This window comes from Mastacembelus armatus, chromosome 14 (assembly GCF_900324485.2).
Source record: "Mastacembelus armatus chromosome 14, fMasArm1.2, whole genome shotgun sequence".
Lineage (NCBI taxonomy): Eukaryota > Metazoa > Chordata > Actinopteri > Synbranchiformes > Mastacembelidae > Mastacembelus > Mastacembelus armatus.
Genome location: NC_046646.1, coordinates 11,251,456 through 11,370,332, shown reverse-complemented (window position 1 = coordinate 11,370,332; position 118,877 = coordinate 11,251,456). Strand labels below are relative to the sequence as shown.

Here is a 118,877-nt window from a genome sequence, read left to right as displayed (position 1 = left end):
GTTCAATTGTTGTCACTGTGTAACAAGATTTGAAGACAATACCATGTTTGTGTAAGATGTTTTAGCAGGTGTCTGTTTTGCCAGATAAACCACATAACCTTTTGACCTGTGTAAATGATAAGCTGAAACTTCTAACTGCACCCACGCATCATGTGCCTTGTTTGTTCCTCACTATAAAAATAAAAGACTGCTCAGTGAAAGGAGGAAAAGGAGAGTCAAGGTCGCATGGGGGAGAGAAGAAAGTCTCTTCTCTCCGTCTGCAACTGAGGCCTTTTTCACTTGCAGGCATATACTCGGTACAAAGTTGTCGTGTGTTTCATTGCCTTCAGGGAAAAGAACTGAGTCAGTGTAGCGTAAACCTGACAGTACCAGGCTGTGTAAGAAAGGGACAAGACAGTCAGCTTCAAATGAAAGTCTCTCAGAAAAGAAACAAGTGCATCACATTTGCTGGAACAGCTGCAACAGTGCTATCGACCCCAGCAGTGATTTCTGTTCTGGAAACAACATCTCAATTGTGTAATGCTGCTGAGTGAGTCAAAAATTTTGATTAAATCAATTTAAATGAAATGTCCCAGAGTTATTATTGTTTGTTTTATCTCCAAATTTGTTATGCACTGGTGACCTGTCCAGGGTGTACCCCTGCCTTTCACCCAAAGAGAGCTGGGATTAGCTCCAGCAGATCCCTGTGACCCTGGTTAGGAATAAGCAGGTATAGATGATGGATGGATGAATGGATTATGCTTTAAGAGACTACATGCATCACAAGCTGTCCATCACTGTCTGCTGAGACATTTTGACTGTTGGAGAGATATGGGCTTTTATCACTGGAATCTGTTGCTGTCTTATATCATGGGTAAAAAATTTATGCCAAATAATGAGCCTCAAGTTTAAAAGTCTTATGTAATAGTCTAAAATCTAAAAATCTGAATTAAATTTCTTTTAAAATCAAAGTTTGGAAACTGTCTTTTTCCTCATTTTGTATACAGTTTAATGAATCTCTTTGAATTTTGTTCTCTGCTTGTTTGCTGTTTTAAAGTGACGTCCAGTGTTGCCAGAGCTTGGAGTGGGAACTTTGACTTTCTTATTGGCGATGTCATTGCCAACTGTTTAGGCAAACAGGCTGCGATGGATTTACCTGGATTAGCTCCCTATCCAGACTTCGTTATCTAGACCTCTGTGATTTTTGATTTTTAAATGAAACATATATTGTGGAGCAATTTTGCATATATTTCTGATGTATACTGCAGTTTCCTATTCTTGATTTAACAAAGATCCATTGTACCCATAGACATGGTGAACTAATACATATATTTTCTATGTGTTTTCTTTCTAGGGATTCTTGCATTTGGCGTGAAAGAGTCAGCCACTTTAAATAATATTTTAACAACAGTTAACATACTGGTGTTGCTGTTTGTTATTCTCTCTGGCTTTATAAAGGGAGACATTAACAACTGGTGCATCAGTGAAGATTCTCTCCAATATAGGTAATAGGTAGGAGCATGTCAAAAAATATGTTAGTCCTACATAATTTGTCAGTCAGTCACTTTGTCAGTTATTATTAAATGGCCAAGCAACAACATTTTTCATTGCAGAAACAACACGTTACTGAATGAAACCATCAGATATGGCAGTGGAGGATTTTTCCCTTTTGGGTTTGAAGGAACATTAGCAGGAGCAGCCACTTGCTTTAATGCATTTGTTGGATTTGACCACATTGCCACAACAGGTAAATTAAAGAAGGTCAAAGCCAGTAATAATGATTGTTTATAGAAGAAGTTTATAAAACAAAGATAAATATTATGAAATAAATCACAACAAATCTAATATAACCTCCAATGGGAATTCACCAAAATGCTTTAATGTTAATAAAGATGTGACCAAAGTTAAAATACATTTCCACTGCAACCTCTATGTTCTTCTTTTACTTCCCATACAATATATCAGGGTATGTCAAGAATGAGAGTTAGACGCCCTGGGCTTCACAGTGCACTGTTCTGAATGGGGAAAAATAACACTGGCCAATGTGAATTTTGTGCAGAAGAAGAGACATTAGACTATGTCTTGTTTCACTGTCAGAAATATGAAAGACCAAGAAGATATCTAATTAAAAATGACTTAACATTCAACAGATCTCTTGAGGAAAAACCCAGAAAATGTTTGTTACCAGATTTTATTTCATTAATTAGAATAGTTACTCTAACTGAGAGCATATGATTCGCATTAATTCATTTTCCTTACTATCCTCTTGAGACACACTCGCCCCCTACCCATTGGTGGCGATAATGCACCAAGACGCCGCAGAGGAAGATAAGAAAGAGGACGAAGAAGTAGAGCGCACCGTATAACCCGAGACCAGCCAATCAGAGGGCGGACAGTACAGCGTGTTAGCCAATCAGCGGCTCTCTCTGCCTGCGCAGCGCATTGTTCAAAAAACCAAACTCAAACCAACGGAGGTTCAGATCTGCGTGTTTCAAGTGCTACGGTTTGAGTTTTAGCTATTTACTAAGCAAGTTAACATTTGGTTACTGTGATCCTCTCGGTCGTCGTGCTTTCGTCCTTTCAGGTAAGTTTACCTTTGCAACAAGAACATATTTGGATTAGCTTTAGTGACAGAGACTGCAGTTTGGAAAGGTTTGTGAAGTGATAGCGTTACATGTTTTATTCGGCTAAATTAAGTTAACGTTAGTGTTAGTTTTGTTGTGAATGACCAGGAGATTTACAAAAACAATGACACATTTATGCAGATACCTTGTGTTGAAAACTGTTTCTAGTTAAAATGTTGTTTGGCGATAGCTAGCTAATATTAACGAAAATGACCCGTGAAGTTGACCCAAGCTGTGAATCACCCTACACTAACGTTAGCTAGTTAGCTAAGTGCTAACCTTAACGTTAAGATACTTGAGTAGCGTTAACTATTTCCTGCATAAATAACACGATATCCTGGGGACGAACAGCCAAACTTACCGGTAACGCTAACCTACGTGGTACATGGTCTTATAACATTAGCTAGTTACTTGTATTACACCATTTTTTACCCTCAAAGCGCTGTTGCACTAATTTGCTTATTTAACTACACACACAACCACTCGCACATACACCGATGGAAGAGCCACCAGGGGCAACTAGTTCAGTGTCTTGCCCAAGGACACTTCAACATTTGAGCTAGTGAAGCTAGGGATCCAACCACCAACCCTTTGGTTCATGACCTAACTGTTAATTCCTCATTTTTAGGCCCAAGTCGTGTTTAATAACATATAACAATAGTGGATAATGTTTAACACTGGAAAAGCCTGGTCAGAAATAAGTGTTTTTCTCCTGTACCAGTGGAAAACCTGTCAGGACAGGTGGTGGCAGCCTGGGAAACATTTTCCTGTTTGACTACTCAGAGCAGCTACAGCTTAGGCTTCATTTATTCATTCAATCATGCTGTTTTCTCAGCTTGGCACACCCTTATGAGGTCATTCTCCCACAGGGCTGAGGTGTACTGTCTGACAGTGTTCTTCTCATCATTAACATCAATATTCATGCATCAGAGCTGAGATATGTTTTATTAAACAATGCATTTATAGTATCATTATATTACATCTTGAGCCTTTATATAAATAATATAACACACCATTTACAAGCTTCTCCTGGGTTACAATCAGCTCTCAAATTGTTATATGTAATAATCTCATACTCGTTTCTTGTTTTTGTAACAGGCAAACATGGCGCTGTCCTTGTCTTCTCCCTGTGGGTGTCCCTCTGATGAGGAGGAGGAAATGGCTGTGTTTGAATCTACAGCAGCAGAGCTTGGAGGCCTGGCCAGACCACGTCTACCTGAGATCTCTGTCATTTCCCCTGGTCTGGACACCAAGCCATCCATAACAGAATCGGTGAGACTCCACAGGCGTCTTCTCTCTGTGGATGTTTCTGCAATTTACCAAGTGAAGTTTTTCACTGTAAACAAATTAGGTGTTACATTCATAATTTCTCACCAAAACACATCATGTGTGTTCTGATGATGAAACAAAACATGCTGAATGCATTTACAGACCTCAGATATTTGTAATGTATCAAATGTTTTGACATTGCTTTAGATTGACTGTCTCGTTTCTCTAAATCCTTGGGTTGTTAAATAGCTATGTGAGAATGTGTTCCTTTTCAAAGTCATGCTTTAAACTCCTTCCTGTTAGCAGCAAGTCATTAAAGATATTTTACGTTTTTGTTTGTAGAAACTTGCAGTGAAACCTGGATTGGTGAGACAAGGAAGCGGTGGTGAAGGACATACTGAGAAGGTGATGGTTTACCTGCGCATTCGGCCACTGTCTGAGCTGGAGAGAGAGAGAGGAGAAGAGCAGGTAAGGTTTTCAGTTGCAGGATGTCTTGTCACAATTTGGGTGTCCATGGTACAGTTTTTCTATATAAATCGTTGCTTTTAAAGCACCTGTGCGCTGTGCTCACTCTTCTTTAGGGCTGTGTTGATGTCCAAGATGAAGAGACTCTGCTGCTCAAAGCTCCAAAGGAGTCTCAGAACATGAAGACTGCAGAAAGAGGAATCACCCAGAGCATGCACAAATTCAGTTTCTCTAAGGTCTGTTTGTGCACAGGGTTGAATATGTATTTATATGATGTACAGTTACAGTCACACACTATTTTTTTCATTTATTATTATTCATAGATCTTTGGACCAGAGGCCACACAGCAGCAGTTGTATGAGTGTGCGATGAAGAAGATGGTGAAAGATGTGCTTAAGGGAGAAAACCGACTCCTCTACACTTATGGCGTTACCAATTCTGGAAAGACTTACACCATTCAGGGTAAGATTTTATTTGTCTTCTGATAACATCCTTATAGAGCCAGGGTTTTATTGTGATGTTGAAATATATAGCTCTGTGGAATGGGTTTGTAGATGTTGTTACCTTACGCGGCCCGTTACATGCCTCCTTGTAAATCTTAAATTTCATACTTTGACCTGAAGGCAGTGGTCGAGAGGCAGGCCTCCTGCCCCGGGCTTTATCATCGCTGTTCAGGAAACTGCAGGGTCGTCTCTATGGTGCCATGGACCTGAAGCCTGTCATGTATCAGGATGTAAGGCAGCTTCAACCCAATGAGGTCAGGGTGGAGGAAATCCGCAGAAACTCACTGCTCAAAGAGGTAATCAGAAAAGGAACTTTAGAAATAAAAACATGCAATATCTTGCTGTGTGTCCCAGACAGTGCCTACTGCTTTGTGTCAAATATGTTACTGAATGGTGAAAAGAAATGTTGAAATAACATGCATTTTTTTTTAAGATTCCTAAATCTCTAATACAGTAAAAGTACTTGTTGCAGATATAAAATTATATCTATGTATGTCCTAATTAAGGGGAAAAAGGAAGCAATGAAAGAACTGTATTTTATTCAGGTGTAGAAAGATTTTGAGTTTCTTAGTCTCATGTCACTCTAGAAAATGAATGTCTTTCAGGAGATGGACTTGAGCCCCAATGGCTAATCATTTGAAAAAGACTGTGTCCAGTTTGTCTGTAATAAAAAAAAAAAAACATTTACAATCTTTTCATGGGACCTTTCAATCATAAGTCTTCAGTGTTGGTTGTTTTGGTTGCTCTTGGTAACCGCACTATTTAAAGTATTTGAGTGTGTTATGCACAGATAAAGGCAGATGATGTTATCCTCATGCGTTTCAGGATGAGAACCTGCCTTCTCGTCGAGGTGGTACCACTACAGTGTGGGACAGTGGTGTGGGAGGACTATCCTCTACAATTAGTGTTTCCACCCAATTGGAAGGTGAGGACAGTTTGACTGTTGTCTTCAACATACACAAAATATACCTATTCAGCTATTGAATATTGATTTTATTTATTTTCTCTTCTGCTCTTACTGTTTTATCTTGTGCCTTACTTGCAACTGTGACAATGTAAATCTCCCCACTGTGGTAAGGTCATTGTGTGAGACTGTATAACAATGTCAAATGTAACTGTATAAATAACAAAATATAATTTTAAAAAATTGTGAAAATATTGTTTTTCATTACAGAGCATGTTAAGAGTTGGATCCCAAAGCCTTGTTTAATCAGGTCTTTGAAGTTTTTTTTTTTTGTTTGTTTTTTGGATAGGTTTTTCTACTGAAAGCATTTCTTTTAAAATATGCCATATCTCCTTTTGATTGTTTCTCTACAGATGCTGACAGTGTTTGCCTGGAACCAGACAGCCTTTCTGACAGTGGAGAGAACGACCTGGCGGAAGGGACGCAGTTCTCTATCTGGGTGTCTTTTTATGAGATCTACAACGAGTTCCTGTATGATCTGCTGGATGCTTCATCCTCCCTGCAGCCTAGAAAAAGGGTCACACTGCGACTCAGTGACGACAAGCAGGGCAACCCCTATGTGAAAGGTATCATGGACTCATTTACAGCCATAATGTTTATGGTACATTAAACTGTTTAATTACTATAGTGTGTTATCCATTTATGCAGCTTCTGTCATCTCATGTATGTTACACTTCATTAAGTAGGAAATGATGTTAAAAATATTTGCCTGCCTCTTTTATTACCCCCAACTCTTTCTGCATTTCTGCTGTCTTTTCACACTACATTTGTGTAGTGCAGTACCACATTATAAGACACACTGCAATAGATGATGAAAATACTTGAAAACCGTGTATTTGCTTTAACATTGTTCATTTATTTTAATCTTTTTAAATAGCATGTTTTGTTTTGCTGCCAACCTTTTCATAATCGAATATCTTTTTTTTTTTTTTTGCTACTTCCACTCCCTACTTCAGACCTCACCTGGATCCAGATCCGCAGCGCAGAGGAAGCGTGGAAGATTCTGAGGGTCGGACATCGTAACCAGAGCTTCGCCAGCACTCACCTCAACCAAAACTCCAGCCGCAGGTAGGAGCGCATAAAATGTTTGCTGTTCAAACTTTTGGCATAACAAGTTTGTCTGATTTGCACTTACTAAATTTCTGATCACAATTTTATTACCTACTCAGCCACAGCATCTTCTCCATCCGTGTCCTGCACATCCGCCCAGAGAAAGATTCAGGCCAGGCCATGCACATCAGCGAGTAAGTTAACCAACTGTTATCTACTGTGAATTCCACCTTTTATGTTTATTTAGATTTTGGTATACTTTGAGTTTAGAAAATGATAAAATGGGACCGTCTTGTCTCCTCTTTCTTTTTGTTTTTTAAGACTGACTGTGTGCGACCTGGCTGGGTCTGAACGCTGTAAAGAGCAGCGTAATGGTGAGAGAATGAAAGAGGCCAATAACATCAACACCTCTCTCTTAACACTGGGACGCTGTATTGCTGCTCTGAGGCATAACCAAAACAACAGGTATGTGGTATATGTATAACTTTTGATCAATAAATACTTGTATGTGTGTTTTGAGCAACAGCTGTATTTAAAAAAAAAAAAAAAAAAAAAAATCTACCATTACATCCACAGAACACGACCCCTTCAAGTGGTACCATTCAGGGACAGCAAACTAACCCGGGTGCTGCAGGGTTTCTTCTGCGGCCGAGGAACCTCCAGCATGGTGGTCAACATCAATCCATGTGCCTCCATTTATGACGAGACCCTCCAGGCCCTCAAATTTTCTGCTATTGCTACCCAAGTAAGAAATGCTTATGTATATCTGACATCTGTGATTTGTGGGGTGATTGACGCAGGTGTAACACCAAAAAGAGAAATGAATGAATTCCATGTATCATTTCAGCTGGTCCATGGCCCATCCACAAAGACCCGGGTGGCCTACATCCTGTCTCTGCTGCGTAAGCCAACAGAAAAGGGTAATGAAAGCACAGTGAATGAAGATGAGGAGGAGGATGAGGATGAGAGCGATGTCGAAGATGGAGATATCACCATGTTAAACACTGAGGTAACATTGCCTGCTTCCTATGTGAGAGCTAAACAATTGCTGTTCTTCACCACCACTATACTTTACAGGAAGTATTAATCTGTATAGCACTTGTAATCATTTTTTTTTGTGTGTATTAACACCTAGATGATGACTTTAATTTGAAAAAACAAGAAACTAGCAAATCAGGCAGTGTGTGCTTTCAGTATTTTCCAAATGTCTCCAAGGCATATTCCTGTTCAGTGTTGTTAACAGCTGACTGTATTTCATTTAGGCTTTGCTGCAGGCTATTGATGTCCTGAAAAGAGAGGTGCGGCGCCAGCAGGTAGAGAAAGAGGTTCTGGAGGCAAATGTGAGAGAGCAGGTGGTGTCTGAAATGATGGAGGTCATCTCGGGAATGCAAGATGACTTCAGGTGTGTGAGACGGTTTGGTTTAAATCACAGTGCCAGTTTTTGAGTATTTAAGATGCCTTTTTTCCAACTTATTAATAGAAAGGTAAAATTCTTAACATTAAAATGATTTGACAGTGTTGAAATGGGTACACGCACTGAGTTGTGATGTCATTTTGTCTTAACAGTGAGAGGTTGGATACAGAGAGGGCTCTGATTGAAGAGAGGTATGAGGACAAGATAGCTAACCTGCAGAAACATTTGAAGAAATTCTATAGCGAGGAGCTGAAGGTGAAGGAGATTATCCACAATGCTGTTCTGTTTGGAATACTGTTGCTTTGTCTACGCTAAGATTTTTGAATTTAAACCACTCTTCATTTCATCCTTCCTGTCAGGATCGTGATCAGGAGATCGAAGCTTTGTCTGCAGCCCTGGAAAAAAAAGCTGCATCAGTTGACACATCAGAACCGCAGGCAGACTCTGTGGGGCCCCGGCGTTCTCAGCGCCTCAGTGCTCAGTCAGACGTTGGACGACTGCGTACTGAACTCAACCAGTGCCGCGTCGAGCTGGTCAGCAAAACACAAGGTAAACCCCGACTGAAACACTGTTCTGCTTATGTGCTGATATTAGGATACTGTTATAGAAATAGTTTGGAAGCTTTCACGTTGGTCTTCATGCTTTACAGCCATGGACTGGGAACGCTTTGTTTACAAAAAGCAGCAAGAGGAGGGACACTATGGCCTAAACTCCAGAACAACAATATTGTAGCCCCTCTTTGCATGAAATGAGGACTATACAAAGTGGCCTTTGTTTCTTAGTGTAGTCATGTTCTGAGTGAAAACATTTACCAAGCAACCAAGATGCCATGTAGAGATATTTACTTCAAGATTGCACTAAGAGCAGCTTGAAAACTATTTCTTATTCTGCTTGTCTCCACAGAATTGATAAAGCTGAAGATGCAGCTGGAAGTCCCAGGTTCAGCGGGGAGCCTGACCAGTGCTGCTGACCGCAAGTTGGAGGAAGGCCAACGGGTCAGTTAATGCTGTGTCATAACAAAAGTACTACTCTTTTCCCTGCTTAAGCCTCCAATCTCAGAAAGACTCAAATTGTGTCTTTCTTCCCAGAACCTGCGTCAGCTGCGCCTGGATTTGCAAAGGCTTGGTATGGACCTGCAGTCTGGTGAACGAGCCTGCTGTCGCAACACTGGAGGGGAGAGGTTGCGGCAGGCATTAACAACTGCAGATGAAACACTGGCAAAACAGGTACAAGCACAGATACGTGTAGTTCAATATGGTGTAATTGATACGTTCTAAGAGTTTTGAGAGCTTTTAAAATTCCTTTCACTACACAGATTATTTTATAATATAAGAAACGATGTAATTTGTATTTTAGCACTGGATTTAAGTGCAATTCTGAACTTAAGATTTATTTTTTTTCTCTCTACTCTCTTCACTAACAATATTGATGCACAGACAGCTTTTAGACAAAATCTAGGCTTCTAACATCTGCACCAGGTGATCATCGCAACAGCATGTTCAGCTGTGTTTTGCTTCACCTCCTCTCTCCACCTTATCCTTCACTTCTCACTTTTGGCCTTGTCTAACCCTGTTGACTGACTTCTTCTTAGGACCAGATCCTAGTGGAGCTCCAGAATGGCCTGATGCTGGTCAAAGCTGATTTAAGACGGAAAGCAGAGACTCTGGCCCAGAGAGAGGCCCTTCAGTCCCAGCTGCCCCCTTCGGGCTTTGGTGCCACCGCCACCACCACACCAGGGTCCTGTAAGAAACGTGGCTGTGGCATTCCTGTAACGAATGACACTGAAAACCGGCCTCCACATAAACGGCCCTTTTTCCAGTCTCTATTCCCAGCGCGCACACCAACACGTAAATACAATACTCGTGCTGCGGAAGAAGCAAACGTCACCCCTTACTCACAGATCTTACGTTCTCGACAGCAGTCTCCACCTCGCAGCCCTGTGCCCAACCCTCGTAGTCTCAGAGGGAAGTACTGAGATCTTCAAGAGTGTGTCCTTCTGATCTTAATGCAAAAAATTTGAATTGCTGATAGCTTTATATTATGTTTTATACATCTATATTCACTTTTTCAGTGCAGTTACCTCACCGTTATGCCAAATCAATTATATTCGCAAAACAGTTAATGCTTTGAATGAGGCTGAATTATGCTGTTAAGGGAATTGAGATGCCAGTTACTGTGGAATAATAGTGCATGTCTGTGTTTTTAACCTTCTGTCCTCTCCTCCACTTTCCTTTGCTGTAAATACTACTGTACTAATATCTACATTTACTTTGCTGTGTTTTCATGTACTGTACATGAAAGAACACTTGATATGCATTACTCAGACTATTAACATATATATACATCACTGTTAGACAAAGCAGTCATGTTTGTATGTTTATATATAAATAGTTCAAGGTGTCTTTTCTTGTACTGTTAATTTTTGTCCTTTTCAAATACTGTTGATCTATCATTAAAGATAATAAAAGCTTAATTTGTACGTCTTCAGCATAGAACTTGACTGGACAAAAATGGTCTACACTAAGCTTTATAAAGAAATGCATATTTTAATGTCATAAACAACTCTATTCCTCCACCAGAAGAAAATCCTTTCAGCACAGTCCTCAGGCAAAGTGTGTCTCACCCATCGAGTTTCTCATCACAGGATATAAACACTGTCCATATTAATGCGGGCATCAGGGTGTGAAGGAGATGAGGTTCAGAGGAGACACCCGTCTGACTGGAGTGTTGTTGTTTGAGAGTGGAGCGAACAGATCTGCGGACGGTGTCTCAGCCTGATCCCTGACCTGTGAGATCTGTCTCAACAGAGCCTTTCCTTCCTCACGAGCCTACAATAATCACCAATACCAGTTAGTGTGTTGTTGCTTAAGACTTTAAAAAAAAAAAAAAACAAGAGGGTGCTAAGCATGCACACTTACATCATTGTAGTCACAGCAGCGCTGAGCACAGAGGGATGCCTCATCAAAGAGCCTGTTCTTGAAATAGTACTGACCCAGGTACCGCAATGCTGTGCTCACCTCAGCATGCTCCAGTTGTTCCTGAGATACCAACATTATATTAGAAACACATTTTTAAGTATAAAATAATGCATGTCCTCAAGTATATGGATCTACACATATACAGTCCCTTATGGGTACTGATTATCTTACTCAGAAATATAGGCCTCTATAGATTTCTGGGAAGACTTTAACCAGGCTAGAGGTATTTGCTCCTATGAGCATTATATGGGCATTAATAAAGCTGGGTGACAAAGCCTGGTACACAACAGTCTCTCCAGTTCATCCCAGAAGTGCTGGATGGGGCTGAGGTCAATCTGAATTATGCTTGTGTTTTTTTTTATTTTTTATATCTTATTAAAATTTAGCAGACTTGCACATAAATTAGCATAACATCTACCTAAAAGCACAGCACTCAGCTGAAAAACTGATTTGTACTGTGAAAATTTAGGTTGGCTCAGTTCCCATTTGCTAACAGGGAGGGGGTGAGGTTATGACCTATACTGCAATCAGCCACAAGGGGGTGATCAACTTACACAGGCTTTCACTTATGGGAGTTGTCCCTCCTGTACAGCCTATGTTCCACACTAAACAAAACCATTTCTTTATAAACAGACTTCTGCATGAAATTAATCAACATGTGCCACAAAGCTGGAAACCTAATATTGTCTAAAATATTACTGTATGCTGCTGTATTAACATTACAGGCCACAGTTCAATCCATGAATACAACCCCAGGCCAAAATTAAACACACGTCCATAGGCAAGGTTTTTCAACAATTTCTTTAAAATGCTTACCCCACAGGAGAAAATGTCTTTGATGTAAAGCATGTAACACTCTGCAGCATCATCAGACTCATTCAACTGTTCGTGAAGCCTAATGAAAGAAAAGGCAGAATTTGGCTTTAGCTTACACTTCTGGAAAATACAAACACTGAGATATGATGAGAAAAAAAAAAGCTGCAGATTGGATCTTCATTTTGTACTTAAAGCTTACAGAAAATGTGACATGAATGTTTCCAGACATCTGTTGAACTGACTTATCAATTGCTCAGCTGGTGATGACTGACACTTACTTTGCCAATTTAAGTAAAGCCATTTTCTCTACATCTCCGACAGAGTATGCCCTCCAGTAACACTAGACAAAAACAGAAGATGTAATGGTCTAAATCAAACACGAGCCAGAAACCCTAATGAACTTATCACACTCACAGGATTCACTGACATCTGTGACAACCATACCTTCTTTGCCTCCACTTGCTGTGACAGTTTTTCGTAGCTTTCCCCCAGTGCGACCAACATGCGTGAGTCATTGGGCCTATAAGAGTACATCACAGTATGTTTAAAATATGGCCCACAACCTTGTAGCACCACAAAGAAAGGCCTATTATTTATAACAATGTAAGCATGCCTGCTTACCTGAGCTGGTGAGCCTTTCGATAATAATACAGACAGTAAAAGGGCATCTTGAGGATTTCATATGTTTGACCTAAGCCATACCAGGCACGGTAGTCCCGCTTGTTTACTTCAATGGCATGCCTGATAGAACATGAGGGGGGAGAAAAAAAAACAAGACTCACAATATCAATACAGTTGGTCTCAACTCTGTGCACTGCAGTGATAATTAAAACATACATAAAGATTCCAACAAGACATTGAGATAGCTCCCAAATTATGTGTTCAGCGCTCCAAGTCTGACCTGTATGCTTGGATGGCAGCCGGAGTGTTCTTCATTTCCATGTATTCATGGCCCATGAGGGTCCAGGCACCGAGGCAGCGAGGGTTCAGTTTGAGCGCCCGCTGGAAGTACAGAGCTGCCTTCTCATGCTGAGACCGTAAGCTGTAATAATTACCTGTGGATGAGACACATGATGTATTACACAATGTACCATAATTCCAAATTGTGTATCCTATAACATTTCGTCAGTCGGACAACAATTTTAATCCATAGTGGAAAAAAATCAAGGTGATACATGTGAAGCTGTGACTAAATACAGACAGGTGACAACAGATGGTGGTTGAGCATGCTTTCTAACATACTGGTCCAAAAAGACTCCCATAGGTATTGAGCTGGGATGAAATCTGGTGACTGAAGGTCACAACATATAAGTCACATTTTTTTTCATCATCAAACTATTCAATGACCTCTCATAGATAAAGTCACTGTCTTCCTGGAAAAACTTCTACCATCAGGACAGAAATGTTTCATAACAGGATGAAGGTGATCACTCAGAACAACTTTGTACTGATTGGCAGTGACCCTTTGCTCAAGAACAAGTGGACCCAAATCATACTAGCAAAATGCCCCCACACAGCAGAACGGCACCACTTTACACCTGTCTGTATTTTAAACTTTGATAAAATTAGAATTCATGACAGGATACGATGCATTAGATGTGTTCTTCAAGTGCATGTTACGTCACAGAACAATTTTACTTCATGTTTTTGTAGATAGCTAACGTAGTAGCATTAGCGTGGACCAGACTGGCTCACCAAACACTTACCAATAACACAGCACGTCTCCACTCTGTACTTGTCGATCTCCACAAGGTTGTGAGCCAAATAGCTCAGCTCTGGCTTCATATTCTGTGAAAACACTCAATAATAACAATAACAGAGCCAAACACTTTTTCCACTTTGACTGAACACCAAACTCCAGGCATAATTCAGTACTCAATCTACCATAGTGGACCCCCGTGACAGTAAACATCTGTCCCAATGTTTTGGTGCAAGGCACTTCAGTGTTACTGGTTTATAATGTTTAGACGTCTAACTTACCCATGAAACACTATTCTAATCAATTAAGTACAAATAGGAGGTGAACTCACCTTAACATAGAGCAGGTTAGAGAATGTGTCCATGTTGTCAATGCGATACGGATCCTGGTCCCTCAACTCATTGAACAGAGCCAGAGCTTGGTCAATATCTGGAATGAAATGAGAAACTGGGCACTGTAAGACTAATACTGCTCCGATAGCATTCTTCTGCCAGGAAAAAACTCTTATTGAGAAGGTCAAAAATAAACCTCTAATGTTGTGATAGGCCACAGCAATCTGTGAGATGATGTAAGTGCTTTTAGAAAAGCCCGCCTCAATGAGGTTCTGGTATTTCTGCAATGCTTCTTTGATCATCTGTAACTCTGTGTACATGTGGGCCATGAAGAAATCTTTAATCCAGCAGTCAGGCAGAGACAACGACTTCAGCTGAGAAGAAAGAGCAAGAGACCAGGTCACATGGTATAACATTACTGTTTTTACATTTTTCTGAATTGATTAAACGTGGAAAAACATTTTTTTTTTGGTTTTATTGCATATTTTGTGTATGTTTGTTTGTGATGTGTATAGTTTTAATACCTACAACACTGGGTTTTGGGTGTAAATATTAATGAGGACCTGGGCACATACAGTGTGGTGACACAACACAAATGTAACTACCATTTCAACGTTGGTGACAAGGTTACTGAGCTCCAGCCAGGCACCCCAGTGAAGTGGAATTGCATGTATTGCCTCAACAAAAACATCCACAGCCTCCTTCAGCAGATCCAGTTTTCGTAGCACCACTCCATACCTGCGTTCCCATACAGACACACACTAAATATACAGTTTATAAGCACTGCAGCATGTATACCCCTGCATAATCTGGTGAAAATGTGTACAGTTTCAGAGTACAGTTCTTACAGATATAGGGTGAAGCCATCCAACTCGCCTGCAGTGTGTTTCTTACTGAGCTCAACTCTTAGCTCCCGTAAGGCTTCGTTGCGCACTTGACCTTTCTCCAGAGGACCTAGAACCACACGGAAAAGAACACACAAAAGTTATGCGTCAAAGGTTAACAGAAGTGCTTCCAGTCATCCATTATCAGCCCAAAAAGACAAGCGCTCACCCAGACTGTCCACTGTCTCGTCATCCTTCTTCTTCTCACCTGACTGAAGAAAAAAAAAAAAAAACAATTTACTACCACCAAATAACAATAATAATCACTGATGAACAGATGTACGAGGGATGCATTTCAACAGACTCCTACCAGGTAACGAGAATACATATATAGGAAATAAGCCTTCTGACTGCAGCAGCCTTTCAGAAAATATGCTGCACGGTCATACTCTTTCAGGTCAAAGTAGGATTTGGCCAGTGTAAGCGCATCCAGGTCTTGTGCATCCTCCTGTATTTTGGACAGACAATGAAAACAGAAAGTCATCTTTAAGAATGACAAAAAAAAAAGGTTAATCTCATTGAAAAACACAAAAGCATAGTATCTATGCAGGCAACGTATGAACACAATTACCAATATAAATTTCTACCAAAAAAAAAAAAAAAAAAAAAAAACTGTCAAGAGGGGGCAGTGACAATCATTGGCTGTGCATGTAAGAATAATGTGCTACAACTATGAGCAGCTGAATATATTTTACTTTATGTCCATGCAAGACACATAACTGTCATTTTAATGCTCAAAAACATCTTATATTATCATCATCATATCAAGACTAACAATAACAAACATGCAGTATTCGTATATTATTCCTCTATGCCATAGACATGTATGTTTTTTTTGTGCGTGTATATTTTATTCATGTGCCATTTTTTTCCCCCAAATGCTGCGCCTGTATTGTCAAAAGTTGTTTTCTTAATTTGCCTACGGTGTGCCTATTTGTATGTATTTTCCTAAACTGCAGTGTGTTGAGCTCTTGGGGCCACAGTGTATGTCTATTTAAAGCACAAACTGTAGGAAACTGAATGAAAAAGAGTTCAAATATGATATCTTGAAAACAGAAAAACAGAAAAGCCTTGGGACGTGACAGTGAACAAACCTCAGTGAAAGGAGCTGATGGGGGTAATTCATCCTTGGGAAGAGGGTCCAAAGCAAAGGCCAACTCAGAAGCCCTGAAATGTAAACACACACAGCATGTGACACAACTGTGACAGTTATTACAATGACAGCGAGTCAACTTTCTCCCTGCATGAAGCCAAAAACACACAGTCAGTGGTTGTGTTCACTAATATATTTGTGTGAGACATATCTTTGCTATTTGACGACAGAAATAACAAATGCGCACTGAGCCATTAATCCCATTAAACTCACAAATCGTCTACCTGATAGCACAGGTGTCCTTACTTTAACGTCACATCTAAAATGTTTGAGAATAAATTAATTGACGAGTTAACGATGAATTGGTGCTAACGTTAGCTAACAACTTGTCAACATTTAGCGTTATCTGTCGAGAAAACAACAGGAAGACAGCAGATAAATGACACATTACTCGCGGACTCACCACTTGGTGCTGTGTAAAAGTCCCCTTTCTTTACACAGCGTTATCACCGATATCAGCTGTTTCTTCACTTGTACCAAATCCCCGAAGTCGCTACAGAGAGCCGCCATTTTCAAATTTTACAGAGCAAGCGTGACATTATACAGAGGAAGTCCCGCCCCCAGAATGACGTCACTTCTCTCTCCTTTCCAAAATAAAAGATTCAGAAACGCACCAACGAATGAAAACGACAATTCACTCTTTTCAGAATGTAAAAAATCAAATCTTGCTATCAAATGTGAGCCTGTGATAATTAAATGCACTATAAGTCAGACAGTAAATCTGTATTTATATATTTTTTACTCTCTGCTAATCCCAACCCTGTTTTGTCAGTCGCCTATTAGCTATCTGCATTAACTTGCACAGAATCTGCTACCTAATATCTAACTCAGTAGTGTTTTGTGAAAGAGCAGGAACATTGTGGTTCTCTGTTGTACCATTAATGTGTCCTGTTTGATTGCCTGCCCACTGCTGTCTGTCCTGTCTCCTGCTTGGCCCTGCTTCACTGGTGCAGAGCTGACATGGCTCATTGTGTCCTTGTCAGTATCAGCAGTAGCCTATCACTGGCATAGGCAGGGATTTCCACCTCACTGCACAGAGATACAAACACCACTACTTTATGTATGATATTCAACTTCTTCCTTTTTTCCTTATCCCTTATTTCATAGTTTTGTTAAAGTATATTGACCATAATTAAAAGTTTAGTGTCAAGTTCAATGACATGAAGACAAAGCTATGAAGAGATCACACAAACATCTAAGGCTGATGCAGAAGTTCTAAAGTTGTTAGTGTTGTTGTTAGTCAAAGCTGAAATATAGGTCGAGGTTGAGCTCAATCAATAAATCCAGAAGAGGCTTGCGCCCTTGAAACAGTATACCAACAGGTGTTCACACAGAGCTGGCACTAAAACCCACTTGACAACTGCCAGATGCACTGGATAAGGCTCATTCTTCAAGTATTGTTTGGTCATAATGTTTCTATTGTAAGGCTTGGACCATGCAGAAACAAAGTACCGCAGACAGCTCAGACAAAGCATCATAATCCTCATACAGGTTGATATCCACAGAAGCCTTGTGCACTAAAAGAGAAGAACAAAATGCAAAATGACCAATGCAGGATGAATAAACCTTCAGTGGTCCTCTTCAGCAGCTATTAAGTCTGAATAGGCAAATGTTAGATTTTGGTTTGTAATTATGGGTGAATGGAAAAACAACTAGGGTAATGATGGACAATGAAACCTTTCACGAACATGTCAGTGGTGCACCACCTCTTTGTGTAAAGCTGGGACTATCCTGGATGACATACAAATATGTCACAATATTTTATCTGCTTATGATTACAAATTTATACATTTTACTGAGCAGAAAGCATATGCAGTGAGCAAATATTTCCCAGATGGGGATGGATTGCATAAAGAACTAGTACTTCATTCTGCCAAGGGATGGCACTGTTTAACTAAATTCACTAGGTTAGATGCAAGAAAATGGCCAGAAAAATGTATTTCTGTAAAACTAATTGAAAACATTAATTTCAAAAATTGTGTAGATCATATGGTCAGAGTTAAATGATCTGCACGTGTCATCACAGTTCCTCTACAAACTTGAAAATGAAGTTGACCAAGTCTCCTATGAATGGAGCGGTGTGTTTGGAATGTCGTTCTAAATTACTTGATTTTTATCCAGAGAACTGAACAGGCTATGAACTGAATTTGGTATGAGAAAATTAATTATCTCCATTGTCCCCCAGGTCTCCTTAAGGAGATGTGAGGATGACACAAACTTGTTTTTATGTACACAGTGGAGGGAGGTTGGGTCCTCTCCAGAAGTGCTACATGAGACTGAGGTTCTGGTTGTCTGGTTTTATATGACACACAAAATTCACCACATCAAATCACTTAACATGGCTGATGATACTCCATTATTCTCTCACAAGACAGCATAAGATAATTTCCCTTCATTTGGATGCAGCTTCTCCACTCACCGCTCTGTACTTCCTACTCTCTACTGGACATCTTCTGTGAGATATGTCTCCCTATTTTCTCCACAGAACAAAAGCCACTTAAGAAGACTGACAAAGTAATCAAGTAACACTGCGGTTTACAAGGCCGAGCACATGGCTCACTGAGCAGGTTGAAAGAGCTTCAGAGATGGGACATATAGTCCACCTCTTTTCTTCTGCGCTTTCTCTCCTACTGTACACATAAACAGTCATGCACCTATACATCTGATATTTTTTTCTCTCCTCGCATCTATAGCACTTAATTTAACACACACAGAGACGCACATATACATATCCTGCAGGTATGGAGTCGTGAATGATGGAGCTGCTGAGACAACTGTGTAATTGAAAGGGAAAATATCCAACAATGTGTTTGTTTTTGTGTATATGCTTTTCACCTTGGGACTCAAAGCTGTGCATAAAAATCCATATAAGGTATAATTATTTAATCTAGAATATGATGTTTTGTATTATTTTTTGAATAACAAAAGACCAGAACACTCAAATAATGTGTACTCATGTGAAGCTGGCATGTGAGTACAGATATCCAGTGTGTAATAAAATAAGTAAATACTATTTAATTGAACTCTTCAAAGGTAGGCAGCCTTAATGCAGAGTTTTATCTGTTTCAAATTATAACATACATATTCTTAGAAAATAAGTCTTTATACTGTTGCTTTCTGTTTTTTGATTTCTTATTTCCTTTTGCATCTGTATATCAAAACTGCGTTACTGGGCGACACGGCAAGAGAAAATAGTACCAAAGAATTTCAAAATAATATCAGACTAAGTGTCTGAAGCAGTAAGAAACATATTTTTGACAAAAAAGCAATATTGTCCCCTTGTAGTAAAACATTTCTGTACATCTGTTACATTTGTGAAAATAAGCATGAAAACGTGGTTTTGCAGGCATGCCGAGTCCCTGTGGTTTTGATCTTCAGGGCCCCATGCGGGATCCTGTGATTGGCTGTTGATGATGTTGTTTAGCTGGACTGTGAACAGCCAACAGCCATGTCTCATCAGGGCAGCCACCACCTGAGCACTGGACACTGCACCATTCTGCCTTCATGAGTACACAGTCATGCACTGTTCTGCATTAGATCATGTTCACGCTTTTTTTTTTCTTTTGTATCTTCATGCCATAGTAAAATAAAGACATTCGCCAAAAAGAAAGGACAGCAGTTTGTAGTACATGGTGCTAAAGCAATTTCCAGATCTTAAGTGTCTTCCCGTCCATTACCTTGAACAACGTGTTTTGAGGTTATAAGAGGAGAGAGGGAAATGGCTGTGAGTGTGGAGGATTCTGAAAAAAAAGTCACATATAAGTTGTTCTCTGCGTCAGTCAGGCAGAGTGCTGCAGTACCCATATCTTCCACATCAAGGTGGCATGTGATGTATTCCAGAAACATGGCAGGTCACAGATAATGGCTGAAACAGATGTGTCATGTCTGTGCACAAAGGGGGGAGAGAGGGATATGTTTTGGATATGGGATTAATTTGCCTTTGGGGACTGGTGCTGAGAGGAGGGGGAGCAGACACAATAAATCTAATGTTACATGCAACCCCCCCCCACAGTCCAAATTCACAGAACACTGGGAACATGTAACCGACTAATTCGTATGGAAAATCTCTGTCAGCGATATGCTTTTACACCACTGTTATTATTTCCTGTAATGCTACACCCTTCTTGGTCTTCTTTGAGCGATATGGAATTTGGCTGGCAGCACTCATGTAGCCAGCCAAAACAGAAAAAAAACCCTCCCTAGGGTTTCACTGAGTGCATGGTTTTAATAATTTCATATCACAAAGTCCCTGGTCAACTGTAGGAGTTATGGTGCATGAATGAATTTAGACATGTAATAAGCCAGTCAAACATAATTATCAACAGCTGTAATTCAGGTCAGAAATGGTAGCACAGAGCATTGGTGAAGATGATGGGTTGACGCATGCAAGACTATGTAAATACATTATTTATTATTTTATGATTCATGACTTTATAAATCAATTCATACTAACTCTTGTTCCCCCAGAAACCCAGAAGATACATAACAAATTTAGGACAGGACAAACATTCTGTTCTCATCAACAAATGGTGAAATTAATATAAGTGATAAATAAGATGTATTGCTATTTTACCGTTTCCAGGTGGTCAGCTATTGCCAGATAGCTATTTTTACTCAAAATAGCCCAAACATTTTAATCAGTATTAGAAAACAGGTGTTTTCTGCCATTGCTGGAACATAGAGTGACAAAAATAATTGAGACAAATTATTAAGGATTGCCTAAATGTCTGTGTGTGCACACAATTTTAAGACTGTTTCTCTTTAGACACTCAAAACTCGAGAAATAAACACTGAGGTTAAAGATTTGACCTTTTTAGCTTTGGTAACTTTGCTTTGACCTCCTCACCGACCTGCTGGTGGCTAGTGATTACAATCTCTTGCAGTGGAGTCAACCATTTTCCAACCTCCCACATGCTTTATTTTAAATTTTGCTGGAGATCACAAACTTTTTCAAAATACCAACTCTAACTTTTTTTGATGTAATTGTGCATAAGTTGTGAAAATAACACTGACTTCTAAGTTAATATGGTGAGTGACTTGGAAAATATATGCATATTTATACATACAGCAGTAAGATGTGGTCCATGACGCATATCTGTAACGATGAGCAACTCTTACATGTCATCACATTGTTTTGATACTATAAACATACTGATTACAGCTGCTATAAAGATTAAGATGAATAGATGGAGGCAACTGTGTGTTTCTTCTAAAACTCTACTGCTATTCAGGTATAAAATGAACTCTTGTAAACTAATTAGACCAAAAACAGAAAACTGCAGAGCTGGAAATGATCTTTCCAGACCACACTATTTTTCATGCTGATAGGTGAACTGAAATACCCTTTAAGTTTGAACGCATTCAGTTCATTCTTCTTCCATGGAGAGTTCATTTCCATTGTTGTGACCGATGTTTGCATTTTGCTAGAAGCCTCCGCCATCCTTTGTGAACTGGCTCATATCATCTCCTCAGTGGAAGGTTCCCACGCTTCCCTGCACTGTTATCGTGTTTGCCAACATCAACCACAGCAGCCTGCACCATTTTGAGCTCCCAAACGACCAGCAACAGATGACACGCCCCTGTGGACAAAACACTCCAGCAGAGTTTCATGTCCTATGGCCTGCTCCTGAAGGCTCTGCTGGGACTGTCTGACCATGTTATGCTGCTTCTTTCAGGGAGGGTTTCAAGTGTACAAACTGGGTTATGTTCACTGCAGCTAGGGGCACTTTTGACGAACTTGCTGACATGAGAACATCACACAGTACATCGATGTTTGTGAAGATAAGTGCACCATCTCAAACACTTGACAGTGAACTGCCCTTTTTTTGAGATCAAGACCGAGAAGAAGCAGCATGTTGGAGACCTCATCAAGGCTTGAAGTGAGGCAAAACACCACTGAGCCCCCATTATGCCACTATTTTATCCCCTGATTCAGACTGCTTTTGGCGTGATTCATTCTCATACATGGAGAAACACTTTGAGCTTTTAAAAGCCGTGAAAGTTTTATTCATTTGGAAACCCCTCAAAAAAAAAACCCACATCCCTTTTCTCTCCAGTTCTCAATCTCTGTGTCTCACTCTTTGTGTTTTGGTCCCAAACACACACTGTGGCCTTGAAACAAAATTAATTAAAATCTGAGCAGAATAATTAAAAACTGGTATGACTAAGGACAAAGGAATCATTAAGATGACAAGACACCTGATTTCAAAAATGGTCTGTTGCTTTATGTTTTTTGATTTCCAGAAAGAGTTTTATCTACTATTGCATATCAACTTTTATTTTAATTGTGAGTGACATATTTGTATTTTGGGCTAAACGAATTACAGTCATTCTCATAATTAGTGTGCACATATTGCATATAATGGCTATTAGTCAATACTTTGCCTTCAGAGTGAGGACATTTCTCCTGTTTCTCTTTTCTGTGGTTAGGTCGTGTTATTGTTATGTGAATGAGCTTTTGTTTTAAAATCTGATTGAATTATTTTACATTAATGACTGACAGGTTGCGGTGGTGTGTAGAGAATTTATTAATTAGATTATTTATATAGAAGCTGCCATTCAAATGAATAATGTTCTTGTACAGCAGGTACATCAAAACCACCAGGGAGCTGTGCACTCAGTCCCAGATTCGTTCTGCAGCATGACTACGAGCCCAAAACAACGCAGCCAGAGCCAGAAAGAACTACCTCCACCAACAAGAACAAGGATCCAGTCAAAAGATGAAAACACTGACAGAGCCTTAAATCCACAAAGAACTGTGGCGAGAGGTTTGGAACAACTTACCTGTCAAGAACTTTGAAAAACTGCATGTACCCTGGGGAATTGCTGCTTTTTTAAAAGCAAGGGGTGGTCACACAAATATTGATTTGATTTTTTTTTCCTTTTTGCTGCACTTTGTATGACATTAATTGATGAAACGAAAGATTCATTCCGAAGAAATCCTCACTTTGCTTTTTAGTACCTAAAACGTCTGCACAGCACAGAGGGTATAAAATTTTTATCTACACTAGGAGGAACATGTCACTTTTCACGTCATAAAAACAATTCAGAAAATAATAAAACAAAGAAAGAAAGAAGAATCATTACAGTTACACATAACATGTAATGAGAAAAGAAAGAGAAAAGACATCCAGTAAAAAAAAAAAAAAAAAAAATCTGCATCTGTTGTGAAGAGTTCTGTGAGGGGGAGCCGTGTATCTGAATTTCTTTCAGTAATGAAATGTCCAGAACTGATTAAAAATGGACTCTCTAGAGGAACATGAAGAGCTCCTTCCCACACTTATGGAAGCTATACAGTGAACTAATATAAAACTTCTAAAATGTGTGAGAAAATGGCCCAAATCCATATATTTTTAGATTGGGGTGTATTCTAACAGAGCTTTTATTGTTGTGCTTTAGTCAATATGATGCATTCACACATACACAGACAGAAAGCGAGAGAGTGGGAAGGAGGGGAGGACAAAAAAAACAAACAAGGACAAGAAATTAATTTTTCATACATCAACACTGCGAAGTGAGCGTGCATTCCATAGCATTCTGACAATCCATGTTTGGGTTTTACCAACGATAAAAAAGAAAACCATGCAACACATTCTTTTCTGTCGCAGTAAAGTAGTAACAGGGTCAACGGTCTGTGTCGTATCATTCTCTGATGCAGCTGTGATGTGATTCTGATTCTGATTCTCCTTAAAACCATACTCACTATAACAGCCTGATCAAGCTTTTCATGCAATGTGATTATTATATATTCATGTTTTTAAGAAGTAGGCTGGTTTTAAGTGTGATCTTGCTACTAATTCAATCAGATTCTTGCTATAATCTCTTATGAGAGAAAAAAGGGGAAGAGAAAAGAAAAAAGGAATTCTGAGATATACTACATCTCTGGTGGCTTTCAGAGGAAGCGTTTGGTCTGTTCAAGTCATAGTGATGCTGAATCCATAGAAACCTGCTGAGAGAGGCACAGACCTCTGATATGGTCAATTAAATGTGGCACTTCTCTGAATGTCAGAAATGTAAAATCTAAAACGAAGTGTCCTATTTTTTATTTAAGTCTTGTCTGCAGCCAGAGGTGCTCCAAAGGACAACTCTTGAGTCAGCTCCTGATTAAATAGATCTACGGATCAATTTTTCATCCTCAAAACCCTTTTTTAAATCACTCGAGGCAATTACTGCAGAGTTTGCTAAAGGTCTCCGCTGCCTTCCCTCCCTCTGTCTCTCCCTCTTTTACTGTCCCTTTGTTTGCATCACTCACATCTGCCTTTGTAAAATGAATAAATAAAAGACAGCACTAATAAAAGAGCAGCCAGCCAGCTGACTGATTGAATTAATAAGCAACGTAATCATAGCTGATCTGTAAAGTTATCTACAAGCCAAGGCACCAGGAGCATTGGGCGTAGCACACTGGAGAGCGTCTGGTTGCCTGTCACACATGCATCTGCTCTCTGCTGCCGTCAATCTCATCTTCACCTAATTGCTTGAGATGGAGGGTTGCAAATTGTTTTAAAGAGCTCCCCCTCTAGTTAATTTTAATTTAATTTAAAACTCGAATAAAAGATTGGAGATGCTTGGATTGTTTATCGCTGCCTCCTCTGAATGTTTACTGTATTATGAATCAAAATGAAATGAGACTTAGAGCCTTGCTGCTTTCTGGATTTGATTGTGATGTCAGGACATACAGTATATTAGTATTTCACTACTGGCACATGTTACATGTTACGGAAACACTTCCTGAGCCAACATAAGAATTAATTCAGGATTCACAAATGCACCATGTGGCTGTTAAATAGTTCTCAACTTGATACAGTACAAGATCACACATTGTTCATGTGTTTGCTGTGTGGCGTCCAGAGTATTCAAGCCAAAAGAATGGTTTAATTCATCAGTGATTTCAATTAAAATTCATGGCTTTGAGGCTTTGGCTTAAAAAGCGCCTTGAAGGACGAAACTGCAACCAGCTCGTCTTCATCGTAATGCCACTAGAATGCATCACTCTAAATCGCTCTCATTGTGTCCAGCGTTGAGCCATGAATTGGGAGATTTGTGTGAACGTGTTGTGCAGTTTGACCAGTATAATGGCAATGTCGGTCCAGCTGTTGGTCCACCTGTATTTCAGGATCTAGCCGATGAAAGACTATAACACTTTCTATAGACATCCATTGTTCCCAAAGGATACATCATACTTTTTTTGTCGTTGTTGTTTAACTTCGGAGACCCCTAGCTTTCGATGTAGTGCCAGCATCAGGTGAAAATATCACTTTGTCAAATACCTTGGTTTATGACCAAATACATACAAAACTAATGACATTTACCACCATCACCTGCACGGTGTGTTTGGGGCCAATAAAAGAAAATACAATAACAAGCTAAACTGTGATGAATGTGGTAAACATCCTCGTATTAACATTTTCACTGGGAGCATCTTAGCAAGCTGATATTAGAATTAAACTCAAAGGATGGTGTACAAAAGCACAGCCTAGAAAATTTAGAAAAATATGTGTTTTATATTGGAGCTCATGCTTTACCAGCAACAGGACAAAAAATAAATAAAGAAATAAAATAAAATTGCTTTAAATGATTCCCCACTGATTTTCATTTTTGAATAAGCGTTTCCATTGCAAATTCATCTATCAAACGAAAATACATATAATAAAGGAACAAGATAACAACATGCTTTGTTTTCATGCTGTGACTTTAAACACTAGTTATCCATCCAGTGATGGAGTTTTCTGTCAAAAGAAGATTAAAGTTCTTTGACAAAACATAAAAAATCCACAACTGACATTGCCGACACAGAAATGCTGTCAAATGCCAAATGCACTGTCATGCTATTGCCATGTGTGGCAATAAGCAGCTGTACACACACATTAATGCTCACACCTTCGACTATACCTTAGACTTACTGTTTCCATTTCCCTGATTCCATGAAGTATCAGTGTTTATTTATCCACAGAATTCCTGTAAATAATTGGTGCTTGTGGTGGAAAGCAGCACTGTGAAAGACTCATTGATACCCAGTCTATTAACTGGTTGACACTTTGGGGTTGGTCTGACTCTGGGCTAATGGGGAGTGTGACCGAGCAGAACCATCTTCATTATCCCGGTGTAATGTTTCATCGCTTCAGGCTTGTGCTCTGATGGCCACCCGCCCACCCACTTCTCTGCCTCTGTCTCTCTTCTCCTATTTTTGTGTCTCTATCTTCTTTGCATTGTTATGAATGGCTGCTTGCCATCCAACATTTTCTCAAGCATTTTTTCCAGTGATTTCTACTTTATTTCACCCTCCATCCAGCCATCTTATTCTTCTTCTCCCATCTTTCTTTGTAGTGTCAGAACTTTATTGCATCATCTTTCTTTGGTGCACTTGCACTCATATTTCCTCCTCTCATTTTGCTTTGCCTTGAGATGTTGCCATCTGTCTGCACTCACTGGTCTGGTTGCTCTTGTATCATTTGCACATCTTCACAATTTTGTTGTGCCAAATTACAGTTGCTCCCTGTAATTTTCTCTTTCCCCTCACTTATTTCATCTCTAACGTGTCGAGGTTTTTCAGCTGTTTATAAGGTAACAAGCAGGGTATCACTTGATACCCAAAAGGATTTTTGAGAGCTGCTTGAAAATATTATATTTTCCATGTCAATAGAGTCAGCTCTACATTATTGCGATGTATAAAAAGTGCTGCTTTAAAGTTGAAAATTGCATGCTATGGTTTCTTCAGTAGTAATGAAATTTTCAGCGTTGGTTAACTGTGATAGGGAGTCAGGGGAACCGAGCTTTTGAAAAATGTCCCCATTTGACTTTATTTGCATTTTTGATCCTTATTGTAAATCATTATGCGTCTACATGAGCCGTGCCAATTAGAGTTCAGGGAGTAAACAGCTTCAGCATCATTATGCATTAGAGGAATAACAAGCGATATGAAGCTGTCCAGAGCTATCTCTCACTGCCTTTCCACTGCTTCCCCATACTGTCATCTTTTCACTTGGAGATCTTTAGTCACACTAGCATCGATGCATGAAAGGACAAAACAAATTACCTTTTATTTTGTAATATCAATAGACACAGATGTTTGTTAGGGGGAGGAAGATAAAGAAGAAAACTGGTAAGAAATCAACCAGGTGCAAACTGTTGGTGGAAAACATGACCTTTATAATGCATCCTCCCTAATCTCCTCCCAAATTTACTCAGTCTCTCCTCCCAGCACTGTCTAATAAGGCATAAATGCTGCGTCCTGATTTTTGATTGACTCCTTATTTTGCTGTTGGATTGGATGTAGCTCATGGTGGTTGAACATTTACATGGATGTGTTAAATGTCCTTTTTTTACATACAGAGGAGGTTATCTGAGTAAGTATGATTTATTGATAGTGCATGTCTGTGTCAAGGATCTCACCACTCACAATAATCAAAAGAAATGGGCGTTCAAGGCCTTTAAAATCATCCTTCACCATAGAGCGCCGCCACAGAGTATGAAAGTGGGTTTAAGGAACAGCTGAGGTGTCTGTGTCAACGCATCTTACTGCTGGTCGGCACATTCTCTGAGCTCCCAGCCAGTCAGTGTAACACAATGAAGATCATCGCCTTGTTCTCTGCCTTGATTGGTGGAGGCCACCCTCCAGTCTCCCTTGAGGTCAAACATGTTGAACCTGCTGAAGAAGAAGTTCAGCTGTTTGACAAAGGAGGTAAGGTCTGTGTGACCTCTGTCCACAACCTGGCTGAGATATTCTGTTTCCATTCATTTACTTACTTCAGACACATCCAGACACTTTTTACATTAATAATCTTCTAAGCCAATTTCTCTTTAAGTCAGAGTTAAAAGGGAACAAAGAAAAACAAGCTATTGCAACAAACAGCAAAGCTTGTTTGTGTATAAATGATGCTAAACTAGTGATTATTATTTCAATTGTAATGCAAAATAGGACCTTGCAAGGATGACAAAAGGGGTAGTCTTCCTTTACCACTGCAGTGTTTTTACATACTGAACATTAAAGATTATGTGTGCATAATTGTACAGTGATGCCATTAGTTGATCAATAATACACTCAGAGAGGTGATGCAGTGCAAACATACAGGTACACATATGTGTTAACTAACAAATCAAAGGTGTACAGGTCTGTATGGGTTGCTTATAGAAATGAATGATTTCAGATCTGAATTGCTGTTGGTGCATTTGTTTTGACTTTTTTTTTAAATTTCCCATATGGTCACAGTATAATTTTTGCAGCCCTCAATCAAAATGAAAAAATGAATCACAGCAACTTAATGTGTACCTCTTAGTGTGAAATAAACAGAAAACAACAGCCACTGGACCAGACCGGGGCTCCCATGGAGACTCCCTGATGTTTTCTAATCATTCTCTGACACATTTTATGTGTTAAGATTGTTTTTTTTTTTTTTTTAAGCAGCGACATTCTCCCCTGCACTGTCAAAGCTTGTTTATGGGTACAAATACACAATGATTCCATGTTACCCTGACAATAATCGGCCGCACTTTGTTCTGCACCACAATTCTGTTTGGCACCCTCAATTGATTTCACACATTTGTGATTGGCTAAAAAGCCACAAAGGTCTTTGTAGTATTTGACATGATCCAGCTGCTGATGTGTTTGCTACAGCTGTCACAGACTTATCAATGCATTAAAAATGTATTCATTGTCTCAGAAAGATATACCTGCAACTGAAATGTGTCAGTGGTGAGATTTCTTTGACCTTGAGATTGTCTGCACCTCAAAATGCATCTAGCCAGAGAAGATGTTGCTTGTATGCTTTAATTTCCTTAAACCTCTGCAAAATCTCAACCTGTTTTTTGGTTCAGGTCTACTGTGTGTCTGGTCTCTGTGCTGTGATTCCCTTTGCATGGGCCTCGTAGCTAATCAAAGCCTCTCTTTCTGCTTAGCTGTCATCCACACAAATTCCCAACAGCACATCCTTATTAGCCCTGAGTTTAAAGCACACCAAAGTCAACTGACGGGCCCTCCAGGCCCTCCAAGAGCAATTCTTAAGAAGTGTTTCATTCTGTCTGTCAGACACATGTGGATCTGAGCTGATGACTTTGCATCTTATGTCTGAGCGTTTCTCCTCCCACCTCACCGTTTGTGCTCAGGGTGTAGTGAGTTCAGTGGAGGTGGGTGTGAGCTGCGTGTATGGCAGTAATGTTGACCCAACCGAGACTGACTTTGAAGGATCAAGCAAAAAAAAAAAGTTCCCCGAGCTACGATTATAATACCACATTATCAGTAATTGTCCTACTTGTCACCAGAAACCAGAACCAGGATTTGGTGTTTTGGTGGTGATAAGACAGTAATGTGTAATCATTTTTTTCATACCTGGGAGTTTAGTGAACTGATGTTGCTGTGAGTGGATAAACTTGTAAAAAAACTGAAATAGCTCTGTTAAAAGCTGAAACCCCCAGATTCCTGCATGTTGTCACCTTTTCAAGCTGTGAGAGGGGACTGAAATTATGTTCTGCAGATTTAGGAGGGAAGTTTTGCAGAAGCTTTGAGAATAAGCCCCTTGTGATGTACCATCTCATTTTCAAGGGGTCCTCATCAGAAACTCCTGAAAGCTGTGTTGGAAGGGACTGATGTACCGAGAGAAAATATATAGATCTAAAATATAAAAGCTACTAATACATAAATATTATAGTTAGGAAAAAGCGAGTACAGATAATGAAAGAATGAATAGATATGTTCTAATGTTGATATCAGTGACTTCTCTTTGTTTTGAACTGACTTTATTCATATTGTCACCCATCACAGCCTTGAGCCAACAAGTGGATCAATGTTATTGCTCTGCAGAGTCTTGGATTTCACTTGATGGCTCTACACTTTTATTATTTCATGCTTGCATTGACTTGAAGAAAAAAACATTTAAATCTCAAGTTGTATCCAGGTAAATTCAATCCAATGTATCTCAGTGTTGTATATAAATACTAACTGCTTTGAAAGGCCAACGCTGAAACATGGTCCCTCATGGACCTGAGACCTGACTTGAGGTTTTGACTCAAACCGCCTGCAGACTCCCATGGATGCATTAATATATTCTCAAACTCACATGAACCATCTGTGTAATCAAAGAAACATGAAGCTCTCTGTAGGTCTTCCTCTCGCTGTGAGCTCCTGCAGATGTGCTTGCACTGGAGCTTATGGTGTTCTTCTGTGGCTGTGACAGAGCTGACGGATTATTCAATAGTGTAATGAATGAAGTGTCAGAAGCAGTCGGCTCCGCTGTTGGGCAGAATGATTTCTCTCTTTCTACCTCTGCCTAGCTTTACGTTTTTCTTATTGATTATGATGAGGCTTTCTCCTCTCCAGTTATTACAATATTGATCTCAGGCAGATGCAGAAGAACAGAGGATTGAAATTTTGGAAGTTGTGAAACAGACTGTAAATATATGGTATGTGCCAGCAGGTTATTATGATGGTTATGGCTCATAGTATATAGACCAACGAAGTCCATGTTAGGAGGAGGTTAGGGTGAATGGACGTGTCAGAAAACAGAAATTTCGCACAGAGAATGGTTTTCAATTCCTATTTGAAATGCTGTGTTTTTTAATCCATAACTGCTCCACAACCTTAACCTTATTATGAACATGAAGACAAAAGTTTTTTCTAAACCTAACAAAGTTGTTTTATTTGCCTAAATCTAATGAAATCATGGCAGTTCCATCATCATAATTCTGTGTTTATGATTGCACAGGTAGCATGCTGCGGCGCCCTATGTGTTGTATTCGAAGGGAGGGACAAACAACATATATTGTTGTTTAGTTTGGAGAACATGTTGTTGGGAAACTAGGAGCAGAGACAGCAAGAAGAATCATTTGACAATGAGAGAGAGATAGACACTATCAGTGTCCTGAGGTGCTATTTATTTGGTCTTTGAGGTCTTTGTTATGGGGGATGATGCACCATGAGGTGTAGGAAAATGTGTTTCTACTGTTGGAGCTTCTTCATTTCAGACATTCTCACAGGACTAGCTTTGGTCAATAATGTTTCCATTAGTGTCTTTCATGCGTTTTATTTTCCATTTAAGTTTAGTTGAAGACTATGTTAATGTCACACAATTTTATTTTTACTCCCTTTTTTTCTAAGAGGACATACTGATGTAATGACACTGCTGCTGTTGTGCACATTTTCCATTTTCAAAAGAGGATAAAAACAGTTTGGATGTATTTGTGGAGACAGAACCAGAACAAAAGTACTCTACAAGCACACATGAGCATTAGTTGTGCACCTGCAGTGATTTAAGATATCTGACCCTTTAGAGCATCCTACATTTGGGAGGACCCCTCTTGTTCGTAAGCTTGGATTTTATGTGGAAAGTGGCAAGTGGACATTACTTTTTGTTCATGCCATTTTAACACCTGTCAAGTCACTGGCAGCTCCCACAAAGTGTCACCACATATTTTCAAAATACTTGATCTCCATTAAGACTTCGCTCCGACCAAACCTCCCTTTATTTTGTGTTTAATGTGACTAGTCCCTAATGCCTGTAGGACCTTACTGAGGTTGTCCTTAGTCTGTCCCTGACTGTCCCTTTTCATTTTGTCTCTAAACACAAACTCTACAGTCAGGAAGTCTGGGGAGGATTGCATCCCCACAGTTCATTTCTGTGTCTGTTTGCTCCCTCCTTGGAGCTTAGTAAGGCAGAAAGCCAGTTTCTCTCTATACTCAGCCTCCCCCGGTGTGCGACCTCAATTACAGAAGCAGAGAGATTATGGGTCAGAATTAATACCACTCTTAATCTGTACACACTCCTCTCCAACTTCCTCTATCTGCTCTCACCCAGCGTCTTAAATGCCTTGATTCAACGCCAGTTTCATTTAATAAACAGAAGATAGGTTGACCGCTCATTCTTCCATCACTTCTCTTCCTTTCTGTGGCTCTTTCTATCACCCATGCACAGACATCCGCTTTCTTCACTTCACCTCTGCTCTTTGGGCTTTTTAGTTTCGCAACACATGATTGATGTTTGGTTGACATATGTTTTTCTTTATTTTTTTACATGTCACACTTATTATCTGACCTTTATCTTCAATTCATATATCAAATCAATATCTTGCATAAACTTCATATGGTTTTTAACTTTCTAACTTATTTGTTGGTGTATTTTGATGATTGAAGTTATTTTTCAGAAAGATAACTGAAGTATATTTGGCTTCCCTGCACTAAAACTGTAGTAAAAAATCAATACACACTGGTAGACTGGGCTTTTTATAGCATAGTAATTTTATAGTACACAAACCAAACTCTGCAGTCACAATGTCACTTAATTTACATGTACATCACTTAGTCTAATATTTTAACTATCAGTATTTGCACCATTAAATTTGATTACTGGTGTTGTTTATTTTGGCACTATTTTACTTTTATATATCATTATCACTCTTGCCAAGATTTTTTGGGCATCCTGACTGTCAAGACTGCTGTTCCTCTTAGTTTTGCCAACTCCAAGGATATAAGCTACTGGCTGCTCAGCATGCATCATGTGCTAATTTCCACATCACATTCAGGTACATACAAAGTAAGAATTTATGGGGGAACTCACTGAACCTGATGCCAGGTTGACAGATAAGGGCCAAATCCTCACAAAATACATTAAAGAAAGTTTTCTGTTATGTGTTATTTTTTTTTACCAATATCTTCTCTCTTATTATTTTTTTATATAAAATCTTAAAAATTCTGTGCAAGATTCTTTTAACTGAACTTGTCCTATTTTTCATATGAGATATCGCATGTAGCGCATATGTGTCATTACAAGTAAAATAAAAGAATGAAAAGTTTAAATATCTATTTATTAAATAGAAAATTTGAGCTCTACTTGTACAGTGTAAAAAATAAAATAAAAGATGTAAGTACATTGATGCAAGTTGGAGGAAATGAATGTTAGTTTTCTCTGACTGGACAGTAAAGTTTGAATTAGGATTGAGTGCAATTCATTATTGTATGGTGTTACTGTAGCAGATCGATAAAGTGGAAATTGAATGATGGAGAAGATGAAATGCATTAGTTCACAGGTAATCCAAATGATCATTTCCTGGCATTGAGGCTGAGTTGCCCATAAACTGTCCCCTTGTCATTATCACAAGAGCATATTTTCTTCTGTTCTTATACTTCAGGCTATTCCATATAAATGTCTGGATTTTATGAGTAGTACAGCAGAACGTCTGCTGGAGTATTCATGTTAGTGTAGGTGTTATGTGTGTATGATCACGGGCGGGGAGGGGGGGGGGGGGGGGGGGGGAATGAGAGGAGAGTAAAAGGGTTAAGGAAGAAAAAACACAAAACTCTTCACGAAATGAGGATTTACAGCTTGAAAGCCCATGGCTATATCTTTACCTCTGAGATATCCTAACTCCTTCCTGTCTTTCTCTTCCATTCTTATATCCCTTCATCCCCCATAATTCTCCTTATTCCCAGACATTTTGCTGTGCTTGCTCCATCCTATCTAACTCAGCAGAGAGGACCAAAGATGAATCCATTCAGTTGTATAATTTACCCTCAAAGCAAAAGTCTCCAAAAGGGCCTCTGCCATTGTGCATGTTTGAAAAGAGAGGAAGTGCTTTTGTGTAAACCTCACCCTACTAGATCTTAGGCTTTTAAGGCCTGACCATTGGCCCGCATGTGCACACAGGGCTAAAAAGCCAGTTTGGAATCAGCTGACATCTGCCTTGAGATGACGTTTATTGATATTAAAACAAAAAACCCAAATTACTACACAAACAAATTCAACCTTCTAGTAAGATGTTCTCACACATAGGTAAGTGTGTTGGTCGCCCTCACGTAGACTATAATTGTGGATGTGCATCACATCAGTCTTGCAGAAGTAGGCTAAGTGTTGTGACACCATCAGAGACGTGCTCTGGCTGGCATTTATATCGTCGTAACAGCTGCTCTTTGTGTGTATGCAAAGGCAATTGTGGCAGCATCCTTTATTTTCCATGCTGCGTACATGTCGGTGCGTGTGAGTATTTGTGTGCAAAATCCTGTATGAATATAAACCCTTCAAATCTCACGGTGGATTTTAAACCTCAAGGTGAAATACAAGAAAACAAGAGTCACCTGACACTAAGAGTTTACAGCCATGCTTGCAGTTCTCTGAGGCTATACTCAGACACAGCAATTCTTTAGACTAAGCGCTACCTCATGATGTTTACCAGTGTGACAGCATGCAAAATTTGGCAAATGTGCTCTAGACTCAAAGTACAACTGACAAATTTAAATTTATCCAACAAAAGGTCAAAGAGATCACCAATGCCATTTTTTGTGTGAATGAATTTATTACATGTTGAAATATTTTACTAGATAATTGAAAACTTTGATCTTGGGACCATCGAATTTTAATCTAGTCTGGGCCAAAGCATTGAACCAGCCAACCAACGGATTTACGGATCAAATTTGCTGTGCCCAGAGTCATGTTGCTAGCATGGCTGAAAACACAATTAAAGGATTTTAATTAGTTATATCAAATGTAATCCCCTCATTGGGATCATCATTGAGCAGCACTGTCATTACTATGGCTTTGCAAAGTTCAATTTTATTAATTAATCAGAAAATACTGTGATCACACATGAGCAATACTTGATGTACCAGGACAAAAGTACAATGTGTGCACATACACACTGATTAAAATTCTGACTTTGTTATGCGTGGTAATCTATTCAATGCAGATTTTTGAAGTATCTGATAAAAGTAGATGTGGGATCAAATGAGAACTTGTTTTTATAACTTGCAAATACAGCAACAGTGGTGCACCATAAAAACCACATGAGCGTGAAATGTTCTGTTAGTCTACAAAATTTCTAGATAAAACTCCTTACTCATTGTCAGCAGTTTAGCCGTTGATTTTAACTGCTTATTATGTCATGGCTTCAAGCAATATTCAGAGTGGCTAATGTTGATTGGGCTGTAGTAGTTAAAAGGAATATGAAAATGAAGTAGTTTTGAATGTCACTATAAACTATATGTTGTAGATCATTGAATCTATTACCACCCCAACACCTTTGTTAATTATGAGGACCTTAGAAAGCATTAGACTCATAAAATTGTTGAATTCATGATAGACAATGTTGATTCCACAGAATCACAGATTTTAGAAATCTTTTATGCATTTGTCAGGGTCTCATTACCCACAGTGCAAATCATGTGCCAAAATAATTGGGTATATAAGCTAATAGTAGCTAATCTGGCTGCTAGTCTTAAACAGAGATGAGGAGCAGGCTAATAATTTCACCTCTTTGCATTTCACACATCATCCATCCATCCATACATCCATCCATCCATCCATCCATCCATCCTTCCATCTCCCACTTACGCTGGAACATCCAGGGTTGCAGATGGGCTGGAGCCAATCCCAGCTGACTCTGGGCGAGAGATGGTGGTACATCCTGGACAGGCTTTATCACAGAGGTGACACACAGAGACAGACACTTACACTCACATTCACACCTACAGGCAATTTAGAGTCACCAGTCAACCTAACCCCAACCTGTATGTCTTTGAACTCTGGGAGGACACCAGAGCACCCATTAAAAACCCACACAGGCATGGGGAGAACAAACAAACTTAACACATAAAGCCCATCAGTTGAGTGGGATTCGAACCTGGAACCCTACAATAGTGCTCACTACAGCACTTTATAATTAATTTTTAATTTATTAGCTCCCTCTGAGGAGATTTTGTCACCTATGCACATAGCTCTTCACCAGCTCTTCACCAATTGTACTCTGATGAGTACGACTGTAAAGTAACTTGTGTAGCCAAAAATGGTGACCCATACTTGGAATTTGTGCTCTGCATTTAACCCATCCCAGTGCACACACACCCACAGCAGTGGGCAGCCATTGCCGCAGCACCCGGGGAGCAACAGGGGGTCCGGTGCCTTGCTCAGTCATGGTATTGAAGGTAGACAGAGAGCTGGCTTATTCACTCCACCCCACCGACAATTCCTGCCAGTCCTAAGAGTCGAACCCGCAACTTTTTGGGTTACAAGTCCGACTCCCCACGACTGCCCCTGGGTAGATGGGAGCTGAGGCCTCACAAGGTAACAGAGGGTTCCCATATTGTAATTATCACATGAAACCCACATATATCACTTTAAATCAGCTACATTTTTGTTTGATGCTGATTCATAAAGACCTGTTATATAGTGCTGTTGATAATATATTTCACTGACTGAAATTGTTGTGTTCTGGTCATATTCTATGTGCCACAAACAATTGACTGAAATTCAGGTTTAAGATTTAGGAGCAAATTATGTTTTGTTTTTTTTTAATTTGTGGGTAAACAGAATGCGTGCTGTCACTTTTATGCTAGCACTTAATTACAACTATGTTTTATATTCACAGACCTCTTCTTGTTCAACACTGCACATCCTGGAGCATGAAGGTTTAACAGTGCAAAGCACTCACTCATCAGCTTTTATGCTTACACTGACAAGCCTGCCCTGTCCACTGGCAGACTTATTCATTGGCAGTGTTTTATCATTAAGGCCACTCTTGTTCTCAAGGCAGACATCAAGCACTTCATCTTCATTTCCTCCTCCTCCCCCGCTCGTTTTATCTCCCTTCTCTTCAAGCAGACACATTATGCCTGTACATTGTTGTTGATTGTGCAATTTGGCCAATGACGAGGCATAATGACAATCACTCTCTTGATATTAAATACAAATGCATTTATATCTGAAAGAAATTACCATTACTGCTCAAATATTAAGGCAAAATTGTCAACCTTTTTATATTAGCACATATGCAACCACCACCTGAAGCTTAATAGACTCATATGTACCAAAACACCATTGCAGGGCTCATTTTGAAGCATATTATTGCTAGATACTGATAATTATTTACCAGACACCATGCCTCACCCTCACTGTCTACTCTCTCTCCCTCTCTCTCTGGAGTATCGAGTGCTGAGAACCTCCCTGGGATTCTTCTCTCCATCTGTTGCCTCGTGTCTCTCACTATGTGCTCTCTTGCAGAAACATTTCCTCCACCCTCCACCACCAAAGCCTCCACTCTGTGTCCTCTCAGTCCCTCTCCCTCCAGCTTTTCGCCAACGTGATCTGCAATATTGTTAGAAAATAAGTTTGTTAGTTTCTCCTCCTCCTGCGTGCGCTGGCCTCACAATCTTTAATGCCGTGAAGGTCTCTATTGACATGTTTTCCCATACGGTTGTTTGGGGGTTTTTTTCAGTCGTTGTGGTTGAGTGTGGGAACTGCGCCTCTCTCTTGCTTCCTCTCATCATTCTGTTCCTCCTCTAGGTCACATTACTTTTTAAGCCAGCAGGTGTGCTTTGGCTGAGGCTCAGCTTACTCTTGGTCTGCACTGTATCCTGGGATCTCTGTTACTTTCAGCTACATGTATGTTTTTTTTGCAAACATTTCTGTGTGGTCAATTCATCTTTCTTTTATTAGTTAAACTGTTAGGCGATGGTTTACAGCAACTTCAAATGGTTCAGTTTTTAAGTTATTATCCATGTGTGTGTTAAACATACACATCAGGATTCTATATTTTGGAGACATGTGCACTTCAGCTTTTATACAATAGTCCTTTAACTATTATAATGTTTGGCCCAGAACACTGTCAATATTAAAACATGTGAGATAAAGTCGTGAATTTTGTTAACATCTGCACATTGAAGACTGTTCAAAACCAGGTTTTCTGGCCAGAATTCTGTCTAACACCATCTGTTTTGCACCGGTTTTGCAGTGTGCCAAACATAACTGAGCGCATGTCTGCAGGAGAAGCTCTTCCTTATAAGATTTTACGATTACTATCAGTGAAAGAATTATGTGATGTAGATACCTCCCAGAAATAGAATAAAGGGTAATAATGTGGAATAGCTCCGACCTGTTAAAAACGTTCTGAAATTTCTGTAATCTGTGCTTGTGGTGTTGCAGGTTAACGCCACAAGCACTGCCCTGAAAATATTTAACACCAATTTAAATATATACAATTAAAGAAACAACAAAACAGTTTGGGTTTTTTTAAATATAGTTTTGTGTACAAGCTATTGATGGTAGCTGTTTTTTAAAGGATGAAATTTGCCGTACAAAACATAATGTGTGTAAGGACTAAAGAATAATACAAAGTATAGAATGACACTCGATTTTGTGCATAAATATGTGGTTTCCAGCATAATTTGTTATTTATAATCACTTCCCCAAAAGGACTTCAGACCCTCTTTTATTTTTGACATCATTTCTTTTTTAACATAGCTTACCAAAATCAAACCAACTCCTCCAAACTTTCCGCAGTTTTGCGCTCTGTATTGTTAGTTCACAACATCTTCTTGTGCATGAAATGCTACTGGATTAGTTCAAAACTGTTTATACAATTTTGGAACAAGTGCACTCCATGTGACCTAGAAAATATAATAACAACTTCATTTATTTGTTTGTATTATTGTATTGTATTTATTCATACAGCCTTTGTTTGTAGCTGAATGGCTTATTAAATGAAAAGCCTCTTAACTGTATGTTCATACACAAAGTAAAGTGGTTATTCAGGGCTCAGTGTGCGTTTGCGTTTGCATGTGTCACAGGGTTGGGGGCCACTTCCCTTAATTATAGCGGCCTGACAAGGAGACTAAGGAGCATAATGACACATCACCCCTCATCATAATCGGAGCCGTGCTGTCTGAAATGTCACCTGAGATATCAGGTTTGATCAGTGTGTTGAGGACAGATTTGGTGCACATATATTCAGATGCTTATTAAAAGAATACTCCACTGTTTTTCAAATATATCTCAGTGTTTGAATAGTAGGGATAATGCCAGTGATGTGTCCCTGTATCACTGACCAGCCAGGAGCATGGTCTGCACTGTGTTGCAGATTTATCATTTTAAATATTTAGTATATCAGGGCAATGTTCATAAAAATATATGAGCTATCATATTACACATACTATTTATGTCAAAGTGTGCACCTATAAAGACAATATAAAGGATTTTCCAATCACCCTAAAGCAGAGAGAAAAACATAAAAAGCTCTAATATTCCCAATATCAAATTTTAATAAGCACAGAAGAAACTAATAAATTCAAAGTCAATTCATATAATCAAATGTAAATTCTACTGCATGGCGTCTCAATATATAAATTTAGTTTCTATCTTAAAAGGCCTCAATAGATTTAGATTGTCACTCTAAGGCATTGGATTTTTCACTATAGAAGCCTAGCAAGAGTTTGGTGAGATTATAAAGTGCAAGCTTAAATGCTAAACAGCAGATCCTGAAGTTAAAGCCGTCCTAGTGTGGCTTTGTATTGGCAGGAGAGATAAACCTATCGAAACTAACTGGAAAGCTTAAGCCTGTGAAGGTAAAAGGTAAAATGAAACTGACAGTGTTAAACAGTGTAAAGAGTTTGAGCTGCAGAAGTGTTGCAGCAGGATGCAAATGAAAAGGAAGAGACGTGACCAACAGGCACAGTTGGAGCTCAGACATGATGGGATATTGCAGGGCAGGTGCAACATGGGCCAATGGGCCATCGGGAATGGTTAGGGAACAAATACAGGAGGAGGCACTGAGGCTTGTCAGTGCAGGCTCTTAAGCAAAGCAGGGTCAGAGACTGAACTGTGAGGACATGAAGAAACTCAGCTGTGGAGAATGATGCTTATGGGTGAACCCAATCCTGTTCACAAGTCAGTCCTTCTGTATTAGAATTGCTACAATATGTTTCCAATAACAGTGTCTCCAATTTGTGCATGATCAGCTGTCTTCTTATATTCTGCTCCTTTTCATATCAAGATAAGATCCTTTGCCAAAACTTTCCACACACAGCAGCCACCTTCGTGCTGACATCACTGAAAACCACCAGTACACCACTGATTCAATGACTCGTGTCATAGCAGCTATAACCTATATGGTCAATAAAATTAGATTGGCCCTTAGCTTATAAATGAACTATTATCTCAAAGTCCAATTTATGGCATCATCACATAATCCTTCCATGGTAGATGAACACAATGTTCACATAAATTTGTGTCCACAAAACAAAATCTGCATCTTGGATTTCTCGGGAAAAGTCATTTCACAAAATGTGTTGAATTTAGCAGCAGCGTATTGCAGCCTGGCAGGCCTAGCGTTACAGCACTGTCATATTGGATATTTAGCAGCAGTTCTCTATCACTGTAGGGCAGTGTTTAGATGCACAGTCACTGCGATGAGAGATACAACACTGCATATGGAAAAAAACTTTTTCAAACATTTAGCCAATCAGCAATATGAGGAGCATACAATGAGGGATTGTACTTGTAGGTATTCATTTATGTTTGTGTTTGCAGAGAACACTGTTTGCTTTTTTGCCAACAGTGCCAAGTGACAAGCTCATGTTTGGCAAATAAAAATCTGTGTGGAGTCTCAGACTCAATTTAATCAATACTTGTAGTTAGAATTCAAATGAAGCATTTCTATTATACAAACTGTCATCATTATACTTTGGTTAACATACAGATTAAACAAACAAGATACACTGTGTTAATTAGTGAGCTTTCAAGGTGCTGTCAGGCTAATATTACCTTTGGAAGAGCCAGACTAGCTGTTTGTCTTGGCTGCTGTCTATACAGCTTCATGTTTAATATACAGGCATGAGCATGATATCGGGCTTTTCATCTTCAATATTTCAGTATTTCCCAAAATGTGGAACTATTCCTTTAGTTTAGCGACAATATGAGTTATTTTAAAAATATCTATGGTAACAACATGATCACTAGAAGACATGTTATGAAAAGAAATAGTTTTATATTAGGAGCATATTGTGAAAAGAAATGGTAGTAAATTCATCAGATGTGGTAAACAGTAACAGTAAGTCAAAAACAAGTTTTGGTAATGTTATTCTTCCATTTGAAAATTAGGGGAGGTGGGGAGAGAAAGAGAAATGTCATGGCAGGTGGGATGGAAGCTGGATGGCATTTGAGCTCTGAAAACACCACACACACACACACACACGCACACGCACACACACACACACACACACAGCATGAGACAGAGAGAGAGACACATATTTGTTTCCATTCCTTGTGGGGACATTACATTGACTTACATGGTTCTCTTCATGTTCAGATGTATGGAGACTTGCTAAATCTTAACCATAACCACTACTTGCCTAAACCTAACCTCACCCTAACTTTAAACCTAGTTGTCACTTTAAAATTCAGTGATATATGCAATGGGGACCTGGGTTTTGATCCAACACGAGGCCCCACGTCACTGTGTAAACAAGTGTCAGTCCCCACAAAGTAGTGGAAACATGGTAGAAGCACAACACACACACACACACACACACACACACACATGCACACACACGCGCACACACACACACACACACACACACACACACAGACACACACATATTTTAATGAACTGCTCTTGTGAGGGTGTTGTATTGACTGACATTCATTTCTGTGATACCTACACCAACAATAATTGTCATAAATTCACCCTTAACCAAATTATCACAGGCCCTTAAATACTGGTTTAATATGCACTCTGATGGGAGGTGACCATGTAAACATGTTTGTTTAATATAATTAAAACTGCACACACTCACTTCTGCACAATTCATAACAACACTGAGAGCAACAGAATTTCGTTCCTTTTGTATTATTAGACTTTATCATATCAAGCCATGCAATAAATGGTGGACTGATGTAGCTGTGCCAAACAACAAACGACATATAACTGAGCTCATCAGTCTGAAATCATCAAAGAAGAAAAGCCTCAGAGCAATGATTTAGACATTACGTAGCTGTCGTAACAGCCCTGTCCACCAACACTCCCCCTCCTGCGCCAACCTCTGAGACTGTATTCACCTGAGTAATAAGATAAAGTGCTCTCTAACAACACAGTCAGTAAGACTTGGCTGTGTGGATAATGAAAAAAAAAGATAAGATGAACACTTTTTTTTTTTGCAGAGTTGTGGTCGACCTAATGGAAACTATGGACTGCATGAAGCTGAAATATTAGATTGGTAGACCTGTAACTGCAGATGTTTTCTTATCATCATTTTGAACCATAGCAAAGCAGAATGACTGCAATGCAACTGCTTATTTTATGTCTGAGCTGAAGAATAAACGACTACAAAAGAAAATAAAGAAGGAAAAGTTGCAGATAATTGAAATTGATCTCCTATTTATGGTCTCTTCTTGAGCTTGATTTTACAGATTCTATCCAACACAACAAAACTGTAATTGTTGACCTGGAGGTTCACATTCCCAAACAATTTGACCACCATAAATGCTTACAACTATTTTTAAAGCATTATTTATCCCCTCGCTATATTACCTGGCATTGACTCAGAACTTTTTGTTTGCTTCCGCAGTTATAATTACATTTTTTAAAGTGTTTTTAAAGTCAATCTTTTTGGGAGGATATACGCAGTGGAATAAGGGATGTTGCAGAGTTTACAGTTTTATTACATTAACACTTTTACCTTGTGATACAGATTCCCATCAGGGGACCTTCGCTCTTTCTCACATGCAATCACCGTAAAGTCTAAATAGGGCTATTTTCTTTGCAAAATATCAGCGCACATTACAATCAAAGCCTCCCACACATGGATGAAAATAAATGCTCCATCATTCTTTATTTGTCTGACAGAAATCTGCTCTTCGGTTACAGTATATTCAAGTGTGTTTTTCTGCAGAAAGCTTCAAGGCCAGAAAATGTGGATGCACTCTTTTTTTTTAAAAAAAGATAAATATTTCATGATGCATTTGTGAATAATTAAACAAATCGAACATCACAATTTGAAAGTCCCAGTAATGATAAACGGCAAGTAGGTGTCAGGAAACGCGCCATAATAGTGACTCATGAAGCCATTTTCCAAGGCAACTCATGACTGACAACAACACAAAAAAAACCCTGTGGGTTGGGCTGACATCATTGCAGGCAGTTTAGGAGTTAATGTTGAACTATAACCTACACAGGCACTACGAAAAAGAAGCAGAAAATAAAACAACATTAAGATGTTGCCTGCAGACCACTGGCACAAAATGCAGCACCACTTTAGCAAACATCACTCTGGAAACTAAAAGTCTGAAGTACTTTTAAAGAAACATCATGGAAACAGTAAAGTTCCAGTGTACGCAGAAAGAAACAACCTTTACAGTGCAGTGTGGTCTACTGCAGTTAAAAACAATCCAGCATACAACCATGACTGTTTACCTAAAAAACAAGTTCAAATGAGGTTCTTTCCCAGCATTGTGCTTGCTGTTAAAGATTATTCTTTTCATTCAGGTTGTAGCCTTGTTATATTAATAAAGGTCTGCAGATACGTGACCTACCAGGTTGGAAATTGGAAAGTTCTATTTTCATTACTTGAAACATGTCAATTTCCTCATCACATTACATGAAAAATGTGTTTTTATTGCAGTGACATCTGACTGCCAGTACTATTCGCACAAGTTCAGCAGCTATTACATTTTTTTGTTACACAGATTTTTTTGGTAGACCTTTAAATTGCATTCTGATTATAAACTGCTCTAGCTGTAAGACTGTTAAAGAGACAGGGACTATACTTAGCTGGAACAGCCCAAACCTAGAGGATAATCAACAGTTTGGTTTTTAATATTCTAACATAATTCAGTCATTGGTGTGAGATTTTACCAAACCCAGAAATGGGAACTCAAACATAGACTCACTAGGCTGAGGTAGGAAAGAAGAAAGTCTGCACTCAGCCAGTGATTACTAGATGCATCACCAATAAATAAAAAAAAGGAAAAAAAAGACAACCTGAAAAGACTCCAGGAATATGTCAAGAAAAGGGGAGTACTAGCACAACAAAAACAAAGAAAATGAAATGAAAGCAAGGAGAAGCTCATGATGCCGGACAATGCTGGATTCTGGCTGGGAAAAATGTATATTGATGCTGATGACTAAACGCAAGCAGGTGTGTAGCCAGGAGATTCGTCAGGTGATGGGCTGAGGCAGGAGCTTCACCGAGGACAGTTGAGCTAAAATCTCAATTCCACTAATTGCATCCACATTTCCCTCAATTGTGTCTTTTCCTGGCATCTTAGCCCCGCCTGTGTAAGATGCCAGGAAAAGAAGAAAGGACAGAGGAGCTGGGAAACAGAGTATAGGAGACATGAGATGTCCTTTCCTCCTATAATTAATGTTAAGCCTCCAATCACAAACTGAGTTCTGATAAACCGGGATGTCAATCGGTAATAGACTTCAGTTATAGCTTCTCCAGGCAACCTACTTGCTCCTTGATCCTCACTCCTTAGAGCAGAAATAAGACTTATGTGATGTCCTTCAACAACAACTTTCATTGGAGTGACAAAATAATGCAACTGGGATTCAACTGAAGTAACTGAAGCACAAGAATGAATTTGACTTTGTTCATAAAGCATATAAACATATAAACTACTGTAATTATGTTGCTAAAGATTCCACAAAACCCTCTCTTTCCACAAAACATTTTGCATCTTAAAAGATTTGCAGGAGTGATTGGTGTCCAAAACGGAAATTAAATTCTGAGTCTGTCATATACTTACTTTTATATTCATTTCTATTGTCATTACTTCAAATTATACTGTCTATCCTACTGAAACATAATGTTGGTTACCCTGTGTGGAAGCATTTGAATCATACACATCATACTGAGCGTCATTGTGCTATACTATAACACCTTTCATCGATCAGTTTAACATTGGGCAAGTATAATTTTCTGTTCCTGTGCATGTTCTATTGTACAGTATTCCTCAGAAATCTGCTTAGCATTGCTAAACCACAGAGGTATTCTTTCACAGCACTGCCCCACAGACAAAACTATTAAAATTACTGAATGCGTTTAGTGAAAGACACATTATAAAATCACTTACAATATTTGGAGTGAGAATCCACATTCTAATAAAATCCTAACGTGCCGAAAGGAAGTGAGTGCAGATAATTATACATCTTATCAGCTTCACACTGTTCCTGTCTGTGAAGTTGAGCTGGAGTCTCTTTTTCCTTGTACTCAGAGCTGCAGGAGGCTGAGATTAGAAAACTTCTCCAGCTGCCTCTTAAGCTGCTTCTATGTTTTTCTCCTCCAGCAGTAGTGGAAAGTAACTAAGTACACTGGCTGAAGTACTTAAGTGGTATGAATATTTTTTTGTGTAAAATACCATGTGAACTTTGAATAATTCAACACTGTGGTTCCCAGTCTTTGAAAAGGGAGAAAAAAAACTGTGTCTAGTTAGGGCTCCTTGTCATGTTTTGAGGTGTTAGCAGCTCAGCCAAGGAGATTTGTCACCTAAGCTTCTCACATGATTTTATTTAAATAACTATTCAATATTACACAAAAAGCAAGAGTTGGAGAAATGTACAAAAAGAGATAAGGTAGTAAAAAGGGTATTTGTTTTGTAGTAGAGCTTTGTTACTGTCTTCCTTCCTCTCTGATCATAACCTCTCAGATGTATCATGTGACCCTGAATCCCTAAACTACCTGTATATGAAATATGTAGTCCCACATCTTCATTATTGACAGTCAGTAATTTTACTCTGACAATATATGTACAGTTTTCTGATAATACTACTATATGTGCTTAATACTACACATCTATTATTACACACAGGTTGTACCTTAACACACATGAACTAACAGTCCAGGTCAGGTAATGCATCAGCCTCACATGCTCCATGCAGCTTTTACCTGAAAATGTTTTATTTGTTTATTTATTTAAACCTGATGCCTGAGAACGTCATCATTGTGCAATCTAGTTTCTGTAAAATGTAACTTTATGGGTAAATCTTGATTATGTTTACAGTACACAGTGGCATCTGTCTGTGTATCTTCTGTGGAGACACATTAATGATAAAAATATTAACTCAAAGGCAGCTCACAATATTAGAAGCTGTAGAGAAACCAAGTGGGTGATCTGATTAGGCTGGAGTTTCTTGCTGCACAAATTATCATATTAATAAGAAAACCTAATTTTCTTCAGTGGTTTAAGATTTTGAGTTCGTGTCTGAGTTCATATTAATACACTGCATGGAAAATGTGAAGACAAGTACTGTATGTTGACATATGATTATCTGCAAATGAATGCACTAGTTTCCCTAATTACTAACCACATTAACATAACTGTGTATCTTTATATATATATTAGGAGGACAGTGTGGGGATATTAGGCAGCTCAGGAGCCTTGTGGGGCAGCACAGTTGTGATTACTGTCACCTCGCTGCAGTCTGAATCCAGCTGCACAGTATTTTTCCAGTCAGCTGTTGGTTTCCATTCACTTCAGTGGAGTCTGAGTTTTGATTAGCACACTTCTGTCAAACTTCTGTACTGCATTATTTTAAAAAGGGAATGTCATGTTATTATAACAAAGCACAGGGAAATACTGGCACATTTAGCACAGTTCCATGCAATAGGAACAAAAGTGTAAGGAGAAAACTATTTGGCATCAGGGTTGCATAAAAAAGGGAATCTATTTGTCTCAAACTTGAACTAGGGAGTGGTCTGCACAAAGAATACTGTAATTGTGACAAATAAAGAGATGTCTATAGCACCCACTTTAACAGGCAAAGACACTGAATACTTTTTTCCACTGTAAATTATTATAAAAACATTTCGAAACCATTGCCATTAGTAGAATCTTCAAACTTACTTGAGTTCTGTAGTACAAAACAGTGAACATCAAGTCATTAAATAAGCTCACTGAGTGTAACATATGCAAAAAAAAAGTAAAACAAGCAAGTTTGCAATTGCAAGAATCAAGAGTGATTTTCAACCAGTGATATCAGTAATTGGCCCTTTTACAAAATGATGCTGTTCTACAAACACTATTGTTCTCAAAGCTTGTACCATAAGAATCCGAGATCTTATCTCATATATAGTTAGGATAGTTAAAATGCAGAAGATAATTTTTCCTCAGGGGGATTAAAAAAGTGTGATTTAACTTTGTAGACAGTTGGCTGAATTTGGACATTAAAAAAACACAGGCCCCAAGCCCTCATGCTGTACGTTTTATAATTAAAGCATAGACTGATTTCAGTTTTTTGCTACAGCCTCTTTTTTTTTTTTTCCTGAACTCATTCCAGTGTAGCTTGTTCCTGCCACTGTGGTGTCACTTTGGATATAGAAGCCCAAGACCCTGTAATCACCTCTGTCAGTCACAGGTAAAACATAAACACAAGCGTAATGGCTCGATTTTGTCCAACAAGACTATGAGCCAGGAAAAAAAAAAACAGTGATTTATCATTTGCTTATGGTTTCTAAAATATCCTGTTTTTAATTAAAGCAAATGAAAGTCTAAATAGTATCAGAGCTGTATTTTTTAATGTTTCACTCATCAGTTTGACACTAAAGTCGTCAGCAACACTCCCAATCCCATCGGAGCGTCTCAGTCTTTTTCTGTACCACCTGTGTAAAGAAGCTTTAACAAGAAGAAAATGTTAAAATGTTCGAAGTTCATACACATCAGACGTTTCTTAGGAATTTAAAACAAAGCAGATTTTTGTGTTACATGTGGGAATTTCCAAAGTGACATTTATTCTTCTTTTAACAAACTGGCACACTTTCTGCTATGTCACAAAATTATACAGTCATTACACATTACAGTGTTTGGTATGTCTTCAGAACAAGCTTCGTCTGTGAAACACATAATAACTGTACATAGACGCTCAACAGGATTTTCAGGATACAATCTAAAAACTGAACGAGTCAGTGAATATTCACATGTAGTCTTAAGAGTTTCAGTCCTGGACGCAGAGTACACAGTTTTTTTTTTTCTCTGAAACATCTTATCAAAAGAAATCAAGCCATGTTTGATGGGCACGTTTACTTTACATAGTTTACAAATATAAACAAACCTATTGAAATGTGAAAATACATGTAAAGTCACATTCAGTCTTTAAGGCCAAAGAGCACTGGATGTAGTTATTGACAGTTATTGTCACTGGATGCTGCTTATTTGATGCTTTATGACTCACTGCAGCTGAGAGATCTGAATTAGCAGCATCAATGGTACTGCGACAGTGAGATGCGTAATGTTTCTGTAGCATGTTTATCATCAAAACATCTCTTCAGTGGTCTGGCTCCAGTGCATACATCTCAAAAAACCAAACTTTTTATTTCCAATATTCCAATATTCACACTTTGCTTCCATTAACTGACCTTGTCCTCACCCGCATCTTAAACTCCATGTAACCAAACTCTCTACAGCCATGTGTTCGCAAAGCTGCATGATGTCACTTCGCCCTGAAGTAGGTAACAAGACCAAATCCAACACTGACTTCAAAACCCAAGTCTGAAGTATTGATGGACCTGCATTTGCAAAACCAGAGCTAATACACTTTGCATTGCGTGTACTGCATTTCTGCCTTTATACTGTGTATACTATCAAAAGTTCAGTCTTTCTGTCAATAATCCATTGAGTAAACAAGTCAAGTAGCTGGGTCAAAAAACTAGTGGGCCATACTCCGTCCTCGGGTGATATTCAGTCATATAATAATGATTTAGATGCACTACCAGACATAAAACCACTCAGGCTGTGGTTTTACTGTGGGATTTGATGAGTATGTGCAGCCGTGGTCCTTTGAAAGATACAGTAAACAAGTTATTTTAATTTTCTAATATGTTTTTGGAAACGTTCAGCACAGATTTGTTTTTAAACAGTGAGTTCAGTCAGTGGACTGCTGCCCGAAGTCACCAATTACTGTAACTACTACATTACACACAATTGTTTTTTAAAAAAAATGAAGGTATATAAGAACATTTTATCACAGAGTTCAGACAGGCCATTTCCAGCAGACTCATCTTCAAATTAGACAAGTGTATCTCTCTTAAAAAACCTCACTACACTTCTCTTTACCTACATCCCTGCAGCTGCGTAATTTCACAAGAAAATGAGCCATAAGAGAAAAAATCATTAACATCAGCAAAAGATATTTCAGGCAGAGAGAATGGCTCAATGTGCTGCTCAATGATTAAAGCAGCCAGCAGGCTTTGCAGCCTCCTGTGTCCGTCTCTATCTCTGCATCGTGCTCTCACAACATCTAAAGCACATGATGGGGAAGGAGCACTAAAACCACATCTCCTGAGGAAAAAAGTGAGAGGGTATGACAGCAGTAAATTGGCTATTTCCTCCCCTGAGCCTTACTCCAGACTTACCCCGCATGCTGAGCGATTTGAATTGTGTTGTAGTTGCTTTTCTCTGTTTGTCATTTTAACAATAGAATTTGATCTCATTACTTTTGTCCATGGTTGAATTCTCAGTCATTCACGCTCGTGGGAATGATACTAAATGAAGTGTTAACAAAAGAAGCAGAGCAGAGTTGCACTCTGTTTTTGGAGACACAAAGTGAGAAGAACCAAACGTAGAAAAAGCATCAAATCTCACACATGATGTGACAACAAATTAGTCTGTGTCTCTACACTTTTTTTTTTTTTAAATGAAAAGATTTTAAAACATGTTTTTTAGAGCACAAAGCATGTTTGAGTCTGGTGCTGTTTCATATTAGCTTGTTATAAAGTGGATTATCTTACTCAACCACAATATGAAGGATGAGGAAGAGCTGTAGGGGCAACAGAGAAACGGATGTGACATGAGTCATGAAATAGAAATCAAAAGCCATGCTCAGCCCTGGTTGCAGTGGAGTAGACTGGTTATGCTTTTTGGGAGCACGTATAGTGGATGTGGCCTTGGGCGATGTGCTTTTTGTTAAAAGAGGGGATGTACTTTGAGTGTGAAGCGGGTTCTATTTGCCCAGACAGCACTTCTCAATTCACCCATGCACTCATATATCTGCTCACGTTATACCCTTCCTTTTACAGAGGACTGGAGCAAAGACATGGTAGACACTGCAGGACTACTGATATCTTTTAACCCTTGAAGAGGCGATGAGGAGAAACAAAAGCATCAAATAAAGTTGGGGTATTTTTTTTTAAAAAGATGAAAAAAAAAAAGAAATGTTAAGGAGGATTTCCATATCTTTCCCGTCACAGCTATCATCTGTGGTTCCTTCTGAGGGCCATGATGGATTTGAAAGTGGCGGCGAGTGTAAACTATAAGCGGCGGATGAGACAGAGGCTTTAGTAGCTTCAACACTCCCAGTCCAGGATGAATGTAGGCAGCAGCAGTAATGGTAACATAGGTAGCGTCTGGCTAGCTGCTCCCTGCTGACTCCCTCTATCTCCTGAGTCGGTGTTAGAGTCCTTCTCAGAATACGGAGGGATGACATTGAATTCCTCACTTTCTTCCTCTTTCTGCTCCTCTTCCTCGCTGCCCTCCATCTGTAAAAGCGGGGAAAGAGTGATTCGACCAATTAACAGAAGTTGTGAAGCATGGAGAGCAGGAAGAGAAAGTCGACATCAACAGAGAGTTTCAAATATACTGTACATGAAAACATCCTAAAGCTGCACCCAAAACAACCAAGAGGTTGTTTAGAGTTTAGAGTTAGAATAGGACTTTGGACCAGTGTTTCACATAACAACAGCACTGCAAAAGAGTTTATAGAGTTATATTTTCATACTATATCAGAAAAGTGTTGATTTAGCAACTGGTAACTTTGGAAAGTTTATTGGGGATTATGTTGTTCCATCTGGATTTTCTGTATTGAAAAAATGAAGCATATGTTCAAAAATGATCATTGCACTCTCCAAAACCTCAGGATTATTCTAAAGATGTAAACAGCAACAATAACGCACTAAAAGTTCATCTGTTTTGGATTTTATTGACATTTCTGCTTAATTTGACAGTGACTTTAAGTAGTAATTATGAACACTATCTCATCTTTTATTTACATTGTTTACACTGTAGAGGAGCAATAGGTGGGATAGAGGCTGACAACATAACAGGGTCAACACATACAGGCACATACAGGCACACAAACATTTACACATTTAAGTTGCACACACCGTAACTTGAGACTTGACTTGAGACTCATCCTCAAAAGACTTGAGATTTGACTCAGACTTGATGTTTGGGACTTGTGATCATTCGTTGATTCATCCATCCATCCATCATCTATACCCACTTATTCCTATTTTAGGGTCCCAGGGATCAGCTGGAGTCTATCCCAGCTCTCTTTGGGTGAAAGGCAGGGGTACACCCTGGACAGGTCACCAGTCCATCACAGGGCCACATAGAGACAAACAACCTCACACACTCACACTTACTCCTATGGGCAATTTAGAGTCACCAATCAACCTGACATACATGTTTTTGGACTGTGGGAGGAAACCAGAGTACCTGGAGAAAACCCATGCAAGCACGGGTTATGTTTATATATTTATTTATTTTATTTTAGTGCATTAACATAAATTTCTGACAAGCAGTGTGTTTACTTTTTTCTTATTCTTTTGGTGAATAAGAATAGACAGCAAAGGCATACTGCTGCCCTCCGTCAGTAATGAGCACAATCCATTCGTGCCTTGCCACACATGACTGTAAACCGCAGCAAATAGAATTAGTGTCATGAACATGGCAAGTGCAGGCCAGTTTCTTTTTAAATTTGGTTATTATGACTTTAGACAGACACAGATACGGGGGTGTTGTCCCCCCCCCGCCCCAATGTCTGCATCCCCTAGAACTTCTATGTATCATACAATAAGCCTGTTTCTATAGACCAAACCTGTATCGTTGTTGCTAAAAAAAACATTTACTATACACTGGAAGACATCCCAGGTGTAGGTTTCTATTCAATAGTTACTTGGCTTAAAGCCAGTCTGTCCACCACAATAAATGTCTGCACTTGGCTGCTTACAGAAATACAAACACAAACACAGCTAGTAAAGACAATTCCACAGTGCACCAAAAACAAGAGTGACCTTTGCTATGCGACTTACAACCATTACCAGGTGATGACCAATCCTTCCTCAGCAAAAGCCCTTTAAAACAGAGGAGCTGCTCTGACATCAAGTTAGCTGTGGAGAGTAAAACTGCAGTGGGAGACTATATGGTTTATAAATGGGTAAACACACTCGCTGAGCTCCACTGTGAGCCTGAAACAGCTGTCAACATGAATACAAATGCTTGCTTGTCCACCTGTTGTATTACATCATGTACTGCATCCCTGCAGAGTGTGATCCCAAAGCACTGAGCATGTCCTGTAAAATATTTTGTAGTTAATGAATGTATACACAGCATGTTATGTATGCATTATTATGCATTACTGTTATTGTTAAAATCCACATTTAAGAATCTCTTCAGTTACCTTCAATGTCTGTATTACATTTGCACTATGAGAAACGTTTTCCTTAAATTCTTCTGTGTGGAAAGTGCTTCCCACTGTCTAGACAAGGGGTCACCAACCCTGGTCCTGGAGATCTAATACCCTGCTTTCCAACCTTGTTTTCCAACTATCCCTGCCCTTTCCACTGTTCATCGAATTAGAAACTGAAAGTGCAGGGATAGTTGGAAAATAAGCAGGAGATCAGTAGATAGAGCAGTAGATAGAGCAGGAGGACCAGAGTTGGTGACCCCTCGTTTGGTGTATATAAATGTGTAATAAAGAGGAAACACTAACAGCACAACACTATAGTAAAAAGACAATGTTGTAGATATAAAAACACATTTTAATAGCTGATACAGCCAATAGTGGTCAGCCAATAAACATGCTGGCAGGTTAGGTCACCACTGTAAATCTTATTTTCCAGTTTCTACTTACTCTAGTACTAACTTGCTCTTTTCCTTTAACATTCAGTTGATTGGTCTAAGTTTAGTTGTATGAATTTGGAAACAGTTAATAATCCAAAATCCAAACTATTTTGTTCTTAGTAGTGTTTCTTTCTTTCTTTCTTTCTCTGGTATACACACTATCACAGTTTACCACTCAGGGTTTTATATTCCACATGTTCTTCCCACAACTGCTTTGAAATAAACCTCAACATAGTGAAGCCCAAACACAGAAACAGAGGATGCTGTGACGGCGTACTGTCAGGAAAGAGGCTGCGTCTTTATCTCTGATCTTTGTTTGAGTCTGAGTTTAACTTTCTAAAGCCTATTCAAAGAGGCCTTGACACATCACTGGCATCAAAACTGGAGGAGAACACTTGTTCTTGCTTCTTTATGTTTCTAATGCAGCAATCCATTTTCAGCATCCATTTTAAATTTTGCACGGGCAGTTGAGTTTGAGATTTTACTAAAATTAGATTTAAAGCTTAATATTATAGAAAACTTAGTTTCATTACTGAAGACATTTACATTATTGCTGCCATAGAAATGCTTCATTTGAACCTTTTAACGCCACACAGTAACTGGGGAACTCTTATGTATCATCTTTAAATAAGCTGAGAGTCAAGAGTGTAGCCGAACAGCGTCAAGATTTCTGTGCTTCAAGTGACTCTGGGATGGCACGGGAGGGAGAGAAAATGCAAAAATAAGCAGGATTAAAATGGTGAGAAAATGGGGAATATGGAGCAGATGTGTGTGCATACATGAATATTAACAGTAAAGGTTGAGCCTAATGCTGCAAACACTACTAATCCTCAGCCACAATGAGAGGTAGGGGTAGCAGAGGCAGGCAGAGAAAAACACACAAGGAGCTGCTGGGCTCAACTCCTGCTACAGTCCCTGTGATATTTAGGTGTTACCACCTGATACGCAGTCAAACACATCTTCAATTCAGCTTGTTCCAAGTGTCTAACTCTAGCATATGGTGAGAGAGCGAGGAAGCAGAGCGCGCTTACGCTGTTGAATTCAGGAAGAGTGTTACCGCTGACGTGGACCCTCTCCTGGTAGACGTGTGGGGAGGGCTGAGAAGCTGGCACAGGAGTGTTTTCCACAGGAGGTGGTGCAGAGATTCCCATGGAGCTGATGGCATTGCCTGAAGAGAATCAGCAGGGGCCATATTCATTAGGTTCACATCATTATTCATCTTTGAAGCATTACCAAAATGTTACCAGTGACTTTTATAAGTAAAGTCAGACCTTCCAACTCTGTAAATACTGCACATGATTGGGAAACAGCCGCACTGATGAGCTTTCAGTAAGCATAATGTTACTTAGAAAATTACTTGTATTTATTACGAATGTAGACTCCTGGTTGTTCCACCACTTTGGTCCAAATACTGTACCTCAATAGGTGTTAGACTGATCTGCATTAAATATATTGACTGCCAGAATATCCCAGTGATTTTGATAAACACAACTCATCAACTTAGGCGATTGCTTAACTTTTCACTGTTTTATTATCAGGTCAAAATTTCAATTTAATTTATAACCAATTACCTTCCAAACAAAATGAAATTACCATCCCCCTATTCAATCGTTTTTATTATTACATGTCTATTGTCGTAGTTTTCACTAAATCCTGGAGTCATAATTAATTTTACCTTTAATTTGTACCCTATATGTTTTCGATGACAGGAACATACAACTGAGTAAAATGAGCTAAGAGACACATACACAATTTCTAGTTTCAGTTAAATAAACCTATCTGGCATCTGATCCCTAATATTTTTGTGTTTTAAAATTTTAGCTGTATATGACTGCAAATACATATTATAGTAACTTAAGACTTTTATACCTCTTGAGTAGGATTTTTTTGGTGCTCTTTCCACCTCTGCTGGTTTGGCAACAATTCAACAAGAAGCCTCTCTATGTTTATCAGCTTTGGTGAAAGGATTCATTGACTCCACAGAACTTGGAAATCCCATTCACGTCTGGCAGCCAGCCACACAGCAGGGAGAAATGTCCCTTGCCATTCATTTATTGATAGGAAAACATTATGGTTCAGTGGTTTGCCCTCTCAATCATCAATTATGACCCACCTCATTTGAATTCTGCATTAATGCACATTATAAAATGCTCAGTTAGAGCAGCGTCTCAGGATCAGTTTAAATTATACTTAGATATGACAGCTAAAAGGCGACATGTCCCCTGTCATTATCTTGACAGGAAACATTGTCAGCTATGGTAGATGAGTTATTTAAAATCAAACTGAGCAGAGTGTCTGAGGGTTACCGTCTCTCAAAACCACTGAGAGTGAGTTGCAAAAATAATCAAATCTTCATTTCTCTGCTCATCATACCACCAAGTGTGATGATAATAAATTGCTTGTGTATTTATTTTTAATTGACATATTAATATCTGAACCTTATTACAGCAGATAGAGACATTCTTTATACAGTTATCCGATTCTCGACTGGGAAATGTTGATCAGGTTTATGTTGACAACTTCATAACTTAATTAGAAGGTATATTTGGACTAATTTCACTGCAGACCAGAGAGCAACAAGCACATCCATAAAATTAAGGATTTTAGCCTAAAACACCACCATGTGTCTGCATTATCACATACAGCTTCAATTCAAGACACTGCACATGCAATTGCAACGAAAGTAATGTCACTGTTTGCAATTTCCTGGTTTTCTGTATCATGCAGGAAACTCTAGGAGCTTTAAATCTTATTGTAATGGACCTTTGAGCTGTTATTGCTATTACTAGTACTGCATCTGTTTCAAACATTTCATTTCACAAGTCTTTGAGACTCGCCATGGACATCCACCCCTGAAGGTGTATTATTACTGGCAGCTTAATCTCATGAGACTTTACTTACGCAGACAAATGTTGCTGCTGAATATATGCAGGATGCGCTGACAGCCCTGCCATTCGTTCCCGCTGCCATCACACGTGCACCACAGGGACACTTCAGTGCTGCTGTTGCTCACGTAGTTGGGAGTCATGATGGTACCTGGTTACAGAGAGAAGGTAAAAGTTATATCACAAGTGCAGAAGACTTTAATTTTTAGCACACACCCTTAAGACAAGTAAGACTCAGTCTACAACAATATCAGTTGCCCGTGGGATCCAATGTCATCAGTTTTCCAGCTAGCAATATTGATAATTGGAGGTACACACAATTACTTTTTAATAAATATAGTGTGGGGAACAGAAGAAATTAATATTATAGGAAGCATTTTGTCCAGGAAATACAATTTTTACTTTTTTTTAACTGATGACTGTGCATCACACACCTACAGTACTGATGATTTCCAATAATGAGTCATTTAAATAGCTCTCTGTTGACGTCCCTCGTTCAACCTCTTCTACTATTTTATTTTCATTCCCTCCATCTCACCTATGAGCCCAGCATATGCCTTCAGGCACATGGCTCTGCTCTCTCGCATACAGCCAGAGGCGGACAGAGGGGAGGGCTGGCAGTTGTGTTGGAAATCAGCAAACCGTGATCTGAAACACACACACGAACACAAACACGAAGACACAAATGAGACAACGGTTTTTCATGTGTCGGCGCAGAGCAACAGAGTGTGCATTTTAAAGTATTTTGACAATTTCATTTGGGGATTTGGGTCAACACAAACCACAACATATTGTTCTGTAGGAGCGCAAAACCCAAAACAGAGAAATCTGCACTCGCGTCAAAACCATGTGTAAGAGCCTCAGTAAAATATCTAGCATAGCGCCACTGCCCACTCCTCTTTGGAAAACATTTGAAAGTTTTTATTTACACTAAAAGTCAAGGCTACTAATATTATTGGATTGTCCTCTTATAATTATATATATAGCAAGTTTAAAATCACTGGTACTGAGGATGATTCATATCCTCAGGGTTAACAGCTAATCTCAGAGATTTAAAAGCTAAACGCTCAAAAGATGCACAGCAGAAACGTCTTGTTTTTAGTAGCTGAATCGCTTTGATATTTCATCAGTAACCAAAAAGCAAATATATAAGCCTGTCCATCGTGAGCTAAAACTGAAGATAATATAAAAAGTTGGTGAGTGTTTCTGTGCTGTTCCTACACTCTCCAGTAGAAACACATGATGTGCCGTGTGTGTGTGTAGCAGAAGCTCCTATCAGCTGTAGCTAGTCCTCATCTGTTTTTTTATTTTCAATCTGTTACTAATAATGCAGAGTGAAGATTTTGTATGAACTCCTCCGCTCCAGAACTCTCAAGTATTTTTTTTCTTTTCTTATCTCTGTAACATTTGCACACAGTCCAATACACAGAAGAAAAACAAGAAGACTAAAAACTAGTCTCACTAAAGCCAGTGTCATCATACTGGGGAGCAGAGGTAAAGCTTCAAATTTTGTGCCACTTACCTCAGATTGCTGTGGCCCCAAAAAACTCCTGCTTTAGTTCTGATATATCAGTGAAAAAAAGATTCATAATAAAAACCGAATGCCATAGTTTTTTGATATTTCGATCTTTAAGCTAAACAACAAGTAGATGAAGTGATTATACAAAACCAGATGTCTCTATCGTGGATTGGCCACCTTCCACCCTTCATGCACTACAGATTGTGCAATATTAGTCAATTAATTCATTAGCTGAGTCACTTTTTGGGGTTGGCTTTGAAGTATTAGTGACACATGTTCTGATAAGTTAAGCTGTGGCAATGTGTACAGTTAATTTTACATTTCTTCCACCTTGTATCAAACTGAAACACCTGTGTTACTGTTGCGTTTTACTCAAACAGCCGTCTTACCTACACAGCTCATCTCTGGAGCAGTAGTTACGCAGGCTGAGGCAATTGGGCTTGCCCACTCTTTCCTCCCCTTTCACATTCTCTTCATAGGAACACGACGGAACGATAGTCTTCCTCCGCCGCTCCCCACACAGAGTGTCAGAGCAGGGACAGAAGAGCAGAGCGAAGCTGTATTCCTCTGGCACGCGCTCCAGGAAGCGCCGCAAAGCTTTGTGGCATTTCTGGCGGTTACAGCTGTTGTCAGAGGCCGTTGCTCGCTTGGTACAGGCTACCACATATTCTGACCGCAGGGAGCCACATTTCTCATACAGGCCGCAGTCCTGAGCTGCCTTCAGACACTGGTTTTGGCCATCAACAGAAAGAGAAGAAGCTGGGAGATTAGAGAAGAAAGACAGTTACATTTATGTTTCGAAATAAAAATCATGACATATATTTTATTTTGGTGCCGACCTAAACAAAAGCAAAACTCTACCTGCCATGATGGAAGCCATACGTGACATCTCAATATTCCTCACCAGATTTAACTCCAGTTCCTCATACGGAGACACTTCATACTCATCATATGCTAAAAGAGCAAGCACAGTCAAGAGTATTATCTCAGGGCATATACAGCTGAGAATTCAGAATGCCCCCACGCCCACTTAGTTGCGATGCCAGTGCTTAAATCCCACCTGCAAATCTCACAGTCCAGTAGACCCTGAGGCAGTGTTCCTCCCGGCGAGAGCCACGCTGACACTTGCAAACTTGAAGGGGGCGGTAATGCTGCAATGAGTTCTGGGCGTCCAGACACTCCAAACGGGCATCTGGACTGAGGGGCGACACCGCCTCCTCAGCTGCACAGTACTCCAGCAGTCGATAGAGGACCATGCAGGACTGCTCCTGGATGCAGCCCTGCTCTGCCATCAGACAGTCTAAAGATGCAGACGCTGGCACACTACCTGTAGAATCGGTTATATTGTCAGTGAACAAAGCTATTTCTTGCCAACATTGCCATCAATAGATTCATAGATTCAATGCTGTTTTACACAAAACAGCTTTGTTTTCAGCACCACCATAGAATATTCATCTTTAAGCTAAATTGGCTGCAATTACCCCCCCTTTATATCCAAAAGGAAAGACTATATAACACAAATGTTTCACACTATATGTTTCATTAAATTCATAATTATGACACCATCTTCTCACTGGGACTGTTAGCTGACTGCTCTGCTAATGTTTTATGTTCACAGTCGTACAGCAGAGCGCTGCCTTTTTACAAATGTACCCTTTTTCAGCAAAGCGTCTCAGCTTTTGTCCTGGGGAGAATTTTTGGAAACATTCCAGCTGCCAGTCACCTCACATTGTGGTACTGCATCGAGCCAGGTACCATGTGTCCTCATCTCTCCTAGCACACAACACAATGCTCCTGGATCAGCGAGCTCAACACACACTATCACACATTTAAAGAAATTTTATGAATCGACAGCTTATTCCTGTCAAGTTACGAACCTGGCTGCCAGGCTGCAGCCTATCTTCCTTACTGCACCTCTTTTTTTCTTGTTACTGTATAATCTCATATGCTAATGTGACATGAAAACTCTCCTTACTGGTCTGTTCAAGTGCTTCCAAGATTTGAGAGTCAGCTGCTCACTGCATTCATAACTTAGGAAGAAATTAATGCCTAAAAGATGACCAAACAGAAATCTCATGAAAAGTGAATTCGGTTGTTTCCTGCATCAAAAAGGATGCTGTTCAAAAGCCAGTTTGCAAGTTTTAGATTCCACTTAGAGCTTCCTGCAAATACTTGAACAACCAACAAGAGAGAATTTCCAAAATAATCTCTTCCTGTGTGACAGTACTAACAGGCAGATTACCTTAATTAGCATGAAGTTACCCTTTTCTGCCATACAAGTGTATATTCAAACTATTGCAAACATGCAATGCATAGTCAATATACAGTAAAAATGTAGGCAAATATGATGCTAAATATACAGGAAAAGAAGATAAAAAGAAAAGATAGATAAAAGATATAAAACCACTGGTGTGCTGCTTGTGAGTCCCATTACGAATCTACAGTGTGTTTTCATGGACATCTTGTACAAAAGCACTGCACCTATTATTATAGAAGGACGCAGCTGGGGGCAAAACCTTTTGCAGCAGGGTCCCTTCCGCTTGGAACAAGCTTTTCAACGATGTCACTCTGTCTCCACATGTAATGCTAGAGACAAAACCAATTTATTCAGCACAGTTCGTGTTTTTTTTTTTTTCCCCAACCAAAACAACCAATACTTTTACTTCCAATTTTGCTTTCAGACAGACTCAATCTGGATATCGCATTCAGACACTCGGTCCTCTCAGACAAATAGTCTGAGGCAAACATTTTATGTAATTCATTGGCATATGTTGCAGCCATAAAACAGGCTGCTTGAGGACATAAGAGAATAAGATGAAGCTTATGTATTCAAATATCTTCATTACGCTACGTCATGTTGCATATCACCAACCATGTGTCCTCTAATATTATTTAGTGGAAAAATATCATCAATAGGGACAAAGCAATTAGCGTGTTTTGACTGGTGGAGTTTTGGGAAAAATGACTGAAAGTGGGAAATTGTACATCATTTTTATAATATTGATTCTTCCTGCATGAAACACACAATGCTGGGATGCTGGAAGCAGACCGAGGGAGACGAGAGAAAAAAATAAAAGTTCAAAAAAAAAAAAAAGAAGAAGAAAACCCACACTGACGGAGCATTTCAGGAAATTAATTTCCTCAAAGATGACATAAAATTGTCCTCACAAATTACACTCTCTGCACAGTGATTTCAGATTGTGAAAGTCAATAGCTTGGGAAGGCAATACGCACACACTTTTTTCACTTTATCTCATTAATTTGCTATTTCCTGTCACTTTTCCTATTGCAAAAAGAAACAGGCCTACAGACATTTTTAAAATGTGCTGTGCAACCAGAAATAAAAGGCGTAAATGTTGATGGTTGAACTTGAACAAATATCTATACCTGTTTTATCCTCACAAATGTTTATACTTCATTGACACATATATCGCACAGGCTCATATGCAAACACACATACAGCACACTGTTAAATCGGTCACACACTTCAATTAAGCTCCTGCTGACTGGCTGCACAAAGCACAGCTGTAATCCAGTTCTGCTGCTGCATGTTTTGCAATCTCATGCCCCACATGTGGTCCAGTCTGACTCTGGCATAAGACTTATCATAAACAGCGGCTGTGTCTCATCGTCACTACAGAAAACCAGCTAATGCTACTGCTGTGACTCCGCAGGGAGAGGTGGGAAAACACACACACATGCACATCGAGGAGTCACGGTTCCACCGGGGATACAAAGGTGATGATTACCTGTCTTTGTATCATGATACTTTGATAATTACACTAAAGTATTCAATCCCACTGTGTTTAGCTGCAATTTAAACAGAAATCATTTAATCTCCTGTTTGAGCAGTGCACACCTTATTCGTTATTCTCTCCGTGTTTGCTCCCTCTGGCTTCCTGTTGATAACAATGGACTATCAGCAATTTTAGCCTTTTTTTGTGTGTATTCACACACATACACACCTACACATAAGCACTGATAACAAAAATGTATACAAAGTACATAGCAGTTCTGTTAAATCTTGTCCTGTAGACATATACAGTATAACAACCTGAGCATTATTTAATGTCATGAAGATAAATAAGCACCAAACTCATTTTATGCAATAAAATGAGATGCAACACATTGTTGGGTTAGGGGAGCTGTTGGTCTGAGCATGGAGTGTGTGCTTAAAGAAAAAAAAAAAAGAAAAAAAGAAAGCACAGAAAAGCGAATGGGAGATGAATTACTGTGATATGAGCCATAATACACTCTATTGATTTTTCACTGGGGTGATTAATAGAATTTGTGAGGCAAAGCTGATGAAGTTTGATGACATAAATGGCAAACCACACACCAACATTCACAGAGAGCGAGCTGGTTTGTCAAATTTCTCTTCCGCCCTTTCAAGCGCGTGGGTTGGGTAGCGGAGCATCCAGATTGTTGGGCAGTAATTTGACTTGAGAGGAAACCGTGGCAGGAGAGTGGGACTCTGATCTGAAATGTGCTCAGGGATCGTGACAGAAGGGACTTTTTGGAAGGAAGTCACAGGCTCGAGGAGGAAAAAGCAGCAAGGCGTCAAGAGGCAGCACAAGTGCCACGGCCACTAGTTGTTACTACTTGCACTCATTCACCTCACCTGCAATCAAACGAATGGGACTCCTTACTGGAGTGCATATGAATTAGTGAATTTAGATGCACACTAATGCCTGCTGTTTTCTTAACTGCAGTGTGGTGGCATGTTACTGTATTCCCTCAATTCTTTTTAGTCAAAAACTCAATTAGAAAGAAAACTACTCAGCAACTATTTTGATAATTGATTAATCAAATAAAGCATTTTGAGATAAATTGAATTCTTTCGTTCACTCTATGGTTTTTTCATCTGTACTAGAAAATTAAACATTTTTGGATTCAGGTCACATTTTAATCAAACAAGACAGGCTAAATTGGCTTTGGGAAATTGTGATGGGTATTTTACACTGTTTTCTGATATTTATAGACCAAGCAATTAAGTCACTGATAAAAAGAAATGAGCTGCAGCTTAATTGGTAATGAAAACAATCCTTTAGTTGCAGCCCTAAATTCAATTTCTGGAATGACAATACATGTCAAACTTTTAACTTGTCCTAACTTGTCCAGTTCATTAGTTGCACATTATTTCACAATATGTTTGACTTCATAAGCATATGAGACACAGTATTTTCAGAACAGAACTAAGCCTTGATAATCAACATATTTAAGCACCTCTGTATATAATCTTCTTCTGGCTGGTCCAAGTGTATGCATTAGGTGATAACACAAGAACAGTTATATTCTTTGGTGTCTTCATTTCAACACACCCATTAAACATTTACATGGTAGTAGGAAAAGTAAGTGAACCATTGGATTTAATAGCCAGTCAAACCTTGTCAGGGAGCAATAACATCAGACAAGTGTTTCCTGTAGCAGCAGTTCAGACTTGCACAACATTCACAAAGGATTTGTGTCATGCCTGTTTTTGGAGAGCGGCAGCTTCATCTGTGGTGTCCTGCCGTGGATACCATGCCTCATGTAACCATGCACCAATATTTTGTTAAGGTAGACTCATGAACAACCTTTTCTTTTAATTTTAGCTGTTATCTCTGTTATATCTGTTTTTTTTTTTTTTTTTTTTTTTAAAAAACACATAATTAAGTGTTTGGCCTTTTGTGCCTGAAGGCATCTGACCTGGGTCAGTACAGCCCACACTACAGTCAGTAGTCACAGCACTAAATCATCACCATTTATAGACATTTTGTATTGGACTGATAAAGATCTAAACTTTTTAAAAATGCTTTCTAACCTTTATCATCTTTATGCAAATTGTTCATAAGTCTTCCAAAATCTGTTTTTTGTAAGCAGATGCTGCTTGTGAATTACAAACCCAAAATATTGAAGTGTTTTTTCAGAGTGTCAGAGTAGGTCTTCTATGTTTCATCAACTGGACTCCAGGTTTGTCAACACCTGACTCCAGTTAGGTTTAGCTCATGTCACAAACTTTTTTTACTGTGAATCCCTGGATGATGTAGTCAGCATTACAATGCGCGTGTGTTATTAGTTCAATTTGAGTTTGTTCATAATTGTAACTTAGATAGTTATCTGACCATATTTTAAGAAAGTTATAAATAAAAGCAGGCGATTCCAAAGGGTTGTTGTTACTACATTTACATGCCCTTTCTCATAAGCTAAATATTCAAAAATACTCAATATGACCATGCCGGCAAATGTGAGACAGAACAATGGAACACATTTTTAAAAAATAATAATGATTTTCCTGCCAAAATGCCTGTTTCAATTTTGATTTAAGTTAGTACATTAAATATATATATTTATTAAAACTTCCCAGAGCAGATGGCTAATGAAAGAGGGGTCTTTGTAAACATTAATAGCTACTAGATTGGGTCCAAGCCTAAAAATACACAAAATAAAACTCTCCAAGCAACTGACCCCATCTCATTCCAAAATTATAATGCCTTTATTTCACACAATAAGAGCTGGATTAAAAATGCTGCACCGGGTTGCTTCATCATGTTGTGTTATTCATCACTGATCTCTGATAGAGTGTTTGTAAAGGCATTTCAATTTCTCACTCCCGGTTTTGATTGTATATTGGAACAAAGTCATGTTGGCCTATTTTGTATTTGCGTACCAGTGAACAGAGGTGTTTCCTCCGGGAGGACACAGATGGTTCATCAGCTCTAAATTAAAGCATGTGTGACCCCTCATTGACACAGTCATTTCTGCTGAACTCTGAATTTTCCCCCAATCAGCTCAGGGTCTTCTTACATGAAACTTTCTGTTAACATTAAACATATGCTTAACAGTTTGCATATATTCTCTTCGTTAAGAGAAAAAAAATGCTGCCATTGCTCTCAGCATCTCAAGCAGCTCTTTTTAGAAGAGACAGCATAAATTTGGTTTCTATAAATACTTGTTTTCACACTGTGTGAACTATCAGTGACGATTATCATTATTTAAGGCAGATGACAAATACCAACACGTGTTGGGTGTTGTGGATTTCCAAGCGTCTACAGTAGATTTACACATGAACATAAACCATAGAGAGCAGGTGCTTATTGCACAAAACAGCTTTCAGACACCTCCGCCGTCAAACAAAATGTCATGCATATTAAACACTCATTTCCCCACACTGCCATAAAAACCTGTGTTGCTCTTAAACTTTCCTTTATTTTGCTGGGTCTTATACTCATCTCTGATATCACTTACTACTCAGATAGCACTGATTCCCCTTTTCTGTTCTCATCTTTGCAGCTCCTTCTTCTCAGGCCCTCCATTATGCCACACCTGCTGCATTTCATTATTCTCTTCAAATGCTCTGCCTCCATTTTTTTGCCAAATTACCCCAAATCTCTCCTCACTGCATGTGTCCATTCCAAATCTTTCCTCTAGTGATTCCTGCGGCTTTCTCACACCATGACCACACTGATGGCAGCAATAACATGACGCATCACTGCAATAGAAGAACACACATACATGTACACTTTCACTCAGGAACTAGTGAAATAAAAAAAAATAAAAAAAACGTCTTCTGTATAAAGTCCACTACAAAGAATTTAATTATTTCTTTTTGTCCCTAACAATTCACAAAATGCTGCAATTCCATTTAATTGTACAACTAGCTGAGACAGTTTTGCTAATCCAAAACTGCCTTGCATGTACAGGCAAATCACACCATTGTTTGTTCCTCAGTCTGTGCAAGACTGAATCTCTGTGTGACTGAGACTTTGAAAAGTGCAGCACAGTTGCACTTCCTTTATTCAGTTTTTATGCACACACCCCACAGATTCCAGCTCTGGTATTATGTGCACAGCTATGCAGCCTTCGACCGAATGCACACTTGCAGTGACAAAATAAGTGACTGAACACGGTGTGAACATTCTCATTATTATGGCATAGTGTAGAGGCGGGAACAGTTTGCCCGAAAGGGAATAATTTGGACCACATTAAGGTGGTTAGCTAAAGCAGAGTTAATGTTCTCTAAAGAGATTCCAAAAAGAAAAATGTTACAATTACTTGATTATGCCAGTTAAAAAAATAGTCTTGATGTTTTTAAAGCATGGGAAAAGTGTTCATGCTTTGTCAGTGGTGACATTACATGCATGTACAAAAAAAAAATCATAATTTCATGCTCTGAATTAACAACTGTCTAGTGCGTAGATAAGGCTTTGTTTAATGAGCTGTGCCATTGAATTATGCAGTCACATCACGCAGGCAACATTTCTCTGTTCTGTACTCCAGGTAAAATGCATACTTGCATCAGGTGCCGCATCAGCCAGTCAGGGTGTCTGGAGCTGTGTGAATATTTCAGGCTCCTGGCTCCTGCTGCCTACTGCAGTCCTAAATTACGATGTGCCAAAAAAAAAAAAAATTTCTTGGCCAGACAGCGACACACATGTCGACACTTTTTCATCGAGCTGAGGCTTTTTGTTGGTGCCATCAAGCGTGTTTAAGTGACAATCAAGATGCAGAGCACACACTTCACAAATTTGAAGCAATGACAAATGAATTACACAAATTAACATTTAAGAAACTTTCAGAGTTTGTTCAATAAGCTTAATAGTGAGTTGAGAAAAAAGCATCTGCCATTCAGAAGCCCAGGTCTTCCTGCTAAAATCACCTTCTATATGATTTTAATTAAAACTATTTCTTTCAAGTAAGACATCAAATATCTGAAAGGACTGCATATTCAGAAACTGTATTTTATGTTTTTATCTAAGTAATGTTCAATGGGCACATTGCCAATTTAATCTTTATGTGCTGTGGTCCTAAACGAAACTGAATTACAGATGGGGAGTCCATAAAGACAATGCCTCAGCAAAAAGAGAAAAAAATAAGTGTAACACTGGGGGAAAGATACAGAGGCCAAGAGTTGGATAAACCTGCGTGCAAAGAGGTGAAGCCAGTCAAACCCCTCGGTGTGTATATCAGTGTCCAACTCTGAATAGGAACAGCACACGCATGTGGATATTAGTCCACCTAAGACCTGTGTAACTTTACACAGCCTGAAAATGAGCTGTAATCAATTTATAACACCCATGTTATGGCTCAATCATGTCCACTAAATGAAGTACCAAAATAGCAACACTCAATCACCAGTTGCAGTGGGACTTTAGCGATAATCCACAGAGGCATTGCTACATAGGGTCAAATTTATGTTTAACCCTTTCCACCGTAACAGTCCCACTACTGGGACCAGATTATATCTGTTATTAAACTGCGACCCCATTTTGAGAAGGTTGCTGAGCATGACAAAGTTTGCTCTCCACAGCATACCAAATGGCTAAAATTGAAAGTATTGCATTATTGTGTTTGAATTTTTGCTCATGTTTTTCACCTCTGACTCCAGCCTGGTGATGGAGACGTTTATCTATAGAGCCCAAGTTCATTCATTTTGGCCTTATGGTTACAGAGCTGTTACTGCTTTCTTTTTAGCACAATATAAAATCATCAAGTAGATGTAGGACTGCTTTTATAAACAGAGAGGGTTTCTTTTGGGGCTGTCAGTCCTGAAAGGACACACGACAACAACAGTGACTTCTGTGAGTTACAGCCCTGAGCTCGGTGGAGTGACACTGGTGACATACATTTTGGGAAGGTTGTTGTATACTTCAAAACTTCTCTCTGCCATTGTTGAGGTCACAGAGTTGTCCAAGGTCAGTGTATACACGATAAAAAAATAACTCTGCATGATATGGAATACAGTTCAGAGGGGCTGTTAAGCACCACATATGGACCAAAACACAGAAGGTCCATTATACTGACATGTACCATCTATTGTTTAGGCTGGAAAATTGCCACGTGAAGAAAAAGCAACTCCAGGACACATTTGTCAAAAACCTACTAAAAGTCTAGGGAGACACAGATTTCACTTTAATGATGTCAATTAACAAAATTTAAATCCTATAATATCTAGTTTTGCAATTAGATATAATGGCAGAATTCAACATCATGACAGACTCATTTGCATTTGTAATTACTCAGATGTCGATTAAATAGCGCTTGAAAAAAAAAAAAACAATTTTCTTGGTGTGATTCCACCAAAATGCCTGACAGGTGGATCTGACGCACCAGATGATGTGCTGGGCGGCTGAAAGGTTTGACATCCACAACTAAACATTCATCATTTTATGATACTAATCTCTAATGGAAAGCCTCACCTGATATTATCTGAATTTTCCTGGATGCAATGAAGCGCACACCTGCTGTACTACTGAAATAATCCTGACAATAACAGTATTTCTGTAATGTATTCTGCAGAGAACAGCACAGTGGGTAGCTGTATTTCCCACAAAGACTATTTCATATGCTCTGTGTTAACAATGGACCAGAATACATGACCTGTAGACAATTCATGCAACCACATTTAACTGATGACAAACACTTATAATCAAGAATGACACAATTCGATATCAGTGAGCACAAATCAACCAGCTCCACTGGGCGAGTTCTTATCCAGCCACAGTCACTATCATTGATACTAATGATTAGACCTAATTTGGCATGAGCTGTGGTTAAATTCATCTACTGTACCAAAAAAATATCAAAGACAATTCTTTCCTCATCTTTTGTCCCTTTGATCATCCACAAGAACAAAGACTCATAAAACATTGATGCTACAAATGGGTCTGTTATGTAGCTGCCATGAAGTTAAGAATTTCTGCTTTTATATTTAATCCCTCACTCCATCAACTTTTAATGCACATTTCACGTAAAATCTCAATGATTTATAGATTTTATGTAAAGGAAAGCGCTACTCAGTTTTCGAATTAATGTGTGATATTTCCATGATCTGGGACAGTCCAATCAATATTTGGGCGATGAACATCTCTCTTTGGAACATGTCCAAGGCAGGAATAACAGACCTTAACCCATGATGTCATCTAGATGTCAGATCTAAGGTTTATTTTTAGAAAATGAATAGTAAAATAAACTCATGGGCTTTTTAAAATGTTGTTTTGAGAATAATTTCAAAAGTTTTTTTCTAAAATCTGACAGTGTTATTATCTGTGAAAACTCCAGCTTGCATTTATTTTCTTTAAAAACAATGAGCCAGCTGTCCTCTCCACACAGCAATTTACAAATAGTTATGGATTCAATTATTATCAGCGATATGAAACTGAGCGTCCTTGTGCATCTGGGTTCGGGTCTTTGTTACAGTCCGTAGTCTAATTGTTACTGTTCACCAGGCATGTGCATGAAATTCTCTGGCAGACATGCAAGTTTTGGGTACAGGAAAACAATACATCTTCCAAAAGGGAAACATAATCTGAGCCATGCACTTCCAGATTTAACAGACTAACTGGATTATAGCCTATAGTCTCAGCGGTGTATATTACACCTTCAAGCCCAGTGGTTAAAAATGCCAATTAAATGTGCTTCTTACCATGAGAGAAGACATTGAGCAGAAGTCCAATGATCATCATCCTGTCCTGTGACATTGGAGAGTTGAGGACTGGGGGGAACTCGCACCCGGCTCGCTGCAGCTCAGTGACCCGTCTCTTGCCACATCCAGCCTACTCCTCTGCTGCTGCTGCGCCCGTACGGACTGGGGCAGATCGGACGGTCTAGTGCACAAAGTTGGCGAAACTGAGCCGTGCACACAACTGGAGAGACTCAAGTTCTCGCGATTTTTTTCCCTCCCATTTATTTCTCTGATCCCAGTCTGATCTCTACTGAACGCGTTCGGCGGATTTTAAAAACATTTATCCAAACAAATCCAATAAACAAAAACCAAAAAACAAACAAAAAAGTTTCCCTGCAGCTGATCACCACCCGACTCCCGTCAGATAGCCTCCAAGTGTCAGCAGTGTCGCAGTTTGCACTTCTGTGTGGTCAGGCTACGGCGCAGCTCCACAGTTGTCCAGCTGGAGTTGGGATCAGAGCGCGGAGACTGCATGGCGCATCTCTGTTAAAGGCGCAATGTGATTGGTCCTTGAACGTGCCCGTGGGATGGTAAAATGTTTCCTGTGGGAGAACAGCTGGGTTGTTGCTGACAAGTTCAAGCCCCGACATGATGGACGACACAAGGTGCAGCCTGTGTCATTGATTACATTCAAAACTCAGTTATGTTTAGGGGGCTATAGCCACCATCGCACAGACTTATCACTCACTAATCCACTTATACTCCTGCCTTGTTTTATTGTGTTCAGTGGTTTGAGGCAGGCTGTGTTCAAAGTACTTCACTAAATGAGCTCTATGTTTTGACCTTGAAATTGCATTTAGAACACTGTGTTTTCTACCTTCCCTGAGTCACATTCAGTGACATTTTGCTCTTATGCTGAAAGATCAGAGCGTAATGTCACTGACAGGCTGTCTTCTCTTCCCATTTGTGCTTATCTGATTGGCCCAAGTCTGGTTATAAGTAACAGTTTGTTCTTCTTCCCACTGGTATTTTTACAGTATGTGTCTGCAGAGGTGCGCTTAAATGTTAAATTAAATATGCCCCCCTTTTCTGCTTTGAGACCAGGCAGCAGCCCCACAGCCTTTCCATTCATATCAGCTTCCAGCAGGACTTGAACTGTGAAATCCTTATTTATTCCTCTGGAACCACTGCTGCAGCTGACCTTTGGCTGTGGGGTTGTTTGGTCCAGAGGAGGTGACAGGAAAACCTACAAAAATGTCTCAGCTGCAACAACGACTTAACGTTTTTCTTTTTTGTGCAGCCAAAACGCCAGTTTCATTGTAGACTACATGCACAGACATAAATGCACTGTAACACACTACAGTGTTTGAGGGAAACATTTCAGTTCAATCATTTGTGCACATCTCGTGGTTTAAAACTTAACGGAAAAACTTGAGCGCAGATGATTTCCCTTTTTTAATGAAATTTCCCAATTTATGATTAGAATATACTACACTCAAGTATACTCACTGCTGCCTCTCACTGAAGGAGAATAGAAGCAATCTAAAACTGCAAAGTGCATGTCAAGGATCTGTTATCCTCATTGTAATTAAAAGACAGTGGAGGGATTTAGTGGATTAATTTACACATCCTGTTCAATGGGATGCTCAAGAGGCAGTAAGAAATACAAGTGGACTGCAGTGACTGTCATTAAAATACAACCAAACAAAACAACAAAAACACAACATTTATTAAGGTGCTGTTATGAATATTAACCATGACAATACAAGGCAACCGTTTCCTAAACTAATCAGTTCTTATCAAGTTGCTTCTATTGTAAAATCAAAATCTTTTGCAACTTGTGTTCCAGTGTGTGCTAAAGTCACTGTTATCTTGTTCTTGTTCTACCCCAGCTTCAGAAATGGCAGGAGTCCCTATGGGAGGTCTGAGGTTGATTACATGGCATCACAGCAGCTCCTCCCTGTGGTCAACACTGAGATAAGACCTGCATATGTTGCAGTAAGTTAAGCAAATCCAAACACTCCAATAATGTGAGCACTGGTTTATTACTATGAGATAACGGTGCTTACTGTTTAGTCAGTGTTTTGTGTTAATTATGGTTTAATTACACAGAGTTTTGTGTGGTCACACCTAACACCGTTTTGGTATAATAGGATATCAATGAGGAGACAACTCCTGTATATTCAACTTCTGGCATCATCTTAATGAAAACCAGGCAGTGAGCTAAAACTCATGCAGCCCTGCAATAAATCCTGCCTTCATGCTGTGATAATGTTCTATTTGTGTTGATCTGAATAGACAAAATAAGTTATTAGTAATAGCAATAGAAATAGAAATAGTAAGGGTAAAGAATAATAGCACCTGTCAATATAACCCAAAACAATTCAACATTAACACAAAATGCATTTTCCAACAGTTTTAAAAAAAGTGGTTATCACCTGCTGGAGTGGAGGATACATTGTAGGACTGATGTATTAGAGTGAATTAGTCTGAATTATAGCTCGATGCCAGCTGTTAACAAACTGCCAGCTGTTCGTTTGTTGCAGTGAATTCTCTGGAAATGAAACATTTGTAGTTTGAACTGTCACTGAACCACAGGAACCACCTTGACTGGGACAAGAGGTCAATAATATGTCAAGCCTCATCAATGTATTAATTATTTTGTAATCCATGGCACTGACCTGACATGATTGTTTTTTTAGATAAATATAATTACACTAATAGATTTTCTCCTTTTATTCTATTTTAATAAAAGTCAGTTTTTGTTGCATAATGCTGAGATCTTATTTGTAAGCTTATTTGTAATTTAAGTAAATTGACGTAGTCTTTAGATTATGTTCCTCAGCTAAATAAAGAAAAAGACATGTCTCTTGCCTCCCTCTAGTGGACAACTATGATCAAGCTGAGAATGGACAAATGAAACCTGTACTGGGGAATTTTAGAACTTAGTATTCATGATCATCAAATATCGGTAGGCCTACTATATTTGTAAATCTGTACTAGATCTGTAAATCTTTACTTCTATGACCAAAAACATTTTAAAGAGTAAATCAACTGGCATTATTAGTGACAGAGCAGTGCAAATAGCATATGCTTTAATACAGTCAATTGTTGTTAGAGCAAAAAAACTTCCACAAACTAGAACATCAATTTAGCTGTTAGGGCCTATAGTTTTTAATTATGAGGAATACCACTTCACAGAAAAGCAACAATAGTGATTCAAAATGGGTCTGATTCAGGACAATGATGAGTCTGCATACAAGCGGGAAGTGGAACAGCTGATCCACTGGTGCAGTCAGAACCATCTGGAGCTAAACCCACTCAACTGTGGAGATGATAGTTGATTTCATGAAAAGCCCCACAACCCTCTCACCATTCTCAACACCAACGTGTGTACTGTGGATCCACAATTTCCCAGGACTTGAAATGGGCCTCCCACATAGATCACACCCGGGAGAAGGCCCAGCAAAGACTGCAATTCCTACGGCAGCTCAGGAGGTTTAAACTGCTACCGGAGCTGTTGGTGACCTTGTACTCCTCCATCATAATCTGTCCTTCACAGTTCATCAATGTCTGGTTTGGATCGGCCACCGAACTAGACAATCCAGTCTGCAGAGAGGATCATCGGGGCCAGCATTCTCTCCATCTGAGACCTGTACTGGTCTATGGTCAGGAAACAGAGCATCTGTGCAGATCCCTCACCCTGTGGAAACAAACTGTTCAGACTCCTCCCCTCTGGTAGGCGCTACAGAGCAGTGTGCACCAAAACCATCCAGCACAGAGTTAGTTTCTTCCCACAGGGTGTCACTCTCATCACCTCTAATGTCATAGAGTGGCAGAGATAACCACACACACATCTGTACCTTAAAGTTAAATCCTTCTTCTCATACTGCAATAGTATACACACTGTATCTATTGCATATATAAAAATATAATTATTTTTCTAGACTTTTTTATTTTCTCTTTATTTTCCTAATTTTATTTTTAACCTATTGTCTTATCTTCTTGAAAGTTTAAGAGCTTAGTGAATATTTTTTGTGAACTAACTTGTCCAATAAAGATGATTCTGATTCATTATTTATTTTCTAATGTTACAGTCGCTGAGTTGCTTGCAAAATATGTTGTTATTCATGATGGTGTCTTTGCTTACCCAGCTTTGTATTACATTCTTCCAATATGATTCAGAACACCAACGAGTAAATGCCAAGTCGCTGTCTTGGTGTATGGGTGTGACCATTGACGGAGTGTGTTCTACAGTCATGGAGTGTGACTGGCCTGGGCACCAAACAGGAACCAGTCCACGCCGTAACTGCTTTGACTTTCTCAATTAAGTCACGTGTATGTAACATTCCGGCTTTGCTCGCCTAAGGAAAAGTGACGACATCACTCCCTGGACAGTTTCATTGGCGGAACACCATGTGACGTTAAGGGATTGGCCAATAGCGACCAGCTGCGTTAAATCGCAGTTCCCGTGTTGTATCGCGATTTATGGCATTACATAAATCTGCGACGCGGCTAAACGTTCGGCCATTTCGTCGGTGCAGGCCAACAGCCGAGTAAGGCAGTGGGGATATATCGCGTTTACTGGTCACCTGAAAGGCATATCAAGAACATCGTACCATGAGTGAGCAGGCTATTTCTTTCGCCAAGGATTTCTTGGCTGGTGGCATCTCTGCTGCTATTTCCAAAACAGCTGTGGCTCCAATCGAGAGAGTGAAGCTTCTCCTTCAGGTAAAACTCCGGAAGGCTCACCCCTTTAGCCGGCTAGCCTAGCCTGCTAACTACTATAGGATATAGTCCGGTCTCTGCCGGCTGCTCTCACAGATCCACAGGCCTACACTTCAGCATAACGCAGTTACACGTTTTAATAATGTAACGTTAGAAGTAGTTAAAGTCTTAAGAGGGATCGGTTCAAGGATTTAAGGTCACCATGGGACGGAAATGACCTACAAGAGCCTGGCTGCTAATGTTAGCTCACTGCGTTAACCTTTACCGGCGTAGCTAACAAAGGACAAACGCTTGACATTGAGACACTCTCTACACAAATACACAGCAACTCCTGCGGTTTATTTACACCTGTGACAATTAATATACAGTGAAAACATAACAGCTCGAATATGTTAGAGCATTATGTAACTAATCAATGAGCATGTTATCCACCGTATCGCAATGTTAGCCAGCCTTTAGCGAGGCTGTCATAGACGCAGGCCCGGCCGCATCCATTCACAGCCGGGTCAACTGGTTTTTACACCCTTTTTTGGGGAACCTGCACAACAGCTTTACTGTATTTCTGTTTACAGACCCCCACCAACCTAATTGTATTATATAAATGCTGCAGGATCTTTAATTTCACTGGTTTGATGTTTGATAGATCATAATCCATCAGTAACAGCTATTATGATTTGGTGTCTAGTAAACACTGACAGATCTGTTTTGTTGTACATGGCTGGAGTTTTTACAGTAGCTTTTACAGGTTTTGTTTGTACTAAGGTCACAACAAGGAGACCTTGTGGTTGTCATGCTTGATGGTTAACTGGCTTCCCTATTTTAAGCTCAACTTTTCTGTTTTGCTTATTCCAGGTCCAGCATGCCAGTAAGCAGATCACTGCAGATAAGCAGTACAAAGGTATTATCGACTGCGTTGTCCGTATCCCCAAGGAGCAGGGGGTCCTTTCCTTCTGGAGAGGTAACCTTGCCAATGTCATCAGATATTTCCCCACCCAGGCCCTCAACTTCGCCTTCAAGGACAAGTACAAGAAGATCTTCCTTGACGGTGTTGACAAGCGCGCCCAGTTCTGGAGGTACTTTGCTGGTAACCTGGCCTCTGGTGGTGCTGCTGGAGCCACCTCTCTCTGCTTCGTGTATCCCCTCGACTTCGCCCGTACCCGTCTGGCTGCGGACGTCGGAAAGGCAGGACAGGAGAGAGAGTTCAAGGGTCTGGGTGACTGCCTGGTGAAGATCTTCAGGTCTGATGGTCTGAAAGGCTTGTACCAGGGCTTCAATGTGTCTGTGCAGGGCATCATCATTTACAGGGCTGCATACTTCGGCATCTATGACACAGCTAAAGGTATGCTGATTGTGCACTGAAACATACTTATAGCTCATGCTCTTGAGAGGTTCGTCTTCCTGATCTGTAACATCTTTGCTTCTGTGATTTACAGGTATGCTTCCAGACCCCAAGAACACCCACATATTGGTGAGCTGGATGATCGCGCAGACTGTGACAGCTGTTGCTGGCTTGACCTCCTACCCATTCGACACTGTCCGTAGACGTATGATGATGCAGTCTGGACGCAAAGGAGGTGGGATTGTGTTAAAGTGCTTTTTCAGTCCAAGTTGTATCATCACTTGAATATGTAGTAGTAGATTAAATGCAAGTTCTAGTAAATATTCATATGATAATGGGAAATTAATTTGTACTGCTGTATCTGACTTCTCTTTTCTTAACTTGCTCAGCTGATATCATGTACAGTGGGACCATTGACTGCTGGCGTAAGATTGCACGCGATGAGGGTGGCAAGGCTTTCTTCAAGGGAGCCTGGTCCAACGTGCTCAGAGGCATGGGCGGCGCCTTCGTGCTGGTGTTGTACGATGAGATGAAGAAATACATCTAATTCTTCATGTTGTCACATCATTGTCAAATTTGGCTAAATGTAATAACTTTCCATTTCTATGGACTCTGCATTCTGCCTTATTTATGGGAACAAACTATAGAGTCACCACTGGCTGTGGGCGATGGCTGTATTTTGCGCGTCTTTTATGATTTTAAACGTTCCACACCCTCTTTACCAATGTCATTCCTGTAAGAAATCTGATACCTCCTCTTGTCATTCACTAGGTTTATATGGTCCCGACTTGAATAAATTCATTCTGGGGAACAACTAAAACTATTGTGAACTCTCTCCTCCACTCTCATAGCATGAGATGAGCACTCACTGTTAATGAATTGCATGAAGTGGATTACACCCAACAGCTATATTTACTTGTGCTTATCTTGTCCTGAGCCTTCCAGGTTGACCGTGGTCACTTCTAGGATTGTATAGTAGAACACTTGTATGCTCCTGTAGAATGGACCGACAGGAAACTGATAAAGGCAGCAGCAAACAGAAGTTTTATGTTGGTTATCTTTGTGGTGATTTACTGATGCATTTTACTGTTTGTAGTTACAATAACAAAACACCTGAAGCAATCAAGCAAGAACCTGTATCTCTTAGGAAAGATTCGTAGAAAATGTATATTTAGATGCCATGTAGAAACAGTATAAAAAGCTTTGTAAACAAGTGTTATGCTAACATTGATATCTTAATGGGAAAATTGTTTTAAGATCAAGCTAGATGAGACCTGTGGTGCTGGTTAACTAAAACGTCTACATGTGCTGTAAGTGTTTCTAAGTTGGAAATGGTAAAAAATATCTTTTGAACTTTTTTTTTGAGTTCATCTGACTATTTTTATTTATTTTTTAGGGTATCTGAAAATAATCAGAAAATGCATGGCACAAGTTATTTTATTTTTTCCAGTGAGCAGTTTAAAACAGACACTTAGTTAAAAAGATATAAAATGCAAATGTTTGGTATTTGGCTTCTAAAAACATGACTATAATAATCATATTTTTGTCAGTATATTGATTTCAAATCTAATTTTGACAGCCAGCACTAGTATATTAGTTACTATTTACTGTAATTTATACTATTAGGTCGCTATGAGATATAAACTAGAACGAGATTTGCCACCAGGTGCATGAATTCACTGTTCTGGTTCGACATGTTGGAACAAATATGAACACAGGGTGTGACACATACCGGTGAGTAAAGGTTTTGCTACACAGCCTAGATACTTCATGTACTAGTACAAATACTTCATGTACTGGTATCTGCGTTACCTCCGGTTGTACATGCACTGTTTGTAGTCCAGCTGAAGCAAAAATCCCAAAGCAGAAGTGATAAAAATAGGCACCGTCAGTGCAGTAGTTCAGGGCTGATAGGCGACGACAGGGGGCGCCAGACGTCAACTATTGTGACACGGGCGCGCTCACGTACTCTGGGCGCGCTCGTGTTTCTCAAAGAGGGATGTCTGAAGCTCAGACAAGCTTAGAAAAAATCTCCCTGTCAGGACACTGGGCCAAAGATGAGGTCACTGCGTGTCTCATCTGAAATGAAGGTGGATGCAGCACCGTCATCAACACATGTACAAACTACTGTAACTTTTACAAATGGTCAATAAAGCTGAGAGATGATCATGTGTTATTGCAGAGGCTTGTATTGTAAATTGAATATCCTCCTTTCCCTTGTAGGCTACAAAACAGCACAACAGCAGCAGTGTCACATCATTTTCCTTGGTGTTTTAAATAAGTTTGGTGATTTTTATATTTCTAGATTTTACTCAAAGGGTACATTTTTGCCACTAAGATCAATTTATGAATATTAAGGCTGTGATTAACTTTATATGCAATGAAAAATATATATATAAAATTTTCAAATAGCAAGTATTTACGTTAATTAGGCTGCCACACTGCATATATTATATTGACAGTATGGTTTTAACCATAATATCTAAACCTAAATAGTACAGAGTAAAATAAGCGGGTAACACAATCCATTTTCTTCAGAAAATCTATAATTCATTTCAACAAAGAAATCTTTCAAAATAATATCTCCAACATTACAATACAAAAAACAAAACAAACCAAAAAAAAATCTTCTTAATCTTCTTCCTGTCCCCTTTTCTGTTCATTAATGTGTTTGCCAGATTACAAGCTAAGAACGAGGCGCGATAATAACATTACCATGGACATTTTCACATTAAAAATCAAAATACAAAATTCACAATGGTAAGCCTTGCTGAAATTGAAACTTGGATCTGAATCTAATTTTATTAGAGGAGGCTATTAAAGTTGGAAATCATTTTGACTTAAATCGCTGTATCCATAATGAATTTTATTCGAAGTACATTTTCATTTTATTTCATTTCATGATTATGGCAATTATTATGTTTTATTTGCAGAAATAAAAGTACAGTTTAACACTCACTGGATGCTTAATCTTGCAGCACATGATTTTAATCTGAGCATGGAGGAAAGCTATTAATGATGGTGTTCTGGTTGTTCTTATTAGGCATGCAGTAAAATAATCAGTGAGTGGAAGCCCCCAACCAGTGAACACTTTATCTGGTTAGTTTGGCCTGTGTGTCGTTCTGTGCAGCAGCTCAGGGGTTAAAACAGACACCTATCAGCAGAAAAAAACTCAAGCTTTGGTTCCTGGAAACACACTGGCTGCATCAGAATTGCCTGTAGGTGTGAAATATTGACTGGGGTTGTTTATTAATCATTGTTAGATTTGTGACTGACTGTGCAGGGTGATTCCTGCCTTCTGCCCAGTGCATTCTGGGATACAATCCAAGCCCGTTCAGAATCACAACTGTATTTGGAATCGACACACACAACAGCACAGGCTCATATTATTTATAGGCTTAGTTGTAGCCAAGACAGTTTAATTATTTGATTTAATTCACTTCAGAGAGTAACTTCTGGTTGTGTGGAATTAGATATCAGTTCAAAGTGATGGACAGTACAGTTGTGAAAGGATGTGTGTGGAAGCTTTTTCGCATAAGTGTTGCCCTTTGTATATATTTCCACATGGTTTATCCATGAGATAATCCCCAGATCAAGAAAAAAGCAGGAAAATAAAAGAGCAAGCAGACTTTCTGTGAAGTACAGGAAAGTACTAGTTTTTATTCCTTCATAATCAAACTTCACAAACAGCTTGAACTTGTACAATACCTCAGAGAGTGAAAATTACAAAAAAAGTGCTGGTAACATTTACAAAAATCATCCTTACTTAGCAACAATCAGTTTATTCTTCCACACTTTTTTTAGTCTTTTGTATTAAGGCTTAATACTTCTGTATAAAGTATATGCAAGATAAGTCTTCACAGTTTTTCGAAAAAAGTCACAATATTATGTAACATAATGAAGCTTTTACGGCTATTTTCTTTATAATAACAAATACACATCACTGGTAAATATATGTGAAATACAGGGCTTATTGTAAAATGGCAAGTAATGATACTGTTTGCTGAGATAAATTGATTCCACACACTGTTATAGGAAAATTTTGACATACCATTGCTATAACTGAAGGAGGAGGAAAAGAAAATGATAAGCATAAACACTTGGGAGATCGCCTCCAAACTTTGGCACATCCCATGAAACAATTTCGTAAAATATGAGATTTATTTTTGAAATCATACATATGGAAGAATAGTTAAACTGGCATAAAGTGAAAACATGCTGTAGTAAGGTGCTAAATCAGAGATATTACACTGCCAGCCTTTTTTTTTTTTTTTCCAACATGGACTGACATGAATAAGGTGCATTTGTAAGACTCAAAGCGTGTGTAGGCCTTTCTCAGATGTCAACAAAATGTGTAATAAATACAAATTTTCAAAAACAACCTAAATTGACCAATAGTCTTGAGGCGACCTCGTATACTCATGCATTCCCATGGATTCAGAGAAATGAACGTCTCTGTACTGCAGTTGTGTAACTCTCTAACTGTGGCATGTGAAAGTAAAAGCTGTATTGTATTCATGGTATGTGTTATTTGATTTTTTTCGATTTTTATTTTATTATTTTTATTTTTATTTTTTTTAACTGTTGAAAATGTGACAAACTTGATGAGTAAGGAGATGGAACTGAAAACTGAATGCAAAACTAAGCCAAGATATATTCACAAGATCCTCTAAGCTGCACTGGTTTACAGGTCAACAGATGAGAGCTCTAGCCCTAGACTTACCAATTTCACCCTCATGCATACTGTACGGTTAAAGTGACGCAACAAGCTTGCTTAAATAGTCTACATCACAAAAGCAATTTGGTTTTAGTGCAAACACAATTGGCTGGCTTCAGCTTCTCAATAATAACAAGCTCACCAAGGAGATTACAAGAAGGCACATACTTATGCTTCCTCTAACACGCAACATATTTAGACAAACCGCAACATCTTTCAACAACATCACGAAGCGGTGAAAACAGGAAAGCTACTACATCCAGATAAAATGGTGAAGTCTTGCTGTGTGTGAATTATTGAAAAAATTTACACTTATTCATCAACAAAATAATGATGTTAAGGTTAATAATTACTGCTGTTGTGAATGACCATGCTGAATAAGGATGAAGTATGACACATTTCTGTGGATACAGATTTTCTACATTACGCAGCCAATGATGTTGTGTTGATACAACAAAAGGTACTTTTGGATTTGTCTTTTTTTCCTCTTAAGAAATATTTGATTATTGTTTCACTTTAAAGCATTTTTTTTTGTAATATCCCAGATGAAAATCACTCTAAGTGCAGAGAAAAATGCAAAGATGACAGTGGACAGCTGGGTTTATTGTTCGTGTATTTGTGTTTATCTTTCACTGTGTTGTGTGATGGAGACGACTGACATTTGACTTGTGGGAAATGATTTCTTCCCTCATACATCCTGTCCCTCACTTCAGATCTGTAAGAGCTGCTAGATTTGTCCAAAACAATCACAGGAGGAAACAACAGTTTTAATGCCCCTCAAATCTGGACACTAACACTCGGGGTACTGCTGGCTAAGAAAACCTGATACGAACAACAATATGTGGATATCGTGCATTTAAAAGCAACCGATTCTGTACCTTTAGAAAAAAAAAATTAAATAAAAATTTGTGAAATATCACCATTTACTCAACATTCCCACTCTGGCCAGACAACCATCAGATACTATGGTTCAAAAACGTGTTGAGTGAATTATATTGCTTTTGATAGAAGAAGACCAAAATAAGTCTAGTGCAAATCTTTTTTCTGGTTTGAGAAGTGGTGGTTGATGTAATGAGACTTAACTGTCTATATCTGCTGAATCGAGAACATACCAGATGATTCTGAAAACTGGACAGCTGTCAAGTGGTATCCCTTTACAATTTTTCAGAATATTTAAGAGAGCACTCTTTCTTTAACAGAAAATAAAATAATTATAAAAAAAAAAAAAAAAAAAAAAATCTGTCACCAGTTCATGCCATGCAACAATTTGGGAGGGAAACCCTAATAAATATTTTGTATTATATGTAACCCATCACCCAGTGAATGCAATTAACCAGCACAAAAGAAGCGTCCTAATGTCTAAAATTACTCCTACTTTGACCAAGAGGATGGAGGCCCTGGTAGTCACCCTCCCCTGTACAGCAGGGAGGATGTGCTTCGTCTGTCAGCTTACATCTGTGCTAAGGGGTGTTGTCTGTGCAGTTATGTCTGTGTTTTTACATCTCTCAACTTGGAAATGGTCGAAAAGTAACTCCAGTCCAGTGTTTGACAAATCATATAATAAAAACATCCTTGCACATACATTATTAAAAAAAAAAAAAAAAAAAAAAAAAAAAAAAACTTTATCCCCTATTTCAAAACAGCAGTCAATACATTTTCAAACAAGCTTGTTTCATAACAACAATAATAATAATAAAATACAAACCAACTTGGAGCATAAATTATCAAAAACAAACTGAAAACACATTACTGCAGCATATAGTTCAGGGTTGCTTAGTTGTGATATTAACTACCTTTACTACAACAGCTCCACTTCTGCCAAGTTCATAACTATATAGGAGAAGTATTTTTAGGGAAAAGATAAAATATCAAGCTAACATAGGCAGAAAAAAATGCCTAACAAAATATACACATATTTATAAGCACATCTCAAAGTTCCACTCAAGTGCATGTTTACAAAAGCATCTACATACATGATATGGCAGCAACAAGCCTGAAAGCCAGATGAAAAAAAAAAAATACTAAGCTGATTTATATTAGGGCACATGAAATTTCTTTTTTTTATGTAAATATTTGAGAAATTCTGTCTTTGTCTCAGGTGCAAAACATCGCCCAAATTACAGTAATCAAATTTCCTATTTTGAACACACAGGATGAAAAATATACAGCAGATTCAGCTACAATTAGACCTCCCAGTAATAAAATATTCTCAAATTTTGCCAAATGGTTTACATTCTGATTGCAGATGATGTCTTGTCATTACAAAAATATATTTTATCTTCTAATTACGTTAATATTTGGACCACATTTAAATCCATGTTACAGTTTGGTTTTAATGGAATAATTTTCTACATGTAGTGATTGCTGGCTCTGATGCTTTTTTTTTTTTTCGTCAGTAAACATAAAAGCTAAATTTGACTTGAACTGCTGAGACTGAAAGTTGTGTATCATTGTTGTTTCCTTATTTTATTTTTTTTTGGCTTAATTAACATCTTACAAACATGTGCAAACTTAACATCTTGGTCCATCTCAAGTATAAATGGCTAAATGTATTTTTAAGTCACAAGGACAGATCAGTAATTTTAGGGACAATCTTAAAATATTGGACAGTGCCAAAATTTGAAGAAAAACAAACTATTTAGTTTTAGTCCAACATGAAGGTGAACAAGGTCTACACTCATTTTGTAAATGTGTGTACAGAAGCCATAACCAATGATTATTCAGTACTGTGTTTTGTCAAAGATACAATGCAACATTTAAAATCTTATACATGTTTTAACATGCGAAAGTTCAAATCACAGCTACTGTGTTGGATTCATTTTTATGTTTTGTTGCATTTATTATTTTAAAAAAAAATCTATTTTGGTCTACAACAAGCAAAATTAACACAACCACAAAACTATAAACAACTGCTCACGTGACCAAACACAGATGCATTTTCACAAGCACCCTGCCATGAGAGGAAAAACCGATAAAATAACTGGAGCAATCTAGCCCGATTGTAGGAACCCCACACACACAAAAGAAATGTTATTTTCTCCATAAACGTAAATTGTTTCAACCCTTCTTTGGTTTGTCAAAACAAACATTGTCTAATACAGTTTTTTTTTTTCATTTGCCTCCTATTGATTAGCATGGCCCCGTTTTAAAAACTAACGCCACCGGCCCCTTTGGGAACATTACAGTGCTAAAATTATTAAGCTAAGTCTGCATGTCCATTACAGCATACTGTGTTGGCTGAGACAGTGACCAACATCAAGACAAGCAAGAGCCTTGATTTTTCTGGTTGCTGTTTTTTTTTTTTTTAATGTCTCTGATCTATGAAAGAGAGACCTACACTGAAAAACAGAGTGATAGCATAGTGCATGTTGCCTTTTGAATCAGCTTAAGGTGTGCTTGAAGCTTATAAGGTTTGTGATCTCATGGCAAAATGTGATTAGAGATGAGATCAAAAAACTGATCTATTTGAGGAAAATATAAATCTCATTGAACTTTAATGTGAAGGGCACCATTTGCTACTACACCATCAAATTTGCCAACAAATGTGTGAAATGATTAAGCACTGAAAATCCTCTTTTATATCAGGTTAGTTAAGTGTTGAAGATGAATGCCAGGCTCGGAGATGGAATGTGCTGGACTTAAAGAGGAATGCATGTTTTAATTGCACTGCTGCACACTTGAACACTAATCGTCTCATTGAGCTGGACTAAGCCAAAGAGCGAGCGGAGAACACAAGGAGGCTCAATGTTTAGTTTTCAGATGCTAAATCACACTTATGTCTCATCATTGCTGTGATTCAAAAGAAAACAAAACAAAACATAACACAGAACCACTGTTATCGAGGGACGCGCACAATAACAAAGTACCCCCCTACAGCAAAAAAGGCTGTGTGGAGAGGACCGCATGCTTCATTTGGACTGATTGATGGTAGTTACCTGATGAGGTTTTATTAAAAACCTCATCAGGGTAGTGTAATAACTGCATGTTCGGAGAACGCATCATAGTGAATATCATCTAGCTGTAGCTTAGTTTAGCTGATTTATACTTACAAATCTGAACAGCTGTTTCACTGTATGTCTGTAAAGCTCAAAGGTAAAGCAGGATCTGGATGTTTGTCTGAACAGATGCTGTTTTATATGTGTGTGTGTGTGTGTGCGTGTGTGTGTGTGTCATAGTGTGACAGGTGGATGACAGGGACTAGCTGTATCACATTGCCTATATTTTTAATGCTTCATTTTAACATTAAATGTATATGAAACTAAGCCTTCAAAATGCATTTTTATTCATCATAGCTGTTTTCTCCTATTTACTTGAAAACTATGTATTCTGGAGGATTTAAAGATTCAAAATGAAGGCAATCACTTTTTTTTAGTTTGCTGCATATTTTGTTGTTCTAAATTCAGGTTTTATTATTTTAAAGGCTTTATTTAAAGCTATTCTTTATTTTTTGCTTTCCCTACTTGGTTCACACATAATTTAGCAAAAATGTTATAATTTAAAATGTCTTTTTTTTTTAAACCTGGCACAGTAACTAGGCTGGAGAAGGTTAGAGAGAAAACTGTGGTAATTAGTCCACAGGGGACGGAATAATCAGCCATCCCCAAACCTTTTCATCTCACAGCCACTCAGTCCTGAAACTCGATTTATGGGTTTTAATTCTACCATGTTTTCTTTTAGTTTTGTTTCCATGTTGATGAACCACCACCAACCACCTAAACTTTGTCTGTGTGCGTGTGTGTATGCGTGTGTTTATCTGTAGCCAAAACTTTCCATTTGTAATCTCATTTTGCCTCCAAGTAGTTTTTATAAAAATCTAGTCTAACGTTTAATGAGCACTTTTTTTTTTCATTTTTTTTTTTTTTTTCTCGTTGCTCAACCTTTAAAATTTCAAGCTGTACGTAAACAACAAGGCAGTCAGATAAGCTAAAACTCCAGTGATCGTCGTGGGGAAAGTGGGCACTGGCATGCATGTGGAAGAACCTGTCAAGACACACAACCAATATTTGAAACCAGCAGAAGCCATTTCCTATGACTGCACCCCTGTATTGTTTTAAAACTAATGTACAGTAAAGGCCAGTGGAGGTAACTCCTACCATGTTTATACGTTATAACCTGAAGAAATTAGCAAAGATTTGACTTGGATTGTCTGTACTTTGTGGCAGGCTGTGTGTAAAGTTCATCGCTTGCGGTTGTTTGGCTCCCTCTGTTGTTTATAAAGTGCCACTGCTCCTCCTCCCCTCACACCGACTTACAGTACAGTACAGTATATGGCTTGCTTTTGAAAAAAACAAACAAACAAAAAAAAAAAGCCTAATATTAACAAGAAAGAGCAACGTGAAAGAAAAAAAAAAAAGGTCATTCGACTTCAGGAGCTCATATTTAATTTTTTTTTCTAAACATCTAAAACCTAACCTACTTAATATATTTTATTTAAAAGAAAATGTGATTGCATTTTATATCTTTGAATCCTCCAAACTGTATAAATGTACGATAAAAAATAAAACTTGCAGATGTAGCCTTTTACTGTATATGAATAGAATATTTCAGGTACTTTAAAGGGTTCTCTTAGGATGCACTCACAACCAGCAGGTTTTAGCAGTAGTAGTATAAATAGTATATATTTTAATAAACCACTGTGTATATACTGTATCTGTGCAATGTAGGAGAGAAAAACTATGAATATTCTGTATAGTTGCTGTATGTACTGATAGGCACTTGATAGGCATATTCCCTATATCCCACAGGTATTGTATACTCTAGCTGCAATTATGTCTTTATCAAACTATCTGAAAATGTATTTATTATCTGTGTGGAGATGGTGATACTTAAATATATATAGTATATTTGTAAGAAGCTATCTATTTCACTCTTATGTGTACTGTAGAAGGACAAAAAATGCAGTTAAGTATCATCTGAATGGTTTCATGTGTATCCTACTCTTAACTGTGTGACTTTATTCAAGCTTAAATAAAAGAAATCTGACTTAAAATGTGTGGAGACGAACAGGAAGACAGACACATATTTATCAAATTAAAACAAACCTGTTCCTTACTCAACATGATCCTCACCATCACTAGCTTTCATTTCCTTGTTTTCATCTCAATGCAAAGCATATATGCATATATAACACACTGAAATATGACTCAATAGCTGACTATCCTTTATCCAGTCGAGTGAAAGCTATGTATGTATAAACAACACCACTATGATCACCAGAAAGAAAGTAAGAGGAAGTCTGAAATAAAGAAGTATAACGATGAATTAAACATACTGCAAGAAGGACAACAATGCACTGTAGACCCTGTGTCTCTACACTAAGATAAACAAAACATGAACAGTAATATATTTGAAACACAATACAAACAGCTGCAGACTCAAGGCTATTATCTACTTTTCAATATGTTTTGTTCTGGAAAATATGTGTACACTTTGCAAACATAAAGTCTAGACTTCGTTTTTTTTTTTTTTTTTTTAACTAACAACTAGAAGAAGCACGACTGAGATAAGGACTCATTTTCTGGATAATGTTGCAACTTCTCAACAATTTTTAACCAACTTCTTGCAACACTGAGAAAAGAGAATTAAGCACCACCACGAGTAGCTGAAGCAGTATAAGGAATATATAACTATGAACAGTGAAGATGTGTGATGCTAATGCAACAGGGGAAAGGGAAAAAAGCCTGGGTATGCTATAACACATTATGACACCGGAGAGAAAATTCTTCCTCTTCCAAGTCTGGTCTGCTATCAAACACCTTATGATACAATAAGTCAAATGACAGTGGGACGAGTTATTAGCCCTCATCCAGATAACATTGAGATTGGCTACTTTTGTTATTCCAAAACAAACAAACAAAAAAAAAGATAGACAATTGATAGTGTAATTCTGAAACCAAATAGTTCAAAAACCAACATCAAGCTACTTAACCTACTATTTAGACCAATGATACCACAAAGCTGGTTGTACTCATCTAGCTACAGTCAATAGTGCATTTGATATATGTGTTTACACAAAATATGTAAAATTTAGGTGCCATGAAGGAATGCTAGATTACTGAATACATACATTACACTGAAACAATTCAATTCATGTGTCTGCCTTTGCTTTCAAACAAGTGATGATGTTAGTTTGGCAGTGTTTAACTTGGTATTGAACAGACAATAATCACCAACATCATGAGCTGTGTGCCATACATGTGGCAATACTGTTGGAAAAAGATCTCGGCAGTTGCTTACATATACTATTTAGTGCATTGTCTGTTAAGGCATGAGATTACCCTCCACTTGCTGTGTAGAGACAAATATAGCACTAGCATGCAGCAATATTGCCATCAGGGCAACAACAGCTACAAACTGGAACCATACAATTTAGACTTATATGCACACCATAAGAGACAGGCCCAATCAAATGTTAAGTAATGTGCTACTTTTACTGAGGACTAACCACACTCTCTCTCTCCCTCTCTCTCTCCCTCTCTCTCTCTCTCTCCACATATATATATATATATATATATATATATACAGCTGAGCTGAAAGACCAGACTACAGAATCTCTCCAGGTATCACATGTTCATCACTTGACTTCACTTCAAACTGACTCCACAGGGAGCTGAAATCTAGTACCAATTATACAAAGTTTAGCATCAAAACACTTGACATTAAGTTCTTCAAATGGGTACAATGAAGTCAACAGTACTTGATCTGGGCTGTAGTCAAATCTCAGAACAAATGTTAGAGGTGTTGTATTAGCCCAAAATGTTTGGAGAGCTGCTTCTCATAGTACCTGCGCTGCATATTGCAAAGGAAGCCCTACAGTTCAGATATTCCACTTATCAACAGTTTGATTAGGCTATATACCACACAGAGACACGCACAGACATCCAAACACTAAGGAAGGGACACAACTGTGTACAAGTGACAGATATTAAAGAAGCTGCATTCCATCACCTCCCAACACCTTTAAATGCACAGAAAGTTGTTCTAGGACACACATATCATTTATGTTACACACACACATACAATATAAATGTATTAGTATTTATGATATAATAAAAGTTATTATTATTATCATTATTATTATCACCTCCGCCAACGGAGTTGGATGGGGGCTGTGTTTATTATTACTGTCGCTGTTTCACTGTAAATGTTGTTTGGCTTGGATGTTCTCATAAGAAAATTCTGTTCTGCTTTTAAAGAAATGCAACTGAATAAACTGCTTTAGGGAACTGATGCCATGAAAGAATAAATTCAAAGGTTAAAACGTTGATGAGCACACATAACGGTACAGGTTTAAATAAAGATAAATGCTTGCATTAAACACGGCACGTGTACTGTATATACTGTAGGTAACTGCAAGCAACAACAAAAGCCAGGAACTGCTGAATTATTTAATGAATAAATTGAAACAAAGCTAATCTATTACATGTGAACTCTACAACCAAATGTTAAGATTAAAAAAATCCTCTTTTCTAAAACTATAATATCTCTGTTAACAGTAGTGCACTTATTGGTTTAAGCAGTGCAACATATATGCAAGAAAATAATGCAGTCCACTTATCAAGATTTTAAAAAACGTTTTTTCCTTTGAAATTGAATAAAAGAAAAACCATAGAAGTTCATTTAAAGTAAATTGATTAAATATTAAGCACAGGCATTTTAAGAAAATGTGCAAAGTAGCACTTTGTTTTTTTGAATTTACAACAGGTCTTTTTAAGACCACTGTATGCAGTTACTTATTTTAACAATACAACTACGAAAGTGTTTGCTCACATAAATGAGCAAATCCTTCAGATTGCAGTTGCAGGCAGTTGCATGTGTGTGAGTGTGTCTGTGTCTGTGTGTGTGTCTGTGTGTGTGTGCGTGTGTGTGTGTGTGTGTGTGTCCTATTTTGGATAAAAAGCAATAGAAAAGAATTCAAATATTAGAAATGAGCATTAAGTCATGTGATGCATGGATGACAACTTGCGCACACTAGCTTCCAAAATCTATTCTGTACATGCTGTGTCTAGGTCGTTTTTTTTTTTTTTTTTAGAAAAATCAGGAATGTATACTGTTTTTTAGAAAGTCCACCTGCAACTTGTGGTATATCATGAAAGACTGTCATATCAATCAGTGGAGCTGTTTGTTTTGTTTCGAGACCATGTTTCCTTTCAAAACACTGCATGCCATTTGAGCCTTCAGTGGGAGCCAATGCATCAAGACCAATGCATTCAGCTCCCACCTGCTGAAATAGCATGGCAATCGTCATGAACAGGTTATACAGGGGTTCTAGGATCAGGATGACATATTTTACAATTTCAGATTTGGTTCAAATGAAATTCTCCCCATTTAAACACTGTTCCAGTCAACAATTAGCCTAACCGCCCAAATATTGTAATTTGATTATTAAAACCATGTAGGCTCATCAATAACAATAGTTAAAGTGAGAAACCTTTTTTTAAAAAAATCTATATCCCATAACAGTCAGGTGCAAGTTGAGGAGCAGCAATTTATGAAGGAGAGAGTTTAGTCGCATATTCCAGCCTGCCATAACTGTGGATGTGAAAGGCTAAAAAAACCATCAGCAAAAAAAAGAAAAAACTTCCTATTTTTCTTATGTTCTGAAATGGAAGAGGTCTAGTAGCCTTAACAGTCTTTTAAGATATTAGTGGCAGTGTATTCAAATGAGTTAAACTCCAAACTTCGAAAAAAAAAAGAAATATATTTTTGCTCAAATACTGTCTCATCAACACACCCTAATTTAGTAAATCATCAAAATTGATGGACAATAATTACAAAACATATGAAAAACATTTGTCCCTGTCACCACTGACAGTAAATTACATTTCAGTAAAATGATTGAAATTGGTACCTTGACAACAGCTGCATTATAATCCCTTAATACCATAGGAATAAATAAAACCCAGTGTCAAATTAACTACTCTCTTTTTTTATTTTACATAAGAAGGCAATCTTGTGACCATCAAAATTTTTAGAGGGAATATGTAGCCCAACCCCAGATGATTTTTTTGTTATTGTTGTTGTAAATTATACCACAGTAAGCTTGGACATCTATAGTTTCCAAACTGGTCAGTATGGGTTCACAACTGCCATGATTTGCGCTTCATGGCAATGCGCGCGCGCACACACACACACACACACACACACACACACACACACACACACATACACACACAACACACATTTGGACACACAGACAGACATATGCAAATACACAAACGCTCAAACATATATGCACATGTATATTCATTCAGACATATCTACACTAAAGGTGTGTTTGTGTGTATGTGTTTCTTTCGTAGGCCTTTCGGTAGTGTTCAACACATAAATCAGTATTTTAGGAAAGCATACATTTAGAGGCCTGTAGTTAGGATCCATCCAGTAGATCAATATCAAACTACTAAGCCTTAAGGCCACCATCTTTTTTTTCTTTTGAATAACAGAAAAAAACTTTTTTTTTTTGGGAAACTTAATGTGCCAGTGTCTATACTCATTACTCTTCATACCTCAAAATAAGAAAAGGAAAATCTAGTGCCATTTTATTTGTCATTCTTTTTGAAAGAAGTTTATCTATTTGTACTTATCCATCGGAGACATGCATTCGCATGTGGTCATTGAAGTGCTCCATTTGGTCGAACTTGGCAGGGCAGACGGAGCACACGTAGGTGGTCCCTTCTTGGCAGCTCGCTTCTGCAGCTACACCCACTCCTGTTCCAACCCCAGCCCCTACTCCAGCACCCCCACTCACTGGCATGGCGAGGGCCACCACTCCAGCTCCAGGCTCAGGGACAGCCATAGGCATGGGAATAGAGACGGGGCCCGGAGTACCTGCACTCCCCGACAGCCCTGTGATGGCGCTGCCTGTGCTGTGCAGGGCCATATGCCTCTCCAGCAGGGTCTTGTGTGAGAACTTCTTCTTGCAGATGTAGCACTCATAGGACTTCTCTCCACGGTGCAGCCGCATGTGGACATTGAGAGAGCTCTTCTGTGTGAAACGCTTGTTGCAGATGCTGCACTGGTAGGCCCGCACCCCTGTGTGTGTCACCATGTGTTTGATTAAGTAGTCCTTCAGGGAGAAAGAGCGCCAGCAGATGCTGCACTGATGAGGCTTCTCACCTACATGTACATGCAAGACAAAAGCATTAAGAGGAGAGACAAATTTTGAGGATTAGGCTTAAAAAAACATTGAAAGTCTCTGCGGACATTACGCACAGAAACTCTTAACATTTATTTGCTTTTTTTGGAAAAATCAGCTCTGATCATCTGTATAAGGGCTTTCAATGAAATGTCAAAATCTGTGTAGTGTGGTCATTTGTGATAGAGAAGGTTTAAGTGTCAGCCTCCTCTATAAATGGCACATCAGCAACTGAAAATCAAATTGATACTCAAAGCTCCTGGAGCATAGTCGCTACACTTTTAACACTACACAAACAACGTAGCAGGTTCAACCGACTTCTACTTGTACAAAAACACTGAACGCTTGAAGCTTGTTGTGTTACTTTTCCAGTGACGGAACGTACCTTGGGCTAGAAACATTTAAAACTCTATTAGCTTTGTGGGAAGGGCTTTCTTTTAAAATAGCTCTGATGCAGTTGTGGCAACGGATGCAAAGTACAAAACTGTACAACTGATATTTTGTGAAAATTGCTGTAATGACTTTACAGACACAGAAAAGCGGAACTACAAGGGAAAAAACCCCTAAAGACACAGAATAAAGTTAATTTCCACATGATCAGTGAGGAACCAAACCATTTGTGTATCTATTTGCTATTTTGTCAGCTTGTTAAAAGGTAAACTCATTTTAGAAAATTGTCTCGGCTGATATTATGGAATGTAAAATTTTAACATATTAATAATTATGTAAAACTAACAAATAGAGAAACAGACTGATAATGCTACAAATTACCAAGTTCTACCATGCAAGTAAATGAAGTCCTGCATATCTACTGTTTGCTGCTGCAAGTTAATGTGTAGCTATTTGCTCTGAGTTCATGAAGCCAATAATTTATATTTCTATACTACTACTTTGTTTTTTTTTTTGCTTGACCTGCTCCACAGCAGCAAGGTCAGTAAGCAGTTCTTTTAAACTGTGTTTCCCCACTGATTTTATTAACCACAGTTTTCAGTTTCTGTGGCTGATCAGTGGTATATACAGGATGTGGTCACTGCCATAAAGTGAAACTGAAAATGAAATGCAATGTAACTGTATTGTCTGATATTGTTTTTGTATTACGGTAGAGAAACAATACATCTTTGACATGTTATGAATGAATATTCACATCATGCGTTTTAACGTTTTCATACCATAATTACATTTTTATCTTAAAGTCTGTTATCCCCTAACGAAAATATTTAGATACTATTTACTCATAAGTAAAAGCACAGCCACCCAAGAGCTACCAGTTACACATTTTGACTTACCAGTATGGACAAACATGTGTTTGACGTAGTTCTGTTTTGCAGTAAAGGTTTTACTGCAGAGAGTGCATTCATAGGGCTTCTTTTCCCCCTGACCAATTCCTCCTGCAGCCTGTTGCTGCTGAGCTGGCGCCTGTTGTACCGACATGGGGTTCGGGAATGATGGCATTGCAGGGGGTGGCACTGCCACAAACTGGGGTTGCTGCTGGCCAGGAAGGTAAAGGAAAGGCTTGTTGTCTCTAGCCGGCTGTGTAGGAAAGAGTGTGGGCAGGAAGGTGCTTCCAGCAGTGCCCATCACTTGGGAATTGCTGGTCACGGTGAGCGGCATCCTCAGGTTGCTGGTGTGAGATTCTGCCTGGCGCATGTAGTGCGGGGCACTTGGCAGGGACTGGGACATGACTGAGTTTGGCAGGGGCTGCATCATGCTACTGTCACTAGTGCTGTGGGATGTGTCCCCGTCCTCTGTCTCTTGCACTTGCTCTGGGGACGAGTCATTGACCTCTATCTGCACTGGAGCTCCTTCACCTTGCTGCCCTTCCCCGCCCCCCTCTCGGGTAAAGGCCGTCAGGTACGGCTGCTGCTCCATAGCATCTGGCTCAGTACTGATGGAGGAGCTCACCCCTGAGTCAAAACTTTCAACCTTGGATTCACTCTCTACACCCTCAGTATGGTCAGTGTCGTCTTGGCAGTCCTCCAAATTGTCATAGCAGCTGTACTCATCTTCGGCCTCCTGCTTTATGTGCATCCCTCCTGTTTGTAGGCGTACCGGTCGGGGTTGCTTGCGGCAATGAGTGGACTCTGTGGAGATGAAGCGATCAACCTGCTGCGATCTCTCCTGGATGCGGTTTATCCAGGGTGGATCTTGAGATTGCTGGTCCTTCTGAGTGCTGAGAGTCGGATCATAATTTGTTGACAGAGGATTAATGTAAAGGGGGCGTTCGCGGGTGCCATTCTGCAGTGAGAGACCAGGGTAGGTGTACAGTGATGAGTATGTACGATCTATGCTTTGCTGTGATGTTGCTTGCATATAACCTGACTCTGCGTCACTGCTGGGCCCAGAGGTGCCAGACTCCGGTGTGCCACGAGGTGTTTCCTGACCAGAGTCTCCTGGTATAACAGGGAATCCCGCAGGCCCAGCCAGGCCCACATTCTGGGAGACAATACGGGTGCACTCATCAATGACGGTCTTGATCTGTAGGATGCTGGCAGCAGTAAGGATCTGTAGGGCCTCTGACTGAGATACCCGCAGAATCCCACTGTACATAAAGTCAATCAGCTTTTGGATGGATTGCACTGAGACCACAGAAGGGATCTCAATGTCGCTGTAGCCCAAGAGAAGCTTGTCCTGAAAGAAGGGGCTTCCAGCAGCCAGCACGCACCGGTGAGCTCGCAGCATACTTCCATGGATCCGAACAGTCACGTCACAGAAGTGCCCACGGTTGCGCTGCTCATTGAGGGTCTCAAGTACAGAATTGCTGAAGTTGTGGAGATTGATGTTATGAATGCGCTCGGTCATCCCCTTGCAACTGATGTCACCTGCAAGCAGGGAGCAACATACCTGACTTAAAACCTCTGACACACACAATCACTACATTATTCAAATGGGATAAACATAAAATGATCAAAATAAAATGAAGATTTTCTTTTTTTTCCCCACATATGGCAACACCATGCTGCATTTCCATTAGTAGTTTTTGCAGTATTACTAATATATAAGGAGTACTAAAACTGTCTAATTGAATAATTAAATATACATTGTGTATGAATTATGGGCAAATGATTCACAAGAGAGAAGCTTTGTTAAATAAATTGGCTTTTGTTCTAAACAACTTTTATAGGCTGCATATTTATACTACTATACTTAATTAAAACATATGATAAGTAGCATTAATTCTAATTATGAGCAGTACATAAGTGGTAAGAGGTGGATTTCTAACATGAAAATACTGATGTGGCAGATTCAGTATTTTCCCAAGTGTCATATTTAGTAATATTAGTATAAAAATCAAATTGTTTCAACATCTGAGCTAAATCTGTCTTTAAATTGTGTTTTAAAAATTTCCACAGTGCCATGGTAAAAGACAATTAAGATGGTTCCCATTTTTTTACCACAAGTTTCTCTCGTACAGTGTGTATCTCTGAAATTTCTTCAACCACCATTAGGTGGTGCACTGGGCTCAGAGGACAACAGGCCTCTTTTGTTAGCCATGTGTTCACTGTGATGGCGCTTCCTAACTATCTTAGGAATACACTAGATGTGACCCGGCTGATCAGTGTTTAAGATAGCTCAAGATGCTTTTCTTCGCAGTTAGGCACAAAAAAAGAAGAAAATCTAAATCTAAATTAGACAGCTAGTAGGTATAAGAATTATGCACATTGTGTGTTTTCATGATTACTGCAAAATTAAATTATTTTGCATATAACTGTAAAATTTAAGTAAAGCAGTTGCCCTTACTTGAAAGATCTAACAGAGCACTTTGTTTTAAACCAAGGAAAGATGTTCTCGTTTTAATCTAAAATTTTACGGATAATTGATTACACCATGTTTACAGTATGATAAAATGCCAGTCAACCTTACAACTGTACAAATAAAAAAACACAACAAAAATTAAGGTAAATACTTTAGAAATTGTAATACGGTTATACACTGAGTAAAAATAAATGTAATGTAGCACTAAGAATAAAATTATATTTGACTAATATTTGTTCATCTAAATGAGGTAAAATGAATTAAAATGTACTACAGGAGCAGAGTGATTGGTTATCAAAGCTTATTTCTATCTGTGTCATTTCTAACTTAAACATAAACAGGGGGAAAAAAAAATCGAAGCAGCCTAGTACTCACAGTCAGATGACGTTTTGTTACGAAGATGCTTGTGTGGCTGGTGATGAAGTGCGGGTCAAGCTTCAGTTTGCTGGTGGAGATGGCTGATCAGAGGCCGGGTGCTAGGCAAGGCTGTCAGTCCTCTCTGTCCAAATCATGTGTTGCTCTGCCAGTGTTTGGAGGGGGAGAGAAAAGACAAAGACAAATCTTAATGCCATATTCTGCCTTGTCAATATTGCCACTCCCTTAATGAAAAAGGAGCCACAGTAACGGGAACATCGCACTGCAACAGATGTGTGAAGAGTTCTCAAAGCAAGACAAATGGACGTTCACCGCCAATTACAAATCAAGGTTGAAAATAATATTGATGTTGGAGCCATTTCTTCTCTCAGTAGTTATCTGAGCTTCTGGGCAACAAAACCACGCCCTTCCAAAGAAAAACGATCTCAATTCCTCATAAATGTACACAGATAAAATAATTTAGCAGAGGTGTCAGACACATGACAGAGACTTTTTCATTTTTAAATCCTTAAATTAAAGAAGACCACGTCCGATACAGCGAAGGAGCGGACAGGAGAAGTAATAATAATAACAAAAAAAACCCCAAAAAAAACACATGAGGCATTCATTGAAAAACACAAGAAAGGCATTCAGCAACATTAAGCATGTGATGAGCTGGTTTGGTGATGTTGAGCAAGCCTTCTACTGTACACATACAGTATAGATAGAGTTTGACCTCAAAGCCAGAAATAAAATTGCATAAGGCTAACCATAGTTATATTCTCATGGTATCATTTAGGTTCATGTAATGCACTGAACCAATGTAAAATGCCCCTTTTAAACAATTTATCACATATTTGTCCCATACAGGTCAAAATTGGCTTCAAACATTTCAACCAATGAAGCTTTCAAAGTATATGGAAATTATGTCAGGATGGGATATTTCTCTTAATTTGGAGTTTGGATCATACTGTATACACAAGTGTGACTCTCAAAATATTTCTTGCCAGCACAGCAAAAGAACATGTAGTAGCTGGTTACAATACGGACATCAAGTGCTCTCTGTAAAATGCCAGGAGTTTCTGAATGAACAGAATGGGGCTAGGATTTGACCAGACCTGCACGTTAATGTTGACGCATATTATTCTTTTACAAATCTCAAGCACTTTCAGAGAACACACCTCTCGCTTGGAGACACTGAAGGGAAAATCTACAAATGAAAACTATGCAATTTTAAGCAAGTGACCGCTGTTTTTTTCCACTCACAAGGATTATCTGTTGTGCCAAAGTAACAGCTAGAAATTAGACCAGGACTATGGATCCAAAATGTTGAAATTAGATTATGATTCTAGTTTTGAAAAGAGAAGCAAGAGATCTTTGAGAAAGGTGTAAAGGTTACAGTGTAATGAGTACTGTGCTCCCAGGCTGCTTTTTGTCCAGTTTGGGAATTACTGTAGACACTGAGACGTGCTTGTTTTCTTGAAATGCTGTTGTCGACTAACAAATCTGATGATTAGATATAGACAAGTAATAGCGTGTTTAGCAGCAGAGGGTGATAACTCGAGACGGAGACAGATCATTCTTTGGCAGTAAAACACACACACGCTCACACACTGGTTTGTTCTGCCTTGGTCAGGACTGAAATTGTGTGTTACAGTGAAATCATTAACCCCTAAATCTAAAATTAAACTTTAACCCTTTTTTTCTAAACCTTAACCAACGATGCCCAAAATAAATCCTTCAGACCTCTTATTGGAGACTTTAAAAATGACTCTCTTTCTAATGTGCAACTTAAAAAGTAGCTCTAACACAAACCTTCAGCTTAATGTAAGTGTAACTCTACCTTAAACTTGCCACCATCACGGAAATAATTCAGAAATTACCTAATAAAAGTGAAAACCACCCAAAAAATATAATTTTGATGTCTTCTCTCTAGTGCACTGCACACAGACACGTGCTAAAATTCTTTGTCAGTGGCAAATATTTGATCTTTTGATATTTGATCTTTTTTGTTTGCAGTGTTAGGCTTCAGATGTGACTGAATCGTGATGCCATGGGCCTTTTTTTGTAACTACCATTAGACAATGCAAACATATATGTTCCCTCTCTGGCGTCCCTTGCCCATCCAGACATGTAAATCCACCTGCCTAAGGGGTAAAGTGAGGTGAATGCTGGCAACAAAGGAGGAGGCCAAGGGAAGCAGGCTTCAGTTGCCCAGACTGCCACTCACAACAGTGATTCCATTTTAGCCGTGACACAGTGGGTGAGCAGCAGCCAGCGCCTACCTGCAGTGAATTCTAATCAGCCCAGGGGTCTGTCTCCCTCCCTCCTTCCCTCCCTCCTGTACCCTGCCTTGGACTAAAGGGGCTGATGATCCTTCAAAATTAATTAGATCCTTGTAGGAGGCGGCCATTTTCTTTCACTTCCTAGTGCTCCGGCGAAAAACAAATTTTTAAATCTAACAAAATTGGTGGCGTCTATGCCCCCACACCCTCCCAACATATTGATCTGTTTCTCAGTATGTCTCTACCTGTTTCCTGTTTCATCACGTTGAAACTCCCTCGCTGTCTTTCCATCCATCTGTCTGTCTCTCCGTCTGTGCCCCCACCTCTTCCTCCCTCCTTACAAACCTTCCCCAACACCCTCCGCCCCTCTCCGGCTGCCTCCCATACTCCCAGCTCTGTGTCTGCCTCTGTGGAGTTTGCTGTCAATAAATCCCCAGAGGTCAGTTTGTCTGCTGGAAATCAGACACAATGCTTCAGGCCGCCAATGCAGTGCATGCTCCGCTACTGCTGCCACAACAAAGACTGAGGGTGGGGTAGAGGGTGGTAGAGTGGGGTGTTAAAAAAAAAAAAAAAAATTAAGACAGGGAGATGAGGGTTGCAACTTCACCAGCCAGACTCCAGGTTAATCAGCTGCCTGTATTAGGTGACGAGCTCATGAAAAACGCTGCATCAAATTGAACATTAGTTAATCAAAGGAGGGGGTGGAGGGGGGGTGGATGGGTGGAGGGGGGCTAAAGCGGTGAGGATGGGGGATGGGGTTGACAACGGACATAAGAGGCGTGCTTATGAAAGGAACAGTATCAGCCATGTGAATAATATGAATATGGCAAACACGGCTTACAACACACACTCCAAGCAGATATTCAAGGCACTTGGAACATTTAAATCTGGAGACAAAAGGGCCACGGGGCATTGTGAAAAGCTCATGTCCATGCATGTGCATACAGCATCTTAATGAATCTGATGCAGATTTGCACTTATCAGGAGTGTTTTATGTTACATCTAATTAATAGTAATTTATGAGTTTGTTTGAAACCTCTGCTGCTTAATGATCACTGTCTAACATTGTAATTATTAATTTCAATCTTCCATTTAGCCCAAGTGCATTAGCATATAAACTACCAGAAATCATGCTTTAATAGTATGGTTTGGATACGTGGTCTAATGTAATTGAGTACACAATGTAAATGTGTAGCGCGCACACTGGGAAATTTCAAGCAATAATCAAGGAATGAAGTGTTGATCTGACGAGGGATAATTGTAGGTGTGATCGATTAAAGAACAGTATGCTCATTTCACTCTTCTGACACACAGCTATAACTCACTGTATAATCAATCAATTTTTTTTTTCTGAAAACCATAAATAAATAAATTAAACCCCAGCTAATACTATTGTGTCGTGGCTCCCTTTGATCAACAGAATTAAAAATGAATCTTTTTAGGTAAATGAATACTCATCTCTGGCCAACAATGTTGTGTTGGCTGATTGAATCTGAGTAATTTAGAGCACTGCGTCTTTTATTACATTGGAGTGCTTGTCTATAGTATTGTGAGGCAATAAACTAGTTAACTAATGTACCTAAATCACACACACTTCAGTAGAAGTAGTAGAAAACACCTCACAGTCTCAAGATTTAATTGATTTGTCTTTATGGCAGTTGCTGAAAATCATCAACAAACACACGTAGGCTGTTGTACAAGTTGAGCCAACATTTTCACACATTTTTTTAAATTTTTTTTCTTTGACTGAAACTCTATGGTGCAACATTACAACGCCAATGAAATTTTTAAAAAATGTTTCTAAATGTCTGATGAGACCCTCTCGCACGTTTCGATTACATTTGAGCCAAGCGTTGCCCTAACAATTATGTCTTCCTAAAGACAACACAGACCTGGGACCAGTGACTCTCCCTGCACAGCTACAGTTTCAATTTCCAGCTCACCACCAGGGACAGTTTTAAAATATGCAAACACTGTAAAATAGCATTTCATTAATTCACAACACTTTTTTTTCTGGTGTGAATGCTCTCTTACTTGGTCAAAGCTTTGTGAAGTACTTACAGAGTACCATTGCTATGTTATGACCGCTGCTCAACTGAGACTGCTTGAATAACTGTATTATGTTCATGCATTTCTGTGCATCATACACTAACTGGAACTGCTGACTCTTTATAGTCCCCTAAATTTAATTTAACTGTTCGTGTTTAGTCCCACTGCCAAGAAAATGTCTCAAATAGCACAGCAGATGAATGTGTGCGGTCCAACAGAAAGCCTCTGAAATGTGACAGGAAGCGTCACTTTCAAATAAATTCCTCAGTGCCTCAACAAACAAATAACAATAAATACTACATAATACTACACAAGTACAGGACTGTTGTAAGCATTTTTTGACAGGACAGCTTGTTCAACTTTGTCATTTTCTGTCAAAAACACACCCACCACCACCCGTTAACCATAGCAGATCCACTGTCCGTTTACAGATGGGAGGATAATCTTCTGATATACTTTTTTTTTCAGCCACACAGTCCACACAGACATTTATGAATTAATGCTACCAGTAAATGTTCCATACTGTATTTTATGAAGTCTCTGGAAGGAGCCTAAGAGGAAACGCAGGCAGCCACTGTTGGCTTATGGCCATTAAAATGATAACGACAGTATCTCACTTTGGTGATATAAAGAAACTTATCTCAGACAGACAAATGGCTGTGCTTTTTGTTAATGAACATTTGACCAAAAAGAACCATCTGACTACTCACATGATAGTCTCTAAAACACCTCTAACCCCCGAAGCAGATAATGCTAAATTCAAGAGTTATCATTTAGGCACAAGTGTCCACAGAAACTGCCTCTCCACAGCTACTACACACGTCAAGGACATTTCGCCTCTCCAAAAAAGGACCTCACAGGCCATTAAGAGGTCTTCATGAACCTACACAGATGCTCATGCAGGACTTTTCCGTCTGTTACCAGCATATCATGATAACGAGCAAATAATTAGTTCATTTTGCATCAAACATACACATTGTACTGTATATCTCTTTGTCTCTATGCCAGGACATAAGCAAACAAGATCTCAACAAGTGAACTGTGTAGTATAGAAGGGCTGTAGCTCCTTTATATCTCTGAAAAAAGCAGCGTCTACTGACTTTCTGTCCTTGAGAGATAAACCAGAACAAAGATGCTTTGTTGTGAATTATGAGAGAATATTGTGGGACCTCTGCTAACAAGCATGTAGTTCTTGCAGGGTGGAGAACCGCACAGCCTTTGGATATGTTAGATTAAGTGTATACAATGTCACTTGAGAGAGCAGACAGAATTAAGCCACACTCTGACACAAACATTGAGGAGTTTAGAAAACAGAAAAAAATGTGCTGTAGCAAAGGTTCTCACCAATAACCACATACACATATATGGTTAGCAGCAATGGGTCTTAAATATGTGAACTACACACAAGGTTATGGTAGTCACTCTAATGTCATTTGTAATAAATGTATGATATTCTGTTCAACACACTTTACAACATGACTTGCCTTGCCATATATAATCCAAAAGAAAAAAATCATTTCTAACCACCAACACAGCATTTACATTTATTATTTCACCATTGGTGAATGTGATTGTGCGCGGCCTCACAAGTTCTGCACCATGTGTTTCACCAGCAGCTGCACAAGGGTGCATGAGCCAGTGCGAGGTGGTCCAGCTCGAGGCTGAACTTTCGCAAACGCACGTCGGTACTTTAAGTAGTCCAGCACAACCCTGCACTTTCTGTTAGTTGCCCTGTGCTTCAAGGGTCAGCAATCTAGCCTCTCTTTCAGAATCTGGCAAGCTCAATAGTTGTCTTTTAAAAGGTTTTACCAGTCCACACAAATGACATGGTGCAAAATTGTTAACATGCAGCATGGTAACAACAGTGAAGCAAAGGGAAATGGAATTTGCAAAAAAAAAAAAAAAAAAAAAAAAAAAAAGGGATTTATAATGTAACATATTTCTTCAGCCTGTAGCTACGGCAACAATAATCCACATGCCATCCGGCTGAGATGAAACTGAGACATTATTCAGGTAAACTAACAATAACTTCAACACACTGTCAGTCTTCAGCTACAGATTGGACTCCTTATGTGAATAAGATTTTAAACACAGACGACTTATTAAAAAATATTCTGTGTGTATATTTTGAGCCTTATGGATGACACCTTTTAGTGTATTTATAGTTTAGCAAGCTGTTGTGTAGTAAATACAGATTATATACTGTATGTCTCATCAGCTCATTTGACATATGACCCATCTAAAAGTGTAATGCTGACACACTGAAACACAGTCGTCCACTTGAATGCTCTATACACTCTTTCACCGAGCGATGACATCTGTGGTCTGCAGCAACACGAGTTAGATATAATGGCTTAAACATACCACAGCACTATACTCAAACAGTCTGAAATTAGCACAAAGGTAAGGGTTTCTGTTAATCCAATGGAGAGGAGGTGCAATTCAACCACATTAGTAAACTTCAGCCATACAATACTGTGTTACAACACAAACTTGTTAAGCAAGCCATCTACAGAACTTCACAAGAAATGAGAGACGGGCCAAAAAACTCTAGATTCCCCCTTTTTCTGTGTCAATGATATTCTAGTAAAGACAAACTCAAAAAGAAGACTAGATATTATCTAGAAATTTGAGCTGTTTGCAGTGTTTCCAATATGTAGTGCAGCGCACTGAACGTGCAGATATAAAAACAGGGTTTCATCCATCTATACAAGGTATCAGCTAACATAGGGCATTCAGGTACAGTACAGTCATTTCGCAAAACTACTAACTATATTCAAAGAACACTGTAAAAGAATACTGTGTGCTGTTACTCAGTAAGCACATATAGATACTCTACTTCACCAACCCCAGCACTAAAGTCTGATCACAAGAAGTGATAAAAGTTACAGATAAAGTTACAATACTGTATGTAATCTTCAGAGTATAGCACATAGGATTGCTGTTGAGGTTTATATGAGCCACATACCAGTTTTAACACTGAAATGGTCATAGTGTGTGCATGTGTAAGACATGCATCAGGACCAGAGAAAGTACAATACATCAAAATTACAGTATTTTCAAACTGGTATTCAGTAGTAAATGATGTGCGTTGTGTTGCATTGTGTTGTAAATTAGTTTTGCAGGCAGGTTTTCCATTTTTCATTCCCCACCAACCTGAGGAAGGACTGCAGGGAAAACTGAGGTGCTGAGGTGACTCTTTCTGTAATATATTTTATGCCATGTATGCATGAAAACATATTATCACTGTTTACATATTTTTACTTTCTCTGCTGCAAAGCTATACATGCATACTGTCTTTTTAAAAGGCTTGCCTGTTGGGTTGTGTATCCATCATGCAAGGAGCTGCCAGCGCTTTTTTAGTGATTCTTAATTAATGGCGAGTTAGTTGTTAAAAGCGCACTATATTTTATTTTTGTGGAGGGATTCAGCTCTGGTCATTTCACTACCCATTTGGTTTACTGCTCTCCACTGTACCCAAAAAATATTGGTATCTCTCCTACAACTTAGCTCTCCCTCAATGATAATTTGAGGTGTAAAACTGCAGTAGTAAAAACACATTTGCGTGAAGGTGAGATGGAAGTTTTCCTGCTGGACAATCAGTCCAATTCATGTTATATACATTTACATTTGCAGTGTTTGCTGATTCTATCAGGAACAAAAAGTAGTCTAGCTTTACAAAGCTGTGTGTAATACAAGCAAGGCCCATTTAGTGCGTGTTTCCCATACCTGGCTAACATTTTGTTGGTATACAGCGTGTCACTACATGCGACACAAGCTATGACTGTTCATCGCTGCTATACTTCCTATTCTGAGTGGTGTCATTTAGCTTCTGTGTTTTATGTACAAAAAGCAGAGTCACCTCACAGCACAGAGCAGAGATAACATGAACACCCATCCGCTCTCTTTATGATAACATCTGGCCTTTTGGCCTCGCTAATGCACATGATGTGTCGGTCAGTGTGGTCTGTTTGAATGTAGCAGAATTATTATCTGTGATGGTAACAATCTATAGCTCATAGGCCCTAGAGTGTAACCTAAGCTGCTCAGCTGCTCTGGTAACATTACTATAAACATCATGCCACATGGCTGTGAGTATTTTTGGCAGGTCCTATCATAAATGTGTTACTTCTAAGTCAGTTGTCCCATGGTCGGGCTGTGAGGTGGAGAGAGGTTTGCACTCATTTCTGTACAAGAGGGGCTTTTATGTTAAGTAAATCTAATAGTATACCTTTAATGACTAGCTCCTGTGAGTGTGCTTGTGTGTTAACCCAGTGACCTGCCCAGGGTGTTGCCCTGCTTTCCTCTAAATGCATGTTGGATGACACAGAACTGACCCTGACCAGGAGAAAGTGTGAAAAAATACTTCAACGTTGAGACGTTGGCCTATCTAACTGTGGCTATCAAAGGCTATTAAAGATATTTCTGTCTAAAATGCTTTCATATCAGTTAACCTATCCATAGATGTTAGAAAAGTAAAATAAGCTTGTTGTTAGTTTACACAGCAGCTGCCACGAGGGCTTTCATTCTCAGTAAAAAAAACAAAACAAAAAAAAAAAACACTGCACCAGCGTTGCCACAACTGACAGCTACTACACTGATGTACTAACCACCTGAACATGTCACAGACCCAGACACATGGACTGCATGTGTGTTGAAAAAGTAATGCAAGTGTTATTAATTAGAGAGGATGGTAAGAGAATGATCACACAGGGTTTTTTTTTTTTACCCCCTCATCATTTATAAATGTCAAACATGTTTTAAAACACGCCCGGCAACTTTGATGAAACTGAAAATTTGCTTCATCATTTGTTTGTTGTTGAACAGGTTACACATGCTTTCACGTTTGTCACGTGGGCCAACTGTTGTAAATCAACCATAACAGTCAAAAAAGATAAAACATTTGTTTTGTAGTTTGTAAAGCAATAAGCTGATTAATAATGGTTCCCAGCTTCTTTAAGTAATTTGTTTTGAAATCTGTCATGATCAAGGTTTTAGGGCAATTTCAGGGCAGGGAACTAAAACAGTATCAGAGCAGATATGTCTTTCATTTTTACAATAAAAATACAAATTTAAAAGGAAAATTCATTGTAAGAGAATTTCTTTCACAAGACAAAATGTCAGACAGTGATTTGGTGCATTTGTATTTCAAAAACCAATGACTTATTAAATAAAGAAAGGAAAAATAGTACAGCTTTAGATACAATGATGAGTACAAACCTCAGGTCTCAAATAAAACTCTCCAGTTCCTATTGTCTTACATATCATGTGTTTGTTTTAGCAGCAGAGAAGCATGATATGTAATCACTGTAGCACGCTCAGATCCGCTTAAAGTTAAGCTACAAACCCGCACTTCTTATACCCACAAGGTTATCACTACAGCAGGACATGGAGTTAATTGTTTTACTTCTACTATCTGCTGGGTTTAGCTGCTTCTTACATATACAATGCTCAGGTTGATAGCTGAGACTACAACCCACGTCATTTCCTGTATCTTTTATAAAGATGGGCTCCCTTTAGACTGTGGCAGAGGTAAAATATTTCAGTGCACAGCAATGTACTTTCAGTGAGACTGTTCACAATCTTAACATTTTGGCTGCTATGAGTGCTATTTACTTCCAGGAGACTTAAAAATTCTCCCACAAGCCAAGATAGAAGCAGAGACTTCATCGTATTTAGTCTCTGTAAAAGAGTTTTAAAAGTTACTTAGGTTTTTATTTTGTTAAACTCTCTTTAGATACTCTCCCACTTCAACTAGGCAATGATCTCACCATGACTTGTAGAAAACCATATGGGTAGCAGGGTGAACTGAGGACACACATGCACCTTGGCAAACATACAACTTCGCTATTAGAATCCAGGATACATTTTTCACATCAGTTGAATGCCTGGGCCTGCATGTGTGTTTAAGAGGGAGCATGCAAATTAAGTTTAAATGCTTGTTTTTTTGTCATGCAAAAACAGGAAAGTTTATCTAGGATTCAAAACACATGTTGCAGTTTTAATTTAGAGTTAGACCTGCAAAATCATAAAAACTTGTACATGCTGTAATAGGACTTCTGGTCAAGTTGTTACATTATATTTGGGTCTTGCAGCACACAGAACTGAATTCTAATGAAAAGCTTTAAAACCAGCACTGCAAATATAAATAAGCATGAATCGAGAGTCTGTTACCAATTTTAGAAAAGATACTGGAAACACATGTTCAGAACAACTGGATTGTGTTTGTACTGTATATACTGTATATGTACCAAACACCATAATTAGACAAACAGTTAAAAGCAACTGGTTGTTGAAAATAATGGATTTTTACTTTAAATGACATTTTTAGAAAACTTGAGAACAATAAAAATGTTTTAAAAGTTTATAAAAGCGATGCCATACAAGCGTCCATTCATTCTGGTGCTGTACCAAATTTATTTGGCCATTGAACAGTTTAACACACTGTCTGTTCAACAGTGTGTATGCTGAAGTGTTTGATGTGAGATGTTCCTTTTACATTCACTTATATCTTAGAAATATTAAACGATCACAATGTTGTATTTACCATGAAGCTATTTTGTAACTAAGGGAATTAAATGTGTTTATGAAGTTTTATAACAGAACTAAAGCTTCCTGACAACAGCATGGCACATTCGCTAATACTTATTCAGTCTCAATGTGTGCTTTCATTACGCATTCCTGTGATACTTGCAGGGAGGGGAGATTCCAAAACAAAAGTCCTTTGAAAACTGAAAGTTTTTTGTTTGCCAGTTTTCTATATGCTGCATGCTCTGAAGGACGTTGGATTTTAAATAAAAGTCAGTCTTATACTCTATGACCCAATCTGGAAAAAGGGGAAATTTAGAAATACCCTGCTCCCTGAATATCCTGAGTCCATTTACAGCTGTTATGAAACTTTCCTTTAAGCATTATGAATGCAGAATATATCACTGCCGTGGCTGCAAAGTAAAAATGTTTGGTTTTATCTCAACATGTTTTATTTTTCCAAAAGAGTTACTCAATCAGTAAACAAGATACATGCTGCCTCCCGTCAAACAAACCTTATTCTTTTCCATTTTTGCCTTATAGCTGGAAGGAAATCACCATCACCTAGCTCTATGTAACAGCATTTGGATAACACAGCTAAAGGGAAATTTCTCTTCTAAATTATAAAAGCAGCCTGTACAGATTAACAGGTTTTGTAATTGCTCTTTGTATTTTCTAGATTAAAAAATAATAATATATTATGAAGAGAAGCATGTTATGTGTGAAAAAGGTGCTTTGTGGGTAGAAGGATCCAAGCCAGTTAGCCAGGAGGCAGCTAGCCTGCCAATAATTCCTAGTTTAAAAAAAAAAATTGTGTATCCTAAACCACGATGGTAGAGTTAGCAAGCTGTCAATAATTTTGATTATATTTTGCTATGATCCAAAGATATGAAAAACCAATGAGTGGGGTGTTTTAAGTGTGTTTGATTGGAAACTTCTCTGATAATTTCAAGGTATTTGAAGGATTTTTTTAGGTTGCCATGGCAACTGGGGAATCAAATGCAAAATTAAAATTGCAACTGCCACAAAACAGCAGTCTTTGAAAAAAGAAAAAGAAAAAAAAGAAAAACACCAGGCGACAAACTTTATGCATTCTTCCTACACACACAAAAAAACAACTCTTTAAGCTTCACATATATTAAAGTCAAGTCTACTCTGTGTAAGACTTACTAACTTTAACATGTGCACCTGAAAATAGTCTCAGTTGGCAATCACATCAAAGATTAGAGGAATATTCTTCTAACGAGTATTACACAGGAACAGAAAAGGGGGAAAGGATAAACAGTGTCTGAGACAAAAAGGCCAAGCAGTTAACAAGCTCTGTGACATTCTGGATGCGATCCACAAAGTGGCTCGTTATATCGATGGATCTCTACTGCATTCCCAAAATGGCTGCCAAATATGTTCAACTGTGGTAGACAAAGTGCCAGGATGGACTCAAGTGCATATTTGTTAAAGTCTTTTGTCATACTACATTAAAACACCCTACTTGGAATTGGAAATTACAATATTACTTATACTTATTAACCAGTGCTGCAAGAAATTATTTGCATTATTTTATTATTATGTTGGCAAGTGCATGGCTAAATTTGCAATCAAATTTACAGTTTTTTAAATTTCAGTTATGTTGCAATAAAAAAAAAACTACGACAAAACAAACAGCAGTGTATGATTCAGTCAGTTCCACTCATACCCAATATTACGTCTTCTCCTGTCTTTTCTAGTACATCTAGTTCACTGCAACTATCAAAGCTTAAAAACCTTTTCAAGGGAGTTGCACTGAAACAACATCATGGACATCTATATATTTATAAATGTAATTATGTGAGCTATGAGCCACCTAGATTACCTGGTAAAAGCCTGGTGAGAATGGCTGAATGGTGAGGGAACAACAACAACCAGAAATGTGGCACTGCGGAGGCTTCAGTGTGGTCTCTGTCTTGTGTATTTGGGCAGCAGTGTCTTTACTGTGCTTAAAAATGATTTGGAATATTGACCTGCCATCTGTGTGCATGTACAGTACAAGATAATTGTTTTTTTTTTTTGTTGTTGTTGTTGTTTTTTTTTTTTACCTTCATGTGTCTCTTCCAGAGAAGCATTCATTACATTAGTACAGCATGGTAGCCTTACACATTTTCATTTGAGTCAAGCCAACTAATCAGATGGGAGAAACGTAGGAGAGTGGCTAAATCAGCTCAAACACATTTCAAAATGGAATGCTATGGTTATGTGAGTTTGCTGGTCCACAATAAATTTCTGAATGTGACGAGAGGGTGACAAGCTACAGGAGAAAAGCGAAGGGTGGAGAAGCCATAAAAAAATTAGGATTGATTGCTGGGTGTGGATTAACTGAACACCTCACACCCCCCTATGCCTTCATCTGAGTAGGTCTACAGTTTATCTGCTGGGTCTCCTTCATATAATAATGAGTTTCCTTGGTCTGCAGACATGCTCTTAAATATTCATTAGTCATGGGTGGGTTTTAGTCGTGACACAGAAAGCAGGCAAATGGCAATGGCTCAAACACAGTGAATAATAATGTACATGTGGAATATATACATATAAATACTCATTAGTTGAAAATGGGCACCTGATATTGTGGAGTACAAACACTCCCAAGGCACACAATGGCTGTCACTCTTTCAGCAGCTACTGCACAGTACACCTCTGTGCAGATAAAATGAGAGTTTTTGACATCAAGCCGTGGTGAGAGCTCACTTACACACAAGACAAGTACCCTCCAATTCATCAAACAATAAAAATGTTCAAAAACACAGGTGCTAAGCTTATGTGGAGTTTCAGATGAAGGGAATTCAAGCCGGTATACACTTTTTTTTTTTGACGTTATAATTTTTACTTTACCCACCCACATGCAGCCTGTCAATCAATATGCTGCAATCTATGGGACAAATTTATATTTACGCCCAGTTGAAATCTTATATCAAAGTGAAATGTTGCATTCCTGCTACACCGGGCTGCATGCTCAGCTGTGTTTTCCAAATGTGTCCATTCAGAAAACAAATGATCCAGTGCAGCCATCAATTACATAACCAAGCCTATAGGATTGCAGCCCATTAACATTGTGGAAACATATTCTGAATGAAGGCGGGGAGAGGAAGTGATCACAGCAAAAGTGGAAAAGGATGAACGCACATTATGTGGTCAAAACCTATACACACACACACACACACAGGTGCATATCCACAGACCGTATCTGCGCTGGAAACAGCTGGATGCAGCGCTGCGCACTCACGCAGCCTCCCCCCTGTGTCAAACCCAGGACCGGCTTTCTTGTTTTGTGGCTACTTGCCTCTTCTCAGGGAAACGACTTCAGTGACCACACCGGAACCAACATCTGGCGTGACTAATGTGTTGACGCAAAGCCATTATACCTGCGCACAACTTCTGGGCTATAGACAAGCCTATTAACGAGACACAGAAAGTGCTGTAGCTATTGTAGAAACTATCAATGGCGCGTATAATACTCACAAGTACGTGCTGTAATACTCTCTTTATCTGACACTGCCAAGCGCTCTGGGACATCATCTGTTTGCCACACATACATGCCCACACGCTCTCCTTCCCTGTCCCTTTCTCAGGCACACACAGGCGCATGGATAGATGGAGCCACACAGTCAAGACTCACATGTAGCTCCGGCTCAACTCCCCCTGGCCCTTTTCACAAAATTTTGAGGATCACTGCTCAAATTTTTTTTTAAATTGCGCCAGCACTGAATGCGTGTTCATATTTTAACTTTACTCGGGGAAAGAAGTACCTCTAGACCGCGATCTAACAGGCAAGAGCAAAGGAATCACGAGTTGCTCATGAATATTTTGCAACAAAATGTCTCAAAAGGCAGGCAGGGAGCGTCTATTTCAACTTTAATCACACCAGAGCACAGTCCCATATCTAGGCCACCCTTCGCCAAAAAAAAACATCCCCACACATTTTCATATACCGGAGGATGTGAATATAAAGCGATGTTCGCGACAATTAAAGTGATCATTCATTTTGGAGAAACGTGGCCCCAAAATCCAGACTAGAGTCCCGCTGGATTTAGTTCTGATTGATCCTAAAAAAAAAAAAAAAAAAAAAAACTGAACCTGCAGTGTTGTTGTAGCTCCACACACAATATTCACCAGCCTTCCTCCGCCTGCTGATCATATCTTAATGTAAACCCATCTCATAAATGCCACACCGTATTGATATTAATTCATTAAAAAATGTAGGCTAGACATCTGTCTGAGTATAAGCGCTGCATGAGCCGCGGCTAATGACATATTTCACACATCGGAACCGTCTTTCCGTCAAGTTCAGCAACCCTAAATCTATTTTACCAGGAGATTTCTACACTGAGAGTGGGTTATAGCGGTTAATTGCAATAAGGAAACGCGTTTCCTCTGATTCAAACAACTGACCTAAAAGCCAAATGCGCACGTCGGGCTGCCACAGTTGTTCCGGGCTCGTAGTGTGTAAAATGTGAGCAAGCAGCCTGCGAGCATCGCTGAGGCTTTCGCTGATTGAGAGAAACAGAGCTGTGAACACAGTTTGACCCGTGTCCCCCGTCCGGCTCACGGACAAATCCGAAAGTAAAGGGCTAAAGGTAAAGGGGCATGTTGAGAATAATGACAGATGGGAAACTTGCGTCATGCCAGGGCAGCGCGTTTTTGTAGTCGAATACAAATGGACAACAAAACCCACTGGCAGCCAAAAAAAAAAAAAAAAACTGAGCCCCCCTAAACATGAGGGACTCGTTTCATTTCATTCCGTACACTTGGCGTCACACAGATTCAATGTCGGAGATCCTCTGAAGAATGAAGTTTGCGATTATGTAGAGCTTAATATTTGCTTCCTAAAGGCAGCCACAACTACATGGAAGTCAGGTATTTCATGCATTTCGACCTCAACTCCACGATCACGTTTTAATCCACTCCACAGGAAATTCCTCTTATCCCCCCCCATTTTTAATATAACTGCGTTATAGATATAGTAAAGACCCATCCCTTTTCCTACTTTTCTCAATTTCCTACCTGCACTTCGAAGCACGTTCAAAAAGTGGCGACAGCGTTTCCACGGCTCCCCTTGTTTTCCCCCGACGAGGCGCGTATAGTTTTTTTTATTTAATATGTTCCTTTACTTTGTTTCATTTCTCACTTCCATCTTCTTTTCATCTCATCAATAAACACACGCTGCAGCCTACCTTCATAGAGCAGCTCGGTTCAAGTGTGCCCTCCCATTTTTTAACTATACATCGAGTACTTTGAGGGGTGGTGGTGGTGGTGGAGGGTGTGGGGGGGGGGCAGGCAGGCAGGCAGGCACGCCTTTTCACTTAAAGCTGCTATTGGAAGAACAGTGCGCTGTCTTGGGTTGGATCAGAAATCCGTCAACATTATTGTGCCCCAATCGCTGGGAGCACGGTGGGACGGTGAACCCGGCTCCATTATGGCTCTCTGGAAGTGGTGGGAGTTATAGTAATAGTAGTTGTAGTAGTAGTGTTCCTCCTACTCGAGGTGTTTAACGTTGCTTCCTGCGTGAGCAGCAACACCGCGGCGTTATAAATGTAAGACATGGTGCGTAACGCTGGATTAATGGAGGGGGGGTTTACAAACAGCTTGTTGCAGCCTCGTCCGGTTTACCCACAAAGCCCCCCTCCCCTCCCTTCTTCTCTTTTAATTGATTGTATATGTTGTTGTTGTTGTACAGGCTCCAGCGCCTGCTGCTCAAAATATCAGCGTGCACAAATGTGAATGAACTCTCAAATCTATCCCAGTGTGGATCAAAAGGACAGGGGAATTGTCAGTTATGTGTCCATCATGCGTCTGAACTTCGCATTGGACGCCGCCTCTGCCAGTACAGTGAGCCAGCTGCGCCTCGGCCTCTGATTGGACGGCGACTCCGTCAATCATCTCCGGCACCAACAAGCTAGATTGTCTGCCGTGTCTTCTACTTTCTACGCATTTCTATTTTCTCATTTATTTATTTTTTAACGTCCCGAGCTGACCTCGAGTTCGCTAGCGGGGGAAAAAAATTGGTGTCGGTTCAGCCGGCCAATCAGATCAGGGAGAGAGAATGCTTTTTCCTCTTGTTGTTGTTGATTTTTTTGGTCATTATCCAACGCCTTGAGATATATTCTGGCTGGCACAGAATAAAGCAGTAATGGGTCATGTGGGATCCCCCCCGCACCCACCGCCTTAATGCCCCCTCCCTGTCTAGACAGTGACAGGTGTGCGTGTGTGTGTGTGTGTGTGTCCGCGCACACGCGCGCTTTTCTGTAGTTCAGATCAGAATAATAAACCGCGCCGAGGATAGTGTCTAATAAGACACTTTCAATAAATGATTCATGTGTGCGCACCGTGTGTTGTGGACGGGGTGAACGTGGAGGATATTCGGTGAGAGCAGCTCTGCATCTTGAAAGGCTGACAAAGAGGTCAGCTAAGGTTACGCTCGATCAGCCTGCTTGATAACACATCCTTCCTCCCGAGCTGCTGCGCGGAAACGGCGTGAAGAAGAAGAAGAAGAACAAGAAGAAGAAGAAGAAGAAGAAGAAAAGCGTGTACTCGAAGAGCCGCCTGCACTCTTGAACTTTGAGTTCAGAGCTCCCAGCTGTGGGCTGCAGGAGAGACGGAGGTGTCGCTTCAGACAAGCGCCATCTCTCAGAGCTGGGTAGGCTCCATACGGATATTGTTGTGTGAGCACCCGGGGCGCTCGGTTGACTGTGCGCGCCATCTGCAGGACTGCGATGTGGATTAATACAGGCGGGTTCAACGGAGGACACCCTTCCGTTACTGCTTTGACCTACATTAACCAGGAACACCACTGCCGGCCTTAACACGCCGCCTCGCAATCCGACAAATGACGCGCGTTTGAAAAGTGTTTTAATGTCCACTGATATTCGCGATCAGGTCGTTTTATGGCCACAAACTAAACGCGTCGAAAGCGCACATCCGTGGCGTGCACGCCTTTTCCCGGAACAGCATTTTAGATACTTCGCTTGAGGCTCAGCCGGTAACACGTGCAGGGAGGATTCAATATGGAGAACATTTCGTTTGGCGTGTTTTAATGGACTGGCATTAATGGCACCGTGTTCTTGCAACCATGTGGGAAAATGTAATCTAAAATTTATTTAGTTTATTTCTGCTGAACAGAAAAAAATACAAAGAATATTCACTGAATAGACTTAAGGCCATTCATTTGCAAAACGTGTTAGTACTAATGCTTTTATTATGTGAAAATAAATAAACTGAAAATACAATTATGTGCACGTTTCATGATGGTACCATATTAATAGCAGTTAAAATAATTAGATTATAAATATCAGAGTCCACATCATAGAAGAGAACAAAATAACTGATTTTTTTTAAAAAAAAAGGCCAGTGACTGTTTGGTCTCCACTGAGGAGCTGTGTGGAAATCAGCCACAATGTCTCATTTTTGAGAGAATAAAGCACAGTGTGAAAATTAAAAAATATTTACAGCGTTACAAATTGGGCAAGAAAAACAAAGAAAAGGCCTCAGCAGCACAACAATAGACGACCTGAAGTGTTTGGGTGTAAGTATGACTCAGACCTGAAAACACAACCTGAAAGGACCAAAGGATAATGAAGTTCTCACCAATAAATCTGGAAATGTTTATTATTTATTTATCGATTTATTTTTATTATTTTGGTCATCAAATGTTGAATCTACAGTGTACATGCTTAAATGAAACCATATGATACGGCACTTCAAATGTTAAATTTGTAAAAGAACAGAAAATCAAGTGGCAGCACTTATGTTGCAGCTTTTGGTTTGAATACGTGTCCAAACCTTGCCCACTTGACTCTAACAAAAAATGTTGATTGTGAAATTTGAGCACAGTCACAAGAGAAATACAATGAGTTAAATATTTGTTACTGATAAATTCCTCATTTATTTTCCACTGATAAATGCAAAAGTTAAAAAAAAAAAAAAAAAAAATTCAATAGCAGGCTACATAGTTTAGGTAAAGCATCCATCCATCCATTATCTATACCCGCTCAACCCTTAACCAGGGTCACGGAGAGGAAAAGCATTTTCTGTTTAAATGTTATTTTGATAAAACCTTCACTTGACCTTTTGGAAGCCGTGACATTGCAACCAATTTAAAAAATCCCTTTTACCCCTTTTGCGATGAATACCTGACATGAATGCTGAGTTGTTGCCAGAGATGAACTCTTTAATGCGGTAGAGCAGGAACATCCTGTAATTTCACATTTGGAGGTTGAGTCTTGTGTCACTCAGCTTTAAATGAAACCAACAGAGGGCAGTATTATGACTTCTCTGTGGGCCTTTATTTATTTATTTATTTATTTATTTATTTATGTAGTTATTCATTCATTTATTCTGCTACTATACAAATACAGTGTATGCCTTAGACTTTTCCTCATTTGCAAATGACCTGATGGTCTGGAGGTGTCTAGTATTTTACAGTGATGCGTAGCAGATGAAATGTCAGTGTTAACTTTGATAAATTCACTGACGAATCAACACGCACAAAAAGGAGTTTACTCAGGCTAACTGTATTGGGTGTCTCTCTGCAAGTTACAATTTAGGGCTACAAGTGAGACAAGGGAAGTTATTACCATAGAGTGCCCTCAACTGGGAAATGAATCACCATAGTCTGTGTAATAGCTACAATGTTATTGTACAAGTCCACTCCTAGGCCTTGTCCTTGTGTCTGTTGTTCTGTTTTAATGGAGTCCACTAAGTGAATGGCCTACAGGCTATTCATTCTACAGACAGTCTAGGCAACTCTTTATATATTGAATGATGAGTGACAATATGCAGACTAGTTAAGGGCAGGTAGACTTTGATGTAATTGAGTTTCTGTTCAAAAATGCACCTTCCTCTTTTTATCCCACATGGTAGAAAAGTGTTCATTTGTGGAGATTTTTTCATTTTAATAGTTACTTAAGGTTTTTTTTGTCCTTTAAGTGTTGCATTACTGAACAGTTTCAGTTCACTCCACAAAACTGTTTTTAGGTGCAGATGTTATTCCTGTTATCACTGTTGCTAAGATATTAGTAAGCACTTGAGGAATTGTGGAATAATATTGCTAAATTAAAATTATATAATCCTAAAATTATATAACTCAGAGCCTCATGTGTACTTAGACTATTAGTTCACTCAGGTGGCTTCATATTATTATTTGCTCACATGTTAATTGCAGAACATCTACCAAGATCCTAGATGCTTATGAAAAACCTGCTGATCATCTTCAATGCGAAGCATCTCTTATCTAAACAAGCCTCCATGTTTGTTGATCCAGTTAACACGTTTCACCAAACTCCATCACAGTTCTGGACTGGTTTGTTTTTTCTGGACGTAGCTATTTACAACTCAGACATAGTCTTGACACAAATGCAAATTCCCATGCATGCTCCATCAACAAGACACACCTAATTACTTAGCAGGAATTTGCCATTTCATTGGTTATGATTCATAAGCAGAAATATACAGTATTTGTGAGTGCACATTATTACGCACGGTGTGGTAGTATGGGAGCCAGAAAGCAGCTACAGCACTGCTTTCCTTTTATTTCTGCCTACCTCACATATTTTCGGCTATAAATAAACATCAGCAATTGCAACATCTTTGTCTTCTCCCTTGTAATGTTTTATGTATTTGAGAGATAAAATGGACGGCCATTAAAAGTAAAATTGCTAACAAGTGAACTCAGACTTGCAGCATTTTGTAATGCACAGCAAGTTTTCAATGCAAGGAGCTACTCATCTCTCATCTTCAAAAATGGCTGCAGGCAGACAGTTGACAAGTACAGACAGTACCAGAGCTTTGTTAGCTATTCTCCTCTTTTTTGGTTATTTGGTCTTTGGTCTTAATTTGTCAGATATTGGGCCTAAAATAACTTTTTCTGTGTAGCTGTGCAATATGCCAGTGACAGCATTAGTATTACATGTTTCACTGAAAATCACAACAAAACGATCACAAACAAGCCAAATGTGACAGAAAATGAGAATCTTCACATACTGACACTTTTTTTTCCTTTTTGGGTTGGGACTTCTCTCTGTTGCTACTTAGGTGTTATTAAACCCTAGAAACTGTAAAACAGTAATTATTTTATTCACGTTGTGTTGCTATGAGTGAGGTGAGACAAATACTGTAGCTCCTGGTCTTCACAGAATAGCACCAACTGCTTCATGAATCATACATCATTTGTGGTTAAGGATTTTAGAGGAAAACAAAACCGAAAAGGAAAAAGAAGAATCTGTAATTTAACAACTTGTTAGTCGTTAGTCAAGTTTAAGCCTTTGCCCATTTGCTTTACCTTCATATACTGGAGTACTGCTTGTACATAAATTGTGAAGTGAGAATTGCACATGTGTACAGTGAGGGAACATTTTCGCAATTACTATAGAAAACACAAAACCAGGGTCATCTATGCTGTATAACAAGATTTAACATCTATGGACAGAACTGGAGCAATAAATTAAGTAATACAGCAGAGGGACAACAACCAAAACACCACCTTATACTTGTCTCTGTTCAGAAAACAGTGGAGGTAACATAAATGAGTTATCACATCACACTGTCTTTTCTGGAACATGGTCCAAGAGGTATAAATGATTGATAAGCTTGTTCTCTTGTCTTGCAGTTCACAAGGACCCCCGTCTATATCAGCCTTGTAGCTGTGACAAAGAATAACATGCTGCCGGTCTCCAAAGATTTTTCCTCGTCTCTGTGCCTTGTTACTCATATTATATCTCACCTTGCCACAAGAGCTAAAATACTGAATAGTGATTAGAAGGTGATTACTGTAACCCTTTTGTTAAAATTCAAAATGATTTCTCTCTACCCCTTGATTACCATGAAGCTGTTATTCAAGTCGGTGTGGGAGATATTTTCTTGTTACACCAACTGCGATTAACTACTTACAGGCAGAGCACATCCCCTTTATTTTTATTTACCTGAACTAAAATGACCTCATGTTTTCAAGGAAGGTATTCATGGTGCTTAATTTGTATTTGTTCATATTTCTCAACATCTTATCCTGTAAATGTTATCAAGCTGTTCCCATGACTTTAGAAAGTCTGAAGGGTACAAAGGGGGTAAAGTAACTAGATGAAGTTGTGTGCAGAGGATTCTCCACAGTATACACTGTTTGAGTCATCCTCTTCAGGTTTTCCCTCAATATGTAAATCACTGTCAGTAAGTGGAACGCCATGAGTCCCCCGACCACATCTGTCATTCAGCAGCCCCCTTAGACCTTCACGGATGACCTGATGATGATATGTGCCCCTGTGCAGGGCTGCAGTTCGGCAAGCTGCAGTTCGGCAAGCAAATTCCAGGTGTTGGTCGGAAAAAGGGTCTGAGCAATTTCACTTCTCCCTTGGAGGTTTGAACATTCATCTTTCGATGCCTGCTCTGTCAGAAGTTTGGCCAAGACCTTGAACGACCACACAGGTGACCTTCTGACAGTCAGAGCCAGGGCAGGTTGTGGTGAACACAACAGAGTAATTCAAAGCCCTCACTTTGACATCCTCCCATTTGTCCTGCTGGCAACTGCCTGGAGCTTTGACAGTAAGGCTGCTTTCTAAGTCAGTGAGTAGACAGTCCTCTCAGAACACCTGATCGCAATTGTTTGATATGCACAGAAGCAGACGGTTATTATCCCTATTAACATCATGAAATTACTCAATGGCCTAATTCGTTGGATACAACGGTGACACCTCCTGGGTGATAGTTACACAAGTTAGGAATATAAATATAGGCTAGATCTAGATCTTACTACACACCAGGACTTTTTTCACAAGTTTTTAACTTGATATCTATATATTAACTAGTCTTACTGTCACTTATGCTCTTGAAGGAATATTTTTTTCCTTTAAGGGATCAAGCATTTTGTTAGCCTCCCTCTCCTCCCCCTTACTTGTTGGAGTTCACACCCTAATCATTGTCAGTCATCTTAAGAATTAAAGACCTTAAATGACACCTATAGCCCGCAGCGGAGTTAAACTGGCAGAAACTTCAACACTGCTGTTGAAAAAGACAGTAGTTTTACAACAGCTTTTCTCTGCAGTACATGTTTAACGTTGCTGTTCTTTCGTTCTTACTCATTGTCCTGCAGTTGTTTTCAATTTGTTATGAGTTCCAGACGCTATAACCACAAGCCTTACTTTAATAAGCACAGCCCTTTTGACTGCTGTCAGCATCATTTACACACAGGAGTGATAGACTGACAATGCGTGTAATGGTGCAAACAGGATTTTTCCATAGTACACATTTTGACTTGTCATGGTAGGGAAAGCACGGGTGTTACTAATAACATTAAAATGACTCTGCTGTATTGATGCATTCAGTTATGACTCTGTGATTGGCGAGCCAGCATGCACAATACCAGGGCCCTGGACCTGAAGCCACTGAATCAAAACCAGCATTCATTTCATTTTTTGTTTACACCTTTGCTTTTCCCACTATGACATGTGGCAAAGTCTATTGTGAGAACTCTTCCATTGTACCATTATCTGATGCCATAATCACAGGTACAGTAATGTCTGCCCGTACATATACACACTAGTTTTTAATTTAAATTCATAGTTGCAATAAAAATTCAGGACAATTCCCTGTAGTACAGAATTTGACCAGGAGGTGGTGTTCAACTCCATGTTATCGGACTGCTTCTTTTTAAAATCACCCACAGTGCAATGTTAGGTAGCATCTTTAAGAAATGTTTAAATGTCATTTTGAGCATCAAGATTGAAAAAAAAAGTCATATTATTTAGAAGAGAAAAAGCTAGAGAGTAAATCAGCACTAATTCACTTTTGAAATGTCATGTTCTTAAAAGGTGAAAATTCCTAAAATGTCTGCTATTTGTAAAGTCATACTGACTTTTAATTAAAGAAATGATTAACATGACACACAAAGGCAATGCATTAAAACAATGTAGTTATTATTAAATATCATGATGTAAGATTTTCTTTGTTGTCCAAAGCAATCTAAATCAAATGTTTAGCAGAAGAACTGGAATCTCTTTAACCCAGTCAGGAGAGTAAGATTTTATCTTTGGCTGAGAAGATGAATGAGGCACACTGCTACATGTTTAACACTGTTAGCACACTGCTGCCAGACCTGGAGGAGGTGGCTGCCTTACAGGCATCACTCAGGGAGAAAAGTGCCACTCTACCTGGTAAATACAGGAAATACAACCTGAAATTACACTTGTTTAATAGCACTGACCTCAATTTTTAAAAAATATAATGTCCTTCACAAGCATCTATCCTAGTTTTGTGAGTGTAACTTATGCTGTCCAGTACTTAAATGTCAATACATACATTTTTCCACAACGTTATATGATCCCAGTTACATTATGTTGCCAAATGTTGTGTGTTTTATCATTCCACATACAAACATTAAAGGTTTTTGAATTGGAAAACATCTCTGCTTTATTATTCAGGCTGATAAACCAAGACAATAACTGTGAGCTATATTATTACATACTGCAATGGACAACTGAATGTA

At 39.0% G+C, this 118,877-nt stretch overlaps 5 protein-coding genes and 1 long non-coding RNA gene across 6 annotated transcripts; 2 read left to right on the top strand and 4 right to left on the bottom strand.

Annotated features, from left to right (window-relative positions):
• The first annotated feature begins 2,339 nt into the window (after positions 1–2,339).
• kif20a (kinesin family member 20A) lies at positions 2,340–10,612 on the top strand. Its single transcript, XM_026329432.1, has 19 exons — positions 2,340–2,563; positions 3,702–3,875; positions 4,215–4,340; positions 4,454–4,573; positions 4,661–4,799; positions 4,961–5,136; positions 5,666–5,765; positions 6,158–6,370; positions 6,761–6,872; positions 6,974–7,048; positions 7,176–7,319; positions 7,431–7,599; positions 7,702–7,863; positions 8,117–8,256; positions 8,421–8,523; positions 8,628–8,817; positions 9,172–9,263; positions 9,357–9,494; positions 9,860–10,612. Exons 2-19 carry the CDS (start codon positions 3,708–3,710, stop codon positions 10,241–10,243), a joined length of 2,751 nt encoding a protein of 916 aa, XP_026185217.1. The 5' UTR covers positions 2,340–2,563; positions 3,702–3,707; the 3' UTR covers positions 10,244–10,612.
• A 182-nt stretch (positions 10,613–10,794) lies between these two features.
• cdc23 (CDC23 (cell division cycle 23, yeast, homolog)) lies at positions 10,795–16,673 on the bottom strand. The gene is made up of 16 exons (XM_026328425.1): positions 16,534–16,673; positions 16,072–16,144; positions 15,288–15,425; positions 15,147–15,189; positions 14,942–15,047; positions 14,699–14,831; positions 14,290–14,467; positions 14,093–14,190; positions 13,769–13,850; positions 12,964–13,117; positions 12,684–12,803; positions 12,507–12,582; positions 12,341–12,402; positions 12,063–12,141; positions 11,187–11,306; positions 10,795–11,096 (listed from the first exon to the last, which is right to left on the bottom strand). The coding sequence occupies exons 1-16, from the start codon at positions 16,638–16,640 to the stop codon at positions 10,944–10,946; spliced, it is 1,722 nt and encodes a 573-aa protein (XP_026184210.1). The 5' UTR covers positions 16,641–16,673; the 3' UTR covers positions 10,795–10,943.
• A 31,372-nt stretch (positions 16,674–48,045) lies between these two features.
• Positions 48,046–68,554, bottom strand: LOC113143222 (GDNF family receptor alpha-4-like). Its single transcript, XM_026328727.1, has 8 exons — positions 68,517–68,554; positions 58,173–58,439; positions 57,974–58,066; positions 57,502–57,871; positions 56,132–56,241; positions 55,610–55,744; positions 53,740–53,876; positions 48,046–50,343 (listed from the first exon to the last, which is right to left on the bottom strand). The coding sequence occupies exons 1-8, from the start codon at positions 68,551–68,553 to the stop codon at positions 50,152–50,154; spliced, it is 1,341 nt and encodes a 446-aa protein (XP_026184512.1). The 5' UTR covers position 68,554; the 3' UTR covers positions 48,046–50,151.
• A 3,087-nt stretch (positions 68,555–71,641) lies between these two features.
• LOC113143127 (uncharacterized) lies at positions 71,642–72,776 on the bottom strand. Its single transcript, XR_003297004.1, has 2 exons — positions 72,646–72,776; positions 71,642–72,198 (listed from the first exon to the last, which is right to left on the bottom strand). It is a non-coding gene; the product is annotated as an uncharacterized LOC113143127 (long non-coding RNA).
• A 229-nt stretch (positions 72,777–73,005) lies between these two features.
• On the top strand, positions 73,006–75,920 carry si:dkey-251i10.1 (ADP/ATP translocase 2). The gene is made up of 4 exons (XM_026328596.2): positions 73,006–73,226; positions 74,076–74,562; positions 74,657–74,797; positions 74,952–75,920. Exons 1-4 carry the CDS (start codon positions 73,116–73,118, stop codon positions 75,107–75,109), a joined length of 897 nt encoding a protein of 298 aa, XP_026184381.1. The 5' UTR covers positions 73,006–73,115; the 3' UTR covers positions 75,110–75,920.
• Positions 75,921–78,202: 2,282 nt separating this feature from the next.
• On the bottom strand, positions 78,203–110,642 carry zbtb20 (zinc finger and BTB domain containing 20). The gene is made up of 4 exons (XM_026328885.1): positions 110,414–110,642; positions 94,542–94,686; positions 91,700–93,232; positions 78,203–90,394 (listed from the first exon to the last, which is right to left on the bottom strand). Exons 3-4 carry the CDS (start codon positions 93,210–93,212, stop codon positions 89,859–89,861), a joined length of 2,049 nt encoding a protein of 682 aa, XP_026184670.1. The 5' UTR covers positions 93,213–93,232; positions 94,542–94,686; positions 110,414–110,642; the 3' UTR covers positions 78,203–89,858.
• Positions 110,643–118,877: the final 8,235 nt, after the last annotated feature.

Bases quoted from the DNA above. Each gene is read 5' to 3' on its own strand.
- cdc23 (XM_026328425.1), bottom strand. From the start codon at position 16,640: ATGGCGGCTCTCTGTAGCGACTTCGGGGATTTGGTACAAGTGAAGAAA. The intron at 15,048-15,146 runs GTGAGCGCTTGT...GTGTGGTTCTAG, and splicing joins CGAGACAGTGGACAGTCTGG to GTCCTCTGGAGAAAGGTCAA. The intron at 13,118-13,768 runs GTAAGTGTTTGG...TCTCATCCACAG, and splicing joins GGAGACGTGCTGTGTTATTG to GTAATTATTACAGCTTACGG.
- LOC113143222 (XM_026328727.1), bottom strand. From the start codon at position 68,553: ATGATCATTGGACTTCTGCTCAATGTCTTCTCTCATG. The intron at 57,872-57,973 runs GTAGAGTTTTGC...CTAATCTCCCAG, and splicing joins TATGGCTTCCATCATGGCAG to CTTCTTCTCTTTCTGTTGAT. The intron at 50,344-53,739 runs GTAAGCGCGCTC...CCGCTTTTACAG, and splicing joins CTCTTCCTGAATTCAACAGC to ATGGAGGGCAGCGAGGAAGA.
- kif20a (XM_026329432.1), top strand. From the start codon at position 3,708: ATGGCGCTGTCCTTGTCTTCTCCCTGTGGGTGTCCCTCTGATGAGGAG. The intron at 7,049-7,175 runs GTAAGTTAACCA...TTGTTTTTTAAG, and splicing joins CAGGCCATGCACATCAGCGA to ACTGACTGTGTGCGACCTGG. The intron at 7,320-7,430 runs GTATGTGGTATA...TTACATCCACAG, and splicing joins AGGCATAACCAAAACAACAG to AACACGACCCCTTCAAGTGG.
- zbtb20 (XM_026328885.1), bottom strand. From the start codon at position 93,212: ATGACCGAGCGCATTCATAACATCAATCTCCACAACTTCAGCAATTCT. The intron at 90,395-91,699 runs GTAAGTCAAAAT...ATGTACATGTAG, and splicing joins ACACATGTTTGTCCATACTG to GTGAGAAGCCTCATCAGTGC.
- si:dkey-251i10.1 (XM_026328596.2), top strand. From the start codon at position 73,116: ATGAGTGAGCAGGCTATTTCTTTCGCCAAGGATTTCTTGGCTGGTGGC. The intron at 73,227-74,075 runs GTAAAACTCCGG...TGCTTATTCCAG, and splicing joins GAGTGAAGCTTCTCCTTCAG to GTCCAGCATGCCAGTAAGCA. The intron at 74,798-74,951 runs GTGGGATTGTGT...TAACTTGCTCAG, and splicing joins GCAGTCTGGACGCAAAGGAG to CTGATATCATGTACAGTGGG.